This window comes from Callorhinus ursinus, unplaced genomic scaffold, assembly GCF_003265705.2.
Source record: "Callorhinus ursinus isolate GAN/ISIS: 27379988/994484 unplaced genomic scaffold, GSC_fseal_2.0 scaffold7, whole genome shotgun sequence".
Lineage (NCBI taxonomy): Eukaryota > Metazoa > Chordata > Mammalia > Carnivora > Otariidae > Callorhinus > Callorhinus ursinus.
In genome coordinates, this window is record NW_027397069.1 from 25,015,816 (window position 1) to 25,159,994 (window position 144,179).

Here is a 144,179-nt window from a genome sequence, read left to right on the forward strand (position 1 = left end):
AAGTAGAATCATATATTTGTCTTTTTGTGACTGTGTTTATTTCACTTAGCTTAATGTACTCAAGTCGTATCCCTGTTGAAGCATGTGTCAGAATTTTCGTTCTTTTTAAGGCTGAATAGTATTCCATTATATGTATATACCACACTTAATTTACCCATTCATCTGCAGATGAACACGTGGGTTACTTCCACTTTTGACTCCTGTGACTAATGATGCCATAAACAGCAGTGTACAAATATCTGGTTGAGTCCCTACTTTCAGTTCTTTGGGGTATATAACCAGAGATGGAGTTGTGGGATCATATGGTAATTCTATTCTACTTTTTAGAGAAACCACCATAATGTTTTCCATAGAAGCTGCACATTACTACTAGCAGTTCACAAGATTTCCGGTTTTTCTATATTCTTGCCAAAACTTCTTTTGTGTAATCTTGTTCTGTTTATAAAAGCTATTCTAATGGGTGTGAAATGCTATCACATTGTGGCTTTGATTTGCATTTCTCTAATGATTAGTGATACTGAGCAACTTTTCATATGCTTATTGGACATTTGATCTTTGGAAAAATGTCTATTCAAGTCCTTTGACCACTTTTTAACCTGATTGCTTTTTTGTTGCTTTTGTTGTTTTTATTGCATTACCTGTTTTTACGTATCAAAATTATATTTGCCATCAACTGTTTTTCCTTTATAGTAATTTTTTTCATATATTGTTAACTGTGTTTCATTTAAATATGTGTGTGGAGAGGTTTACTGAGTGGTGATAAAAACTATTCCAGGTCAAAAAAATTTAGAATTCAGAGTTCTACAGAATCTATTATATAAACATAAGTTGTTATTTAGAAGAATTATATTTTATGAGAAGAAATTATTAAAATTAACAAAATAAGGCTTTATTTTTCAGACAATTAAGTAAAGACATTTTTAACACTTCTCTGTTGATCTTGGGCAATTCTTGAAAAGAGAACAGAAACAACAACAACAACAAAAACTCCATTTGCAATGAAATTTGGAGACCTAATGCAAATCACAAGATTTGAAACAGAAAACTGGAAGACAGATGTCACTGGATTTAGCTGATTAGAAGGTTTAGATGTCCTGGAGACATTAACTGTACTAAAATTTAAAAGGTATTGATGCTGGAAGGCCAGGTCTGAGGACCCAGGAAGGGTCTAGCAGTACCAGCCAAGAGGGTCCTTGGCTTCGCACAGGATGGAAATCAAATGTAATCTAGCAGAAAGTGAGAGCAGAGTTTATTGATGATATAGAAAGAGCAGATACAGATGGAGTGTCTGGGAGACTCAGAAAAGAAAGGAGCATGAGTCTTGTCTTTGCTTGAAGTCTGGGGTTTTTTTTATTGAGGATGGTGGTCTGGTGTACATGTCCTCTCAGGCATCCAGGAACCAGTTAAAACAAAGACAAGGGGCTAAGTGTTATGCCTTGGAGTCAGGGCATCTTGGCCTTAAGATGTCTATGCTCATGGTCTGGAATATGCATTTGATAGCTTTGTCCAGCCATTCTCACCTGGTCTTCCTTAGATGTTATCTATTCTAAAGAAATCATTAACTCCCTATCCCTCATGAAGAGGATGTACACTATTTGCAAAATGAGGCATGGGTAAAGTGGGTTGGGGATGCAGGTCCTAGCCAGACTTGAAGCAGGAAAAGGAGCAAAAAGGAGATTTTTATGCAGTCCTTCAGATTCCCTGTCTCAGTATGCCATTGGCTTAGCAGTCAAGCAGTGAGAGATTAGGAAAATGGCATCTGAGCTAGAAAAATGGAGATACTTGTTATGCTGTGGCAAAAAATCTGGTCCAGCTGTAGCCTCCTTTTTCTTGCTGGGAAGGTAGGAGAGAGCACCTCACCGCCCTCACTCACCTCCAGTCAGTCACTGGACGTGGAGTTCACTAAATGAATCTTTCCAGCACAAGCTGATAAATTGGCTTCGCTCTGTTTAATCCAAAGCCTATATAAATCACTAAATCCTGTCTATGTTACTTTCTCTGGTTCTCTCCAATCTTTTCCTCCCGGTCTATCTACTGTCCACTAGGTGAATACAATAATCTCCATGGTGAATGTGGGGCTTCTTTGGGTATTTCTCCCTACAGTGCAGAGAAATAAAGCTAACAACCTCCTCTTTTACACTTCCTTGCTGGATGGATTCTAGAAGCAATTGAGAGTCCATGAATCAGATGCACTTGTAGTGAAATGTGAGCATTCAGGAAAGTCTGATGCTTTTGTTAACAAGTACAGCCAGAGAGACATTGGCTTTATTCTGTGGCAACATTAGCAGAGATCCCCCTACCTGGTCACTGTTTCCACAGGTGGGACACATGAGACCCATAGCCATCTATTTTTGGTTAGTGCCGATCTGGAAGGCATGATGACAGCCTGCATGCCGCATGATCCATGTGCCGAAGTTAAAGAGTGTGTTAGTGAAGCCAGTGGTTCCAGTGGTTCCAGTTCCCCTCATCCGTCTCTCACAAGCTCCCTGTCTCCTGATTGGCAGTGCTAGCAAAGCCATTCTCAGAAGCCCAGCCTGGCCGAGCTAAGCTATCCTTCCAATAATTTTGTAGGTACTAATTTCTACTATCAAAAACTTTTTGCTTCAAAACAGCTAGAGTAGTTCTATCTGGACTAAACCCTAGCTAACAGAGTTTTAGAGGATATTCTCCATGTATACATTGGATAGGATAAAAGGACACCCCAAAACTACCTCCTGCCCATTCCTGAGCTTCTTTCTTCTAACACTCCCTGGCACCCTGCCATGTAGTTGAGACAATCCTGGACTCACCAAGCATTGCCACTTCTATAATTCGCCCAAGTTTCTATGTACATCCAGCTCCCTTTACAAGATATGTACATATCACTGTGTGCTTGCTTCCAATCTTGCACTCTTTAATCCAATATAAAATGAGTTTTTAAATGGAATTATTGACATAAAATGTTATATTGGTGTCAAGTGTGCAGCTAAAGATGTAAAAATGCTAAACATTACTAACTGTTCATCATAAGTATAGTCACCAGCTGTTACAAAACAGTGTTATTACAAGATTATTGCCTATATTCCCTATGCAATAATTTCTACATACCTGGTCTTTATTTTATCACTGAAGTTTGTAACCCTTGATACCATTTATACATTTTACCACAAACCATGCCCACACTATTGACCACCACTCTGTTCTCTGTATTTAGTAGTCTGCTTTTGTTTTGTTTCTTAGAGTCTTCTTGGTAGGTTGGTTTGCTTTGTTTTTGAAATTCCAAATGTAAGGAGAATCCTATGGTGTTTGTCATATTCTGTCTCACTAATTTCACTTAGCATAAGGCTCTCTAGGGCCTTTAATGTTTCATCAAGTGAAACATCTTTTTTTCAAGGCCAAGTAATATTCCATTCTATATGTGTATAACTTGTTCTTGATCCATTCACCTGTCAATGGATACCTAGGTCTCCTCCATATCTAGACTATAGTGGGTAAGGCTGCAACCAAAATCAAGGTGATTATACCTCTTCAAATTAATGTTTTTTTATTTTCTCTGCATGAATACACAGCCGTGAAAATAATGGATCACATGTTATTTCTCTGTAATTTTGAAGGAATATTCAGACTGTTTTCCCCATGGGTGCAACAAATTACATTCCGCCCAGCAGTGCATGAGGGTTCCTGTTTTCTTTATACCCTTGGCAACTCTTGGTATTTCTACCCTTTGAGTTGTACCCATTCTGACAGTCAGCTGATATCACACTGTGGATTTGATTTGCCTTTCCCGGATCACTAGTGTTGTTGAGCACTTCTCCATGTGTCTATTGGCCATCTATATGCCTTCTCTGAAAATGTCTATTCAGGGCCTCTGCCCATGTTTTCATTTGATGATTTGGTGGTGGTCTGTGTTGACTTATGAAAGTTCTCCCAGTACTTTGGATATTCAACAATTATTGGATATAGCATTTGCAAAAGACTTTTCCCATTCAGTAAGTTGTCTTTGCATTTAGTTGAGGGTCTCCTTTGCCATACAAGAGCATCACATTTTGGTGTGGTCCCAATAGTTGATTTCTGCCCTTAGCTCCCTTGCCTAAGGAGACCTACCTAGAAAAGTGTTGCAAAGGCCAATGTCCAAGTAGTTACTGCCAATGTCTTCTTGCAGTTTTATGGTCTCAGGTCTCACATGTGGGTCTCTAATGCATTTCAAGTTTATTTTTGTGTAAGGGGTCAGAAAGTGGTCCAGTTTTATTGTTGTGCATGTAATGTCCAGTTTTCCCAGCACCGTGTGTTGAAGAGACTGTCTTTTCCCCATAGTCTATCCTTGCCACCTATGTTGTAGATTCATTGACCATATAAGCTTAGGTTTGTTCTGTGGCTGTTTCTTTCCATTGATCTATGTGTTTATTTTTGGTGTCAGTAACATTACACACACACACGACAACTATAACTTTGGAGTATATCTTGAAATCTGGGGCTGTGATACCTCCAGGTTTATTCTTTATTCTCAAGATTTCTTTGAGGATTTTTATGGCTTGGCACCAATTTTAGGATTTTTTTTTTAGTTCTCCGAAAAATACTGTCAGTATTTTATAGGGGTTTCATCAGATGTGTAGCTTGCTTTTGGTAGTATGACCATTTTCACAGTATTCATTCTTGCAATCCTTGAACATGTTACATCATTCCATCAGTATGTGTCCTCAATTCCCTTCCTCCATGTTTTTTTCATTTTTAGAGCATGAGTCTTCCCCTGCTGGTTAGTATTTAATCATAGGTGTTTTATGTTTGTGTAATTGATAATGGGATTTTTTTCAAAAATTCTCTGTTTCTCTGTTATTAGTGTATAAAAATTACATGTTTCTGTATATTCCGTATCCTCTGGCTTTACTGAATTTATTAATTGGTTCTAATAGTTTTTGAAGCAGTTTGAATTTTGTTTATAAACTGTACCATGCCATCTTCTTAATGACAATTTTAACTTTTTTTTTTTTTTTGCCAATTTTGATGACTGACTTCTTTTTCTCATATGACTGGGGCATTTAGGACTTCCAGTACTATGCTGAATTAAAGTGGTGATAATGAACTTTTTGTCTTGTTCTTTGCGGGAAAAGCTCTCAGTTTTTCACCATTAAATATGATTTAGCTTTCTGTTCATCACATATGGTCTTTATTATGCTGAGGTATGTCGCCTCTAAACCTACTTCATGGGAGTTTTTATCATGAAGGCATGTATTGTGTCAAGTGCTTTTTCTGCATCAATTCAGGTGGGGTTTTTTTATATTTAATATTATTTTATTATGTTAGTCGCCATACGGTACATCATTAGTTTTTGATGTAGTGTTCCATGATTCACTGTTTTTGTATAACACCCAGTGCTCCATGCAGTACGTGCCCTCCTTAATACCCATCACCAGGCTGACCCATCCCCCCACCCCCCTCCCCTCTAGAACCCTCAGTTTGTTTCTCAGAGTCCATAGTCTCTCACGGTTCGTCTCTCCCTCCGATCTCCCCCCTTTCATTTTTCCCTTCCTTCTCCTAATGTCCTCCATGCTATTCCTTATGTTCTACAAATAAGTGAAACCATATGATAATTGACTTTCTCTGCTTGACTTATTTCACTTAGCATAATCTCCTCCAGTCCCATCCATGTTGATGTAAAAGCTGGGTATTCATCCTTTCTGATGGCTGAGTAATATTCCATTGTATATATGGACCACATCTTCTTTATCCATTCCTCTGTTGAAGGGCATCTCGGCTCTTTCCACAGTTTGACTATTGTGGACATTGATGCCATGAACATTGGGGTGCATATGGCCCTTCTTTTCACTACATCTGTGTCTTTGGGGTAAATACCCAGTAGTGCAATTGCTGGGTCATAGGGTAGCTCTATTTTTAATTTTTTGAGGCACCTCCACACTGTTTTCCAAAGTGGCTGTACCAGTTTGCATTCCCACCAACAGTGTTTTTGGGAGGTTTTTGATCACTGCTTCAATCTCATTACTGGTTATTGGCCTATTCAGGTGGTCAATTTCTTCCTGTTTCAATCTTGGTAGTTTATACGTTTCCAGGAAGGCATCAATTTCTTCCAGGTTGCTTCATTTATTGGCATATAGTTGTTGACAATAATTTCTAATAATTGTTTCTATTTCCTTGGTGTTAGTTGTGATCTCTCCCCTTTCATTCATAATTTTATTAATTTGGGTCCTTTCTCTTTTCTTTTGGAGAAGTCTGGCCAGTGGTTTATCAATCTTATTAATTCTTTCAAAGAACCAGCTTCTAGTTTCATTGATCAGATCTGCTGTATTTCTGGTTTCTAATTCATTGATCTCTGCTCTAATCTTAATTATTTCTCTTCTAATGTGTGGCTTAGGCATCATTTGTTGCTTTTTCTCAAGTTCTTTAAGGTGTAAAGTTAGTTGGTGAATTTGGGATTTTTCTATTTTTTTGAGTGAGGCTTGGATGGCTATGTATTTCCCCCTTAGGACCGCCTTTGCTGTATCCCGTAGGTTTTGGACCCATGTGTTTTCATTCTCATTGGTTTCCATGAATTGTTTAAGTTCTTCTTTGATTTCCTGGTTGACCCAAACATTCTTTTTTTTTTTTTTTTTGACCCAAACATTCTTAAGCAGAGTGGTCTTTAGCTTCCAAGTGTTTGAATTTCTGCCACATTTTTTCTTGTGATTGAGTTCGTTTTAAAGCATTATGGTCTGAAAATATGGAGGGAATAATCTCAATCTTTTGGTATCAGTTGAGACCTGATTTGTGACCCAGTATGTGGTCTGTTCTGGAGAAAGTTCCGTGTGCACTCGAGAAGAAAGAGTATTCTGTTGTTTTAGGGTAGAAAGTTCTGTATATATCTGTGAGGTCCATCTTGTCCAGTGTGTCATTCAAAGCTCTTGTTTCTTTGTTGATTTTTCTGCTTAGATGATCTGTCTGTTGCTGAGAGTGGAGTATTGAGGTCTCCTACAATTAATGTATTGTTATCAATATGACTCTTTATTTTGGTTAACAGTTGGCTTATGTAGTTGGCTGCTCTCATGTTGGGGACATAGATACTTACAACTGTTAGATCTTTTTTTTTTTTTTCTTTTTTTAACGATTTTATTTATTTATTTGAGAGAGAGAATGAGAGATAGAGAGCACGAGAGGGAAGAGGGTCAGAGGGAGAAGCAGACTCTCCGCTGAGCAGGGAGCCCGATGTGGGACTCGATCCCGGGACTCCAGGATCATGACCTGAGCCGAAGGCAGTCGCTTAACCAACTGAGCCACCCAGGCGCCCTGTTAGATCTTCTTGTTGGATAGACCCTTTAAGAATGATATAGTGTCTTTTTGTGTCTCTAACTACAGTCTTTACCTTAAAATCTAATTTGTCTAAGAATTGCTACCCCAGCTTTCTTTTGAGGTCCATTGTCATGGAAGATGGATCTCCATCCCTTCACTTTCAGTCTGGATGTAACTTTAGGTTCAAAATGAGTCTCTTGTGACAGCGTATGGATGGGTCCTGTCTTTTTATCCAATCTGCAACCCTGTGCCGTTTTATGAGAGCATTTAGGCCGTTCACATTGAGAGTGATTATTGAAAGATATGAATTTATTGTCATCATGTTGCCTGTGAAGTTCCTTGTTTCTATAGACTGTCTCTGTAAATTTCTTTTCTGTATCACTCTTGGGGTCTTTCTCCTTTTATAGAACCCCCCTTAATATTTCTTGCAGGGCTGGTTTAGTGGTCACATAGTCTTTCAGTTTCTGCCAGTCGTGGAAGCTCTGCATCTCTCCATCCATTCTAAATGACAGCCTTGCCAGATAAAGTATTCTTTAATGTATGTTCTTTTCATTTAGTACTCTGAGTCTGTCTTGCCAGCCTTTTCTGGCTTGCCAGGTCTCTGTGGATAGATCTGATGTTATTCTGATGTTCCTCCCTCTGCACATAAGGAATCTCTTCCCCCCAACTGCCCTTAAGATGTTTTCCTTTGTTCTAAGATTTGCGAGTTTTACTATTACATGCCAGGGTGTTGGCCTGTTTTCCTTGATCTTGGGAAGGGTCCTCTCTGCCTCTAGGACACGAATGTTTGTTTCATTCCCCATATTAGGGAAGTTCTCAGCTACAATTTGCTCAAATATATCTTCTAGTCCTCTCTCTCTCTCCACCCCCTCAGGGATCCCAGTAATTATGACATTGGAACATTTCATGGCGTCACTTATTTCTCGAATTCTGTTTTCATGGATTTTAAGGTGTTTCTCCCAGGCCTCCTCTTTTTCCTTCTTTTCTATCAATTTGTCTTCTAGATCGCTAATTCGTTCTTCTGCCTTGTTTACCTAGCTGTTAGATTATCTAGATTAGATTGGATCTCATTGATAGCATTTTTAAGTTCTGCCAGTTCGGCTCTCATTTCTGCCCTTAGAGATTCTATGTTGCCATTAATGGATTTCTCCATTCTAGCTATTATCTTTATAACTGTTACCCTGAAGTCTGTTTCTGACATCTTGCTTATATCTGTATCCATTTGTAAATCTGTGGCAGACGTCACAGTCTCTGAGTCTTTCCTATTTTGGGGGTTCCTCCACCTAGTCATTCTGTTGAGGGGTGGTTGAGGGAATGTACAGAGTCCAAATTATTGACCATTGCAAGATGCACCTGTTTTATAGAGACCTTAGGGTTTCTGGCCTCTGGTTTCCCAGCCTATCTTCTGGGGGAGGGGCCTGCCTCGCTGTTACGCAGGCAACCCTCTTTGGGTAGAGTTGCCCTGCCCCCTATGGGGGGGGATGGGCTCAGTGAAAACCAGTTTTTTGGGGCTTTTGTTCTCCGGAGGCTTTCCCTGGCAGCTTTCCGAGTCTCTTCCGAGAGTCAGAGCAGGAGAGAGACCATTTCCAACCCTCTACCTCAGAGCAGAGAGATTGCAGTCTGTTCTTCAGTGAGCTCTCCAGGCCAAACTATCTCCGTTTCTGTCTGTGCTGCTATAAATTGCAGTCCTGTGTTGTGCACCCCTCAGCAGCGCTCCCAGTCCTCGCCTCTAGGTCAGGGCACATCTCTGCCCTTTGTGCTTCTAAAACCGCCAGCTGCCCCCACTACATACACGCGGGCCCACCGCTCTGGTTTCTGTCTGGGAGGGCTGCCCTGAAGTCCTTTCCCCACTGCTACCGGTCTGTGAGTCTGTGCCCCATCCCCAGCACAGGAGGCTATTGCTCACTGGCAGTGCAGGATCCCGAAGACTCCCTCCCCCTTCTGTTTATCCTCTGATATCTGCCTGCATAATCACGGCTCCCCTCTTTATACCTCGAAACCAACCGCCTGCGATATTCTGTTTGTAGAGATCCAGATATATCTTCTTACATCTCAGGCTGATTTCATGGGTGCTCAGAGTGGTCTGGTAGATATCCAGCTCAATTCAGGGGACCAGTTGGAATAGGGTCCCCTACTTCTCTGCCATCTTTTCCCCCTGAAGCCAGTTCTATGTCTCAATTCAGGTGGTTTTTATCTTTTGTTTTGTCAATGTGATATATATGTATCACATTGATTGATTTGCAAATAGTGAACCACACTTGCATCCCTGTAATAAATCCTACTTGATTGTGGTAAGTGAATTTTAGGTTTTTTTAAATTGTTTTTGCCTATGTGTTCATAATTTTTGCATCTATGTTCATCTGATTTATTAATATTGAACCATTCTTGCATTCCTGGAATAGATCCTCATTGACCATGGTAAATGCTTTTTAAATACATCTTTGGATACTGTTTGGTAAGGTTTTGTTAAGAATTTTTTCATCTCTGGGCGCCTAGGTGGTTCAGGTGGTTAAGCGTCCAACTCTTGGTTTTCAGCTCAGGTCATGATCTCAGAGTTGTGAGATGGAGCCCTGTATCACACTCTATGGCCAGTGCAGAGTCTGCTTCTCCCTCTCTCTCTGCTCTTCCTATCTCTCAAGGAAATAAAAAAAATTTTTTAAGAATTTTTTACTTCTATGTTCATCAGAGATATTGGCCTGTAGTTCTCTTTTTTTGTAATGTTTCTGTCTGGTTTTGGTAACAGGGTAATGCTGGCCTCATATAATGGGAAATTTTCCTTGTTATCCTATTTTTTGGAATAGTTTTAGCATAGATATTAACTCTTTTTTACATGTTTGGTAGAATACACCTGTGAAGCCATCTGGTCCGGGACTTTTGTTTGTTGGAAGATTTAGTTGTTGTTTTGATTACTGATTACTAGTAATGAGTCTATTCAAATTTTGCATTTTTTAAATTCAGTCTTGGAAGATTATATATATGTTCTAAGAATTTCTCTCTACTTGGTGATCCAATTTGTTGGCATTTTTCATAATATTCTCTTATCCATTTTATTTATGTGGTGGTATTTCTTTATGATTTTATTCATTTGAACCTTTTTTGATGAATCTAAAATTTAATTTTATCTTTTCAGAGAACTAGCTCCTTGTTTCATTTGTCTATTCTTGTGCTTCTGTAGCCTCTATTTCATTTATCTCTGCTCCCATCTTTGTTATTTTTTCCTTTGGCTAGCTTTGGGCTTTGTTTATTCTTTTTCTAGCTCTTTTAGGTCTAAGGTTATGTTGTTTATTTGAGGATTTTTTTCGTTCCTTGAGGTCGGCCTATATAGTTATTACTACCTCTTAGATCTGCTTTTGCTGTTTCAAATATTTTGCACCATTGTGTTTTCATTTTCATTTGTCTCCATATTTTTTTAAATTTCCTCTTTGACTTCTTGTTTGATCTGTTCATTGTTTAGGAGCATGTTGTTTTACCTCCGTTTTTTGTGTTCTTTCCAGATTTTTTCTTATAACTGATTTCCAGTTTCCTATGGTGTGGTCTGAAAAGATGCATGATATGAACTCAGTCTTCTTAAATTTATTGAGACGTGTTTTGTGGCCTAACATGTGATCTGTCCTAGAGAACATTCAATGTGCACTTGGAAAGAATGTGTATTTTGATTTGGATGGAATGTTCTATATCTGTTAGGTTTGTCCGGTCTAACATGTTCTTCAAAGCCACTGTTTTCTTGATTTTCTTTCTGGATGATCTTTCTATTGCTGCAAGTTGGGTGTTAAAGTGCCCTACCATCACTGTATTACTGTCAGTTTCTTTCTTTACGTCTGTTAATATTTGCTTTATGTATTAGATGCATCAATATTTACAATTGTTATACTTTTATCATTATGTAGTGCCCTTCTTTGTTGTTATAGTCTTTGTTTTAAAGTATTTTTTCCCAATATGAATATTGCTACCCCAGTTTTTTGTTGTTGCTTTCATTTGTATGGTAGATGTTTTTCTAGCCCTTCACTTTCAGTCTGCATGTGTCTTTAGATCTAAAATTGAGTCTCTTGTGGGCAGTGTATAGAGGGGTCTTGTTTTTTGTTTTATCCATTCAGTCACCTTGTGTCTTTTGATTGGAGCATGTAGTCCATTTACATTTAAAGTAATTATTGCTAGGTATGTATTTATTACAATTTTGTTAATTGTTTTCTGATTGTTTTTGTAGTTCTTCTCTGTTCTTGTGGTTTGATTGCTTTCTTTAGTGTGACCCTTGGATCCATTAGAGGTTTTTGATTTGTGGTTACCATTAAGTTCATGTATAGTGTCTTATGTGTATAGCAGTCTTATGTTCAAGTTCAATAACTATTAAGTGGATGGTTAAAGTTTGAACACATTCTAAAACCACTAAATTTTTACTCCCCTCTCCATGTTTTATGTATATGATATCATGTTTTACATCTTTTTGTGTATCCCTTGACTTTTATTTTTTTTAAACCTGTGATGGGCTTTTTTTTTTACGTATTTATTTGACAGAGAGAGAGCATGCACGCACAAGCAGGGGGAATGGCAGGCAGAGGGAGAGGGAGAAGCAGGCTCCCTGCTAAGCAAGGAGCTCAAGGTGGGGCTCGATCCCTCAGATCATGACCTGAGCCGAAGGCAGATGCTTAACTGACCGAGCCACCCAGACACCCGATTTTTGTAGATATAATTGATTTTACTACTTTCGTGTTTTAACCTCCATATTGGCTTTATGACTGATTAATCTTACTACCTTTATTAATGTCTGCTTTTACCTGTGAAATATTTTCCTTTCATAATTGTCTTACTCTGGTTATGTTCTTCCCTTTCTATAGACTTTTCTTTAGTATTTCTTGTAAGGCTGATTCAGTGGTGATGAACTCCTTTAACTTCCGTTTGTCTGGGAAACTCTTTCTCTCTCCTTCTATCCTGAATAATAGCCTTGCTGGATAGAGTATTCTTCCTCATGGCTACAGGTTTTTTCCTTTCAGCACTTTAAATAGATCTTGCCACATCCTTCTGGCCTTCAAAGTTTCTGCTGAAAAATCATGTGTTAGCTTTATAGGGTTTCCCTTGTATGTAACTGTTTTTTCTTTTCTCTTGCTGCTTTAAAATTCTCTATCACTACTTTTTGCCATTTTAATTGTTATGTGTCTTGGTGTGGACCTTCTTCGGTTAATCTCTTAGAGCCTCTCTGTGCTTCTGTGGCCTAGATGTGTTTTCTTCCTTAGAGTGGGAAATTTTTAGTTATTATTCCCTAAGTTTTCTGCCCTCTCTTCTCAAGATCCCTAAATTGCAAATGTCGTGATGCTTGGTGATGTCACTGAGTCCCCTTAACCTATTCGCATTTTTTTTCTTTGCTGCTCATCTTGGTTGCTATTTTCCAGATCACTGATCCTTTCTTCTGCATCCTCTAATGTATTTTTAATTTAGTTACTGAATTCATTTTTTTTAATGTTTTCTCTTTGTTGAAGTTTTCATTGAGGTTTTCCACTCTTTTTTCAAGTTCAGTGAGTATCTTTATGTCCATTACTTTGAGTCCTTTATCAGACACATTGCTTATCTCTGTTTCAGGTAGCTCTTCTGCTGTGATTTTTGTCTTGTTCTTTCATTTAGAACATTTTCCTTTGTCTTTTTATTTTACCTAACTCTGAGTTTGTTTCTACGTATTAGGGAAGTCAGCTACATCTGGTCTTGACAGTAGTGGCCTTGTGTAGAAGAGGTCCTGGGGTGCCCTGTAGTACAATTCCCCCAGTTACCAGAACTAGGCACTCCATGAATGTCTATTTGGGTTGCACGTGCCCTACTCTTGTGGCTGAATCACACTTGGTTTTTAGCCCACTTGGCTAAAATGACCTGCTTTGCCTGCTATTGGCACACCAGTCAGGATTTGGTCCTTTGCCATTGAGGGGCCTGAATGAGGCTGCTATGGGCTTGCACGTGGGCACTGTCAGCCGTCAAGTTAGCTGTCTGCACTTAGCCTCCCTGCCACTGTTGTGTGTACACTGAATGGCTGGGCTTTCTCCCTGTGCAGCCAACTAAGGCCTTGGCTGCTTGCACTGTGGACATGCTGGTGTGGCTATCGCCCTCTCTTCCCAGGGCAGGAGTCATTTTGGAGTGCGGCCAGTTCCTGCCAGGGCTGCTTTGTAGGGATGCCTAGCAAGGTGGGTGGGTTGGATGGGTGGGTCTGCAGGGGAACAATGAGTTGGGCACAGGGCACTAGCAACGTGGAGACTGTTAGCACTGGTTCTCGCAAATGCCCAGCTATCTAGGCTGGGGGAGGGGAAGAGAAATAGCACTTTTCTTCTTGGAGAAGTCTCCTGAAGATCCCTGCTCCTTCAGCACAGGTTCTGAGATTAGTAAATAAATCTCCTTCATGTATACCACAGGTGCTTTTCAAAATGCTGATTCTGTGTTGTGTCTTGGGCAGCTATTTGGTGACCCTTTAAGAGTGGGGACTCTGTTTCCTATTGCCCTCCAGGCTCTCTTGGAGTTAAGCCGTTAATTTTTTTTTTTTATGATTTTATTTATTTGAGACTGAGCGTGAGCAAGCAAAAGACAGACAGCTGGAGGAGGGGCAGAGGGAGAAGCAGGCTCCCCACTGAGCAAGGAGCCCGATGCAGGGCTCGATCCCAGGACCCTGGGATCATGACCTGAGCCGAAGGCAGCTGCTTAACCTACTGAGCCACCCAGGTGCCCCAGGCCCTGTTAATTTCTAATAAGTGCATTTGTTATGATGAGTACAGGGTCATGTATGGAAGTGTTCAATTACTGTATTGTATATACCAAATCCTATGTCCTCAGAAGACATGAAGTATATATGAAGTAATTCATATACTTATGAATTACTATATAATATGTTAACTGGAATTAAAGTTTAAAAAAATTAAAAATTGAAAAAAATATACCTGGAGTTAAGCCCTACTGGTTTTCAAAGCTGGCTATTAGGGGGGACTCGTATCCCAGTGTGTCTCCCTGCCCGCCCCCCACCCCCAACCTGGAGTTCCTGGCATAGGGTCTGATCCTCTTGCTTCTCTGTGCTTGTGGTGTCCCCCACTTTGTGGTTAGTCTTACCAGGGTTCTGGTTAAAAAAAAAAAAAAAAACTCACAGAGACAAGCATAGAAAGGTAGTTACCAGAGGCAGAGGGTGGGCAGTGGCCCAAATTGGTGAAAGGGGTGAAAAGGCCAAATCTCCAGTTGGAAAATAAGTCCTAGGCTGTCACAAAAAAATGAAATGGGGATAAGAGTACTTACCTCAGTAAGCATTCTAGCTGCGCTTGCTTAGATTTATTCTGGCATCTGTTCATCACAGGGCCAAACTACCAACGGGTTTACCTCGCTCCTGCAAGTCTGCTTACCTGTGCAGACCTGCTGATCCTAGGCTGAGCCCCCCCACCCGCTTTCTCAGGCAATTCTCACACACCAAAACAAATTTCCCCTGCCCTAACTCATCCCAGGGCCAAGTACCAGGCAACAAGAGACCACCTTGATAGCCCTAAACCCACTGGAATTATTCAAACTGGCCAATCCTAAACTGATCACTGTGCTTTTCCCACAGAAACCCCATTAACATCTCCGGCCTAGACCTGCCCCTCACTCTCCTGCTTCTGCCTCCTGAACAAAGCCTGACGCTTCTCACGTGGCCCTGCATGGTAATGACTGCCCCTTCCTCTTGGGAAATGTCACTAATAAAAATCTCCTTTCAAATGCATGGACTTCTCCATGTCATCACTTAGCCACCTCCACAAATCCCACAGGTTTAATTTTAGAACAGTAAGTTTATGTGAGGATTACATTAATAAAAACTAAAGAATGTAGCAGAATGTCTAGTACATAGGAAGAGCATTATGTCAGTATTACTACCAGTAAGTAGCTTCCCATTGAACTTCAAATACACTTCAAAGTCCTTACTAGAGGTTCTACAGGATCAGGCCCATCTCTTCCCTCAATTCAGCTCTCACTACTCTCCCTCTAGCCATGGCTGCTGGCTTCTGGTCCTGTGGCCTGTGTAGTGGCATGTGGCCCCATGCTCAGAAGGGCCCCTTGATTGGTTTAATTTTCTACTGTTGCCATCTTGAAATTCTTAATGTCTTCAATTTTTATTGTGCATTTTCATTTTGTACTGGACCCCAAATTCCTGTAGCTAGTCCTGTCACGGGCACCCTACGGTCCAGCCCCACCAGCCTCCTTTTGGTTCTTTACACACCAAATTCTTCCCCATCCCTGCCTGAAATAATCTTTCCCCTTCTCTTCATTTGATCCTCTACATCCGCAGCTTAAATATTCTCTCTCTCGCCTTTCTGGAGCATCCCTTTTAGGTAAATGATTCTTGTCTTCCTCTTCTGACGCCTTATTCGGGATCTTCGCCCCTCACTTGTTTGTTTATGGGAAGGACATGGTATTTTATTTTAAGCTCTTTCACACTTCAATCAAAAATGTAACTTGGATAAAGGCAAGGACCATATCTGATTTATTGACTGTGATGTCCTCAGCATCGAGCACAAAGCCTGACAAATACTAGGCTGTCAATAAATATTTGTTGGGCAAGTGAACTAAGGGCCTGGTTTAAGACAAAATAATTACACTACCTGGGAAACTTCTGACTTCACCTGCTGATCGTTCCCTTGGTCCCATCATTAGTCTGTGTACCTTTCTCTAAATATTTTTTAATCTCACAATGTTGCATTGTTTACATGGCTAACTCTGTTTTCTCTGAATTTCAGAGAGCCCCACAATCTACATATGATATTTCTCCCCAATCCCTGGCTGAGACTTAAAATGCGTGTACAGAGATTAGGTGTGTCAGGAGGCTAATGCCTAGTCTGATACTAGATTAGATGCAAGGATGTCCTTGTGTTGCCTAGGAGGATGGTAAAAGTTAAGATTAAATATTCTTTGATAGGTGAGGGATGAAAATTGCAATTCCTCGGGTAGCCACAAACAGCAAAAGAGCATTAGGGTATAATTTTCAAACCAATAGGAGAGAAAGCTAACAGATATAACAAACAGCTCATAAATTTATATTTAAATATGTCAGTCATTTTATATACTACTGGCTTAAATGCTCAAGCTGAAGGGCAAAGATTTTCATACTCGGTTAAGAACTGAACTATATGTTGTTTTAACATAACAATAATAAGTCTGACAGTGAAGGTTTAAGAAATATATATCCTACAAACACTAAAAGAAATCTGATGTAGCTACCTAATCTGAGAAAAATAGATTCCTAGACATTAAAAAAAATAGTTCCAATAACAGGTTCAAGTCTGCGAGGAAGATAAAACGTATCTACATGTGTATACACCAAATCCTATGTCCTCAAAAGACATGAAGCAAAATTTGACAGAACCATGAGGAGTATGTAGATGTCCACCACTAAGGTAGGTTTTCTCCTAATGCTTCTGCCAAGTACAATAAGTAGATACACCACCAGATTTTTAAAACACGACCTGGACTCCAGGCTTCAATGGCTTCACAACTGAGATTTATCACCTGTTTTTTAAAGTAGAAATAATTGCAGTATTATATGAATTTATCCAGCTAGAACAGAAAGTACCTCCCAACTCGTCTTATGAGTCTAGAACTATCTTAATTCCAAAACCTGACAGAGATAGCTTAAGAAAGATTACAGGTCATTTTTATTCAAAAAACTGGACAAAAATCCTAAACATCAGTAAATCAAATCCATCTATCTTTAAAATGAAATAAATGTCCAGACCAACTTGGATTTACCTTTAATCCGTTGATTCAATTTTAAAAGCTCTCATAAAGTTGGCATATTAAGACTGAAAGAGATATTCTAATAGATGCAGAAAAGGGTTATTAAAATTCACTTTTGCAATTAAAAATGCTCTTAGCAAATTTGAAAGTTAATGGCAAAAAAAGCTTTCCTTTTGAAATTAGCAAAAAGAAAAATATTATCATTTGTATTTAATATTGCATTGAAGACCATAGTCAAGAAAAAGCAAAGTTAGAAGGACAGGAAAGGAAGAGATAAAACTCACTCTCATACATTTGACTGTGTAAGTAACAAATGATAAATATAACTGACATAAACTTACGGTTGTTGAATAAAACATTCAAAACAAAATGCTGGAATGAAATTTTTAAAAATATCCCTTACAATAGCAAAAAATTCCAAATATCTAGAAATTAATTTGGCAAAGACTATATAAGCACTCCATGGAGAACTTGGCACAATTGAGAGATTAAAGAATACCTCAATCAATAAAAGACATAGACCATGCTCATGGATTATAAGATTCAATATTATAAAGAATTTCCCCCAAACTGAGTAAGTTCTATGCAATTCCAACAGGATGTTTTTCTGGAATGTCACTGACTGCAAGTCTTTATTTTTGAACAAGCTAAAGTGACAGGAATAACCAAGACACTCCTAAGGGAAAACAGGATGACAAGATTGCTTTGCTGTTTGGCAAAACTAATTATAATGCTACAGTGTTTAGAACAGTACCGTTCTGGAATTCTGCAAGAATAGACAGTTGAAATAGACACACAGACACAAAGGCATTTGCTTTATGACAGAAAAACTGGGGCAAGGATGGAGTTTTCAGTGTTATTAGAACTACATGGATAATAAAAAATATAGGTGGAAAGCAAAATAATAAAGCTTTGAGAATACAGAATAAATTCATGATTTTAGGGTAGGAAAATACTCTTTAAATAAGACACAAAATGGCTAATCTTAAGGGAGTAAATGGTACCCTATTAAAGTTAGTAAGTCTATCAAAATACACCGTACAGAGAGTTAAAAGGTAAGGTACACAGCGTGAAGACGTGACACATCTAACTGACAAAAGGCTCCAAGCAGGCTTTATAAAGAGCTCCTATAAACCGGTCAGAAAATCCCAACAGAAAAATGGGCAAAAGACCTGAAAAGGAATCCACAGAAGATAAGCTGATGTTCAATCTAACCAATGAAAAGGTATACGATCCCAACTAGAGGAAAAGGAAAGGCAAACTGAAACCGTGACACAGTACTGCCCGCCCACAAAGTTAGAGACACTACAAACAATACTGAGGGTGTACAGTAACAGGAATTTTCATTCTGCCGGCATACAGATAGTGTTAATCATTTTGGAAATTCCGTGGGCATCATCCAGTATGGCTGCTGGCGAGGTTTTGGAGGCAGTGTCTGGCAGGCAGCTTGTAAGATCCTTGTCTCCAGGTATTCACATTCTCGTGTCATCCCCTCACCCTGAATGAGGGCTGGACCTAGTGACTGGCTTCCAACAAATAGAATATGGCCAAGTGATGGGATATTGCTTCCAAGATTAAGTTACAAGAGACTAACTTCCCTATTTCTGGTTCACTCTCTTGCACTTCGCGCTTGTTCATCCTGATGAAGCCAGCCACTGTGTGGAAGCTGCCCCAGGAGAGGTCCGTGTGGAAGAAACGGGGGATGGCACACAAGGAAATGAATCCTGCCAACAGCCCTGTGAGTAAGCGTGGAAGCGCGTTCTTTCCCAGGCCAGTCTCCCCATGACCGCAGCCTGGGGAGGGACCCTAGGCCAGAGGACTCGGCTAGGCTGGGGCCAGATTCCAGCCCCATGGCAACTGTGAGATGTTGGGTGAGGCCGCCAAGTTTTGTGGTAGCTGCTTACACTGGGACAGCTAATCCAAAAAGAAGTCCTGCTCGGATCTGCGTTAACCCAATACCCTCGCTCCCCTCCATGTGCGAAAACGAAGCTCTTGGGCTGTCTTTCCCTGCACGCGGCCGCGTTACCGGGACGAGGAACTCACGTAAGCGCAAAGGCCCATGTGCCCAGCTCCCAGTCCTCAGTCCTCTTCTCCATCTAGGCTCCCTCTGGTGATCTCAGCCGGTCACGGCCCTCCCCATCTTTACCCGTGGAACTCTGTCCCTCTGCTTGCCGGCCCAAAGGGCTTGTTTTCCTTTTTGACCAGAGTAGATCCAGTCCATAAAGAAATCCTGACAGCTCCACTTTCAGAATTTACCCCCAAAGCTGGCCACTTTGACTACCCCCACTGAAATCCTTCTGGTCCAATTCCTCCTCTCTTGCTTGGATTACTGAAATAGTTTAATCTACATCTGCCATCTTCTAGTCTATTCTCCCCCAAATGCCAGGGTGAGCTATTTAAACCTAAGTCAAATCATGAACTCTGCCGCTCGGAACAGTGCCCGGCTCCCCTTGCCGAGTAACATGGAACTCCGCACCGGCCTTTCTGCTCTTCCTCCAGCACGCCAGGCCTGCTCCGTCCTGAGCCTTTGCAGGGACGGTTGTGAGGAGGTTCTTCAAATCCCCCACTGAGTCTGGGGGGGGTGGGGCTTGAGAATTTGCATTTCTAATAAATTCCCACGAGATGCCATAGCTGCTGGTGTTCTGGAGAACTCCAGGGGAAAGAGTCTATGAAGTAACTTTAGGACTAACTCTCCATCTCCCAAGTCTGCAAGGGTCAAGTCCTTAATGAGATCTAGCCAGGTGACTTAAAAGTGTGATCTCTCCCGGTCTCGATTTTTCTCTCGCTTTGAGCCCCTGGCCCTTACTTTGAGCACCTTTTATCCCCTCCCTGAGCAGTAGGGATCTATCCCGTGATTCATTCACTTGTTCGTTTACTGTGTCCCCCACCAACTAGAATGTGAAATCCAAGGCACAGAGCTCTTTATCATCCCAAGAGCTGAACGGACTTTTTTAAAGTAGAAATATTTAAATTGAAAATGAATTTAATCCTTTAATTTTCTTAGAATAGAAACCCATTTTTTAAAAAATGTACTAATTACATGTGCTCATAGGAAAAGAGCACAGCGGTGGGGAAAACAGATTTGAGATTGGCTAAACCTGGATTCCTAAGTCAGCTTCGGTACTAGCTAAATGTTTATATAAGGTTAACCTGCTACCTTGGACTCAGTATCTTTATTATGTAAATGGTGAGAACAGCAGGTGGTTTGGAATAGACAAATGTACCTGAAACCTCTAGGACAGTTCTCCTCACTAAAGAAGTGCTCAAAAAATATTACTTGCCCTTTGGTATCTCACCCCTCCTCCAGCTCACATGTCATTTACACAGCAAGTTAACCATAAAAGCCATTCCAGATGGAATTAGATGTGTTTCTATTTTAATATTTAACATTAAAGCCTTTCCATAGGACCTTCAGGTGAAAAGTTTTTTCAACATATATCAGACATAATGTCGAATAATATTTTGCTTATATTGTGACAATACTTCAAATTCGACCCCCATGAAGTGTTAATCACGGACAGTGTTCATCCGTAAGTACTTCTGGGCAAGAGGCTACCTGAGTTTCGAGGGCTTTTCTAAATGGGACCTAAACCTCACTGCAAAACCAAAACCTCCCATTCGTATCAGGAGTATTCTAGAGAAATAGTTTTCACAAATGTGAGTATCCTGCTTTCACAATGATAGTGAAACAGAGAAATGGTGTTTATACTGCTCGTGCTGCACATTCATGCGTGACCTGATATTGCTGAAATAGTCTTTATTTCCGAACATTCCAAAAGAGCAGTGTACACAGTAACAAATATTAAGTCCTATACCATAAGAAAGCATTCATTAGTGCAAATGGGTTTTGTAAAAGGTCTATCAAAAAGATTTATTTGCTTTAAAATGCATCCATTTCCAGAAGCATTGTTAACAAAACATTACAGTTTCTCATCCTCTGTAATAAAGTATTGAAAATCAATTGTGGTACAGTAGCAAACACTGCAGGTATTAAGTGCAATGAGCCTGTGATGCCTTTATAAATCGGAAACCCAAGTATGACAATAAATTAACAAAAAGACAAGACCATCTAACTGCTATCTGGCTACCTCCTTGCAATGCTTCAGCTTATGTTGTGCTCATTCAACATAAAATTAGGTCTTTCAAATTGTATGGTGGATTTTTGCTGATAGATCCCTAGAGCTAAAAAAATAGTACCTTACCACAAAAATATTTTTATGGCACAAAATTTAAGTTGTTCCATAGTGGTTCACAGAGGTGTAAAAAGAAATAGGCACAAAAAATAAAATTCCTGTAAACTATAAAAAAGTAAACTTCAAAGCATAAATTATAGAACCTAGTTGTAAATATGCAATGTATTAAGATACAGAACATGTACAATGGGAAGATGATGTTTAGAACACGTAAGTAAATTGAACCAGTTACTTAAAAAAAAAAAACTCATGGCAAAGAAAGCATTATTGATACATCTCAATCCTCTCAAAAAGTGTCCAGGTACATAGCAGTTCTACAAAAACCCCCTAGATCTAAATGTCACAATACCGCAACCACGGATCTGAGACTGGTGCAGTATTCTCTCAGGCAAATATTTAAGTGCAATCATTAGTCTCTGGCGCTTGGTCTGTTGAAAAACAATGCAGTAAATATGTTAAAACGCAGAAGGGAAAGAATATCCCGACGTTCACGGTTACCTAGCCAGCTAGGTAACTCGACCCTCATTTCCGCTCCTTTCCCGTGTTCCAAGGGCGCGAGGAACCGCATCAGTAGCAACCGTCTCTCCAGCTTCCGTCCCTCAGAGCGCTGAGCGAAGACAGAGGCTTTGGAGGCTGAAGGAAACTGAGGGGGCGGAAAGAGGCGGTTAGTACAATCCCAGGGGTCCCGGCCCTTACTCCCATCTGCTCTCCTCCACGCAGCGTGGGCGCCGGCAGCTACTAGCACTTTCCTGAGCCACGCGCTCACCAGCTGGAAACCCCATTCTCAGCACACAGCCATGCGTGGGTGGGTGGATGGGGGTGTGTGTACGTGTGTACTGCAACATATCCTTCCTGGACAAAGGGTATTTTAAAACCAGAAAGAAAAAGATAAACTCTTGTCTAAAAACAAATGGGTACTTCCTTGAATGCAAACAGCAAATTCACATGAAATTTGCAACCTTACAAATAAAGATGTGCCTATGACACCGGCAAAGAATAATACCCAGTGTTTGCCTAAGTTTGGGGAAACGTCCTCCCTTTAGAGAAGATTAGTTTGGAGACCTATTCAAGGACAAATGGAGGGGTCACAATAACCGACATCCACCAAATACTGGGATTCTATTTGCCATGAATATAACACACATCTGTATTTATAAGGGGAGAAAAAGCCAGAATTTATTAAACATGCAACAAAGTGCTTCCTATCTGGAAGCACTCCTAACGGGACTAGGAATTCACTCATTTTTGTTTACTTTTATGTGTTTAATAGTTTCTGAATTTATCTGAGCACTTATTACTTCTAATCGGAAAATATTTACACATATTAACACAAAGAAGGAAGAACTACTTGCTCGCGCATCACCCCTTTGCACACTGTCACCATGGTCCATCCCCCTCCTCCTCCAGAGCCTAGTTCCTTGTTGGGAGTGGTCTGTGGTCACTGTCTCCTCTTCCAAAACTATCCTGGAGCCACTGCTATGGAATTCCTACTGACCTAGAACACTTCAAGATCTCCAGTTCAAGAAGGGTACATCATGACCACGAACTTGTCTAGTATGTGCCTTGCAACTAATCTGAAGTTTTAAAGAAAAAAAAATTCCAGCGGGACCCTTACTAAACTTACCAACATAAACTAACAAAGGCTCAGCTCCAAAAGACTGTGAGCAGGTGTGCATGTGTACAGCTGCCCAACGTGTTTGCTTATTTTGATAAAATTATTGCTTCGACAAATATTTACCATTTGATCCTGTGCTAGGCATAGTCCTGAGCCTTGGGGTTTTATATTCATGAACACTCCCTTCCTCCGTCCCCATGAAGCTTCTATTCGAGAGAGGACAGTCAGACCATAAACTAGTAAGGAAGTAGACTCTACTCCCTCAGGCGGTGATCAATGCTCTGGGGGAGAAGGGGGGAGGAGGACGGGGTGAAAAAGGAGCTACAACTGCCCCTGGAGCTGCACTTGTGCACAGAGGGGTCATCTGAGCGAAGTCCTGGAGGGAAAAACCTGGGGAAAGGAAAATACACAAAAGCTCTGCAGACGGAGCTTACCTGGTAAATTCAAGCAAACCCTGGAGCATCGGGAGTGAAGTGAGGAGGGAGGAAGGGACACCCCCCCGCCCCAGCACTTTCCAGAAGGAGGTGGTCAGAGGTCAGGCCATGAAGGGCAGCGTGCCAAAGACCCCAAAAGGGAGGCTGGTTCCCAAGCAGTTTCCAATTTCAAGCCACAAAAGAGGCGGTGGAGCGAACGAAGGTTCCTACCTTCTAACAGGCTGTGCAATTTTGCTTCGAGGCAGGTTACTCCCGTTTATTGCCAGTGAAGGTCTGGGAAGCGCACTGCGGCCCAGGGTCCCCGACGCGGCGGCCGCTTTGTTTGGTGTGGGGATGCCTGTGCTGGAATATGGCTGGAGGCCATTGGACAAAGGCATGCTGCTGCCGCCGCCCTGCACAGTGGGACTCACGTAGGCCGTGGCTTTCAGAGGCTGCCGCACGGACACTGGGAAATGCCCCACGCTGTGCATTCTGTGCTGAAGCTGTCCTGGGGAAGGAACTAGAAAGGAAGACAGGGACGAGAGCGAAAACTTACACTGCCACCCAACTGAGGAAGTGGACCTTAACCCTAGACCAGCAGGGTCTGAAAGGTAATAGACAGAAATGAAATGTGCGTTCCAGACAGCACTGAGTACTAGAAAATTCTAATTCTTGACACGTCTCCCGTTCTGTCAGTCAGCAACATTTCTGAGTACCTAACTATATCTAGAAGCCACACCTAACAACAGCTTCCTTTCCTTTAATGAACAGAACCATCCCTGAGTTCTCACAGGACAGTTTCTTCCTTGCTTGCTTGGAAGACATGAGGATGTTCCTGATGGTTGCGCTGGGGATGGTTTCATGAAAATAAAACCAGGGGACAATACTGGGATGATGGGAAGACAGAGGTGACATCAGTAGGTTACGAACATGGCATTGACCGATCTCCTGGGGTTGGTGGGAGGAGTAAAGGAGTATTAATCCACATAAAGCCTTACAGGGGGGCCTGACACTTAGTAACCACTCAACCAGTGCTATTATTACCTTGAGAATAGCAAAATCTAAGACGAAGGGAGCTCTCTGCATAAGAACTCTTAAGAACTGCATCAGTATACTTACACACCCAACATTTTCTAAAACAGTTTAACTGATTTTATACTTAACCATAAAATAGGAAGGGGGAAAGACAAAAAAAAATGTCCGTTGTTTAGTGTCTCTCAAATTATTTTCTTAAAAAATTAGTTTTGCCCAAGCGTCAGATGAGATCCGTACACGGGAATGCTGATGCACACGTACAGGAGTCAACACTCGATGCAAACTCAGGTCTACACAAGATGCTGCCGTAGTTTTGGTCCCATCGAGTTTCTGTGACACTGTAAAACTTGTCAGCTGACAAATAATAATCTCTAAGTTCCTTTCCAACCAATTCTACAATTCCTTAATGAGGTAGCTTTCAACCATGAATATTTCAATACATTGGCTCATCAGGTGTAACAAATGCACCACACTAATGCAAGAAGTTAAAAGGGGAAACCAGGGAAGGAAGGGATAGGTAGGGATATCTTGGCACACTGTACTTCTTCATTGCTAAGCCTAAAACTGCTCAGAAAAAAGTCTAAATTTAAAAATTCAATGTGAATTCAATTTCTTTTGAAAAACATAATACATATAAAGTATATAAATCTTATATATATAATACATAATAAAGCATATAAATCTTAAGTCTGGCACTCAATTTTCAAAGTGAACACACTGTGGAACCACCAGTCACTCCAAGATACAGAGCATTACCTGCACCCCAGAAGGCTCCCATTCCCCTTCCCACTCACTGTTCCCATAATGGTAACAGTTATTCTCACTTTATCACCACAGATTGGTTATTCCTACTGTGAACTTCATAGAAATGTAATTACACAGTACGTTCTCGGGCTTCTTTCACTCAACATTGTGTTTTTGAGATTCAACCATGTTGTTTGCACTGCTATGTAGTATTTGGTTGTATGAATGTCACAATCTGCTTGCCCGATGATGAAAGGCTGGGTTATTTCCAGTTTGGGGTTTTGTGAACATTCCTGAATGTATTTCAGTGTTCATATGCACTCATTATGTAAGGTATATTCCAAATTCTATAACCATCAGCATAAATGAAGTCAGCAAAGTCACTGGATGCAATATCAAAATATAAAAATCAACTATTTCTAAATATCAGCAAAGCAGAAACTAAAATTTAAAAGAACACTACCTATAAAAACATTTGAAAAATCAGATACTTAGGAATAAATTTAACTGTGGTGCAGAAAACTTCCATACAAGAAGCTACAAACACTTTGCTGGGAGACATGGAAGAAGATCTAAATGAAGAGAGGTGCCATGTTAATGAATTAGAAGAATATCATGAAGATTCCATTCTCCTAAAATTTATCTACAGATTCACTGACGTCCCAATCAGTATCATTCGAAATGAAATTACACAAGTTAAGAAAAGCATCCTACAAATTCTCCTATACACAATGTCTATACTCTAACCACTCAAGTATTTTAAAACAAGTGGAAAAACAGATGAGAGTGAAACAGACAAAATCCCAATTGTACAAATAAGAAAACAAGAATCAGAAAGAATACATAACTTATCCAAGAACTTATGATTAAGACCCAAACTCAGATTTTTTTCTTTTTACTGCAAACCCAGGGGTTCTCCTTCTGTATCACGCTGCCTTTCCAACGTTACCTTACCTTTGTGTTTCCCAGAAAGTGAGATGGCCCAGAGCCAGGGATCGTCAGGATATAAACTTACATTGTATAGAGAAGAATTGCTTGGAATGCTTTCGAATAAAAGTAAATGCGGAGAGAATCCTTAGATCTGAGAGAAGCGTCTGACTGACTTCTCTTACATAGCAGTGCTCTGGAGGGTTTTTCTTCTCTCCTTGTTACACTATGTGACTTTCAAACATTGATTTTTTTTTTTTACATTGATGAATTGGCATTCTCCTATAAAGAAAAATTTCCCCTTCTCCATTTATGTATTTTGTCTATTAAATGTGGAACTGTATTTATTTTGCTCTACTGGTTAGAATCCCTTCGAATTGCTTTTTTTTGGGTGACTTCAGTGGTCAAAGATTTGGTTACTGGGCACTTCTGACACATCCCCATCAGTCTTTGAGCATGTCCATCAAAACCGGCCACTCTCTGTTGTGGACATTCTATTTTGGGTTCCATACATTGTTCTGGCACTCAAATCATGCTATGAAGCCAAATGGAGTCAGAGTTACCAAAAATTCCTAATCATTACCACATGTGCTACTGTCAAAACCATTCTTTCTCATTCTACATGAAAACTATTGACTCTTGAACTCAACTAGAGAACTGTGTACTTAAGTCAAATTTCATCATGACCTATCTGGCTGGTTTCCCCAGCTGCCTCATGTGAAATAGTATTTCTCCCTTTCCCACCATTAGCAAACTCCATAGGTTGTCTTCTGTGTCTTTACACAAGTCATTAATTCCGATATTAACAGATCAAGGCCTAAGATATGGCCCTGTGGCATTCATTTACTCATGCATTCAAACTCACTAAATACCAGGCAGGGTGCCAGGTACAGGGTGCAGAAAATCAGTTAAGCTAGGGCCCAAGCCCAGAGGGATCTGATGAGCTAGTATGGAAGATAAATATAAAGACCATGAAATACGACACATTGGGAGGAAAAAAAAGGTAAGCACCCAAAACTGAATCCATCCCAGATCTGCTTCGGGGGTTTATGGGGAGGTCTATCAGGGTCATCAATGGAGCCTTTTCAAAGGGCGTGTGGTGTTTGGGCTGTAGGATAAAGGTAAAGAGCAACAAAACTGCATAAAGAAAGGGAAAGAATGGCACACAGGAGTCAGAATATGTTTCTAGTTAAAGATGAACTCCGGGGTCATCAGAACAGTTTTCTAGCTCTATTCCTTTCCCTGTATGGCCCTGTGCAAACTGTTACGTTATCTGTTGCCTCATCTGCAAAATGGGAACAAGGACAGAAACGACCTCATAGGGTTGCTGGCAGGACTGAGTCGGACAAGAGATATAAGCCAGTTAGCATGGTTCCTCGTGCTCAGTAAATGCTGCCATTTTGAAATGAAAAACTGTCACGTGTGGGGAAAATGCCACTTGAGCCCCAAACTGGAATCCGAGGGAGAAAGGCTTCAAACCAGTCTGGGTGCAGATGTAGACATCCGGTTGATGACTGCTGACCGGCCCGCTCTGAACACACTCCGGGCCCCCTACGTTTGGGCCACATCGTTACTGGGACTCTGACCCTCAGTCCGCCTCCCAGGGGTCGTTCTCAGACTTAACCCCAACTAGCCCCATAAACAGCATGAGTCGGAATGGGACGGGGACAACTGGAACCACCACATCCCCACACAAAATAAAAACACATGAACACGAGATTTCATGCTCACCGCATTGCTCACTGCTGGGTAAAACGTACGGAGAATGAACGACAGACTGTGTGGTAAGCTGAAAAGGGGGCAGATAGATACTACTCGGCACACTAAAACAGAACTTCCTTTTGGGAGGAACAAAGCTCTGGACTGGTAAACAACAAGAGCAAAGTGACAGCAAGACTGAGTAAGTATGCGTTCTTCAGAGTGAAGGCATCGGGCAGATACAGCCAGAAAGAGGCAGATCTGCGAGGAAAACACGTAATTTTTGTTATACGCTGAGTGGGCAAATTAATCACCATGTAGTACTTCTGCTATCCTTGGATAGAGAAGATTAAATATAACTTCCTAATTATTAATTCATTAACATATGCACTGATGAAAATACTAAACTGTACTGGTGAAGTTAAAAAAAAAAAAAAGGCATGAGAAAAGTTTCCTGCTATGTCCTCAAAAAAAAAAAAAAAAAAGGAATAAGCTGTTTTTCTAATTGTGTTACAACTAAAACTTACTTAAAAAAAAATTACAAATTGTCATACTTACTGCAAGACTGTATTCTTGAAATCCCGTTTCCGGCTCCATGCAAGCTCGAGTCAAAACTCTGACTATTTCTCACGGTGACTGGTGAGCCAGCATTGCTAGGGACAGCAGTCGTACCTGGCATCCGAGCTAGATTAGGCATACTTCTCCGGAGCTTGTCTAGAAGAGAAAAAAATTCTAGTTAAAAATCATAAGGCTTATGCCAACTAAATTACTAGCTTTCAAAAGTAAACTAAATGATAGTAAGCTCAATAACAGATAAAAATCATCACGTGTGTTATGAATGGTAACAAGCTACCACAGAATTAACCTTCTGTTTGGAGAACAAACTCGCTATCTCCAGAAAGGGTCTACCAAATAAATTGTTTTTTTTTTTTTTAAGTGTTCTATAAAAAGTAGGGATTAGCTAATCAATTAGCTATTTGTTTCTATATATACAGTAAGTGGATAAAATTGGATCAAAGTGAGGTTAGAGAATCATCTGACAGCCACTTAGTTAGAAATTGTTACATATTAACAAAAAACCCTAGAACAGTCAAATCCAACACTTACTTTATCTTTTGCTAGCACATCAAAATGGAAAGAATGATTAAAGTTCTACCTTGATGTGTTTTGAGATGCCTACTGATCACATCAGTATGACCCCATTAAGTTCTGGAAAGTTTTAACTAGGAGTACGCCTCTAAATTTCTGGATACCTGAAAAAGAGATGGCTTCTGTTGTCACTCTCCTTGCTGAGTCCGTCTTCTGCCACAAAGGGGCAGCAGAGAGCCAGCCACAGATCTCAGCGCAGCGCTGTGACTTCAGTGCGGGGTGGGGGGTTGGGTGGTGGCTCCAAACTAAAGTACGTGTAACAGGTCACTCACTCAAGCTCAGAAAACAAAGGATCTATTTAGATGCTAAGCCAAAAACTCCGTGCTCAAGTACAAAACTGGATTCACGCCTTCCTCCCCTTTACACACAGCTCCTCCTACACTTACTCAGACCTGCAGGTTGCACCTCGACCAGCAAGCAAGTCCTCTAATCCAGAAATCGGGGCCATCTCCTCAGATTCACCTCCCTTCTACACCCTCAGCCCCAAGTCCTGTCAGTAGTTAATGACTCTTTCACTTCATCGGTTCGGACCACATTATCACCCACGTTTTCACGGCATCTCCATGCACCCTGTCTTGCTCTTCTGACCCACCTTCCACACGCCTGCTCCACTCTTCCTCGAGCACAAGTACACACCCAGTCACCCGCTTAAAACCTTCCAATTACTCTCCCACCTTCATCTGAAAGCCCCCAGGCATGGCCCACATGAGACCCTTCAAGGTACCAGCTCCCGTCCTTCTTCCCAACCGTATCTCCTGCTACTCCCACCCCTCAGGCTACCCTCCTACCACAGCAGATGAGCCGAGTTCCCAAATGCTCCACATTCTCCTGCACCTATGACATGCTGATTCTGCCCCCCCCCCCGCCCTTGGCCACGCTTCCCCACTTTACGGAGTGAACGAACAGGGACACCAGAATTCACTTCACCGTGCACATGCTCCGTGCCAGGCACCCTAGGAAATGTGGGGGATACCAGAGTGTACTATAGGTACACTCCCTGACTCTGAGTTTTATCGTCTAGACCATGGTTTTGCAATCTTTTTTCCATTATTGAGCCTAAGAAGAAAACCTAAAATAAATTTAATGTTCAATCTTGTTTCTCCCAAATGGAACAAATTAAATATTGAAAATAGCATTGTGAAACTCTGAAACATTGGGAACTTCGGAGGACCACAAACCATTGTGACATCTCATGCTTTTCACTCACGCCTCACTCACCAAGATAGTTTCAATTTTACTGGTATATGCCCTGAAGCACTAAGAGATACATATCAGGACACACGAGTTTGTGGTCACTTTCAAGTACAAATGCTGTACTTGAACACTAATCCAAAATGTGTCCAAGGCCAAAACCAAACTCATCTCTTCCTTCCCCCCCCTCTTTGCAATGCTCATTCTACATTACTTATACCCGGCTGTACAGGTACAGGGCTGTAGCCCTGTCCAGCTGACTTCACAGAGCTCCGGGGTGAGATCCGACCCAGCTGACTTCCACAGAGCTCCGGGGTGAGATCCGACCCAGCTGACTTCCACAGAGCTCCGGGGTGAGATCCGACCACCCCACACCATGTCCTCACTCCCTGTGCACACTTCTGGAGGAATCATGCTCAGTTACTGCCAGTGACTGTTAGATTTCTTGCCCACTTTCCTCATTATCTCCTTGAGGCCTGTTTTTAACAACCACAGGTCTCATATTCCCAAACTTTTGTTAAAATTCCTAACTTCAAGGGCGCCTGGGTGGCTCAGTCGGTTAAGCCTCTGCCTTCGGCTCAGGTCACGATCCCGGGGTCCTGGGATCGAGCCCCGCACTGGGCTCCTGCTCAGCGGAGAGCCTGCTTCTCCCTCTGCGTGTGCAATTCTCTATTTCTCTCTCCCCCCCCACCCCATCAAATAAATAAATAACTGGCATGAAAAGTGAGCCTCTATCAGTGCAAGACTAAATTACTTTGACTATATATATTTAGGCTGAAGGGAGGCACAGGGAAAGATATGCTATTATGTAGAATATGAATTGTGTTTTTGTACATCTAAGTTTCCAAACTATTTACCATAAAAGTTTTCATGTATCTAGTTGAAAAGTAGTATCATAAACATCTGTACATTTTCCACCTAGATATACTAGTTGTTTTCATTCTGCCATAATTAATTCACCTCCATATACATATATACACACACTTGTTTGCTGTTGTTAAGCCACATAAAAGCTGCAGACATCTTGACACTTGAACCCTAACTGCCTTCTCCCCCTCAATTTTAGTATGATGCCATGACTACCATTAGGCCCACAGAATACATTTTCTCCCTGATGGTTTGAGCTTTAATAAATTCGTCACTATGACATTCCTTAGCTGCCACTATTTCCCTTTAAATTTTAAATCTGAAAATTCTATCGAATCACAATACTGTCATGACATGTAAACAAATTAACAAGTTTTTAACAATCCATACACAAAATTTTGCACACATCAAGAATGTCTTTCATAAGGGAGTGGCCAACGGCCTGCAGAGCAACATGCCTAAGTTTTATTGTGACTACTGAGACACGTACCTCACCCATGACTCTCCATCTGTGAGAAAGACACACTGCAGTGGTAGGAAACACAAAGAGAATGTGAAAGACTACTATCAGAAATGGATGGAAGAGCAGGCTCAGAGCCTGATCGACAAAACAACTGCTGCATTTCAACAAGGAAAGATACCTCCTACTCCATTCTCTGCTCCTCCTCCTGCAGGGGCAATGATCCCACCTCCCCCCAGTCTCCCGGGTCCTCCTCGCCCTGGTATGATGCCAGCGCCCCATACAGGGGGCCCTCTCCCATGATGCCAATGATGGGCCCTCCTCCTCCTGGGATGATGCCAGTGGGACCTGCTCCTGGAATGAGGCCACCTATGGGAGGCCACATGCCAATGATGCCTGGGCCCCCAATGATGAGACCTCCTGCCCGTCCCATGATGGTGCCCACTCGGCCAGGAATGACTCGACCAGATAAGAAGAGATAGGAACCTCTTTATGTTCATTTTATATTACTTGTTTACTTCACCAGGAGATCATGGTGTTGTGACTCTGGGTGTTTTCTCACAGCAGGACAAGGAAGACTTGCTCCCCCTTCCTATCAAAGAGAGAGTAGTTTTTGCCGGGGAGTAGTGGGACAAAAAAAAAAAAGCAATTTTCATTTGTATTGTGAAATGTGAAAATAAAATTGTCAACTGTTTTAGTTAAAAAAAAAAAGAATGTCTTTCATAAGCTTTTCCCCCTAAACCACAATCAATCAAGGTTCACACCTTAGTTGTGGTGGATAGGTTTCTAGTCTGTTCATCTAGATGCATCTGCCTTTCAAAACCAATCTTTATTCATGTGAGCATCAAGTCAGTTTCACAAAGCTTTAAATCTGAAATATGCTCTTAAAAATAAAGGCTTCCAAGTGTAAACATTTAGAATATGACTCCTCCAGGAGCTAAGCTGTGATCTCCAAGCTGTGTCAGGGACCATCTGGAAATGAGGTACACTTTCCTGTCAAACAATCTGGAACATATTAATGACCATATATACTTTAATATTCAAGGAATCAAAAATAACACTCTATCTTCCCAAGAAACCAGTAATTTATCCTCAAGTACTGAGACTCAGCAGGGAAGCTGGAGGAATAGACCAAGGAAAGAATTCAAATCAGTTTTCCCATTATTAAAGTAGCAGCAAGACTTACCACTCTAGGAAACACAGACTAAAGAATCTTTGGCAATAAAGGAGATACTCGGTTACCCACCAATCCGATCTGGCCTTCCACAATCAATACAGGGTACAAGGGAGGGCCTGGGGCTAACAGTGCTTACATCATGCCACCAACAGTCCCTGCCCAATCAACTCCCTTGACATTGACTAAAGATCCTACAAGATTTAGTCATTTTTCACATCTGGCAAATTATTCCAAATATGCTCCTTTTAATTCTATATCCCCTATAAACAGTCCCATAACTTTTAAGAGCCCTCTCTTCTGAATCTAGGCAGTGTAGGAGCTATGGAAGCAATAAACATAAATATGCATATCTCGTTTCTTTTTAATTATTTTTAAATGAATCAATGATTTAACAATTCTTCTATCTCTATCATTTTGCTAATTTAGAAAGATATATGATAGTTTCAAAGTTACCGTTCTTATTTCACAATTTTGTTCAAATGATATTCTGTGGTAACAAATGGAGGCTTAGCTATCTGAGTTATATCTATATACTGGGGCCGGGGGGGCAGGGGCAGAGAACCGAATGAGTCACCCAGGTGCCCCAGTGAGTCCTATTTTTTAAAAAAAGGCATGTGGGAAAGGAGAGTGACAACCTTTATTCCCTTTTTTCAGTACTTTTATTTTACTCTAGGCAAAATAATGGTCATTGTTTCATTTCTTCCTTAGGTTGGGAGAATACGCACCAGATGGTTTGATGTGAAATTTTACCTAAGTTTTCCAAGTAAAAGGTATTATTTGGCCACATTTTATAGTCAAAGAAATCAAAGTTTACAGACCCGAGAAACCTGTAAAAGGCAGAAGTGGGAGGACGGGACTGGACTCCAGACCCGTGCGCTCACCGCTAAGTTAAGTGGCACAAGTCCAATCCAGACAACTGCCGTTGTAGTCCGTTGTCCTCTGTACGTGGAGACCAGAGCTTTCAGGAAAAATAAAACCACCACAGTCGGGACATGAAGCTGTGTTATGTCTCTGCTTTCCTAATAGGAACCATCATAGCACAGCTCCCAGGAAACCTAATCCTTTTCATCGTGGTGTTTTGTGTAAGGTAAAACCACTTTTCTAAGGTTAAGACAATGACCTGCTGACAACACGGCTCAAGATGCCGAGCTGGCATCTGCTGGGCAGCTAGGCTGCGGTGTCCTGAGACACCTGACAAATAACCTTTAGAGCAACAGTTCTACGGGCCCTTTTCCTCAATTTTAAAACAAGGCTGGCTTTCATTAAGCACATGGAATACACCGCTTTATGTGTAAATGACGAGCTTTAATAAGTTGAGTTACTATGACATTCCTTGGCTGCCACTTTTTTCTTTCAAATCTGAAACCTCAAGGTCCTAAAAGGGAAATTATGACTAAAACATTCAGTATTTTCAAATGATTTCTCAGCATGAAAGATACAAGTACAGAAGAAGAAAAGGTGAAAACTAAAAACACGGTGACAGGTATCACAAATACAATCTGTATTTGGCCTTGCAGTACTTTTAAGTGAGCTGCTTAATCACTCCTGGGCCCAGAAATGGTGCTATATGATAATTAGATGCTGTAATTATAAATCTGGTTTTTTTCCTCCATATTATATGGGATCTGTGTGTGAAAAGTCTGGCTGGTCATTAGTATAAAAGCATACCAGGCTTAGAAGAGTACATGATTGTTTGTTCTCCCTACAGTTTGTTGGAGGTCAAGGACTGTAAGTCCTGGAATGGGAAAGACAGACAGATGGCAAAGAGGGAGAAAGGAAAAAATACAAAAGAGGTGACACGTTCTCTGACTCTCCGTGTTGACGTTGGGGAAGATCAGCTTCCCGTTATCAAGCCAAGTATCAGCCTCCTTATCCCTCCTGCTACACAGACCTTTCTTCTAGATGTCACAAGGAAAGACACATCCAAACGTGCCCTAAATCTGGATGGGCATGTTTCCCCCGCATCACTCCATGCCAAGAACGGGCCAGGAGAGACTGAGGTGAGGCCCAGATAAGGAGCCACAGCTCAGTGCGGCGGCCCCCACGGGGCTCCCCTGGGAACGCCACCAGCACCACCTGCCCATCCTGCCCTGACCGAGCCGCCGCACAAAGACGCCCCCCATGCGTAGCCCGTTCTGTGTTGGCTACTTCATGGTGGGGTTTTTTGAAGCCGTGAGTCTGTAAATCTGGGACATATCATCAGATGCTGGGCAATTTTAGATTTAAACTTAGACCAAACTGATCAGGTCTTGAAGATATACTTCATAAATCTGGGAAACATTTACTAATTATTTACACTGACCTTAAAACCATTTCTCAACCACACATGAAAGATCAAAGCACATTAAAGACCGAAGGGCACACATAACCTACCTCCATTGGTCCGATTTGGTTGCTGATCAGGTGTTTGGGCTTGAGGTGAGTAATACTGTTGCTGCTGGTAATTACTTGAAGGAAAATAGTGGGAACTGGGGCTCCTCCTACACTCCCGAATGCTGGAGAAAGTCTGTGAGTGGGGAATGCCTCTTTGGAAAGGTGAACATCTTGGAAGACGAGGCTGAGGTGGTGGCAAATGATCAAATTCTTCCTCGTCCTCCAGACTGAAGCGATCATATTCTTGATCGCTACACGTCCCTTTTTTTCCTGAATTGAGTGACACACTGGAGCTATGTCTGGACACAGATGCTGAGGTGGAAGCGTAATCTTGCCTGAGACCTAGGACAACAAGGAACAGTATTACCTCAGGAGACGTTTCAGTCTAGCAAAAATCAAGTTGCAATCAAGTACCGGAAGAAAATGTGCTCCAGATTAACAGTTCAAATGAAGACCCGTATCCTGTTCATACTTTATTAAATCCCAAGAAAACAGATACATTCACCCACCAAAACAGGTGTCTAATACTAGGCTGTTCTGTTCTACAAAAAGACTGCCCCGATTCCAGAGAAGACTAAATATACTGCCACAGTTCATCGGTCAGTGTCTGTCAATACTCCCAAATGATCCCTTCTGAAATCTGGAGATACTTAGGAGAAGCTACCCATTATCATTATGAAGAGTATGTTATGGGTTAGACAGTTAAAACAATCAAATCTCCTTCCAGGGAGGAACTCCTCCTGTCCCTCACCCCCAGCTTTCAAAGTCAAAGTTCAAAAGCTGGGGTACAAAATATTCTCTTACAAGGTCGCCTCTCTGTTCTATTTGTTACTAATATTATCTTTTTCAAAGCATCCTGACACTTCAATACTTCAATGGTTTTGGGTCATCCCAAATGACAACCATCTAAAAACAGACTGGAAGTGTCTAGTTATTCATGTCACTGCCAATACCACAATTTTTTTAAAGAAGGACATTAATCGTTTAGCCATGTTTTCAGAACAAGTCGCTGTTATTTTACTACTACTGAATAATAACATAAAACCATCACTTTGCCCCTCAGAACGTTATCTTATTAAACTCTCCGTAAGCATGACAGTGTTTCTCATAATACCCCTAATTCTGAAAGCAGGAAATGGTCATGCTTCAATGGAAGGACAGTTGGCTGTTTCTACTTTATGCTGACCTGAAAAGGTAATTCCAGAACAAGCCTAACCCCATCCAGTGCTCAGCAGCTCACTGTGCATTTTGATGCCCTTGTAATACCCTTGCAGCAGTTCACTCCTAGATGACTGGTTAACTCTACTGCAGAACCAGTGATAAGCTGTTCCAGTTCTAATTATCTTCTCTTCTACCATTATTTATCCTGAGAAGTTTATTAATGCATTTTAACTGAGCCTACATTAAAGATAACTATAGACTTACATGCAGTTCAAAGAACTAATACAGAGGTTCCTTGTGCACTCTGCCCAGTTTCCCGCAACAGTAGCATTTTGCAAAATTACAGAATAATATGACAACTGGGATATTGTGATATAAACCCATCTTGTTTAGATATTCCCAATTTTACTCAGGTACATGTTAAGTATTAAGTTCTATACATTTTATCACCTGTAGGATCAAATATCTACCACCAGTGTCAAAAACACTGAACAACTCCAAAAACTCACAAAACAACAAAAATCCCTTGTGCTGCCCTTTCATCACCAACCTACCTCCCTCCCGAGATCCCACATCCTGTCTCTAACCCCCATCACCCACTCATCTGTCCTCCCATTTCTAAAACGTTCTCATTCTCAAATGTTATATAAATGGAATTACGGCAGTATGAAATCATCTTTTCTCGCTCAGCATCATTCCTGGGAAAGTCATCCAAGATGCTGCCTGCATCAACAGTCCACTCCTCCTTACTGCTGAGTAGTGGTACTCCAGGGTACGGGGCGCCCCAGCCTCATGAACCATGCACCGCCTGAAGGGCATCTGAGTTCCTGCCAGTTCGGGGGCTATTACGAATAAAGCACCACAAACGTACAGCTATTTGCATGAACACAAACTTCCACTATTCTGGAAGAAGTGCCCAAGACTGCAACTTGCTGGGGCCTACGGAAATCGCATGGTTGGTTTTTTAAGAAACGGACAAACGGTTTCCACAGTAGCTATACCACAATGTCTTTATATTAATGTATTCTGATCAATGTCTTTATATATAATGTATTATGTATGTTCTAACACCTTCCGATGCCCACGAGAGCCTGAGAAGCACTAACTGGCCCACCTACAAGCTAGGGGAGTATGAAAAAAAGCATCTGTTTACCCATTACCTGGGGAGAAATGCCCGAGCCTCCCTACCTCCTTACATTTCAAGCAGAAGCCTCTAGTTTAAGAAGTTTTCTACTTTAAAAAAAACATACTTTCTTCTTGGAGACGAGCCATGATCTGAACGTCAGTGAGATCCTGTAACTTATATCCCATGGAGATAGAATCATCTTCCAATTCCGAAGTGCTCAGCTCACTGTCTATAGAGGACTGGGGACTGAGAGGGGAGCCCCTGGAGGTGTAACCTAAAACACAAAGGAAATATGTTTATTATTTAGCCTGAAGAACTGATATTTGCATCATGCCTAACAATTCCTGTATCAAGTCAGCAATTTTTTCCCTAGTTCCAAGTCACCCAAAAGTGACCAACACATCACCATTTACCAGCGAGACAATATGCATATCTTTCACATGTCCATAATTCACATATACAAAACCATTTGTTTTTTCAAATTCAATTTCCACAATTTAAAAATCACTCTGTACTACACACCAAAAAAAAAAAAAAAACTGTTAAGAGAGTAGGCAGAGTTATTTTTTTTTTACCACATTAAAAAAACTATATATATATATCTACATCTATATATATATTTATGTATCTCACCACTGGTGAAATCTGCATCCCATTAGATAAATATATATCTAAAGGCATTATATAAGAACACATATCCATGTTCACTTTCAGTTAATAATCAGATATGCTTGTCTCTGGTAGTAATTGATTATTATATTCTGGTCCGTTTTTCGAACAGGTACAAGAACATCACACAGAAAAGGCACGCATATATACACAGAAGCATATCCAAAACCTTAATAAAGGAGAGAGTACAGTAGTCACAGGAGACCCGGAGTCACCCACGAAAGTAAAAAAAGCAATGGCTTGGGTAAGAGAAAGAAGGAAGAAGGGACCCAAAGGGAGAAAAGCTGCAGGAATGGAATCACACCAACACTGACACAAATAAGGAAAGGAAGGGAATTTCATCTCCCAAAAAGGTACTGTGGCTATTTCTTTTGTGTAGCCCTGGCTTTAAAAACAAAAAGCTATCAGAAAAATGAAACTGAGAAAACCAAAGACACAAAAGGTTTATCTTCCTGAATCATAATGAAAATACCTGAACTGAGTTCGACATTTAATGTTGAAAGCACATTAGGTGTCTGGACAGGTCACCAGACACGTGGGTCCTTGCTAACCTGGGAAAACCTGCCTATGACACACAAGGGAGAGCATGCTGCCGGTGCTCGAGCACAAATGAAGGCTGGCCTTCTCTCTGCACCCAGGGTAAGTGTGCAGCACACACTCTCCATTGCAGGATCACCCTCAACGTCTCCAGGAAAGAGGGTACTTAAGCTGTTCTTACTGACAACGCAAGCAGCTAGTCAAGAAGTTGAAAGATTACCTGTTCTCTCAGGTGTTAGTATTGCTTTATTTGAGGTTTTAGAGAAGCTGGGAGTATTAATGCCATTGCTATATGGGCTGAGTCTTGCAACAGGACTGTAAGGAAAAGCCAGTGAGACATTTGAAGAGAAGAGACTCCGCCATCGGCTCACTGTCACAGAAGCAGAAAATAAACAACAGCAGTTAGCTACCCGGGAGCATGTGCTGACTGGTCAGAGGGAGAAAGGGCAGAGGTTAAAAAAAAAAAAAAAAAAAAAATGAAAAGACAAAGCAACGTTTCATAAAGATATCTTAAATGACTTCCATTTATCTAAGGCGGAAATATGTAAAAACAGGTCATTTGTGAATTCCTGTTGATACCTCAAGAATTAGTAATCAGCTTGATTAAAGTCAATATGCCTGGGTAATAAGGAAACCTTGTTTTGAGTTTCTACACTGGAAATGTTTTTTTCCTACTCTATTTCTGCACAAGGACTTAAGTGTTTTGTAGTAATATAAAAGGTGAGTGTCCAAAAAACCCTCAAAATTAGAAATTGTGGGGAATGTTAGTATTAACTATACACAGTCCTATATTTTTTCTTCCTAAGATTAATTTTCAACCCATTTAGTATCAGAAAATGTTGGTCAAAAAATTCTCATGGAAACCTGCTCTTGGCTTACAGGACAAACTTAACGGGACGACTGCCTTTCTGAATGGCCGCCCTGAGTCCAAAACAAGCCCTTATGGAAAAACAATACCAAAACCACAGGAGAAGCTTACAAAATTTAATGACAGCTATTTGTGATGGCAGGCGTGGAGATTAACTGGTGATTTGCTGGGTATTTTTTTTATAAAAAATATCTTCCAAATTTTCTGTATGGAACATGTGTTACTTGTGTAACATTTAAAGGTAGGATGACACATACTATTACTTTAATCCTTTAAAATAAGGAACAAAAAGGAATATTACCTACAATGGGCAAATGATCAAATTCTTACATTATTTCACCTGGCCTAATTAATGTATTTCCCTCCTCCCAAACTGCCAACCCCTGCTATTTCTAAGTTCTTGAGATCATGAAAAAGGACCTCAAACTGTAAAAACTTAAGTCACACCAAATACCACGTACTCTCCCTTCAAGGGATGCAAATTACTGTGCTAGGAAAATCCATTTTTCTGAAAAGCAATCATTTTGACATGTACTAATAAGCAGGACAGGAGGGAACACCTAAGAAATCTAGATGAGGTTAAACCTCACTTAAAGCAATAACTGGGTCTGATTTGCTGGAAATGTGACAAAACCTGGAGGAGCAAGTATACAAAGGGCCACTGTGACATGCATGGCCCAGACCACTTTTAATGAGCACTGCTAATGCGCAGTCAGTGGGACAACTGAAAAGTGTTTAAAAGTGGGCAGTGGGGTGAAGAGAGAGACACCATGGGATGTGGGGGGGTCAAGAAAATAACTGGCTCCAAAACTGGGATTCTTAACATCCTTGCAAATATCACCAAGGTTATTTAAAAGAGCAAAACGTTTCCTCTGATTTCAAGCAAGAGTTCTTGAGAGAAGTACCATCCCATCCCAAAAAAAAAAAAAATACCTTTTCCTTCTGTAGGTGAAAAAGCTAGGCAAAGAAACCGCATTCACAATGACCCCGCTTTTGGAACTCGCAAGTGTCTGCAAGGGGCCACTGCTGCAGCGAAGCCTGGTCCCTAACTCACACCGGTCACCTCACTTACCCAGTATGTAACTACGTGTGCTTAAGCAGCTCTTCTCAAGCTGAGCCAGAGCGGAGACCCGCGGGGCTGGCACTACTAGTCCCAGCACTTCTAGATATGTAAACCTGATCCCCAAATATAGCGAAAGATTGGGGTTAATGTGAGAGGTAGCCGCTCTCACACCTTCAAACTCTAGGACTCAAAGTTTCTCATTAAAATTCTATATTAAAAAAAAAAAAAAAGATCAATAGCTCTTTGTGATGGCTGACTTGCTTAACAGATGATGTCTGATCACTTGCCAGGCAAATTACAGTAACTGCGTGTTCTCACCCACAGATGCAGGCGACAACGCATCCCAAGTAAACAGCATTCATCGCTCAGCACAGTAACTACTGTGACCCAGCCTCCCAGCACAATGGCACAGTGATTGTGGCTATGACAGCAAGATCCAGACTAAGAACACAATTAGCATCTATTGCAAGAAAGAATGCTCTACATTGTCCTTTAGCATGGAGGTTTTTAAGAAGAGGGAGGAGAATTATCATGGGGGCAAGCTAACAAAACAACAACGTTAGACCAGCGCCCAAGGCTGTGGCGGAGGAGAAGGGAAAAGAGCGGAAGCCATTACATCCTACTTCTTCACTATGTAGCCGAAGGATTCTACGAATTGTAACGGGAAGCATTTTTATGGGTGTTGTGGCGCTTGAACTCATGACCCCAAGATCAAGAGTCGCATGCTCTACTGAGCGAGCCAGCCAGGTGCCCCCCAGGAAGCATTCTTATAGAGCATAAAACAAAAGAACCTTCTAAAGGGCAATTTTATCTTTTTCAGTCAATTAATTTAATGGACTTTTCATATGAAGATGTTATTTGAGAGGCTCAGTGATGATTGTAATGACCCTAAAAACAGAGTAAGACAATGTTGCTAATGGAGAAAATGGATAATGGGTGGCTCAGTTGGTTAAGCGACTGCCTTCAGCTCAGGTCATGATCCTGGAGTCCCGGGATCGAGTCCCACATCGGGCTGCCTGCTCAGCGGGGAGTCTGCTTCTCCCTCGGACCCTCCCCCCTCCCGTGCGCTCTCTCTCAAATAAATAAAATCTTAAAAAAAAAAGAAAAAATGGATTATAAAGTTCTGAACGACAGTTACATTTCCCTACCCTCCGCTGCAAAGTTCTACCTGTAAGTCAGGTGCTTCTCAAACTTGGAGGTGGCATGGACTCCATAACTTTTTGTTCTATTTCAAGCCCTCAAATAGCAAAGCTGGGCCCAAACACCAGGACACACTAAAGGTTTTCATTCCCAAATACCTTAAGTTGGACTGCCTCCCAGAACACTCTTTTCTGCATGCTCTCTCATCCTACTGCAACTTCCTGAATCGAGATGCTCGCCACCTCACACCAGATGAACGCCATCTACTCCTCAACCAACCTATAGCCACCACCACTGCCCCGGCCAGCCTGCTCTGAACATCACGACCATGGCTGTGTCTGTCCGATACTATTTAAACTGTATTACTCTCCTCCACTGAAGTACCGCAGTGGCTCTTCATGGCACACGGGATCTGGAAGGCACTCGGGATCATCTCGCCAGGACTCCTCCCCACCGCTGGGCCCTCCTGCCCACCTCCAGCATTTCTGGTTTCCTTGCTAACACACTTGGACAGCAAAACCTTCTACATTGCCTCCCTCCTCTAACAAGCATCTTTTTTTTTTTTTTTTTAAAGATTTTATTTATTTGACAGAGAGAGACACAGCGGGAGAGGGAACACAAGCAGGGGGAGTGGGAGAGGGAGAAGCAGGCTTCCCGCGGACAGGGAGCCCGATGCGGGGCTCCATCCCAGGACCCTGGGATCACGACCTGAGCCGAAGGCAGACGCTTAACGACTGAGCCACCCAGGCGCCCCTAACAAGCATCTTCTATTGAAATAAATTTGATAAAGTACTAAGGTGTGGACTGGTCCTTCATCTTTCTGCCAAAAGTATGTCTAATGGGCAATTATTTTTGGTACATCTTCAAAATTGCCAGACTTAAAAAGTAAATTACAAATCTGTGAAGCTATTTGTGTACATCATTAAATATAAATGCCCCCCCAAGAAAAAGTTTAATTTGACAACTGTTCCAGTGATGATAATATCCAGAAAAATCACAAAGGACAGGAAAGGTTTAAGAATCGAAATTTCTTTAATTCTCCACACTGAAAATTATTAATCAAAAAGTAACAATGACATTCCTTCCATGCCTTGCCTAGATTCACAGCAAACACAGTAAATATTCAAATTTTCGTTGAATATATAGGTCTCTGCATATAATGAAAATCAAATTTAAGAAAGAGTATGACTTAATTTGCATAAAAGGAAAAAGAGAAACTGATCTAATGAGAAGCTCAGTGATAATCCTCAAAGATCGGTACCAAGAGTTCAACAATAAGGCAGTGCTAGAATACATTCTAGAAACAATCCTTTTCACACTTCCTTCTCCCTACAGAGATAGCCTTCAGTACCTAATACACTGTCTGGCATACAGTAAACAGTCAAAGCTCAGTGTGTTCAAAAATCTTGGCCGAGTTCACTAATATCTCCTTACTTCAAACCATTCTACCATTCCTACCTTAACACCTAAATGATTCTGCCCAACTTCTTAAACTTATTAACTATAATTCAATATATACAGTATCTTTGAAGACAAAAGTTAGTTTAGACCTTTCAGCCCAGCTAGATAGAGGCTCCATGAAGAAATATACCTGTAGGAGCACAATTTCTTAATACTTCCTAATAACTATTAAGTTGTTGAACTTCGTGTGTGTGAATCTTCTGGTTTCCAGCTAAATGATTTTATATCACTTATGGCTAGGAGCTATGATTGGGTCACTGTCACATCAAGATTAAACAGGGGTCACTGTCTTAGGATGAGCTCATTCCAGCAACGCTGCGTTGCACAGTTGAAGTGAAGGGCTGTGCCAAGAATACCAGTTGGCAGTAAACCATGCAAGAAGGCAACAAAGCTTCCTCAAATTCTTGAAATGCTACCATTTCTTACAATCAAAGACACTGTTCACAAAACAGCTAAGAGCGTTTCGTGGAATTTCTGTATGTCCTGCTTCCAATGGTGTAGCATCTGAGTTCAAGGTGAAGAAGTCAGTCCTGGAGGGCAGCACTCTTACTCTTTCTACTGGCTTCTAATGGTACAGCCGCATTTCTAATCAGGGTCCTGTGGTCTGAATGTTTGTGTCCCCCAAAATTCATGGTGAAATGCTAACCCCCAAAGAGGAAGGTATTATAGGTGGGGCCTCTGGGAGAAGCTTACATCAAAAGGATAGAACCCTCGTGAATTGGATTAGTGCCATAATTATAGAAGAGGTTCCAAAGAGCTCCTGAGCCCTTTCCAAACATGAGGGCACAACAAGAAGTCCGCAACCTGGCATGGGGACCTCCGAGCCCGACCTCGCCGGCACCTGATTGCGGACGTCCAGCCTCCAGAACTGCCAGCCATAAAACTTCCGCCATTTATAAGCCGCCTCCTCTGTGGTATTTTGTTATAGCGGCCAGAACAGACTAAGATACAGGAGCAAGTTTCTCTAGAAAACAAGCCCTGATCTTCCCTACTTCTATCCTCTTACCCCTTTCTCATCTAAGAGTAAGGCTGTAAAAGGCAAAACTGCAACTTGTAGAGACCATGGCTCAGTCTACTTTGCCACATCCTCTTATCTTTCTCTCATGCAAAGCAAATGACCCAGGGTCATCCCTTCAGGAGGCCAGAATGATCCCAGAAGTGTGAAGAAATCAGTCCAAAGCAGCCCTATACATGTTCTACTTCTTCAGTTTTTAATAAGTCTGATGAAAACTCATTAAAAACAAATTTTAGATCTGTTGTATTAAAATTCACAAAACTGCTTTCTAAATAACTCATAATTTTGTATCTCCTTGCTCATGGCTCCTCTCAGCTACCCAAATTTATATTCTCCTTCCTCATTCCCTAACCCAGGATCTTCCTTGAGAAACTGGCCAACAAATATTTAAATCTTCACAGGCAAGATCCTGTGGGCCCCTGCGCCAAAAAAAAAAAAAAAAAAAAAAGTGAAGTGCTCCAGAATGATGCAGACACCCAACATTTACAGACCACATCCAGAGTCATTCCTTCATTCAAAATTTACCCACAAATATTAAAAAAACCAAAACCCAAAGATATGAAAGGTCAGTCTCCAGTAGTGATGCAAATATCTTTCAAAGACACACACAGCGCATAGTTATTTTCCTGCTCCACAGTCGTTCTGAGAAATCTGGCCCGGATGTTCCCACCTGCTTTTTAAAATTCATTTCTCTATTCATTTGAGCAGGCACCCACCACGGGGCTATAAAGTACCAGATGCTACAGATACGGAGATGAATACAATATGATTATCGCTCTCCTCTCCTTCCCACTCCAATTCCTAAAGACCAGCTAGCGTGGAAGGCAGGCAAGTCAGATACGCATCTGATGTGATAGAGTAAGTGGAATAAGGCACCATGAAGTACACCCACAAAGTGAAGACGGTGACTCAGTTTCCAAGAGAGACCAAAGACTTTACCAGAAGACATTATGTTTAACATGGCTCCTGAAGGTTGAGGAGTCTACCCTGCGGGTACAATGCCATTCCAGGCAGAAATAACTTGGCAGAAGCCATGGAAGACAAAGCAGTGCACATTCAAGGAATGGCGAATGGCCTCGGGACTGAGGCGTAGGCACGTGGGAGAAGAGCCGGGGCTGGTGGGTCGGGAGCAGCAGGTTCTGCACTGTTAGGAGGATGCGCTTTAATATTCAATCGGTGTTCTGAGAATGAGAAAGGCATGGTCAGATGCGTGTTTTGTGAAGATGACATAAATCGTCATATAGATGATGGACAATGTGCGCAGAGTGATGACAAGAGCAGTTAGGATTCACAGGGGAGCTGGTGAGACATCACAAGGCACCAAACTAAAGGATCAGCAGAACACTTGATGAGAACATGTTAACTAAGCCACATCTGAGCTAAAGAGGAGTCACCTGGTGGCCCAATGAATACAGGGAGTGGAGGAAAGGAGGCGGCCAAAGCTAAGGCCATGCTTTCTAAGACACTGATGCCATCCACTAAGACAGGCAACATGAGATAAGCATGCTTAGTGAGAGGAGAAAATGAGCTGCATTTGAGAGAGTTATAGGACATGCCTACGTGCTAGTGCCCACTAAGGAGCTGAGAGTTCGGGAAAGAAGCTAGAGAGGAAGAATTAGGGGCACGTAAACAAGTAGGTGTTAGATGAAGCCACAGGCATGAATGAAATCACCCAAGGAGAATGTACATAAGGAACTTAAGGAACATTTATGAGTGGATAAAGGGAGATCAGTAACAGAGACTAAGAGAGGTCACTGAGAGAATTCAGAAGCTCAAGGATCAGTAGAGCCCCAAACCACTAAAGGTAATGAAGGCCTGCAACCTGGAAGCAGCAGTTAATATGGGAATTCCTGCAGAGAGGTCCTACAGGATAATGAGTAAGAAAAAGCAACGGGCTGGACAACTGAGCCACTGATGGGAGCAGGTTCAACAGAGGAGCTAAAGCAGAAATCTGTGTTAAGAGGTCAAGCAGATATCAGATGAGGAAGAAGAAATAACTCTTTCTAGAGAGATCTGCCTATAAAAGTAAGAAAAAATAGGGTTGTATTTTGCAGAGCATGAAACTCAAGGGAGGATAGTTTTAGGATAAGGGAAAAGACGAGCATATTAATAGAATGAAAACAGAACAGAACCAGTGGAGAAAACAAGAGTCTACCGAAAAGGGGAATGCACTGACGTGAGGTCCTGGAGATCAGGAGGCATGGGGCAAAGAGAGAAGGTAGAGGGGACAGCCGTGGGAACAGGGAGGGTTATTTCTTCCTCTGAAACTGGGAGGCAAAGCTAGTGAGAATACAGAGAATGCAATGATGACCTCCTTTATCTGTAAACTAGAAGGCAGTAAGTGTGCTCCCAAGGCAGAGGCTTGAACACAGAACCAGTGTAGTAGTAATGGCCTGGCCCCCACTGGGAGAAGCCCAAGTGATTGCCCAGGTGAGTATGTAACAATAGGTGAGGCTCAAAAATTATTTGAAGATGTTTATGTTTAGATACCGACTGCTAGGTCATCTGCTGCTGGGAAATTTTAGAGATCTTTGGTAAGATCTTGGTAAAGGGAGTTAAATGAAGGGCTAGATGGCTGTATTCACCGCCAGTGAAATCAGAGATCACAGCAACAGGCTAACTAACACAAGGGTTGACCAGCGTTTTCTGTAAAGGGCCAGACAGTAAGTATTTTAGGCTTTGCTGGCCATACAGTCTCAGTTGTAACTACGGACTCTGCCATCATAGCCATACAGCAGCCCCAGGCAACACATGAATGAATGAATGTGACCATGCTCCAATACAACTTTATTTATATACACTGAGAGTTGAATTTCATAAAAATTATGGGTCATGAATTTTCATGTTTTCCAACTATTTGAAAACTTGAGCAGCATTCTTATCTCACAGGCCATGCAAGAACAGGCTGAAGGCCAGATACGGCCAGTTTGCCAACCCCTGGGCTAACACAGGTACCAGTTTTATAATATTCACTCTGGAGAACACACAGGATTAGAACTGTACCGTAAGGTAAGTCAGGTGTTGCAATATAGCAATGAAGGCCAACAGGGTACTTCTTTACTGCAATTTTTCATAACATATTAAAGATCAACAGAAGATTTTAAGGAGATTGGACTAAGAATCCAGATACCAGAATTCCAGTCTCCATCCTGCCACATGCTAGTTCTCATGTGGAGCAAGTCATGTAACATCTTAGTGTTTGCAGGGTTTCCATGTGAAAACGCATGTTTGTGGGAAGATAATAAGCAAGGCTGTGGCAAGCACAAGACAAGAGTTTGCAGTTTGTGGCATGCATTCACAAACTAGAAAGCATTTTTTTTTTTTTAAAGAAGCCTACTGAAAAGTTATAGCTAGTTGGAAGAAAACCATACTCTAAACCCAGAGGGGAATGTTCTAGAAGCTAACTAGGAGAAAGGAGAGTACAAAAATGTTCTGCCCTTTCACTCCAATTCGCAGGCATTTTAACCTGTCTTCTCAAAATGATGCGCGTGCTTTCTACACTACGCCTTCTTATCCAGACAATTTCATAGACTCGATCTTTCCTCAACTCAGTCAGAGGCAAAGTACTAAACCCTGAACATTCCACAATTTGATCAGGGTAGGTCAACAGTGCTCACTTAATGTATCCAAAGACTATCTCAGAGGAAGCATATGTCCCAAATGCCACATTTTAAGAAATATGGTTTCTTCAAAACCACAGGCTCCTAAGGTCATGTCTCTGACACTTAAATAATGGTGTTCTTTACCACAGAGTCCTGGAAAGTAAGGCCAGAGGAGGAAAGGGGAGATAAACTTTCAATCCTCTGCTTTTATACCGTCTTTACATAATAGGTGGGCAGGACTCAGTACTAAGCCAAACAACTGGAGGAATTCCATACATGGCCTTTCACTCACACCAGTGACCAAATGGTCTAAGATCAGGGAAGGGACGGAAGACACCATCTCTTTTAATACCTGCTATTCGCTTATGTGGGAAGGAAGTTTTATCCAAACCACAGCACTTTGACCTAAACCCACACACCACCAGGCAAGAAGATTCTGTTTTCATGAACCATCCTCTCAGCTATAAACTTCCCAGGTGATCATATTATATTTGTCCATACCTAGAAGTTAGAGCCTACAGAAAGGCTTGCACACTGATGTACTCAAATGTTCGCGCTAAACTTAAAGGAATTAAGGAACCTAGGCAAAGACAGTATTTTACTGGTTCACTCTCATAAACTCGGACTGCCCAGATCTGGGCTTCAAGTTCACATTAAGTAAGCACTGCTGACTTGGCCCCAGCTTGAGCAAGCCCCCAGGGGTAGGAACATATGGCCTGCAGCTTATCTGATTCCCTATTTTTATTGGGTAAACTTGATAGCATTAATTTCTCCACCGCTTTCCATGACCCAATGAATATGCACATGGAGCTGGGAAGGCCTACTACTTCTTTGAAACAGGTGTTCTTGGCACTCTCTCCCAGACATACACAAAGTAAAGAAGATTCAACTATTATGCATTTGCCAGTGTATTCACATAAGGAGAGGGGCTACAGAACTAGTAAATGTCCCTAATTGTATTCTTAGTGACTATTTATTCAGGATAAGTTAATGGTAACCGTAAGTATCCTTGTTAAATGTCAATATACATAATGTGTTTGTTACACGTTAACACATATTTATGTTCATAAATGTGTTTGTGTTATATGCTAATATGCATATTTATGTGTTTAAATATATATTTATATGGGCGCCTGGGTGGCTCAGTTGGTTAAGTGACTGCCTTCGGCTCAGGTCATGATCCCGGAGTCCCAGGATCGAGTCCCGCATCGGGCTCCCTACTCAGCGAGGAGCCTGCTTCTCCCTCTGACCCTCCCCCCCCATGTACTCTCTCTCTCATTCTCGCTCTCTCAAATAAATAAATCTTCTATATATACATATATATACATACATTTATATAAACACATAGCCCCAGAACACTGTAATACTCAATATATAAACTTCGGTTGTATTCAAAATGTAAAACTTACAAAACATGACTTATATACCATCTTTAAGAAACATCTAATAAAAGAGGTCATTTACCCATATAAATAATACCTAGAGCTAATCAAGAAAGTCACTTTCAACATTAGGATTAAGTTTTAAAATATATGAGGTTTAAAAGTAACTAAGGGATTATATACCTGCAATGACTGGCAGATAAATGTTTAATACTTGAATGAGAGTTACAAAGTTTCACCATGAAGGAGTATTATTTAACCACATTTATGCCATAGGGATCTGACTTTTAGAATTATTCTTGATCTTGAATTTAATAGGTCAAACGTTTTCTAGGTAAAGTAAGACTTGCTGGTTCAAGTGTCCAGTTACCATTTAAGCATTAGACTTTTTCTACTTCTCAGAGCTTAACCCGTCCCAAGACCACATGCTGAATGCTCTTCTCTCTGCTCTTCTCTCTCCATGGGTCTTCTCTAACCAGGGCAATGGTCTAAAAACTGAAAAATGAGGGTTGGAAAGGGGATATTCTCTGGACTGTCAGCCAACTTGCTTCCATTTCATTGCTGGTCAAAACAGAAGAAAAGCTGCCAACTCCAAACATAGATGGACCAAATTCAGGGTTGCCCAAGACCGGAGTGAGCTCTGTCTGCAACTGCACAAATGATCAGACTTCCCATCTCTATTTAATTAACAGGGGAGATTAAAAAAACACATCTGACTTCAGCAGTAATTACACTTCAAAGGCATGTCTAAAAATGCCCTTTTATAGAAGCCATTTTTCCTTTAGACCTGACGACTGTGGCTTTAATCAAACGTAAGGACAGTGAAAATGGCCACAAAACGTGAGAAGTCGGCCTCTGCAAAAGTCCTAATTTAACCCGAAAAGAACAAGGGAAAAGAATGACCTAATCATCTGCCAATGATGCGATGTTGTCATGCAGATTCTAGACAGCTGCATCTAATTTGGACGAGAGCCACCGTGCAGGCCATGACAGCCAGCCAGAGTGACTTCCAAGCTCCACATGGCAATAACAAGGTAAGTCAAGGAAGAGGCTACAGTCCAGTTCTAGAAGAAACAGGCTCGATTATCTCATGTCTGAAAACAGTGTGGTTCCTCTTCCGAAAGGATAGACTAGATCACCAATAAGAACCTTCCTGCCCTTGACCATGTCCAGTGTGTTAGAAAATGCAAGCCCAGCAGGCTACTAGAAAGCTCTGTGCACTCCTGAATAGGAAGAGTAATGGAAACAGAATTTGGATATTCCCTCCTCTTCAGTATCTCCTGGGCTAAAATACTTTTCTTCCAATAAGGGACACAATACATGTGCTTATAGCCCTGTGGCAGAAAAGGCCTCTGACCCACTAGTACTGAGAGGTGGTAGAAAGTAAGCATATATAATTAAGAACTTTGAGGTGGACAAAACTATTTTCTTGGCCCTAAAAGTAACCACTGCATGATTTTATTAAAATGCCAGCACATGGGGATGCCTGGGTGGCTCAGTCAGTTAAGGGTCCAACTCTTAATTTTGGCTTAGGTCATGATCCCAGGGTCGGGAGATCAAGCCCTGTGTCAGGCTCTGCACTGGACATGGAGCCTGCTTAAGATTCTCTCTCCCTTTCCCCACCCCCCCCAAAATTAATTAATTTAATGCCTGCACATGGAAGAACATTAAAATATATACAAAGGTCTAAAACAAAAATCTCTTTCCCTTCCCCACCCAGATCCACTTTCCCTGAGTTTTGTTTGGGAGCTTGGGGACAATTCTCTAACTACTGTGTAACTTTAAGCAAATACACCAACATCACCTTGTTGCCCTCTGCCTCGCTGTCTGATACTGAGCCCATGCTAAGTCTCTCCTCCCTTCCGCTCCCATCTCCAGACCTCAAGGTTCTGTTTCGACACTGTCAAGGTCTACTGGTTCTCCATTCTGTTGCATAGCTGTGATCGGGACAACTTTAAGGTGAACATCAGATATTAAGCCACATACAGGTGGCATGTCCGTGGCCTCACAGAAGCACTGCCCACTGGGGAGCTGAGTACCGTCAGAGGACCCAGGGAAAAGAAAGGAATTGTCTGGCACCAGATCCCAACCACTGGGCGAAGAACGCCCCAAGCACTGAGAGTCCACCTATTTTCTCATTTCCTCATTCCTGGCCCCTCCTGGGTCACCTCCACAAGCACTCTTTTCCAGATTCTTGGATCTTCTTTCCTTGTACTGCCTCCACCATTAAAATAGGGTGCAGACAGTAAATTTTCTAAATCTTTGCAGAACCAAAACCCCCTTCCATTTGTCTCCACAACCTATGATTTGCCCGGGCATGACATATAGTTTGAAAATACCTTTCCTCAAAACTAAAAAGACAATATTCATTTCCCAGCTAAGCATCTAGCATTCCTTATGAAATGCCTGAAGTTTATTACACTGCAGATAACCTGTTTCTTCAGGGTTTTGTAGGGTTTTAGCCCTGGAAATTCAACCAGGATGTCTAGGTTTAGGTCTTTTCTCATCTACCTTAGTTCATACCAGGGAGTTTTCTTTCTTGAGCTCAAAGAAATTTTCTTCTATTATTTATTCTTCCTTCCTCTCAACTGTCTGTTCCTGCTTCTAGAACTGTTAAAGATTAGAGGTTTGGGATCTGCCCTCCATGTCCCCTAACTTCTCTCATATTGTCTCTTTTCGAGGGGGATTTCCTTTGACAAATATGGGTAAGCAGCTTGGTTCTTAGTCCTGTCCATTCCCATTCCATACTTCCAACAAATAAAAAATGACTACAAATAATGATTTGACTGCTGCTTTTTCCAGCAATCTGTTCTTGTTTAAAGGTGTATTATTCTCTTAAATCTAAGCACATGGACTTCTCTATTCCCTTAGGTTGTTTCCTACAAAGTCAGCTGATCTGTTTATTTTGTTCATGCTATCAGTTTCCCCAAAAAGCAAATGAGACTTGGTTACTGGTGTGTATTTATGAACACAGACTATGTTCATCTGAATAAGTAATTGGAATGAGCTTCTTCTGCACTAGTACAGGTATTACCCCTGCAGGCCTCCGACTTAGAAGATGGACAACAGGCACTACTACATAAATGCCTGGATTATTCCATAGGCAAACTTCCCAAGAGATGCCTAGATGTGCAGCCACAGAGTGGCTGAGGAAGTCGGGCGGTCTTTATGCTAGGACTGGGATGCTTTTACAAGTTCATCTAATAGTCCCCCCAGCCCTGCTCAGTCTACCATGGACATCACAACTAAAGTTCCCTCAAACTCTGCTTCTCAGTCAGGAGTAGGGATCCCATGCTTAGATGTCTGGATTTTCTTTAAGAATAGGTATTTGGTTTTACCCGGGAGACTAAATGTCCACCTACTTGCCATCATCCTCTTTTAGTGCATGCCAGCGACTCCTACTGCTGAATATCCTTTTACTGATCTAACCTGGCTTATCTAAAATGCCACAGACTGGAAGATCAGACTGTGCATGCGTGTACATACATACACATGTGCACATGAATACAGACACGCAGATGATGACAGTATCTGAATTGCACTCACACTCACACACACACCCTGTTCCTCGAAATACAATTTTATAGCTACAATGAAAAAAAAAATTAAACTCACAAATAAAAACCGTTAAGAGCTCCAAAACTCAAATGTACGAAACCTGTTACTATGTAAAAGTTTAAAGTTCCATGTATTTTAAGTAATTGAGAAGATCAAAGTTTTATATTTTCAAAGTAAATTAAGTATCATGAAGAGTTTGGCCATATTTTAAACAACCACTTTTCACAAGAAGTCACACAAGAAATACAGGATATTAATGACAGAAGCAGCAGAAAACATTTCCAAGTTTATATAAGTTAAGGAATCCCTTCAGAAACAAAACATGCTCAAGCATAACTTCACTCACATGGCTAAGAATTTCTAAAATCACCATTTCATTCTCTGCGTCTTGCCAGACTTCAAGAAAGGCTAGTAACAATCAACAATTCCGTTAGCACTCTGACACTTTCCTGTTCAGGGTCACATCACTCCTTTGCTGAAAACTACCGAAAGGCTTCCAAATCATCTTAAGACAAAGTCCGAAATCCTTAAGCGCCCTGAATACCCCGCATACCTCCCTCATTTCATGGAGAATCCCTGGGCTCCTTTTTTCTCCCTTCACCTCTATTACACTCTCACCACAACGGTCTGCCACTTCCTCTCCCATCAGGAGTCCCACCCCTGTGTAAGACCTTTCCGTATGCTGTTCCTGGGGTCTGGGCCGCTCTCCCACACCTCTGCGCTCTCCCCCATTAACTCTTAATACAGCCTAACTCTTGCTGACGTCACACACATCCTTGGGAAAGCATTTCCTGGCCATTCATACCCCTCAGACTCAGGTCCACTAGCACCATCATGCTTGTTTTAAGGGAAAGGAAGAAAAGAAGAACAAGAGCGGCCGTCTGCACGGTCGGTCATACCAGACTGCATGTTCCGAAGGCAAGGCCCCGGGTTCATCTCGCCCCGACCCCTCGTTCCTAGCACTGTGCCTGCATGCAGCAAGCACTCCATACACTTATTTCACGAGTAAGCACCTGAATCATCTCTCTGATCAAGGCGCAGTGTTTCAGAAAAGGAGAGTCTACAAATTCTTGCCTAAATGGACGCTTTACGTAGAGGTCCCACGGGACAGGCATGAACATCTACCAAAATAAAATTTCACTGCCATAAAAGCCAATTCAACCAATCATTAGAGTACTATGAAAGCAGTAAACAACTACTGTGGGAGAATATCTGTTTTATTTCCTCCTCACCAGGGTAAGAAAACAGCATGTCAATGATATAGATTCATTGTAACAAACATTACACACTGTCATAAGCTTTGCTTATTTTAATAACTGTCTTGTGGTGGAAATGCAAAATAAAAAAACAAAAAACCACAAAGAAACACATGTAATTGGCAAAAGAAGGGAAAGCAGGAGGGCTGTTCAGGAGTATGCGGTGAACACATTCCCATGTTGCTGGATATAATGGGCTAGAAACCGCAAATTTCCCAGGAGCACAGTCCCTACTGATCTGCCACTTATTGTACTGAACATCATTCCCAGTACTGAAGCAAACACGCTGGAACTATTCTGAACATACGAGGAAAGCAAAGATGTGATGAAAGGCCACAGCCATGACAGTGTGTCTTCAATTTCTAGCACACAAGAATAAGAGCAAATGTCAAGAGACCATGTCTCTGCAAATTTCAGTATGATTCCAGATTATTCTTCCAATGAGAAAGGGACTCCTTTACAAAGCTTACCTAAAATGAACTGCACAGACTAAGTTTTAATTTTGTGTTCCCAATTTGAGGAAGCACCTCGAGACTGGAAACACGAGCTGATGAAGACAGCATCTTGGGCCAGGGCAAGAGGCTGGACGGGGTCCAGAAGACAGACACTGGAGAAGCTTCCCTAAGGTCTCCATTCAATCTGTGCGGCTTTTAACACATGAAAAGGCCACCTTCAGAGCATTGGATTGACAACTTTCTTTTCCATTGGCTAAATTTAGAGAGGAATACCACATCATAACAAAGACAAACACGGGAACTGGTATCATAGGAAGATAAAAGAAAAACTCAATTAAGAAGCAATATCTATTTAGGGCCCCTGGGTGGCTCAGTCGGTTAAGCAACTGCCTTCGGCTCAGGTCATGATCCTGGAGTCCTGGGATCGAGTCCCACATCAGGCTCCCTGCTCAGCAGGGAGTCTGCTTCTCCCTCTGACCCTCCTCCCTCTCATGCGCGCACACGCGCACTCTCTCTCTCATTCTCTCTCAAATAAATAAAATCTTTAAAAAAAAAAAAAAGAAGCAACATCTATTTACATGTGCATAGCATATAATCACAGAGGAAATGAAAGATGCTCATAAGGAAACATGACCCAAGATAGTAATTGTGTAGGGCTACACTATTTACGAAGGCTATACCCACACTCCTCAAATGTGACCTGTCCTGATTCAATAGTTATGGATATTCAAGTATCTTCAGGCAAGATAAGCTTCTATTAACTGGCCCCAAATTAACTGAGACACATACTGGGTGTTTCCAATTACTCAGATAAGGTTTTTTTTTTAATCATTATTTGGTTATTTAACATCCCAGCCTCATAACAAGGACTCACCAAAGGTTCTAGATTAGCCTTATTTCAATTTAGGATATCACGAGTTAATGTTACCCATGGAAGTTCTACCGGTGTTTGTTATTTACAGTCTACAGGGGTTGAGGAAGGGGCGCCTGGGTGGCTCAGTCAGTTAAGCATCTGCCTTCAGCTCAGGTCATGATCCTGGGGTCCTGGGATCGAGCCCCTCATTGGGCTCCCTGCTCAGTGAGGAGTCTGGAGCCTGCTTCTCCCTCTGCCTCCACCCCACCACTGCTCATGTTCTATCTCTAATAAGTCTTTAAAAAATAAAAAATAAACAAAGTGGTGGGGGAAGTGGGAAGAATAAAAAGCATGTCAGAAATATCGATCTAAGAAGAGACAGAAGAAAAGGAACAGCTAATGAAGTTGCCTTAAACTTCCTATTCTTAAATAAATTACACTCAAAAACTTTCCAATCTGAGATCCCAACTCTAACAGATGGGTTGATTTATAGCTAGAGAAAACAAACCTCCCCACCCCAAAGAAAAAAATGCTATTAGTTTCCTATAAAGTATAAATAGCCAAACTAAGAGGATTCCCTGTACGTTTTGGTTCAGATTCTGAATAAAGAACTGCACAGTAGGAATGTGTCCACATATTTAGATAGCACTTCACATTTATCAAAGTAATTTTACATTCAACATTGCCTGAAATCTTTCTAATAGCCCTGTGAAATCTGTTAAATGTCCCCACTTACTAGGCAAGACACTAGAAGCAAGTGACAGGCTTTCTTTTTTTTTCTTAACTAAAAAATAACAAGCTATCACTTCACACCTGTCAGACTGGCTGTTACAAAAAAAAAAAGAAAAAAACAAGTGTTGGTGAGGATGTGGAAAAAAGGGAACCCTTGTGCACTAATGGTGGGCATGAAAATTGGTGTAGCTGCTATGGAAAATATCATGGAGCTTCCTCAAAAAATTAAAAATAGAAGTACCATGCAATCTAGCAATTCTACTTCTAGGTTACCCAAAGAAAAAAACACTAATTCAAAAAAATATATGCACCCCTATGTTCACTGCAGCATTATCTGCAATAGTCCAAGACATGGAAGCAATCTAAGCATCCACTGATAGACGGATACAGGAGATATGGTACACACGTGTACACACACACACACACACACACACACACACACACACACACACACAGATGCTGCTCAGCAATAAAAAAAGAATGAAATCTTGTCATCTGAGACAACATGGGTGGACCTGGAGGGTATGATGCTAAGTGAAGTAAGACAGAGAAAGACAAATACTGTATGATTTCACTTATGTGTGGAACCTAAAAAGCAAAACGAACAACAAAACAGAAACAGACTCAAATACAGAGAACAAACTGCTGGTTGTCAGCAGGAAAGAGAGTGGGGGAATGGGGGAAACAGGTAAGGGGATTAAGAGGCACAAACTTCCAGTTATAAAGTAAGTCAGGGGACAGAGACCTGCTCTTAATCACAGTTAAGACACACAAAGGCGCTAGTGAGCACTTTGTCTTAAGTACTAAATCAAAATCCCCACCATATTCATTCACTCAACAATTAGCATTCAGTACCGACAATGGGACAGGAACTATTCTAGGCACCGGGAGGGTCAACAGCAGTGAACAAAGCAGACTTAAGTATCTACCTCCAACACTAACATTTTAATGAGCACCACCAAGTAAATTTCTTTTGGCTTGGCTAGTTGGATGCCATTTACAACACCAATGTTCAATTAGTTTCTTTGTCCATGTAAGAAATTTAAATGTACTCAAATTAATAAATCATTAAAAAAACCAAACGTTCGGAACTTAAAACATGTTTGAGAATTTATTAAGCATTGGTAATTCAAAAGGAAACTGAGGCACAGGCCCCTATCATCAGATGCTTCATCTACTTGAAAGAAGGCATATACATATTAAAAATTAAGTAAGTAAAAAGATGCTCACAAAACAAGACACTTCCAAATGGAAAATAACATTGTTAGGACCATTTTCAAAGAGAAAAACCAACCAAGATACTCAGTATGTCTAAGATTGCATATTCAAATCAGGGCCCAATGGGTTTTTTTTGGGGAAAAAAAAATATTATTCTAGGCTAATTCTTAATTTTATACCAATAGATTGCAGATTCAGAAGTACTGAAAGGGGGCGCCTAGGTTGCTCAGTCAGTTAAATGTCTGCCTTCAGCTCAGGTCATGATCCCAGAGTCCCGAGATCGAGTCCCACATCGGGCTCCCTGCTCAGCGGGGAGTCTGCTTCTCCCTCTGATCCTCCCCCTTCTCATGCTTTGTCTCTCTCACTCTTTCTCTCTCTCAAATAAATCATTTTTTTTAAAAAAAGAGGTACTGAAAGATTTAACTTTCAACAATGAGTTATTTTTCTTTGAACATTACTTTCTGTACATTATCCCAAAAAGCCATTTACATTTTCAAATGTATTAGGAGACCCAATGTTTAAGCCTTCACTATGTCTGCTTTACAAACGTATTTATTGTCTGACAACAACTGCAGAAAATAAATATAAATGTAGAAGAGGCTGAGAAAGCTTAAGTAACTCTCCGGTGTTGACTACTTAGTATAGAAGACCTTATAAATTATGAAATTCGGGTATTAAAAGACCATTCTGGAAAAGGGGAAAATAAGTTTTGGGATTTACAATAAAAGTTTCAATTTAATTTTCAATTAAAATATTAATTGACCAAGTCAACTGAGAATTTCGGGGCATTGGATACATATTAGCAGAGAGAGAGAGAGAGAGAGAGAGAGTGTGTGTGTGTGTGTATACACCTACCTTACACCAAAAGTAATTGTCTTACTGTATCTTAAACACACACATTTAACCAATTTACAAAACTGTAGCTGTGAAGACAAAGCATTTCTTTCAGCAATATCTTTAAAAAGCTCTTAATGATGGTGCTACCTCAATAAATAACGAAACATTCCTTTCTGTGCCTTGTTTTCTTCATAAAAATAAACCTTCAAAGGGTGGGATTTTAATAAGCCTTTTCTCACAACCTCAACAAAATGTGAAGACTTCCCATACATTCTCCCATAATTTACCAAGGTTCGTTACCTAGATCCAGGGTCCCGAGGTTATCAGCTGGAGCGTGAAGACCATCCCCAAGAAGGCAGGCAGCGAGAAGAGAGTCGGACCCTTCACAAAGTTACAATCCAAATGAACTCAGAATGAGCTCAGGAGCAACTGCACGATTAGGGACAACCTTGGGAGAAATGCTACCCAATGGACCCACGGAAACTGAGGTTTCAGATGTGTTCCCAAGGAAGTTTACTTCTCAAGCAGGGAAGACCGCTAACTTGCAACCAAGAAAACAGTACCGGCCAAGTCCCTAGGGTGCAAGAGGGGCTAAGGAAGGGTGTGAAGGCCCATGGGACAAGAAGGGCTACAGGGTCGCCACTAGACACACTTTGGCCCCTAATTATTACGGCCCTGCCTCCACATGTTCTACAGGGAATTAATCTTTAAGTAATTTTCTTCCCAGAAGCATTAGGGTCAGGAAATAGAAACCAAGTATTTAACCTATTTGCTTTCTAATTAAGGCAGCATCTAATCCGAAGCCCCAGGCTACCAGTGGAGAACACTTTCCCACCCCACGGTTAACAGTGGAGAACACTTCCCTACCCCACGGTTAACAAGTAGGAGAGACTGGAAAAGAAAGACAAAGGGGATGATAATACTACCCTTTCAAAAAATCTAATCTCTCATCAGTCCTTGTCATGCCAGTGGACGGTCTTACGGAAAGGTCTTTACATTCGGGGCGGGGAGAAGGGGGCGGGAGCATTTTGCAACAAAATACAGTAAGATAAGTAAAAACTGACTATTTTAAAGTAAACATGCTTGTGAACAGTAAAACAAGGCTGAAAGCTAATGCTTTGCAGGACGCTGAAAAGCGAGAGATGGCTGGTAAGGAAAGAGTGCAAATACTCCGCCCTGTCTTAAAATGCTCAAAGCCAAAACTAAAAATATAACAGCAGTAACTGTGCCATTAGATTCAAAAAGAATTAAACAAAAATTCATTTATTTTAGCAACAGCGTCTATAAGATGTGAGGTTCCCTTCTAGCCCGCGTGACCAACAAAACAAAGTCACTGTCCTTGGGCAATTTCTATTCAATGAAGGACTTGATCTCAAAGAAAATGCTCAATATTTGTTACCTGGAAATGCTGATTAAGAGAGACATGAGATCTAAACAAAGTGTTTTATTAGAATTGCTTGAAAGTTCTAAAATACGGAATGCTCACATTATCCAATTAAATATTTATGCTATAATATGAATAAAGTTAAAACCATAATTTCTGGGGCGCCTGGGTGGCTCAGTCGTTAAGCAACTGCCTTCAGCTCAGGTCATGATCCCAGAGTCCTGGGATTGAGTCCCGCATCAGGCTCCCCGCTCAGCGGGGAGCCTGCTTCTCCCTCTGCCTGTCTCTCTCTGTCTCTTCTGAATAAATAAATAAAATCTTTAAAAAATAAAAAAAATAAAAAAAATAAAACCATAATTTCTGGTATCTGTTACTTAGCTGTCATGGACCAAGGCCTCCCTTAATTGGAAGCCAGTAAGAATTCTTTGATACTGAAGACTAAATATGAATTCCTCCCTATTCTCTTACAAAACCACACAGGATTCTTTTGAGGACTCCATACTGTTTCCCACAGTGGCTACACCAGTTTGTATTCCCACCAACAGCACACAAGGGTTCCTTTTTCTGCACATCCTCACCAACACTTGTTTCTTGTGTTTTTGATTTTAGCCATTCTGATGGGTGTGAGGTGATATCTCACTCTAGTTTTAATTTGCATTTCCCTAATGATGAGTCATGTTGAGCACCCTTCCACGTGTCTGCTGGTCAGCCATCCATATGTCTTTGGCAAAATGTTTACTGGGGTCAGTCCTCTGCCCATTTTTAATTGGATTAGTTTCTTTGGTGTTAAGTTGCATAAGTTCTTTATATTTTGGGTATTCACCCCTTACTGGATATGTCATTTGCAAGTATCTTCTCTCATTCAGTAGGCTGCCTTTTTGTTTGGTTGATGGCTTCCTTCACTGTGCAAAAGCTTTTCATTTGGGTGTAGTCCCAACAGGTTATTTTGGCTTTTGTTTCTCTTGCCTGAGGAGACATATCTAGAAAAATGTTTCTATGGCTGATGTCAAAGAAACTACGGCCTAGGTTTTCTTCTAGGATTCTTATAGTTTCAGGTCTCACAGTTAGGCCTTTAATCCATTTTGAGTTTATTTTTATGTATGGTGTAAGAAGGTGGCCCATTTCATTCTTTTGCATGTAGCTGTCCAGTTTTCCCAACACCACTTGTTGAAGAGACTGTCTTTTCTCCATTGTATATTCTTGCCTCCTTTGTCGTAAATTGACCATAAAGCATGGGTTCATTTCTGGGCTCTCTAGTCTGTTCTGTTGATCTATTTTTGTGCCAGTACCGTACTGTTTCAATTACTGTATCTTTGTACTATGTCTTGAATCTGGAATTGTGATACCTCCAGCTTCATTCTTCTTTTTCAAGATTGCTTTGGCTATTCAAGGTCTTCTGTGGTTCCATACAAACTTCAGTTCTAGTTCTGTGAAAAAATTTGATGGAGATTGCAGTATATCTGTAGATTGCTTTGGGTGGTATGGATATTTTTACAACATTGGTTCTGCCAGTCCATGAGCATGGACTATCTTTCTACCTGTTTGTGTCATTTTCAATGTCTTTCATCAAGGTTGTATAGTTTTCAAAGTGTACAGGTCTCCCACTTCCTTGGTTATGTGTTTTCCTAGGTATTTTATAATTATGCCAATTATAAATGGGATTTTCTTCTCTTTCTACTACTTCATTATCAGTGTATAGAAATGCAACAGATTGCTGTATATTAATTTTCTGTCCTGTGACTTTACTGAATTCATTTATCAGTTCTAGTAGTTTTTTGGTAGTGTCTTCAGAGTTTTCTATATATACTATCACGTCATCTACAAATAGTGAAAGTTCTACTTCTTTCTTACCAATTTGGATGCCTTTTATTCTTTGTCTGACTGCTGTGGCTAGGACTTTAAAAATAGAATTTACCCTATGATCCAGTAATTCCAGTAAATACTGGGTATTTACCCAAAAAATATGAAAACACTAATTTGAAAACATATACACACTCCTATGTTTAATGCAGCATTATTTACAAGAGTCAATATATGGAAGCAACCCAAGTGTCCATCTACAAATGAATGGATAAAGAAGATATGGTGTATATACAATGGAATATTATTCAGCCATAAAAGAATTAAATCTTACCATTTGCAGCAACATGGAAAAGAGCCAGAGAGTATAATGCTAAGTGAAATAACTCAGTCAGAGAAAGACAAATACCATATGATTTCACTCATGTGGAATTTAAGAAACAAACAAAAAAAAGAATAAAGAAAAAAAGAGACAGCAAGACTCTTAAACAGGGAACTGGTGAATAACAGAAGATGGGAGGTAGGGGTTGTGAAACAGACAAAGGGAATTACGAGTACACTTAACTTGATGAGCCCTGAGAAATGTACAGAATTGTCCAATCACTATATTGTATGCCTGACACTGTTGATTATACTTAAACAAACAATAAAATTAAATGTAAAAACACACACAAGAATGACAGCTAAACTCAGTCTTCTAAACCTGCAAGGAAGATGGAACAGGAAGGAGTCACTATCAGTCCGAGGCGGTCACTTCATTTAGAAATGTAAAATGGATAAACATTAGGTAACAGACTTCGGTTTTGACATTCTCTGCTCCAAAGACCCACAATGGGGGACAAACCAACAAGAACCTGAAATGTTCTAGAACTGGATGTACAGCCTACCACTGAGGGCAGGGAGCTTTACAGTGAAGCAAAAACAGAACGACTGTTTAGGAAAATACTGAGACCCTCAAATCCCTCCCCTCCCCAAGCAGCTGCTCCTCTCCCGCTTTATTCTATTGCTTAAATAAACCGAAATTAAAAGCCACTGGATTTAAGATACCTTACACAAATACGGGTACCTTACAAACACAGGAGGATTAAGTGAGGGTCTGTGTATAAGAAGGTAGACTCAGTGATGGCACGGACTTGCCATCTGTTTGGTCACTGCTGCGTCCCCATTCCCTACAAGGTGCCTAGCACACAGAGTGTACTCAATAGACATGCAGCAGAGGAGTTTCAGAGAGGAATTTTTACAATCTCCAAGAAAACGGATCAATATCATGGATAGAAAACATGACAGAATATAAAAATCTGAACATCATGGGCACCTGGGTGGCTCAGTTGATTAAGTGTCTGCCTTTGGCTCAGGTCATGATCCCAGGGTCCTGGGATCAAGTCCCACTTTGGGCTCCCTGCTCAGCGGGGAGTCTGCTTCTCCCTCTACACCCCCCTCTGCTTGTGATCTCTCTTTCTCTCTCACACACACACACACACACACACACACACACACACACACACACTCTGTCTCTCAAATAAATAAATCTTTAAAAAAAAAATCTGAACAGCAATCCAGGAGATTCAACATCTGACTAAAAGGACTATCCAGAATGAAAGAATAGAGAAAACTGGAAGGCAGGAGGGATTTACAGAGAAAGAATGCAGGATGTTTTGCAGAACTCAAGTTTCCTGGTTAAAATACCCACCAGCACAAAAAATGAAAATGTCATGGACTAGGAATGAAAAGATTCTGAGATTCTATCTAAGAGGTATTTTAGAGAAAGCTCACAGGAATCAGAAATGAGAATGGTACAGGACTTCCATAGCAATCCCAAAGCTGAAATATAATGAAATAATGTCTTCTATACTGTTGGACATGGTTTCCAACCTAGAATTCTATACCTAGCTCAAAGAACAATCAAGACTGAAGATATAATGAAGACATTTTCAGACGCAGGAGGTTCTCAAAGTTTAGCCTCTTTCCTCTCCTGCTCCTGAGAAAAGGCACCAGGAGAATGAATTCCACCCCGAGAGGGAACATAAGGAAAAGGGAGTCTTGGCATCCAGGACACAGGCAGGGCTACACTGAGGAGCGGACAGGAGAATTCCCAGGATGAGGGCAGAGGGAAGGCCCCCCAAGACAGCTGTGCGCGGGTCTGCAAAGAAGGTCAGAGGGCGGCAGGGGATCTGAGGGACCTACCAGCAGGAACAGTTAACAAAACAAAGGGAAATAAAACCCTTGGTGGGTCTGTACATCTAACTGTACCGAAGTCGGTTCATCTGGAGAGTCTGGGGGTAAATTAATGACAAAAACCAAAACAGCAAGTGTCTTTTCACAATTAACTCTAGGAAAAACAAAAGGTTGGATGAAAAAAAGAAACATAGCAATAAAATACGGCATGGCTGAGATACGATTATGTCTATTGTAATCAATAATAATGTATCCCCAAATTGGTAAAAAGCTACATGGGAAGATGTGCAGAGGAAAAAGTGTAAGGGGAAAAGAGTGTTAAAAGAATTAAAACTTCACCATCCAAAGTAAGAAATTGACAACTTAAGCCACAGCCTTATAGGGATGGGAATTTAATGAGATAAACAGCAAAACCAAAACAAATAGCTTTTGTTAAGTAACCACATCTGGGTAATCCAATGGACATGAGAGACGGGGTAGGAATCTGCTATTTTCCTTATAATACCCGTAAGATTAATACTTTCTAAACTATAGACAAATTGCCTTATAAAATAGAAGTTAAATTTCAAAAAAAAATTTCATCCAAAGAACAACCTATTGTAGACAGTGACTTATTATCTCATGAAGGAATTATAGATCTTTGGAACAAAAGCATTTTGTCTCACAGCAAGAGAGGATTTAGATTTAGATACAAATTTTGCAAAACACTAAGGCAGGTTTTGAAAAGCTAGTTCTCTGCTTAAACTCTTACATGAAACTGAAATCCATTACATTATGAATAAAACTACAGCACATCAATGCATGTCCTTAGGACCTCACCATTCTGCTCTAGCCCTTGTCAATGAAGGGAAAATTAGATAATCAGGCACTTAGTCTCAAATCTCAAAAGCAGCCACCGATAAGGATTAATTACATTAAATTCAACAAAGCCTCTATTTTATAAATCAGCCTTGTATGTAAATCTGCCTTGTGTGCAAATGAAGCAGGGGTTACAAACTAAGGTGGGGGAGGCCCCAATCCAACCTGCCCCCAGCTCTGTAATACCTACCAGCTAAGAATGGTTTTTATGCTTTTTTTTTAATGGTTAAAAAACAGAAAAACCAAAAGAATATATTTTGTGACACATGGAAAAAAAAAAAATCATGAGAATTCAAATCTCAGTGTCCACAGCTAAAGGTTTATTGGAACACAGCCTTGTTTGTTAATGTTTGCATCTATGGCTGCTTTTTACTGATGGTAGACAATGTGTGGCCTGCAAAGCCTAAAATCCTTGCTATCAGGTCCCTTTCAGAAAAAAATTGTTGACCCCTGAACTAAAGGATTCTAGTTCTGAATTTTATTTGAAATGAAACTGAGCCAAATTCATACATAAAAATGTGCAGAGGGGTGCCTGGGTGTCTCAGTCGGTTAAGCGTCTGCCTTCGGCTCAGGTCGTGATCCCAGGGTCCTGGGATCGAGTCCCGCATCGGGCTCCCTGCTCGGCGGGAAGCCTGCTTCTCCCTCTCCCACTCCCCCTACTTGTGTTCCCTCTCTTGCTGTGTCTCTGAAAAATAAATAAATAAAATCTTTAAAAAAAAATGTGCACAGAAAGAGTCCTTGAATCAAGAGATGTTTGAAAAAAGAACCTTAGAGACAGTCTACACAACCCTTAAAAAAGTCCAGAGGGATTTAATGGTTTGCTTAGAGTCGGTCAGGTAAATGGGAACAGAATCAAGGCTGGAGTCTGATCTCATGGCTCCTCTCTTAGATAAGCATCTGTAGCCGAAGTTTTAACCCTAATACTACTCCTTGGTTCCTACTCTACCCTTCAACTTCTTACTCAAACACTTAGTTTTAGTTAAAATGTTAATAAAATGTGCCTTTTATTTTGACATTTCCCAAATATTTAAAACAAATTCCTGCTGATATTTACTTATGACTGTGCCAAAAAAGCAGCACAGAACACTGATGAAGGATAGTCTTTAGGGTCAGGGAGACCCAGCTTCTGGCTCTGCCCCTGGGGTATCGCTCTGGCCCCAATAATCATCTGACCTCTCAACTTCACCTGTTTCTTCCTTAAAAGTGAGTGTGTACCTAACTCACAGGAGTGTGGTTAGACTGAATAAAATGGAGGATGTCAAGAACCGAATGTACTGACGGTCACAGAATTCAGAGCTCAAGAAATGTTACCTATTATACTGTCTCATGTCCCGATTTTGATACCCATCATTATCCCTGAAGAGCCTCACAGGTAGTGTTCTCAAACTTCACTGTGTGTCACAATCACACTGGTGAACTTGTGAGTGCAGATACCCTCAGCCCCACTCCCAGTGACTCTGATTATTTAATCTGGAAAAGGCAGATATCTGCATTTCCAAGCTCAAGTGTGATTTGGATACAGGTAGTCCAGGGAATGGAAACAGTGCTCCTAGATAATGGAAAAGATACCGAGAGGTTAAGAGATGAGCAAAAGCCTAAGTGATCACAGCCTTAATTAAATACAAAATGGCAAGGGACAAAGGACTGCTAATGCCTTTGGCTGTTTTTACTTCCAAAACAGTCCTAATTTTTTTTTTTTGCCTTAAACTTATGTTGGGCCCCATAAATTAATGTTATATACAATATGAAGATTATTTCCCAGTTTATAAAGGTTAGGATTTCCAGTTATACAACCAATTAAATATTTATGGAACTCAAAAAGGTCAGTACTCAGGTCCCCTTGAAACTCGTTTTCTATCCTGGATTTCAGCCACACCACCTGTTACTGTCCCCAGAGAATTTAAGGCTGAACCATTTTACTTACTGGTATATCTGCAAACAGAAAGGAAAAAAAAAACAAAAATATGTATTCCAACCTTTCAATACAAACTGAAACAAGCTAAAAATGTGGCTATACACAAGCATGAAACTATATTCTACCTTGAAAAACCCTGATGGGGAATGAGTGTGAAGCAAATCGCATGCAACAGCTGCCCCTTTGGGTAAGGCTTTTCCATTTAAGTGTCAATTCCAAAACCAGCAACAAAAACAGAGCTGACAGTGGCAAGAGTTTCAGAACGTAAATGTACAGGTTCGAGATTACCTTGCTCCAGTCTAAAGCACAGGGAACGCCTTGCTGCTTCCATCTCTGGAGTCGGGTTATCTAGGACGTGTCTACACCACTGCAAAGGGCTCAGGGATTTCTCTGATGATGTGAATGTCTTTGAAGAGCCAACGTATAACCTTAAAAAAAGAAATCTACATTATAGGTATTATATAGGTATATAGAGATGACCTCCCTTCTAGGGAAAACAACATGTATTTCACAGTTTCTATGGAAACAAAACTCACATTGGATTACTTCAAATACCAAAATTATTTTTTAACAGGCAAATACCCCCAAATAAAATGTGATGCTTTCTGTAGCTTGGTGGGAAGGAGGACTTCACAAAACTATGAGAACCTAGGTCTCAGAGTCAGAGATCGGAGGCTTTTGTTATTGAACTAGCCTTGAACAGGCACCGTGATGATCTGACTACCTCACTTGTGCTTGTACAAATGAACGCTTTCATCTCTTTGGTAGCAGAACGCTACATTAACTGGGCTAATTTATGTAAACATGGCATGGCAAACAAGGCCCATTTTATGTGCTTTAAAAAAAAAAGTCTATAAGTAAGTGAAAGGCTACTGATTCTCTCAACCCTTAAATAATCAGATACCCCCATCTCAAATCTGTACTAAACTTGGTATGTGCTTCTTTCTCACAAAAGCCAAATAGCTTCCAAAGCTAGGTTTTAGGAAAAAATTGCTTTCCAGCACCTATACTATTACATAGTAATGGGTAGAATTCAAAATAACCACCATGAGGCACTTTAAGTTAAAGATTTTCTCTCTGACATATGGTACTAAGGTAAACTACAGAATATTTTCAGTCACAGAGTTATACAAGAAAAGTTAATCTTTTCAGTTGACTAAAAAAAGGAAGAGAAAAATTATAATCCCTGCTTCTAGTAATTAACTTTATTTACAAAGCTGTATTGTAATTACAAATTGCATTAAAGTAACACTCCTTTAAACAAAGTTACCAGAATTCTAATGAGTACATATTCTTGAAATATCATACTTCATTATTCACTCTCATACCCTTACAATCAGGAGCCCCCACCTGTCAAGATAATTTCTCAGCTGTCCAAGATGGTTGAGGAATGGTACTATTCTTCAGTAAATTCTTCTTACAGATCAGAGGTTGGCAAACTTTTTCTATAAAGGGGCAGCTAGTCAACATTTAGGCTTTGTGGGACACATCGTCTCTGTCACAACCACTCAATTCCATATGACAGCCCCAAAGCATCACAGACGACGTGTAATGTGAGTAAGTAGGCTGTGTTCCTATGAACTATTTACAGACACTGAAACGTGAATTTCCCATAATTTTCAATGTCATGAATTAGTATTCTTTTGGCTTTTTTTTTTTCCAGTCATTTAAAAATGTAAAAATCTCGCTGACCAGCCATACACACCATGCAGCAGGGCCAACCTGCCCCTGAGACACAGTTTGCTAACTCCTGTTACAGGTGCAGATTCTAAAATGTCATCTAATCGATTCAGGAGTAACGCTAATACCTCATTCTTCCCTGGGTGGGCCATGGGCCTCCCTTCATCAAGAGTATATGGACTATTCCCGGGCCCACCTCAGTCTACTCTGACCAGATTAATACCTACCTATGTAAATCCAACCTTTGCACCCTCCCTTGCTAAAAGACCCCTGAAGAGCCCAGTGCTGGGTACCTCGCTCCGGTTCCCCAAGTAAAGCCTAGTCTAAGTCAGCTGTTCTCAATCTTTGGTGCATCGAAATCTCTTAGTGGGCTTGTTAAAACACAAATTGCTAACACTCGACTGCAGGCAGGTCTAATCTACCTGATTCAGAAGGTTTGGAATGTGGTCCGAGAACGTGAATGTCTCACAAGTTTCCAGGTGATGCTGACACCGCTGCCTTGGAGACCTCACCCGGAGACGGGCGCACTGGGCTAAGCCAATCTGAGTCATTCCAGCATCCCTGTTTGCCCCATCACTGGCTCAGGCACAGCTCTGGACACAATTCTGGCCACTAAAAACTAACGGGAAATATTCTGATGGGCAAGTTTCTCCTCATTTTTAAAGTAGTCACAAAAGACCTAAGTATATGCTGCCTACAACATATGCACTTTAAATATAAGCACACAGGCGAAAAGTAAAAGGATGTAAAAGTAAAATACCCACAACGAAAAGCCTAGGCCGAGAAGGTTTCACTGCTGAATTCTAACAAATATCAGAGAAAAGAAATTGAAGACCAATATTCCTCATAAACACAGAAGCAAAAATCTGGATATTTTAGCAAATTGAGTCCAACCATATATAAAAGGGATACTTCATCATTACGAAGTGGGGTTTATCCCAGGAATGAAAGGTCGGCTTAACATTCAGTGTAGCTTACCACAGAAAAGGCATATGATAATCTCAACAACAACAAAGCATCTGACATCCATCCCTGATAAAAACTCTCAGCAAATTAAGAAGGAAACACATTTGATCTGATTAAAGGCATCTACAAAAACAGCATTCTTAATAGTGAAAGACTGAATGCGCTTCCCCTAACATCAGGAACAAAACAGGACTAGAGATTCTAGCTAGTGCAATCACGCAATAAATAAAAACATTTAGACTGGAAGTAAATAGTCTATGTTTATTCACAGATCACACGATTATCTATGTAAAAAATCTGAGGAACCTACAAAAAAGAGACTCGAACTAATGAGGGAGTTTAGGAAAAAGACTGTAGCATACCAGATCAACATACAAGAGTTAAGTGCATTTCTATACTAGCCACAATCAGTATTTTTGAAATTTCACTTCTCATTTACACAAAAACCATAAAGGATAAATCTGATAAAGGATATCAAGCTCTATACACTAAAAACTACAAAACGTTCTGAGAGAAATTAAAGATATAAATGCAAAGACAGACCATGTTCACGGATCAGAAGACTAAATATTGTTAAGATGTCGATTATCCTTCAATGTACCCATTTAACTAAGTCCCAAAACTTCAGTAAGCTTCTTGAAGAAATGTGAAAGCTGATTCTAAAATTCATATGGAAATGCAAAGATCCTAGAATAGTCAAAACCACCTTGAAAAAACAATGAAGTTGGAGAGCTACCACTGAGTGGGACACATTACAAAGTTACAGCGGAGAGGACAGTTTAGTAGGACGTGAGGACAGACAGATCAATGCAGAAACAAGATGGCCCAGAACTGTACACATATGGAAAACTGATTCTTGACAAAGTATAAAGACAATTCAATGAAGAAAAGATAGCCTTTTGAGCAAATCATGCTGAAACACACGGATGTCTATATACAAAAAATAAATTTTGAGCCATACTTCACACAACATCTAAAGTTAACTCAAAACAGATTTACAAAAATGTCAAACCTGCACTATAAAATTTTTAAAAGAAACCATAGGCAAAGTCCTTGTGTCCCTGGGTTGGCAATTATTTCTTAGACAGAATTTCTTACATGGAAAAATATCCATAAAAGAAAAAAAATTTTTATCAATTGGACTTCACTAAAATTAAAATTACAACTTTCCTCCTTGAAAGACACTAATAGAATAAATGATAAACCACAGATTGGGTAAAAATATTTGCAAATCACATATCTGATAAAAAAAACTTGTATGTAGAATATACATAAGAACTCTGCAAACTCAATAAGCAACCCAATTTTTAACAAATGGACAAAAGATTTGAACAGACATTTCACCAAAGAAAATCTGAACGGCAAATAGCACATAGAAAATATGCTCATTTGTCATGAGGGAAATGCGAAGTAGAACCACTATGAGGTACTACTACACACCTATCAGAATGGCTCAAATTAAAAAGACTTGGCCATGGCCAGTATGGTGAGTGCAACTGAAACTCTCATACGGTGCTGGCATAAACATGAAACAGCCTAACCACTCTGGGAAAGATTTTGGCAGCTTCCTAAGACATTAACATACACCTACTCTCTGTTCCAGCCTCTCAACAGCAGTTAAGTATCTATCCAAAAGATACGAACGCATGCGTCCGCACAAAGGCTTATCTGTAATAGCCAAAACTTGATAATGGCCCAAATGTTCATTAAAAGATGAATGGATAAAAAAAAACATTGCTACATCCATACAGTCTAATAGTTCTCACAATAAAAAGGTATGAATTATTGATTCATGTAACACAGAATTTCAAATTATCTTGATTGTAAGAAGCCAGACCAAAACCAAATGAAAAATGGTACATACTATATAATTTCATAGATATGGAAGTATAGGAAAATGCAAACTAATCTAGACTGACAGAAAGCAGACCAGTGGTTGGGCGCCTTGATGAGCAGTAGGCAGGAGCAGGAGAGAGGGAATACAAAGGGCCACAAAGAAACTTGGAGCATTAAGATATGTTCACTCTCTTGACTCTAGTGATGGTTTTATGGGTGTGTGTATATGTCAAAACCTAGCAAATAGTACATTTTAATATATGCAGCTTATACTTCACTTATACCTCAATAAAGCTTTAAAAAAAAAATTCACGAGACAGGAACTGTCTTCTGTCCTTCAATGTCCTTGAGACTGGAGTAGCCATTCCAGGTGAATCAGATGGATTCAGGTGAAACAAACAAGCAGGTGCCCCAGCCCTGACATAAAGGAGCCACTAAATCAGTCAACCATGGAAATTTACTTATTTTATTTATTTTATTTGTTTTAGAGGTGAGGGGAGAGACAGAGATGGCAGGGAGAGGCAGAGAGAGAGAGAGAATCTTAAGCAGGCTCCACACCCAGCGTGGAGCCCAACACAGGGCTTGATCTCACAATCCTGAGATCATGACCTGAGCCGAAATTGAGTGGGCTGCTTAACTGACTGAGCCCCCAGGTGCCCCTTTTTTATTTTTTACTTAGCTTCCTTTTTTTTAGAGAGGGAGAGAATGGACTTTAGACTTCTTTAATAAGTTATCCCCACTGTCTGATACACACACAAATTCACATCACTGCCTGAGTCTCTGCTTGTTCTCAAATCCCTCTCATTGCCTCCTGAAACTACGGGGTGAAGCACTGTTCTGCTCATTAGCTCTAGCATCGTAAGAAGAACTGCTCATATCTTCTATTAGCTTCCACCAACCAGGTTGCCTCAGGATTTTAGGTACTCCCACCAGTCGGGATTTTTTTCTGGTAGTTTCTTGTGGGGTGCTTTTGCTTATAGGGGAACTCTATAAGAAGATTACCTTTATCCCATAGGGCCTATGTCATTTAGTTCTTTCATTTGACACCACACACTCGTGGCATATTCAAAAAGCAGTGCTCACTCCCACCACTGAGAACGTCACAACCTAAGACCAGCCAGAGGCTGGCCCAGAGGCACTGACTTCAGGCACACCAAATTTAGCCGAAGGAGGGATCAAGTACTTTACTGAACCAGAGAGATGAAATGAACATCTACATGTTGGCTGGTTAAAACCCTAGCCCCGGGGCGCCTGGGTGGCTCAGTCGTTGGGCGTCTGCCTTCGGCTCAGGTCATGATCCCAGGGTCCTGGGATCGAGCCCCACATTGGGCTCCCTGCTCAACGGGAAGCCTGCTTCTCCCTCTCCCATTCCCCCTGCTTGTGTTCCCTCTCTCGCTGTCTCTCTGTCAAATAAATAAATAAAATCTTTGAAAGAAAAAAGAAACAGTTTCTTCATTTTTGGAAAATGAAACTATTTTAGCAGAAACAAAAAATTCAATAAGTGAGTTTGAAAGATCAAGTTAAAAAAGTCTCCCAGATGCAAAACAAAGACACAGATTTACAATGAAAGAAGACAAATCAAAAAATTAAAATGATTGCACTAGTTGGGCCTACATCTGATTATTACAAGTTCTAAAACACATACACACACACACACGGAGAGAAGGTTATTTAAACAAAAAGAGCAGAAAATTTTGAGAATTGAAGGCAGGCCACTGAGTTCTAAAGTGAGAACACCGAAAAATGTCCAGTACAACAAATAGAGAGGCCCATACCAAGGTACAACATGGCATTTTAGAAAACCAGGGATAAAGGAGGCTAAAAAAGAAGTCAAGAAAGATTAGGTATCCAAATTACAGTGCACTTCAATATCTAAAACATAATAAAAATTAGAACAAAATGGAACAATGCCTTCAAACATGAGAGAAAGTGACTTAGGCTTTTTATACCCAGCCCCACTAGGAATCTTTCATGAGGATAGGATACAGACATTTTTAAATAAGCAGGATTTCACACTGTACTTCTCATATATACGCCCTTTCTCAGAAAACTATTGGAGGCTGTGCCCCACCCTACTAGAATAATCGAAATATGAAGACAAAGAATCTTAGAAATGGGAGGTCCCACATAAGCAAGAAACCTAAGAAATTCCCATTAACACAGCACCGTGCATGCAGCCTAAGAAGCGAACAGTAAAGACTGGAGCAATGGGCTTAAGAGTTCCAGCAGGGATGGCATTACAAAATAAATTTTTAATAACAGATTTAAGAGACTGTCAAATACGGATGACCTTATCAAGGAATTTATTGCTCCAGCAGAGTATTTGAAAAAGTAATTAGTAATAGGGATTAAAGAAATTGAAGGGGGAAAAGAGAGGCCATTGCTAACTCTTGGAGGAACAAAGGGATTACAGGACAAATGTAACATACAATTAACAGCGTTCAGTTAATAACTATTATAATAATACAGGCATTACATAGGATTTAACACAAAAATTATGAAAACCATTATGAGAAGGGAAAGAAGGTTTGGGGGTGAGGAGAAGAGGGCTTAGTCTTCATCTTCCAAAACAAGTCTACAGATGTCTAAGATCATATAGTGCAAATATATAGTACAAATGACTGTTCAGAAATAAAGAGCAAAAGAAACAACTATATGAGTATCAAATGATGCCTAAGTGGAGGACTCAAAGGTAGGAATGACAGAGGACTGCTGCTTTCTGTAAAAAGCCTTGCTATTTACATTCTATTTATTACATCACTTTGATAAAACTTTAGAAGCACCGTGCAAAGCATGGTATTAAGACAAGGGATCATTTTCAGAGTCAGTCTCCGAACGTACCCAGGATAGCTTTGAGCCTCCTATTTCTATGGGGAGGCCTAGAGCTGGACCTAAAGAAAGAAGAAAAAGGCAGATGGCGATCATGTAGCTACAAACTCCTTGAGTATGACATAACCTCAAAATTAGATAAGCAAGGTAAAACTTGGATTTCTCCTAAATGGTTCCAATCTTCCAAAAAGTCATAAAAAAATCACCTTGTTTGTTGTCATTACAATATCCTATTTTGCCATCATTAATACAACATACCTCCTACTGACTTACAAACTGCTCTTTCAACTTCTATAGTTCCGCCAATGAAACTATATTAGAATCTGACAAGATATAAGAAAAACCATCTACAACTTGAGAATTCTTCAAATGTTAGAAAAGCTATCTTTTAAAATGTCACACTCTAATTTTCTTTAACTTTGCTTCAAGAACTTCCAAAGGCACAGGACTAGAAACGATTAGCTTTCTCACAGAATCTCTTCTTTTCCATACATTTCACATTCTGGATGCCCTCCCTTAAAACATGTGTTAACACTGGGAGGACAGGAATAACACAAAGCCCGCCATAATAATAATAACCTGAGTGCTTCAAAGGAAGTATTACAACTACCTAGAAAAAAAAAAATCCATTATTCTCAAGTAAATGTTTGGTTCTAAAGTCATCCTTCTGATAACACAAAAACAAGTGATACGACAAAATATATACATATATGTTTTACATACCTATCACTGAGAAGGAATATGTGGCAATTTTCAGACATGTGATTTAAGAGCCTTCAATCATCACAAGATCTATTTTAAGGAAAGCTAGAACACCAGCACTGATAAGCACAATCAATCAATCTTCAGTTGAACTAAAGTGTGTGATTCACTAGCACCTGCTAGGGTCACATCGGTCAGCCACTGCAAAGCAAACCTACCACGACTAAGCTATTAAAAGGACACATGAAGTCCAAACTGGAGTTATGCAATGGTCCTACAGCAGACTCTCTCCCCATCCCTCAACAGTTAGGGCTGGATTCTGTTCCGGTGTCTCACTGCAAGGTTTCGAAGACCTCAGCACATACTTCACTCAACTCCATTTGCCTCTAGAATACACTGCGGTTTTCAATTAGCACTGTCACAAAGTGAAGCACCCTCTGGTCTTTTCACTGAAAATCAATTATGGAAAAAGAACAGTTCAGGTGGTCTAATTTAACTGTGCCATATGTATAGTACAAGGTGTTCAGCAGCTTTGATGGAATTGGCAAGGATTTTAGCCAGCTGTCCGGGGTCTTGGTGTTACACTCGAAAGATGAATATCTCATTCATTAAATTTTCCTTAATTTGTACATTGCACCCTTTTCCCCTTATATAATTATGAACTCTTCTCCTGTCCTTTCCCATTGGGCAAGTTCAAAATCTCTGCCACATCCCTTTTACATAAGTTTCAATATTCTTCTAATTGCCACTCCACTAAAATAAAGGCCCTAAAGGACTGTATTTTGTGTTAGCTAGCATATTATTATCTTGACATTTTCTGAATATAGACTTGTCTTCCTGATTGAGGTGTGCAAGACCTGACTTTCCCCAGTGCTACCCTATCTTCAGAGAGCTGGGCTTTTCCACTTGCTTTCCTCAAGACCATTTTGCTTCCAAATGGTGTAAAATGGAGTTTTCCTAACTGTGACCATAACGCACAAATACATTTACTATTTAACCCAGGGCACACACGTGCAAAACTGAAATAAGTTTAATGAAGACAAATTTGTATTCCAAGATATAATGCATTCTGATTTTATATTCTACTGCTCTTCATTTTTTAAAAAAGAAATGCAGGTCAATCCACTAAACTGACTTTATGACACATTAATGGTCATAACCAAGCTCGGGAAAAATATCAGTGGTGTAAACACTTCCAAATCTGGATAAACAATCTGAACTGTGGTTTTAACCTTTCAATAAATAACTAGAGGAGCTTTTTTAAGTCATTTCACCTCGGAGCTTCAGTCCCTCAATCGTGAAATAGGGGAAATGAAACAGGTCATGGAAAGGTCTAGTATGCAGTTAACAACTTCCTGCTCCTCTTGCCACTTCACACCAATCTGCTTTCTTTTCCTGATACCCTGGTGCTTCTCAGCCTAGTGACACTGGGACAGTGATCTGGAAAACGTCCTTCCATACACACTGGCAAATCATCCAGTCACATGCCCCCAGGTATGCATCAAAACTGCAATCCTTGGAGCTTATTTGCTCCTGATATTCAGAGACTGACCCCTTTACTTTCTAGCCTATGGTCCTCTGGAGAGCTAAGGCTGTCAAATTAGTAGCGGTCACTGAAAAATCCAGGACAGGATGTGAAGTTTATTATGGGATTATAATAAATTGGACTTAAGAATTAAGGCTCTAGGGGGCACCTGGGTGGCTCAGTCAGTTACGATTTTGGCTCAGGTTATGACCTCAGGGTTGTGGGATCAAGCCCTGCATGGGGCTCCATGCTCAGTGGGGACTCTGCTTGAGATTCTCCCCCTGGCCCTCTCCCTGTTCATGCACACTCACTCTCTCTTTTTAAAATAAATCTTTAAAAAAAAAAAATTAAGGTCCTGGAACCACAATCTAATTTCCTGAGACATTTACTTCTAGCAGCCCTGTACTAAGGTTAAAGAAAAATCAATTTAAATTCAACTGAAATATCTGAAGAAATGAGACACTGTTTTGTTTCAAAGATTTTCATCAAAATGAAAAGCAGAACACGCTATCCTCACAAAGTTTTGTTTTTTTGTAAACAGAAGATACTTATAGGTTAAATAATTGTTTGGAAAAAAGACCCAAGAGACCTGACTGACCGTTCATTAACTAATGAACTGTCATCGAGCAAATACTGATTCTACAATTCACTGTTTTCCTTCTACACATAATTCTTGAGCCAAGAGTTGCCAGGTTGTTAATAAAAGGTGAAGAGTTACAGTCTAAGGTTTTATTAGAAAAAAAATGGGACTTACATGAAAGAACTTCTAAAATGTTCAAAGATTAATCTACATTTGTGAAATTTCTTTCCTGAAGACAAGACATCTTAGCAGGAAGTAGTTGGTTCAGTGACTGCCTTCGGCTCAGGTCATGATCCCAGAGTCCTGGGATCGAGTCCCGCATCGGGCTCCCTGCTCAGCGGGGAGTCTGCTTCTCCCTCTGACCCTTCCCCCGTCTCATGCTCTCTCTCTCTCATTCTCTCAAATAAATAAATAAAATCTTTAAAAAAAAAAAAAAGTACTATTCTAAATATCAATTTTGTTTAACCCATTAGGATGAAATCATGATTAAAATGCATGAAAAATTATAGGGGAGACAGTTGACAGTAAGCTATTCCTTAATAAACACAGTTAGTTTAACAATGATGCAACTTTACAGGGAGACAAAGATGTCCAAGATATGTTCAGTAAAAGGTAAGTAAAAAAACTGATGCGTATATATTTGCATAATGATTTGAATAATTTTGTTTTTATCTTGAATGATCTACAGAATGTTAACGGTTAAACTCTGAATCATGGTAGTGGATTGAGGACAAGAGGGAAGACTCCTGTGACTTCATACTCACATCTGTGGGGTTTTTTCTTCCACAGTGAAAATGTAAAACTATTTTTAAGTATATTTAAAATAATCAGGTACAACACTACAGTTGTTTCTTAACAGGGGAAATTAAAATAAGTTGCCTCCCTGCAAACCTACTAGGCAATCCAAATGAAAAACACCCTACTTGTGAGACTACAGCACAGGGACATAGTTTGCAGCGATGAAGGAACATCAGAGAGCTCTGCAAGCATTAACAAGTGGGTTAAACTTTGAGAATTAGACCTGTTATTTGTTCATCAATAAGCCAAAATACTGCAATACAAAAATATTTTAATGTATAAGATGCCAGGAAAGTTTTCTGTAAATCAGATGACCTTAATTTTTTTTTAAATTACATCCCACCTAAGAGTAATGATCCCTCCATTTTCCACATGGGATTCTAATCCTAAATTTGTTTTGAGAAAGGCCACAAAACAGTGTGCCCCTTGTCTGTGGGAACATCTGTAAAATGTCAAGGCACTGATTTATGTACTTCCCTAAGTATCTGATGAGTTAAATTAGTAGAACATGCTATACTTTACATTCACTTCAAACCACCTGAAGTGCTAAGAGTAATCCCACTAAGCAGGTCATTTTTTTCCCCAAAGTTATTCCAATACTATCTTGACAAAAAATAAACTACAAAAAGCCTACATATCAAAATTCTAGCAGTAGCTGGATGATAACTAAATAGGTAGAAGTCCATTCAATGCAAGAAAATATTACAATTATATGAGCTATGTACACACTACCCCAACTGAATACACTTACAAAATAGGAAGTATATAATGTTTAAAAATGCTAACATTTTTAATGCACAGGATTGATGCCCATCAAAAATACAGACGTGTATCTCCAGAAAAGGCCAAGTGGGCACTAAATCAAGGTAACATAATTTGAAAGTAGCATAAGGGCTTATAGTTTTTATAACCTAAGAATGACCTGAGAGCATTTTCTAGTACCATGTTCAGGTTGAAACTCAGCTTATAACACAGCCTGGGCTTCACAAAAACAAAGGTGTCATTTCTGAAGAAAGGCTTAAAGCTCCCCAAAGTGGTGAGTTGTTTTGATCTTTACAACCCGAGCTACCAGCACAGTTGCCCACAGGTGGAGTACTAAGGAGGAGGAGTATGCTTTCTTGTAGCGCCCTAACATTCTGATGCTCTGAATCAACCCAATTAACGTACCTTACAGTCGGAGTTCCCACTGAGAGTATAAGGGAACACCACAGGTCTCAACAGAAAGCCAGTAAGGTTCTCCGTCTCCCATTCCCCCCTGTGCGATCATGCAACAGGACCACAGAGAAAGTGAGGAAAACCCAGCTTGCAAAAACAGGAAGGGTCCTAAGTAGAAGGACCCAAGATAAAAAGAACAACTGTTCTTCATGGGGCCGCAGGTATGGAAAGGTGAATGGTGTTCATTTTCCCTGCAGGAATTTAAGTTTGACCTTCTCTGAGGCTTCTACTCATCTTACCATGTCCCACTACCTCTCCTGATGGAGGAAAGCAAACGAACCAACCAAAAGAAGTCAGTTATGAAAGGACTTGCTCCATGAGAAAACAGCATGAAAAATAAGGGAATTAGACATCCCCACCAAAGCTGCTCATGGATGGAAAGCAGAAAGAGCTAGCCAGATTTCAAATGAAAAGATGCTGCCAGCTACAAGTTTTCTGATAACCAACTTACAGTTTCTATAATAATAATAAAGCTTCTTGAATCTCACTTTTCTTCTTCAATCAACGGTTCGATTTTAAAAATTAAAGAAAGAGCCTTGGTTTCTAAGTAACAGTGCTCTCAAGTTGCCCACTCCATTCCCTGAAAAAGCCCTCATTTTTGACACCATTACTGACAAGTAAAGCCAGTGAGGGCAGCAGATTTCAAAAAAAGCAAGTCTGTCTTTGAAATGAGGAGCTATCAACGAAAACGCGGCGAATGAGGACATGCGACTACACAACTCAACCTGCAAGCACGGACCTCTGAGGAGAGATCCATCCCTAGGAGGCTTGGGATGCCACGGGAGGAGACAACACGCAAATCCTGTCCAGCGTTCGTTTGGGAGGAAAGACCAGGAACGGTCGCAGACTGAGGCCAACCCCTACCCAACCCCCGCTACTCCCAAAAATGACGGGAGAAAAAGCAGGGCTGAGTAACAAAAAGACGGCACGGATTTTTCACTTAATGCTAACAGGGAGCCTGGGACCGAATCATCAGCCGAGAGCAGAAGATAGGGAGATGGAGGGGACCAATTCATCCCCAGCTGGCTCAGCCTGAGCTATGAGAAACAGGTTTCCGCCCTCGCGAAAAGCCCCCGCTCCTCGCCGAGTTGGGCACCTGCCAGGCCACCACGTCCGGGGGCAATGGCGAGGTCCCCCTCTCCCTCCCTGCCCACGCCCTCCCCGGGCCTCCGAGGCCGGGGTCCCGGGGGAGAGAGCGGAGCTCGGCAATACCAGGTGTAGTCGTCCTCGTCCCGCCAGGCGGCTACGCTCTCCAGGTCCAGCGGCTCCACCTCGTCCAGCAGCGTGGGGGGCGGCGAGGGCGGCGCGGCGGCTCCCCCCGGCGGCGTCCCCGCGCCCCCCGGCTCCGGCCCGCCGCCGCCCGCGCCGAAGAAGCCCGCCGCCGGCTTGAAGTAGACGAAAGGCGCCTCGGGGGGCTGCGCCAGGCTGCAGAGCAGGGAGGGCGCCGAGCTGGGCAGGCAGTAGGTCCCCGAGAACGCGGGGCTGGAGCCGCCGCTGCCGCCGCCCCCGGTGCCCAACGCCAGCCCGAGCCCCAGGCCCCCCGAGGCGGCGGCGGCCGGGGGGCTCCGCGGACCCAACGGGCTGCAGGCCCCGGCGGGGGGCGGCGCGGCGGGCGGCGGCGGCGGCAGCAGCAGCAGGTGCGGGGCGGCGGCCGCGCTCGCCGCCCGGCTCCGCAGCTGCTCGTTCTGCTTCTCCAGCTTGCGCACTAGCTCCTGCAGCTTCTTCACCTCCAGCTCCGCGTTCACCACCGGCCCGGAGCCCGCTCCGGAGCCGCCCCCTGCCGAGGCGCATTTCACCTGCTCCGCCATCATCGTGGGCCCCGAAGGCGCCGCGGCAGCCGGGGGCGGGAGCGGAGGCAGAGAGTGCGCGTCGCCGCGCCTGCTCCTCCGGCCGCGGGGAGGCTACGGCTCCTTCCCTGCCACCCGGGCCCGGGGCGCCGACCACGCTGGTGCAGAGGCCGAGCCGGCTGTTCGCATCAGCACCGGGGCCCAGCCTCCGGCCGAGGCAGCCGCCGCCAAACAGCTCTGCACATGCTCAGAGCGTCCCTCCAGTCCCCTGGGCGCCGCGGCGGCTCCGGGTTTTAGCCGCGGCCTCGGGGCGGGGCGGGGCGCGAACGCCGGGTGGGCGGGGCCGGTGGAGGACCTGCGGAGGGGGGGGAAGAGGCGCTCGCGAGGGCGGGGCAGGCTGCGGGGCCGGGGGTCCTGGGGGCCCCCCCGCCCCCGCCACCCAGCCCTAGGTGCCTGATTAGACCTGGCCTGAGCTTTCCCGCCACAGGCCCTTCCGCAGCTGTGGAGAGAAGCCAACTGTGCGGATCTCTCAGCCGGGGTTCCCCAAAAGCGGCCTCAGGTGTCTGCCCTAGAGGAGAGCACCCGGCGCCCGCTGGTTTGCTAGGGTCCGAGAGCACTTGTGCTCAATGACCTTAGCCACTAACCACTGGCTAATGAAACCTATAAAGAACCAGAGGGCCAGGGGACGTTATCGTAAGGGATGAGAAGTGAAAACGTGGAACTGAAAGACTTTGAGACAATACTATTAATCCACTAATTGTTAATACAGAAACAAAATGGTGGGAGAGAGGAGGCCGAGGAGAAAGAAGAAATCCTGAGAGTGGCCAGCTACCAAAGAGCCAAGTGTTTATTTATTCTAAACTAGTCGAATTCAAATTATTCTGTTAGCACCAATGTTTGTGATAATAAAGCGAGAGCATTTTCCATACTATGCATATTCTTATATTTATCAGACAAAAGATCTTTGAGCACTAAACTGTTCTGGACGCGATTCTGAGTTGGCCATCAAGCAGTGAACAGAACAAGCAAAAATCATTATAGGCGAAACATGAGTAAAATTGTATAGTGCTCCATCTCTTTAATAATTTACAAGCTATTAGGTCAGACTTACGGGGTGGAAGGGGCCAGAGAAAAACAAAACCTTAGAACTCTATCCCAGTGTCCCTGAACTCACCTGCAAGCCTGCTCTTCTTAAATCTTTTGGAAACCATTGGCCAATCTGCCTTGGGGGGAGTGGGGGAGGCTTTTAGGCAGAAGAATTGAATCCGGTTTCATTCAACGAATATTGACAGCATTGCAAGTGTTTAACACAATCAGAGAAAAGTCTAAGATTTTATTATGAGAAAAGTCCACACAACTGGTTCTCATCCTCAGATGATAGGCTATCTAGTGAGAGTTCCTGCTCAGGGACTTTACATACCGATCCTTGTGACAATGTTCCATGGCCTCTGGAACTGCTAGCACATTGTATCATTGGTTTTAGATACAGCTCTGTGCCCTCCTGCTCTGAAACACTTGTGTCTTCTCAGTTATCAATCAATATCTGTGGTTCTGCCTGTAGGTTGGGTGATGTGCATTTAACTTGCATGGTGAGAGCTTCCATAAATTAAAGAAGTATGTGTGACAATTACCCAGACCCTTCCTATCTGGAGGTCCCCCTTGCTAGACTACCACTTAACCACCTGTATCACCTTTCCAAGTTTCGGTCTATCTTCTGGATATTCTGGTGACTACTAAAACCTGGAGAAGTGGAGTAATACTCCTGAAAGTCCTAAGTAAAGAATCTATTGAGGATTTTTCCGCATGCTCAGTGGCAGATGCGGGTAGCAGGATCCCTGCAACACAAAGAAAGGGAGACAACAGACACAATGAGAACAAAGAGCTGCTGGCTTCCCTATTAGCAAAAGAAATTGGGAAGAGACACATAATAGTGAAGACAGCAAGAATTCAGACGTAAAGAAAAGCAGTCATTTTACTACAAAATTTATATACTCTAGAGAAGCAGTGAAATAAACAGCTCACTCCTCCCCCATTTACTCAATATGGTCTATAGAATACATCCAAGCAACCAGTAGTCAAGTCTTAGAACTGTGTCTTCTAAGTCCCAATTATTAAATAAAAAATTTAGTATTTAAAAAGCATGCATTGAAATTTAGACATAGAATAGAGATGACACATTCTGCCCTAAATTTCTATTCTTCATTCTTCTTCTGAAAAGACAAATTTGCCCTCTTCATAACTGTTTTAAAAAGTATGAAATGACTCATGTCCAGAGAAATTTTCAATAATTTCTTTTCCTTTCTATTAAAGCACCTCTTTTTTCTCCCCTTCTGTGAACTACTGATGTACACACACCAGAGATGATCAGAATGTACAGATTTTAACTTGGTATCCCCAGGATGCTTGTCACTTTAACACGTAATTAAAGAGGTTGATGGTGTCAAGGTTTTAATTAAGCAGTCTTGATTTTTTATTTTGATGCAAATTTGCAAAGCTTTGTGCTTTGAAAGAAATTGCATGCATAGTTACTCCATTTTAAATTATTTTTATTTTAAATTAAAAATATGATTTCAGAGGTTTATGATATATGAAAGCACATGTCTCATTAAGAACTTTGCTTTAACAATGTATTTAAAATAGCATAAAATGATGAAAAACATCCATACATCACACATTCAAACCAGATGAATAAATGCATATTTCTCTATTGCTTCCCATTCCTTACACTTCAGAACTATGGACACTAGTTCACTCTAGTGAACTTTAAGAGAGAAAATAACTTAATTTGATCTGTATGTTCACATATACCTGTAATAGTGTCTATGGACATCAAATTGACGACCTCGCCACAGAACTGAAAAGGCAGCAGTTTCCTCTTGAGTTTGTAAACCTAATTCTCTGAGGAAATCTAGGAACAGCCTGTTATTATCCTAGGTTTATAGATGACCTAACAAGGCTAGGCAACTCGCCCAAATCCAGGCATGAAAACGATGACAGTTCTCAGCACAGTTTCTAGTGGCCCAACCACTCTTCTCCTTATACCCTTGTCTTAGGGTAAAAGTCCTCTAAGAGTAAACCCCATACATTTTAAATGTAGATTTTCCATCAGTGCAATGGACATACCCTAATATGAGCACTACATTTATCATGTTGATAGAACCCATTACGGCAAGAAGAGGAAATCATCTAATGTGTTCAACTAAGATCAAAGATCCCCAACTGTGTTTTCAAGTCCGTTCAGACTACAGTGTTTGATTTTGTTTGCCTCTTAATGAAGATTCCTGTTTGTCCATACAGAATAGACTTGAATATTGTGGGTCCCCACTGCTCTGATGCAGCACCTCGCACACTGTCTAGCATGTAGCAAAGGCACATTGAAATTTTTTTTAAGAATAAATGAATAAATAAATAAATCCCCAAGTTTTAGCTGGAATCTAGACAAAAACCTAAGTAGTTATTTCCATAAGCCTCATTTATCATGTGGTAACAACATGGAAGGATTAGAAGGCTTTTTGCAACCCCGTAATAATTGATTATTTCACATCTGGCCCAATTAAAAGCTAGAAACATACTTGCTGCAACTAATGTGTGCATTTTAATGTACAGGGATAATGCAGAGAGAAAACAAAAATACACGAAGCCACAATTTATATAAATAATCCCTGTGTGGGTTGCTCCATTCAAACCCCACCCAATTCTACCATTCGAATTCAGGCCAATAACCCATGTAATTATACCCTCTAAAGTTACATATAGTTGTAGTCATAATAGTAATAATGATAATAATTCTGTTTATATGTCAAGCTATATTTGTCAGAGCCCTCTTTAATAAACACTTATTACATGTCTATTATGTTCAAGTCACAATGCTAGATGATTTTGAGATGTGAGAAAGACAGTGTCTCCACCACCAAGACCTTTATCTGGTTGGAGAAAGAAGCACATCAATAATTAACTATGGTACAAGACTTAGTGAGTTAAGGGTCATGACAAAAATACAAGTCAACAGCACAGGGATTGCCCAAGAAGGGGCAATTAACTTTGGCTAAAAAATTTAGGAAGAGGTTTTGTGGAAAGTGAACATTATTTCATTTGGTTCTCTTTATCAAGCTGTGGGGCATTGGGGCAACTATTGAGACCTTCATTTATCACACAGGATATAGCATGTATCAAAGAATTAGTAGGACTAGGGTTGAGTGCCCATCTCTAATTTCTGGTCAACTTTGTTTCCTTTGTGGTCACTTTGTTTTGTTTTTGTAAATAGCTCACATATCTACCACTCCCATTAAAATGAAACTTTTTATAATTTACCTTAATAGTAGCAATTGGTGCTTACTAACTGCCAGTAGCTGTTCCAAACCCTTTCCCGGCATTGGCTCATTTAATCACCGAACAGCCCTTTGACATAGTTTCTGTTATTATTCCTGTTTTATAAATGAGGAAACTGAGGCCCAGAAAGGTCCAACACTCTTACCCAGCCAGTAAGCAGCAGAGCCAGGATTTGAAGCCAGGCAGTCTAGCTGCAGAGTCCAGCCTTATAAAATGATGTATTTCTCTTTCAGTCTTAGGCAGCACCGACCAAAATACCCTGCTCTGGTCTCAGTGGCTTATCAATAAAAACTATTGACTAATGCAAAAATCAATAGCAAGGAATGTCTTGAACGGAGTCTGATTCATTAATAAGCAAATATTACTGGAACTCAATTTTTCAGTTCTGTCACCCAGCACAGATTAGAAAACAGTAGGTTTCCAAGATCAACAAAGTTGCCAGTGCTGGTACAACATTTCCAACAGTACAATGGCTATTCATTCAATGCTTATTTCTGCACAGATGACAAAACAGCATTCATTGTCCCTGCTGCTTCTTGCTGTTTCTAGCCTTTTAGCTTCTTCATATGTCCATACCACTGTTAAGAATACTCAAAAGAAACAATGTCACAGCCTATGTTCGATCTGTGCAGATGCCATCATGATTTTAAAGTTCAAAAAGGAAAACAAAAACAGTTCAGAAAATTTTTTCAAAATTTGAGACTTTTTTTACCCACCAGAAGTTTTGCTCTTCTTGAAAATTAGTGTGTAAGATAACTTAAACCTTGAAGGATACATCAGACTGAAAAGCATCTTTAATTTTTTTTTTCAAAATGTGTTAACTTTACAAGAGAAAAATGAATCTCATAGGCTTGAGTCTCACGGGCAAAAATCGGTACGTATACCTACCATCACACTGGTATCTGCCCTAGAGCTTTTGAAAGTATTTCAATGCAGAAGAATCTATTTTCCTGTTTTCCTCAAATGTTTCTGTCATCAAAAGAGTCAATATGGTAGAGAGTTTTTTCTTTCTTTAATTCAAAAGAGTTATTTTTCTTTGATAATTTCCAGAGCATTTGCAAAAACTCCCTTGCAAAAAAATTGCAGTCACTCTGGAGTGTTAGAAACCAAAGTCAGAAATTATTTAAAAGTCTGTGTGACATGGCAGGGCAACAAGCCCTCCTATGATAGCAGATTCTTTAGGCCTCCTTCAAGGGACTAGCACAGCTTCAAGGACATGACTGTCGGAATCTAAGTAAATGGTGGGAGAAGGCAGCATACAGAAAATAGTGCAGCATTCTCTTGGGCAGGTCATCACATTCTAGAGGTCAGAAGCCAGTCTCAAAAAAGTTGCTGCAAGTTTATCCAAAATAAATAATCAGTGAGTGTCTAATCATGGTCTGTGCACAATTAATTTTCAGAAAAGAATAATAATTATACCAGAAAAGGGTGATCTGTGTTTCAACTATAAAACCTCATCCTACATGCTTCACGGAGCCTATGGTTATAATCATGTCACTGGAGGATTGTGCCATTATGATTATAGGTATGTTCTTATTTCTGATCTCTAGGGATATTGTTTGTTTGTTTTCAGAAAGGAAGATACGTCAATTAGTAGAAAATACTTTATTAAAGGTATGATGGCCTTCACCAAAACAGAATGCAAAAAAGCTCAAAGATGAATGTACTCTGGCAACTAAAGAATAGTTGAATGGGTAGGACAGGGAGGAATTAACTATGGAGCAGTTTTGTGGATTTATAACCAGCTTAAAGCCTTTGTTTTCAGACTCTGGGCTTTATTTGGTGATATATTAAGCTTGCATTTTTTTTTTTTTTTTTTTTTTTTTGAGAAGGGGGAAGTGATGGGGGCAGAGGGAGTGGGAAAATCTTAAGCAGGCTCCATGCTCGGTGTCCAGCATGGAGCCCAACACAAGGCTCGATTTCATGACCCTGAGATCATGACCTGAGCCGAAATCAGGAGTCCGAAGCTTAACTGACTGAGCCATCCAGGCGCCCCACCATTTTTTGTTAGTCTGTGGAAAGTATCTGAAAGCTCCCAGATACTACTAAAAAATTGGAGACAGAGAAAACAAGAAATAATGAAAGATAATTTTAAAAGGTCAGGCTGATTAGATGATTAGGCCAAAAGATTGCAAATGCAGCTCCAAAGAAGAAAATCTAAAATAATTCAGCTTATAGAAGATAGAAATCCAGAGAGTAACTGGAAATCTAACTTGGAAATGTGATGGTGGTAGTCTGTCCCTTTGATGCTTTTCACATGTGGACAGACCGGAAGAGAGTCAGAGGAGGACTCAGAAGAGTGTCATCCTCACCCACGTACCTGGGCTTAAGGGAGGCTCCATCTCCACGCTTTCTAACTGCCAGGGTAAGAACAAAGGATCCGGCCAACTGCACACAAGTTCAAAAACGTGGCAAAAACACTTCCTACTTACATTTCATTGACCTAAGCAAGTCATATGGCTACATGTAACTTCAAAGCACCACGAGTATGCAATCATACCATATGACTAGAAGAACTGGAAATACTTAGTGTACTGCATTGAACTGTAATACACTCTTACGTAAATGTTTCCTGCTACTAAAAAAACTTAAGGCTAAGATTTACCTAAAATATTTTGGCAGATTCCCATAAATTTTGGAATCTCCTGTTTTTGTGGTTGTTTGGCTGTAAATTCATTGTGATTGTGTCTTAGGTTCATTTGTAATTTTAGAGACAATTTTTGTTTGTATATATATGTTTTTTTTACCATCTTTTACAGTATTGATTCCTATTTAATGGCATTGTGACTAGAGATTATGGCCTATATAAAGATGATTCACTGAAACTTTTTTCTTGAGGTATAATTGACATACAGCATTATATTAGTTTCTGGTGTAAAACATAATGATTCGATATTTGTATATATTGCAAAAATGGTTTGTATATATTGAAAAATAAGCCGGGTTGACACCCATCACCATACACAGTTACAAAAATTTTTTTCTTGTGATGAGGACTTTGAAGAGCTACTTTCTTAGAAGTTTTCAAATATATGATACAGTAGTATCAATCATGTACCTCGTGCTGCGTGTTACATCCCCATGACTTATCGATTTTATAACCAGAAGTCTGTACCTTTTGATCGCCTTTGCCCGTTTTGCCTCCTCCCATACCACCTCTGGCATCCACCAATCTGTTCTCTCTGCCTACAGGTTTTTACTTTGTTTTGTTTTTAGATTCCACGTATAAAGGAGATCTTAAGGTATTTGTTTTTCTCTGTCTGATTTATTTCACCCCGATTCACTGAAATTTAATGAGACTTCCTTTGCGCCCTGGTACACTGCCAGTATTTGGAAATATTCTATGAGTATTTGAATAGTATATATACATTCAATTTGTTGGATACATAGACACACACATATAATTTGTACACATATAAATTATAACATTTATTTAAACTTATATTTATAAAAATATATAATTTATGTGTATTTATTTGAAATCAAGTTGCTTACGTTATTCAAATCTTCTATGGTCTAACTTACTTATCAGTTACTGACAGAAAAGTGTTTAAATATCCTATTGTGATAATGTATATATAAATACATACTTGTTGTATTATACATTTTATGTATTCATGGTCATGATTTATATATTTGTGGATAATTCCATTTATTATTATGTGATGTCTCCATCCTTTTTAATGTTTTTTGCCCTAAAATATAATTTACTTAATGTTCATAATATTAATATTGCTATACCAGCTTTCTTTCAGTTAGCATTTTTAATCTTCTCATCTTACTATGTTGCTTTGTTTTAGAAGTGATTTGCATAAGGTACATATAGTCAAATTTTGTTTTATTATCCAGTCTGATGGCCTCTGTCATTTATTAAGTGAATTCATTTATTGTGATTATTGGTATTTCTGGACTTCTATCATAATAGCTTGTGTTTTTTTGTTTACCATAACTTTTTCCTTTTCCTTTTCTGCTTTTTCTTGGATTTATGCATTTTTTATAGTTCATTTTTTTCCCTCCATTGATTTAGAAATTATGTATTTTACCAATTAAAAAATGGGCAGGGGGGTTGCCTGGTGGCTCAGTTGGTCAAGCATTCAACTCCTGATCTCAGCTCAGGTCTTGATCTCAGGGTCTTGAGTTCAAGCCCCTTGTTGGGCTCCATGCTGGACATGGAGCCTACTTAAAAAAAAAAAAATGGGCAGAAGACATGAGCAAACATGTCTCCAAAGAAGACATCCAGATGGCCAGCAGACGCACGAAAAGATGCTCAACATCACTTATCATCGGGGAAATGCAAATCAAAACCACAATGACATATCACCTCACACCTGTCAGAATGGCTAAAATCAAAAACAAGAAACAATAAGTTGGTGAGGAAATGGAGAAAAAGCAACCCTCTTGTACTGTTGGTGGGAATACAAACTGGTGCAGCCACTGAGGAAAACAGTATGGAGGTTTCTCCCAAAATTAAATATAGAACTACCCATGATCCAGTAATGACACTACTGGGTATTTACCCATGCATATAAAAACACTATTTCAAAAGGATATATGCACCCCTATGTTTATTGCAGTATCATTTACAACTGCCAAATTATGGAAGCAGCCCAAGTGTCCATCAACAGATGAATGGATAAAGAAGAGGTGGTACGTATATATACAATGGAATATTATTCAGCCATAAAAAGAATGAAAGCTTGCCATTTGCAACAACATGGATGGAGCTACAGAGTATAACACTAAGTGAAATAAGTCAGAGAAAGACAAATACCATATGATTTCACTCATATGTGGAATTTAAGAAACAGCACAAATGAACAAAGGAAAATAGGAGAGAGAGAAACCAAGAAACAGACTCTTTTTTTCTTTTAAGATTTATGGATTTATTTCAGAGAGAGTGGGAGGAGGGGTAGGGGCCAAGAGAGAGATTGAGGGAGAGAAGCAGACTCCCTGAGGAGCACAGAGCCCAACGTGGGGCTTGATCCCACAACCCTGAGATCATGACCTGAGCTGAAATCAAGAGTCAGAAGCTTAAGCAACCAGGCACCCCAAGAAAGACTCTTAACTATAGAGAACAAACTGATGGTTTCCAGAGGGGAGGTGGGTGGGAGGATGGGTGAAATAGGTGACGGGGTTAAGGGTACACCTATCACAAAGAGCCCTAAGTAATGTAAAGAATTGCTGAATCACTATATTGTATACTGAAAGTTATATAACTAGCACTGTATGTTAACTATACTGGAATGAAAATTCTGAGTAGATAGATATTTTCCCTATGAACTTCAAAGCTACGATTTTATCTCTTCTGGCGTCTCCTGGTCATGAGAAGCCCAGGTGTATGTAGGGACTCTGTCTTTTCTTCCTGGTACATTTTAGGAATATATTTGCATTTTGTTGTTTTATGTTAATGTGTCTAATTGTGCATTTACTTTTATTCATCAGGAGTATTCTTTCCATCTGACAGCCCATGTTTTACATCAGCTTGGAAAATTCTCAGTTTTTATCTCTCCACTTGTTGCTTCTGCCCCCATTATCTTCTGGGATCCCGTGTGTGTGCAAGTGAGCATGTGTGTGCGTGTGCGTGTGTGCGTGCGTGTGCGCGTGTGTGCGTGCGAGCGTGTGTGTGCGTGTGCTTGTATGCTCCTGTCCGTGTAGTCACTCATTCATTCATTCATAACTATCTCCATATCAATTATCTCCATATCTTTTTTTTTATAGGATTTTATTTATTTATTTGACAGAGAGAGACACAGCGAGAGAGGGAACACAAGCAGGGGGAGTGGGAGAGGGAGAAGCAGACTCCCCGCCGAGCAGGGAGCCCGATGCAGGGCTCGATCCCAGGACCCTGGGATCATGACCTGAGCCGAAGGCAGACGCTTAACCACTGAGCCACCCAGGCGCCCCTACCTCCATATCTTTTAACTGATCTTTCATATGCTTTTTTCTCTTTGCCTCTCTGCTATATTCTTGGTGAAGGCCTTTGAATTGCCTCCCAATTCATTCATATTATTTTGATTATTCCAGTTTAGTGTTTATCCACTCAACTGAGTTTTAAAAATCATCTTTTCTTTTTATTATGTTATGTTAATCACCATACATTACATCATTAGTTTCTGATGTAGTGTTCCATGATTCATTGTTTGTGCCTAACACCCAGTGCTCCACGCAGTACGTGCCCTCTTTAATACCCATCACCAGGCTGACCCATCCCCCCCCCGAACCCTCAGATTGTTTCTCAGAGTCCATCGTCTCTCATGGTTCATCCCCCCTCGAATTTCCCCCCCTTCATTTTTCCCTTCCTTCTCCATCTTTTTTTTTTTGTATCATTTCTCACTTCTTTGGAATGATGCTAGTGTTTTTGATATCTCTTTGACAACTCCAGATATCTTGAAGTCTTCTTAAGACAGCACACTTATTTTTATTTTGTGCAGAATGATTTTATTTCCCAATATTTGATTTTACTTGGTGTCGTTCTTGGTGTTAATATTCTTTGTATGTTTCAAAATCTTGGATTTCAGATCCACCTTGAGTTGATGTTACTTTTCTTTTTCTTTCTCTTCTCTATTTAAAAGGTTTTGTGGCGGCCTCGGCTCAGCCCCTAGGATCCAGAGTCCAACACCAGATCTCCTCTTGATGCTCAGGGTTCTTATTCCACCATGATATTGGGAGTAGTGTAAAGTCAGGTATGTTGGCAACACTTGGTCGTGAAGGTCGAGTCCATCCTGATGTCTGCCTTGGCACTCAGGCTCTGATCAGCTGTAGCTCTGGACAGCAAATGGCAGCACCTTTTCGCAGCCTCTCTTCCCAGGATGGGGACAAAGGAAGGAGGGGGCGAGTGACTTGCCCCACCACCCCACTTCCCCCTGGTCCTGGGCACTTGTATCCCCCACTGTCTTGGCCACACGTGGTACTGAGAGTGGCAGTCCTGTGGCTTCTGTCCCACACTTCTCTTCCATTCCTGATCCATAAAGAGGATTTTTTTTTCTCCCAGTTTTATTCACTGGGTTGTGGAATCTGTGGGTAGCTCAAAGTATGAACTTTGCCATTTTGATAGGAAGTCTACACTCTTTTATTACCTGATTTAAAAAAAAAACAAACTGGTGAGTGCATCCTAGCCCCACTCCACAGCAGACGTCTGTGCACTAGCTCTCTCTGCAGGTCACGGCCCCACTTGGCCTCTAGCGTGCCATACACGGTTCGCCATTTAATCGGTATGTCATCCCTGATCACAGAATGAGAGGAAGCTACAGTGATTTTAAACTTCTCTCTCTGCTGTAAAAACCAGGAGGTAAATTGCATAAAACATCTTCTCACAAAAAAAAAAAAAGGTACAAAATTTTCACATGCGTTTAGGTAGAGTGATATGCTGTTCTGTGTCAGTCTAGGAGAATCAACTGGGCATTGGCTGCACCTTCCTCCCTGCTAGCGCCTCCCGGAAACTGTAGCCTCGTAACTCTTGTGCTCCTACCTCTTGGTCATGAGTGAGGGAAACTGATAAAAATCAAGCATTGGCTCGCCAAAGAAACCGCAAGCAACCCACTGTTTAAGATGAGTTGTAATGGATTTTGAAAGCTAGGATAAATGATACGTTTAAAATAAACATCTCGGAATCATACTTGTGATGTTTTCCTCCCCTTTCTTGGCAAAGAGTGGGATGGAAAAGATGAGGGAGGTTTACATTTGGATTTGTTTTAAATTTTCAAAAGCTGTTCTTTTAAATTTACCATCTGTTAACTTCAGTGCTTCCAAGTGGCTATGGTAACTGTTCGGGGAGACCAGACAGAAGCATGGTATAATCGGGTATGGCTTGACCCCTACTGTGCCTTTCTAATGGAGGGAGACCAACTCATTGTGAGTCTTGTCACATTACAAGAGAGTTTTTCTGCAAATATGTTAGCACTTGGTTAACGTACAACAGAGATAAGAATTAGTTATAGACATGCTTGTGAATCATCTGAAATATGAGGTGCTAATTCTGAGAAGAAAATTTTACCGTCCTCCTGAGCCGGACTTCCACACATACTGCAATACTTCAACTGACCTTAAATAACACCAAGTAAATATGCTTAAACCGTGCAATTCATCTTTGCTTAAGAGTCATCCATGGTGTCAGTTTTCAGATTCTATCCCTTTCCTAGAGATACTCTTACTTGAGTTGAAGAAATTTCTAGAAATATATTGTTGATTATGGTGTTGATATAGTTATTTAGAGACTGTGATGTGTGTACTATGGTACAAAGATTATGAGTTTAACTTTATAATTCTAAACTGAATTGAATTGGAGTATCAGTTCAAACTCATTTGCAGTACAGAATATTTATTTTTAACACTAGCCACTGAAATGACTTAGAGATACCGACCAACACAATAGCAATGAGTTATCTTAGTGCCTAGATTTTGGTCTTTAAATACCTTTTTTTTTTCCACAAAAAGAGATCAGGGTTCTTGAAAAAAGGAGCTGGTTGAGAGTCTGAGGTAGGAAATGTGCTAGATGATCCTGAAACTTTTTATCAAGGGCCAGTAAGATTGTGTCAAAAAGACCCAGAAGCCCAACTTCAATAAGTTCCCACTCTCCAAAGATTACACTAATCTAGTGACAATAAGGACAGTAACTGCCATGAAGTGAAGCACATCAAATATGTTTAATGATATTTACATACCTAGATCATCTTTGGAGCATACCAGGGCTTTGAGTTATTATTTTGAAAACTGGTAAATAAAGGAGAAAGCCTTTATTCTATCTTTTCTATACAAATTATGCGTAACCAAATTAGTGATGAGAGAAAGTATCTTTTAATAGCTGTGTTCTGGCTAACAAATGAACAAGGAACAACAGAAGGAGAACATCACTTTTTGCAATCTCTGGCAAACTGCTAATATCCCAAAATGAAAGATATTCTGCACTTCTGATGAAAGGACCCAATACCACTTCCTAGGTAGTCTTCACATACACACACACCACCACCACCAAACCTGGTATATCAAGACATGGAAATATATAGGCCAGGAAACACGTATAAAACACAACAAAACAAAAATATAAACTGCAGAAAACCATGAGACAAGTGGTCCAGCTTCTTCTCTTTCTCCCACCCCCCCAACTCCTTCTTCTACAAGTACAAAATTCCAAACGGAAAAAAAAAGAGATGGAGAAAGAATCTATAAAGGAGACAAGTGCGTGTTACCCAAATGCAATGTACAGAGCTTTCTGAATCATGATTCAAACAAACTCAAATAGAGAGAGAACATTTATAGCATAATTTGGGAAATGGGAGCACTGCTTGGATATTTGAGGGGATTAAGGAATTGTAGCTGATTTGGGAGATATATTGGTGATATTGTCATATTTTAAAAGTGTAAGGATAGTAAAGGTAATACAGCAAGCATGGTATTTTAACAACCGTTGAACAGTCTCCTGCGGTCGGAAGTAAGGGGAAGGAGGATCACCGAGGTAGAAAGGAAGGGTTGCTATTTCCTTTTGCCAGAAGAATAAAGTATATAATGTATTTCAAGCTTGGTTTTCGTTCACCCTGAAGCATGCACATGAGTAGTTTAACAAATGAATCCACGATGCTGTTAAAGCACGTAGATAGTTGAAAAAGTTTTCTGTCTGCCTCATTTTCCTCTAGTAAAGAAAGTGGATTGAAACTTTGTCACAGATTCAAACATTTCCACATATATTGGAGAATAGAAGTCAATACTTCATGAGAGAGTTAAATATACAGACATATGCCTGCATTTTAGAATTTTGTGTTTGTTAGAAGTTGGTAGAATCTTAAAAATTTCCCACTGTTCTCCCTAAATTAACCATCCAATACTGAGCTAGAAGACAATCATAAGAGTAAGAAATAATAAAGAAAAAGGAATCTTTGAGGCTGAATATTTTGATACTTACTTATTTTGTCTTCCCATGGTACATATTTCTTTTTCCATGTCAAAGTATCATGGAATTAAGCTCTTCCTCAATACACATCTGTAGCATTTTTTTATGGTTTTGCCTTCACTTTTCCCAAGCTGTATCATCTCTGAAATAGTGAAATATTAGATCCAGAAACGCTTGTATGGAAAGTGAAACAGTTGGTATCCGGTGAATGGAAGTTAATATTTTTGTATCAGGAAAAAAATAATATTGGCATATGCTTTGATTTTCCCCATTTTCCTGCCTGTCAAAGAGAATTTGCACTGGGGAGCCCAATTTTCCACCTCATCCAAGTTCCTAAACGGGATGGATAATTTTGGGCTGAATTTAAGACTAAACTCTACTAACTGTGAGGAGAAAGAGAGGGAAAAGGAGGAGGGCGATATTAAGATACACTCGTGGGGGTTTAAGAGTGTTTTGGGGGCAGGAAGGGGCGGGAATGAGGGAAGGAGGTTTTAATAAAAGTGGATGTGGAGTGTGTATTGGATCCCCTTGAATGTCCTTTGAGAGTCACCAGTAAAAGAGAATTCTTTCTAATTATGTCTAAGAATTGAACTACCCTTCTTAACTGTAGTACTGTGATGGGACTGAACCCCGAGTGTCTCTGGGTTTACAAGCTTATATTATTATTTACTTGAAAGTTGTACGCAGTAAAAGATCGACGTTGCCCGAGGAGAGATTTGGCCTTTGCCCCTGGTTCCTGGGCGGGGGGGTGTGGGGGGTTAGGGGGGTGTCTTTAGAATGTTCTGCCTGCTGAGGGTATCTTTGTTTCCCTGGAGGTCTTGGACCACTCCAGATATTCTCAGCTAACAGTGATGGGGCTTTGGGCCACACAGTATCAGCTCTACCTCTAGTGGGGCTGGAGATTAAGGTCAACGACGCAAGCAGTCAGCCAAGTCTACGTGACTGACCCCCACTGAAAACTCTGGACACCAAGGCTGGGTTGGGCTTCCCTGGCCGTCACAACTCATTGCGTATCGTCACATATCATTGCTGGAAGAAATAAGAGCAGTCCACACAAATCCACGGGGGGAGGACAACTGAAGATCCGTGTTTGCTGTTTCCTGGACACCGCGCTACGTGCCTCTTCCCCTGGCTGAACTTAACCGGTACCTTTTCACTATAATAAACTACAACCATGAGTATAATAGTTGTTCTGAGTTCTAGGAGTCTTTCTTGTGAATTATGGAAATGAACGGTGGTCTAGGAGAAGGCTTGAACTTGCAGGAGGTGCCAGAAGTGAGGATGGTCCTGGAAACCCACACACTTTGCAGAAGTAAAATATATCTCTACACCAAATGTAAAGTGAAGTGTTTATGGAAAAGCCTTAAAGTGAAAAAAGAAAATCAGATTTCGAAGGGAATAAGTCTAGAATTGGAGACCAATCAGCTATACTGCTAGAAGAAATACTAGAATACATATTCAAAAGAGCAAAATGTGGAAAATAATGTGGCCTTTAAAGGAGTAAATCCTAATCTTTCTTTCTACGATAGGGATAAATATAGTAAATTGGGGGCATATAATGGATATAACACATATGGATTTTAGTTAAATTTTTATTTGGTCCCAGGATTTGACTCTTTAAAGCATCTCATATTAAATGGGATCCAAAGGACCATCAATTTAACTAATTCAATAATGACACATGGAGAGTACAAAAAGCAACTCACAGAAGAAGAAATCTATAAAAACGCAAAGGCTAGGACAGAACTTATTTTGCAAATGTATCACATACATTGATTTAGAATCATAAAAACCGCAAGGTCAGTAGGAGTTAGCAGTGTGTCACTGTAATTCTAAAAGCTAATAAAACACCGAATTCTCTAAATAAGAGAGTGTCACATGAGGCTTAGTCTGCCACTGTGTTCTATTCTGGTGAGATCATTTTTAGATTATTGTATTCACTTTTCAACCCCACGGTTCGTAAAAGAGACTTCAGCGTGCTGGTCTCCAATCCCAGTTTTGCCACTGGCAAACTCAGGCCCCCAATTCTCCTCACCCACAAATCCTGTCAATTGAGGTCATCAGGCCCAAACCATTCTCAAATGGCTACACGAATCTGAAATCCTTTGTCCATCAGGAAAAGACATCATGAACAATGGCCTGGGAGAATCTGATCACAATGCCTTTGTATACAAAGAGGTGATTATAGGAGACTCTGCTACGATCCACTGATGAGCCATCACAGGGGCTGAAGGAGGAGTCCTACCTCATGGGCTTCTGTGCCGAGATGACCACCTGCTCCCACAACCCATGGGTCCATCTTCCTTTAGGAATAGAAATCTCAAATTATCTTAGCAGGCACGTGGCTAGGAACTACATGCCACCTGGCAGTGAGGTGTGGCCAATGCGACATGAGTGGCCAGTTGGATGTGACCGACAAGAACAGGGTGGCTTTTCATCGCATTCTTCTTCGCTCCCCTCAGACAGGGCCACGGTCCCGCAGCCGGTGAGCCAGCTCTGATGGTGAGATACTAGGGGACAGCAGGGCAACAGTATGCTCTCGACAATGTTGTGGACAGACCTGTTCCTGTTTTACTATGAGAAAGAGAACAAAGCATCTCGGCAGAGCCTCTGGACTTCAGAGGTTCTTTGTTACAGCCATTTAGCTGTGCCCTAACTTGTTTAGAAACTGGGGCTAGACCGAGTGCGCTCTCAAACAAAAGCCTGAAACGTGTGGGGTTAGCTGATCGCTCGTGCAGTAGGGAGGGAGGAACTATGTCTTGCAGGCTGGAAATCCGGGAACCCTCCTTACACCATGGCCAAAACGTCCGGCAAAGTTCTCTTACCTTAGCTACGGAGACTGTGATTCTCGGGGAAGGGATGGAAAAAATTCAGAAAGAAAGAAACTAAAACTAAAGCTGACATTTTCTTCAGAACTCTTCAGTTTTAACCTAAGTTCCTTTTTTTTTTTTTTTTTTTTGGTCCCAGGATCTCATCCATGTACCACGTTACATTTAGTCATCAGGTCTCCTGAGGCTCTTCTTGGCTGTGATGGTTTCTTAGATTTTATCGTATTTGATGACTGACAGTTTTGAGGAGTGGTGGCTCTTCAATTAAGATGTGTCTCATGTGTTCCTCGTGATTAGATTGCGGTTACAGGTTTTTAGGGAAGAAAATCAGAGAGCAACTGTGTCATACTTATCACATCCTATCAAGGATGCATGTTAGCAATATGATTTCTTGTCATTGACGTTCATCTTGATAATCTGTCTGAGGAAGTGTTTATCAGGTCCCTCCAAAGCTATTCTTTTCTCTCATCCCACACTGTATTGTGGAAGGCAGTCACTATGCACAGCCCACACATAAGTGGACAATTATGCTCTACCTCCTTGAAGATGGAGTAGTCATATAAATTATTTGGAACTCTTCTGCATGGGAGATTTGAGTCTCCTGCATTTATTGAATTTATTTACTCAATCACTTATTTAAACCAGCATCGAGGGGCGCCTGGGTGGCTCAGTCGTTAAGCGTCTGCCTTCGGCTCAGGTCATGATCCCAGGGTCCTGGGATCGAGCCCCGCATCGGGCTCCCTGCTCGGCAGGAAGCCTGCTTCTCCCTCTCCCACTCCCCCTGCTTGTGTTCCTGCTCTCATTGTCTCTGTCTCTGTCAAATTGAAAAAAAAAAAAAGATCTTTAAAAAAGTAAATAAAAAATAAATAAATAAACCAGCATCGATCTACAAATGTTCATTTTATACTTTGGATTATAATTCAATACTACATTATTTATTTAGTTGCTCAAATTGTTCCAGCTTTGGCCATTGGAAACTCTTTCATTTGAATCCTATATGCCTTTAACATATCCACATTAGTGTGTGTGGGGGGGTGCATGTGTATGTGCATGTGTGTATTTGAACACTTCCTTATTTTCTAGCACTATGAGATGCTCCAGATTCATCTTACATACATCCTAGTCCAGTCCTAGAACCAGCCATTTCTCCAAGAAACCTTAATCCCTTGTATTGGAGAATGGCATTAGAAGTCAAGATCTAGATACCAGCTATATTCATTGCTATTGGAGTTCCATTACTTCTAGGCCCTCTCAGCTGACAGAACAAGAAAATATATGTGTGTATAGCAATCCATGTATATGTACATATCTAGAAATATTTCTATATGTGATCATCTGTATCTATGTTAAACTAAACCTGAATCCCTGTCGATGTACTCATTATCACACAGATCATTCTAGATTCCTCTCCTTGCTTATCTGTAATCTCCCACTCTGACTGTGAGAAATCTGACCCCCACTATCCACTATTTACTTAATTGTTCAATTCCAGCATATATTAATAGAGGTTGCAGAATTGTTAACCTGGACCCCACAGAAAACAACTTTATCAGCTAGAGTACAGTGTTCATGTACAGTTACTTTTGCCATAGTCTTACAGAGGCCACTCATTTCCAAAGTTACTTAGGGCAGGATTTTTCTACTCAGCCCCTTTAGTGAGATGGTGTCATACGTTTTTTTTTTTTTTTAAAAATTTTTTATTTGAGAGAGTGAGAATGAGAGAGAGAGAGTACATGAGACGGGGGAGGGTCAGAGGGAGAAGCAGGCTCCTCGCCGAGCAGGAAGCCCAATGCGGGACTCGATCCCAGGACTCCGGGATCATGAGCTGAGCCGAAGGCAGTTTCCCAACCAACTGAGCCACCCAGGCGCCCGGTGTCATACATTTTTAATACAGTTAGATTCTTTTGACACATTCTGCCTTCTATCCTGAAATGCCCTGCCCCTGATCACCTAAATGGGATTCTAAATCTGCATATAATAAGGTTCATTCTTTGTACTGTAAAGTTCTGTGGGTTTTGACAAAAGCAGAGTGTCATTTATTCACCATTACAGTGTCACATGGAACAGTCTGCTCTAAAAAATTCCCTGTGTTCCACTTATTCAACTCTCCAGCTTCCCAGACCCAATTTCCCTTAACCTCCAGCAATCACTGATCTGCTTACAGTTTCTATGGTTTTGTCTTTTCCAGAATGTCATATAGGTGGAATCAGAGGGCATGGAGCCATTGTCAGACTGACTTTATTCATTTACCAACATGCATTTAAGAAGTATCCATGTTTCTGCAGATATCATAGTTCACTGCTTTATGAGCCTGAAGGGCCCTTGAAGCTCACGAATTCCTTTTCTCTTGGGAAAGGAGGTAAAATTAACAAACCGTGACTGCCAAGAAAGTTATACAAAGATCTGAATGTTTCTTTCCACCAGATACATTATTCATATCGCAACAAGGGAAGAGAACATGTAATGTTTATAAAATTTCTATGAGAAGTCTCTCCTAGATCAGAAATGATGCTGGCTGTTTCATGTTTCCACTTGGAAAACAGAAAGGGACTTAATCCTTAGTGCCTCAAATGAAGTGAAGAAAGGTCATACCCAGCCCATGGTTTCCACCCCATTTGAGGGCTGGTTCAGACCTCCCTCTCTCCCATCACCACCTTGGGCACAGTCACCAGAACATGACTGTTGGCTCCTTTATCCAAGTGAGCACTTCAGCCTGAGGTCCAGGATTTCAGGAGCCATTTGGCGTAATCCACCCCTTGCAGAGACTTTTTGAAAGCTATCTGAGTAATATTTGAATATTCTTTTGCATGAGGAATAGAGGAAGCTTAAAAAGTTGGCTGGTCTTTGCCTCCTGGCATCTTTGAACTTCCATCTTATTATGTTTAAAAGGGGAAAATGCTCTGACTTTGGCCACTACTAAAACCTAGTCAGTGTTTTATTTCCTTCATGGGTCTTATTGGTTTCAGAAATTACTGTGTTTATTTTCCATCTTCCAAACTGCTCCTTTAGAACATAAGTACCATGAGGGCAGGATCCTTTGGCTGTATTGGTCATCGCTAAGATCTGGAACATAGGATTGAAATGAAGATTTTTAAGTTTATTGAATAACAGAACAATTGAATGAATGGATGGATGGTAGTAGATTATAAACCATGCATTTTTTTTTATACAGCACCTGGAACAATTCAGCAATTCAATGTTAAAAGGAGAAGAATGTATCAAAGAAACTACAGAGGCAATGATGTTAAAACATCCTTCTTGTATCATTCATAAGGCAATCGTGATATTTAGTTTCCTCTCTTCTAGTGAAAAACTGAAACCATTACCCAACTCACGTATTTGAACATTTCAGTAATATCTCTCAGAGACATACTTCTCAAATGACAGGACAAAGATCCAGTAAATAAGGTTCAGATGGTGCCAAACATTTGTACTGTGATAAAGCCAACATGCAATTCTAAAGCATAAGAAGATATAACATGTGTAAATATTCATGCAACCAACATAAGAGCACCAAAATATATAAAGCAAATATTAACAGACCTACAGTGAGAAATAGAAAGCAATTCAGTAACAGCAGAGGACTTTAATAGTCCACTTACATGGATGGATAGATCATTCAGACAGAAAATCAATAAGGAAACATCTGCCTTAAATGGCATGTTAGACCAGAAGGACTTAACAGATATATACAGAGCATTTCATTCAAAAGCAATAGAATACCCATTCTTTCTAAGTGTACATGGAATATTTTCTAGTAGAGATTATATATTAGGCAACAAAATAAGGCTTATAAGTTTGAGAGGATGAAAATCATATCAACCATTTTTTCCAAGCACAATGATATGAAACTAAAAATTAATTACATGAAGAAAACTGGAAAATTCACAAATATGTAGAGATTAAGCAACATGCTACTGAACAACAAATGGGTCAAAGAGAAATCAAAAGAAATTAAAAAATATTTGGAGACAAACAAAAATAGAAATGTAGCATACCAAAATTTGTGGGATGCAGCAAAAAATTTCTAACAGGGAGGCTCATAGCGACAAATGCCTACCTTAAGAAACAAGAAAAGTCTTAAATAAACAACCCAATATTGCAGTTCAAGGAACTAGAAAAAAGAACAAAGTCCAAAGTTAGTAGAAGAAAGGAAACAATAAGGATTAGAGCAAAAGTAAATGAAATGGGACTAAAAGGACAATAGAAAAAAAAATCAATAAAATTAAGAGCTGATTCTTTGAAAAGATAAACAAAATTGAAAAGCCTTTAGCTAGACTCACCAAGAAAGAGGACTCAAATAAATTAAATCAGAAATGAAAGAGGATATGTTGCACTGATACCACAGGAATACAAAAAAATCATAAGAGACTACTATGAACAATAATATGCCAACAAATTGCACTACCTAGAAGAAATGGATAAATTCCTAGAAACACACAACCTAAACAAGACTGAATCATGATTCAGCGGGGAGCCTGCTTCTCCTTCTCCCTCTGCTGCTCCCCCTGCTTGTGCTCTCTCGCTCTCTCTGTCAAATAAATAAATAAAATCTTTATAAAAAAAAGACTGAATCATGATGAAATAAAAAATCTGAACAGACTGATTACTAGTAAGAAAATTAAATCAGTATTCAAAAACCCTCTAAGAACCAAAAGTCCAGGACCAGATGACTTCACTGGTGAATTCTACCAAACATTTGAAGAATTAATAGCAATCATTCTCAAACTCTTCCAAAAAAACAGAAGAGGAGAGAACTCTTCCAAACTCATTTATGAGGCCAGTATTATCCTGATACCAAACCAGACAAGGATGCTACAAATTATATGCCAATATCCCTGCTGGACATAGATGCAAAAATCCTCAACAAAATACTAGCAAACTGAATTCAACAACAGATTAAAAGGATCATACATGATCATACCATGATCAAGTGGGATCTATTCTAGGGACACAAGGATCGTTCAACATCCACAAATCGATGTATTTATACCACCTTAACAAAATGAAAGATAAAAATCATATGATCATTTCAATAGATGCAGGAAAGCATTTGACACATTCAACATCCATTTATAATAAAACTTTCAACAAAGTGTCTATAGAGGGAATGTAATAAAGGCCATATATGATGAGTGCACAGATAACATCATACTCAGCAGTAAAAGCTGAGAGCTTTCCCTCTAAAATAAGGAACGGGACAAGGATGCCCACGCTTACCAATTTCATTCAACATAGTAATGGAAGTCCTAGCCAGAGCAATTCAGCAAGAAAAAGAAATAACAGGCATCCAAATTGGAAAAAAGTGTCACTATTTGCAGATGACATATTTTATATAGAAAACCCTAGAGACTCCACCAAAAAAATGTTAGAACTAAAAAAACAAACAAAACAACTGCCCAAAAAACTGTTAGAACTAATAAACTCATTCAGTAAAGTCATAGGATATGGAATTGATACACAAAAATCTTCTGCTTTTATATATACCAGATAACCACAATGAGATATCACCGCACACCTGGTAGAATGACTATTACCAAAAAGAAAAGAAATAACGAGTATTGGTGAGGCTGTGGAGAAAGGGACACCCCTGTTGGTGGGAATGTAAATTGGGGCAGCCACTGTGGAAAACAGTATGGATGCTCCTCAAAAAATTAAAAATAGGAGCACCCGAAAGGTGCAGTTGGTTAAGTGTCCAACTCTTGGTTTCAGCTCAGGTTGTGATCTCAGCAATGAGATCAAACCCTGTGGCAGGCTCCACACTCAGCATGGAGTCTGCCTGAGTTTCTTTCTCCCTCTCCCTCCCTCTCTCTCTTCCACTGCTCTCTCTCTCTCTCTCAAATAAATAAAATCTTCTAAAATAATAAAAATAAAACTACCCTGTAGGGGCACCTGGGTCGCTCAGTCAGTTAAGCATCTGACTCTTGGTTTCAGCTCAGGTCATGATCTCAGGGTCATGAGATCGAGCCCTGCATCAGGCTCTGTGCTCAGTGGAGAGTCTGCTTGAGATTCTCTCTCCCTCTCCCTTTGCCCCTCCCCTACTCACACTCCCTCTCTCTAAAATAATAAACAAACAAACAAACAAACAAATAAATAAGTAAAAATAGAACTACCCTATAATCCAGCAATTCCACTTCTTGGTGTTTATTCAAAGAAAATGAAAACGCGATTTGCAACAACACAGATGAACCTTAAGGTCCATGCTAAGTGTAGTAAATCAGACAGAGAATGACAAACACAGTATGATCTCTTTTATATATGGAGTCTTAAAAAAACAAGAACAGGGGGTGCCTGGGTGGCTCAGTCTCTTAAGTGTCCAAACCTTGGTTTTGGCTCAGGTCATGATCTCAAGGTTGTGGGATCAAGCCCCACATTGGCTCTGTGTTCGGTGAGGAATCTGCTTCAGATTCTCTCTCCCTCTTCCTCTCACCCGCCCTCTCTCTCTCAAATAAATTAAAAAAATCTAAAACAAACAAACAAACAAAAAACTAACAAAAAACACCCAAAACCACCACCAACAACAACAAAAACAAGTTCATAGATACAGAGACCAGATTGGTGGTTATCATAGGTAAGGGTTGGGGTAGGGGTGGGAGATATGTGTGTAAAGGGTCAAAAGGCAAAAATAAAAACATAAAACATTCAACAACCCCTAGGCATCTAAAGAAAGAGATCATCTCAGAATGGGGTAAGCAGCAGGAATAGATTCACAGATCCGTGCAATGTTGGAGCTGGTGGGTACATGTTGTAAGCGTTCTAAATCTCACATTTTATTTTTATTAAAAAAAATTTTTTTTTATTAGGTAAACTCTATCCCCAATGTAGGGCTTGAACTCACAAACCTGAGATCAAGAATCTCATGATCCACTGACTCGGCCAGTCAGGCACCCCTAAATCTCACATTTTAAGTAGTGACTAGGCCCACGGGGGAAAGGGCATGCCCCAAGTTAACGAAGATATTTATGGGTGCCCCTGGGGAATGCTGAGTACTTAAGAATAGGTGGATCTCTAATACCAACTTACTTACTTTGTTACAAAATAACCAGTAAATTCGGTAGGACACACACACAAAAATAAAAACCAACATCAGCATTGTTAGTTTGCCATAATGTAGACCAAACAGTCTCTTGTTTTGGTAGAGCTCTGAATCAAGCTGAATAGGAAAACATTTCAAACACTCATGATTTTCTATGGTAGTAAACAAGTCAGAGATCGCAGTGACAGTGAGCGTTGGACCATATCTCATCACCCATATCTAAGGACAGGAGTGGGTGCAATCAAACAATTAGGGTATACAAATTATTTCTTGACTACATTTTTATTTCTTAGCCTTATTAAAAGAAAGATATCTTAACAAATCCTATTTCTGAGATGATTATATTTCTTCCATTTTGCTTTTTTAGAAGGATATTGTCATGTTGCAGCCCTTCTTTTTAGAGGTATCTCTTAATTAGCAATAGAATTCAGGACCTGATATTCTGAGATTTAGGCGATTGTGTCCAGGAAAAAGATGCCAGTAATAACATAATTAATTGGCTGCAAAAAAAAACCAAAAAAAAAAAACCATGATCTTCCAAATTGTCTTAGAAATCTGTATTCTGATGGTGCAAATAAACCCAGACATAATGAAGTGGTCTTAGTGAATTGGAAGCCCTGCTTTCTCACTCTGTATTTATTCCATTTTTACAACAGCTTTTGGTTTATTTTAATACATTATTATAGAAGAAAGGGTCCATTAAACAGCTACAGAAAAGTGAGAAATATGTTCCTTTTAAAATTTTTTAAATGAAGCATTAAAAAGTAGAATACTTCTAAAATGATATTCAAATGATTTTTAATTACTACAAATGCATTGAGATGTTAATACACTTTATATAAAAGGGAGAGATACTCTTCCATCAGTCCTTTTCTGCCACAAATTCCAACCCTAAGAAAATTATTTCTTTTGATCCACTCTGATAGCCTGTAATAAAAGAACAATAAAACATATGGCTCAATTACCACTGCTTCTCATCAGGCATGAATTAATGAATATCCAATTATTATTAATTGTTTTTTCTGGCTTCCCCTCCATAGGACAACAATTATACATTGCTGTATTTTTATAAGCGCTTTGTACTTAACGCTTTGCAGACCAGTCTCTAAAAGAAACAGATTCTTGAAATCATTACACTGAAGAATAATTCTTTAAATTTATCAACGTTTGGAAAATACATGATGATCATTTAATCTCCCTAGTTGATGTCAGTTTTTCACAACTACCTTAAGCTTCCCTAAAATTCCTCCCTCTCTTCAATATTCTGTATGTCTTCCTTTGAGAAAGCAGTTGCTATGTGCATATAAAATAGTTTTTCAATTTCTCACAATAATACTAGTTCCTCATATATGATTATTGAATTTTCAATTCATCAAGAAAAAGCTCTTTAAAAATAAAAGCTATATGGTGCCTGGGTGGCTCAGTCAGTTAAACAACCCACTCTTGATTTTGGCTTGGGTCATGATCTCAGAGTCTTGAGATGGAGCTCTGTGTCGGGATCTGCACCGGCTGTGGAACCTGCTTGGGATTTTCTCTCCCCCCTGCCTCTCCCCCACTACTCTTCGCTCTCAAAAAAATAATAATAGTAAAATAAAAGCTATAGCTCAAGTAGTTAAAGAATTACATTAACCAGCATGGCATAGAATATACAAAATTATGATCTCTGTAATTGACAACACCGATATCAGCGAATGATATTTATAGACACTCCACAAAAAGGTTCTGTGTAACTGGTAGTTCATTTTATTTTTATTTATAAGCTGTCGGCAGCTGTAAAGTGCTATGTAATATGAATAGATGCGACAAGCAAAAGAACATGTCTTTGTAATCCACAACCATTATTTCTCAGAGATTATTCATATACTTGGATTTTGAAATGCATGCAAAGAAAATCTAACAATTTATAATATGTAAACTATACACATCATGTATAATTTTACCCATTACCCATAAATCCATGTTTCTGTTTTTAAAACATTCTATAAAAATTATATCTGTGGCAAACTGAAGGATAACATTAAATTGTTTAGATGTACTATTTAGTTCAATATGCTTAACAAACACATATTCAAATATGCTTTTAAAGAGAAAACAACACTTGCTTTAGAATCAGAAAATGTGGGGAGCAGAAAGGGACCAATCATTTTGTATGGAAGGGTCAAGTGATTCTCTGAGGTTCATACAACTTTATATGAAACATCTTTCTGCCAAACTTCATAAAAAAATTTCTATCAACATTTCTTTTGAACATAAAAGAAATATATCTTGCCTTTTTGACAGTTTGTCAGGATGTCAATAATGTCTGTAAATACAAATCTTTAGGGAAACAAAGATGGGAAAAAAAGAAACTTGTCTATAATGGCAACCACGATGCGCAGCCCACTTACGGAGCAGAGATGGACCTAGTTAGGGTTGACACAGCTCACTGCCATCAGAAGCATCATTCCTTTGACATTGGTAACTGGAACCACTTGAATTTTTCATGGCTAAATCTAACCAGATACCAGATGGCTTCCTTTATGTATATGACCTTATTGAAGGCAATTAGATTATTTATGCAATAGCAGAATTGTTAGTTGTATACAAGAGTCAATCTTCAATGTAAAAGCTTTTCTAGATGACATATTCTTAAAATAAAATTTAACTTCCTAATGAATGCTTTTCTCTTGATTTCCATGTGCCAGAATTATTGAATCCACTTAGCTGAAAATTTTAAAGAAAATAACAGTTAGAAATACAACTTCAGTACAAACATAAGCCTATAATTAAAAAATTTTAAATAACTATTCATCAACGGGGTAGTGGTGGATTAAGCATTTTATTTTTTCTTTCTACTGCATTCATCACTATGGCTTTTGGTCAGACACCATAAACACAAAGTTACCAATGCCTGGTACTTGTATTTATGAGATGCCTGAGAGTCGAGTCTTGACAACCAATATGTACTATAAAATAGGCAATGCATGTGGAGTGCACCTAGACAGGAAGACACAAAGAATTCTGAGTCTTTTGGTAATCATATCTCCTAAGCGGTTTCATGGATTTCTAGAAAACTGAAAGTTTGAGAGTGCCACCAAGCACACCAAGGCCTTTGATATAATACTGGATCATAATAAGGCTGCTAAATTACGAAGAAAATGGAATATGGGAACTGGCTGGGGAAAGCAGAAAATAGAAAGCCAAGTATGAATATAATTAGGTTTGTTCTTGTAATTGATACTGCAGCCTGATGGAATGTGGGTTTCTGAGTATTTCTCAGAGCATTTTCCAGATGCAGCCTCCCAGTACCTCATTAATGTCACACATTTATTGTTAAATTCCATATTTTGGATCCCATGTAAGAACTGGCCAGTAAGACATCAGGGAACTTGCCCTCATGTAGTTCTGTTGACCCGCTATCCAATATCATCTCGGTTATTCTACCTATGTATCATTAAATTAAAAATAAAATCCTGATACTGGCTATTAAAAACTAATCAAGTATCATAGGATTTTATTTTGCTAACTTAGTGTACTTTATGCATAACTTTCAGATCAACTTTTAAAGTTTTTACACTGCTTAAAGAAAATGAGTTAAAAATGCAAGTCCTTAGTGTTTTCTTCTCATATCATTTATGCCAATTAAGAGCTCATAAAAAATACTTAGATGCTATACTTAATATAGAATTATATAGAACTAGCTCTAAACTTTCCATTTAAAGATAACATTGAAAAGCATTTAGCATAGTAACCAAATTAGATACAAAAGTATACTTCAGCGCAAATATAAAAGGTCATTCACAGAAATGGACTTCAAACAATTATTTGAGCAAAGAAGATCTTTATTTTTGTTTGGAAAAAATAAAAAAAACTTTCCAAAATAAGTGACCTCTTTACTTAGTTGTATTATGCCTGGCCTGATATCAGGAGACAATCATATATATTAACTGATTTTATACCTTAAAATACTATGATTGTGTAACTACCTTCAGCTGAATTCTTAACTAAATGTAATTAATAAAATATTTTTAACTTTATTGAAATCCTTCATTTCAACAATATTAAGTGCTCATTAATATTAGTAAAAGTGATCATTTCTTAAAGAGCTTAACACTTACCCATTACTTTAGAGTAGCAAGGTTCACAGTGTATTGTCTGCCTGTAAATCCAAATACTGTCACCTGCTTGTAGGTTTTCCAAAGGCCGTTTGCATATTTCACACTAAAGGAAAAAACAATATATGAAGTTTGCACATATTATATGTGAAGTCTAGATTCTTAGTGTAATAGAAAAGCCCTTTTGATTCATTCACTACCATGCTACATAGCAACACTCAGGTGAAAGAGAACCCACCGGGAAAGTGAGAATGTACTTGTCCAGGACCCTAATGTTGAACTTTTCAAATAAATTCTCACAACATCTCTCTACTCTGAAAATGTGCATTTCAGGGCATATATAGCACTGAAGCTTCTACTTAACTCACAATAGAGTAGATATAAATTTTCAAAAATTGGTTATGCCAAGGATAAGATCACTACTCAATATCGCAAACAAAAACACAAAGCCTATTTGTTTGCTTACTAAGGGGGAGTTATGTTGTCCAATTACAGCCTGACTGGACAAAACAGACCTCTGCTATTACATAGGCTTTAGCGAACAGTTTGTTTTGTGTTGTGTTGGTTATGGAGGCAGAAAAGGGTTGACCTATGTTCTTTGGAAACAAGTTCACTGCTGAATGGCTGACTTTCAAGCATAAGGCTGTCACTGATTGGATGGCTTTCAGAGGTGAGTTCATTGAAGCAAATTGTCATTGATCAATTCAATACGTTTAAACAAGTCCAGGTGGTTCTCTATTATCATGGCTATAAGAGTAATACATCTTTTCTGAGGAGTGTGGGGACATTTTTATTCTCAGTAGTATTTTATAATTAAATCGAAAATGGAAATAAATCATCCAAAATATAATAAATGGAAATTATTGTTATTTACCAAAAGAAATAATTGGGAGAATTATCTTATTTTAAAAAGTTTTCTGCATAATAACTTTAAATAAAGAGCTATAGGCTAACTTTTGTTTCATTGAGTAAATTTTCATAACTAAAAGGAAATTTCATCTTCTTATAATTAATTGTACAATTTTCACAACTTTTTTGTGAATAATTTCACAAAAATTTTTCACAAAAAATAATTTCACAATTATTTTAAATGGAATTCTATAAAATGTGGCCTAAAATTGGACTTTTTTTCTCAAAACGAGGCATCCTATATCTGATTGCTATGTGTCACTGTCTGAAGCTAATTGAAGGAGAAGCAATCAGTTGTCAAAGTATTGCACATATTTGACTGCATTAGGTAATTATATCTATACCACAGAATGTCAGCACAGAAAGGATCCTTGGATTTAAGCAAATGATTCTTAAATTGGTTGCCCTTAGAGCTATCTAAGCAGCTTTTAAAAATACCAATGCCCAGGAATCATCTTTGAGATTTTTTTATTTAATCGGGGCCGGTCCCAAGCATTCTATTTTTCTCCTAATTGCTCCCAGATGATTATAATGTACAGCCTGAGTTGAGAACCACTAGTCTAGTCAGCTACCTATTTTACAGAGAAGGAAACTGAAGCCAAGCTAATTAGGTGCTGGTCCAAAATGAGCCACAGTTAGTGGAAGTTAGAACTCATACTCAGGCCTTCAGATTCCCAATTCAGTGCTCAACCAGTTACACCAACAACTATCATGTTAACCTGTTCAATATTACTGTGAGAAGTAAGAGAAATGGCGTATGACCACAAACTGAAGCATTCTGCTACATAAGCTTTATTTTTATTATGCTACAGCCACAGTTAGTTATAACTAATCATGTTCTCAAAAGCAGACTGACTTTCAACTATTGTTAAGCCTATCAGTCCTGATTTCATGCCTCATGTAAAAAGCTCCTAGGTTTCTTCTCAACAATTTCTTTTTCTTTTTGGATTTCATGATTTTTTTATGCAATGCATGATTCATTAAAGTGTTACAAAAACTTTTATAAAGAGAACAATATTTATATTTTTACAGATTTAAATCTCTAGGGTAAGAGTAATAAATGTGTCAGTAATCAACCCTAAGCCCAAAGCCAAGATAGTAATTATAAACCTTTGAGGTTCAGGCTGCAGAACTCTGAGAAATATTTAAGTAGTATATTATTAATGTGGATTAGATTATTTTTGAAGGCTTTTAACTTCATCTCATGTATTTCATCAAATAATTATTTTTATTCTAGTCATCATTATGCAGGTCTATATTTCATTAACTGCAATAAACATATCCTTACCTTGAAGCAAGTGGAATGGCAGCAAATTTGTAATTCATCTAAAATCATTTTTGCTTCTGTGCCCAAAGGTTTCCGGCAATAAGTACACATATCTCTTTCAATGACAGACCTATAGGGATGTAAAGAATTACAAATAAATTTGTCATCATGCAAGTGATGGATGTATTCCCCATAAAGTCATGTGGAAATGATATGTTAATTTTGTTGATACTTTAGGAAATTGTATGAAAATCAAGGAAAGTTTGGGACTTACTTATTCTATTAATAGAATTGATTCTTCTAGTTACCTCAAAATAATATCAAAGAATTAACATGAAGGAAAGTCTCAAATTATTAATTCATTAGCAATCAAGGGTGCATCTGGGCAGGGCAAAGATGTTCACAGTTTCCTAATTGAACTAGGTCATGAGTACCCCCTGAAGCTAGAAGAGGGTTTTGAATTATTAATTTGCATATATCATAGAAAAATTATACTGTAGATTAATATAAAATTTTAGCTCTCAAAACATTCAATAGGACAAAAATACAATTCCACTCAAAAGTGTTTTGGTAAATTCACAAATGATGGGTCCATGGTACCCCAGACTCTAGAGTCTAGAGTCCCCAAAATGCTCCCCTGTAACTGTGTATAATCTCTTGGTGTCTTTTAAGACTCAGAATTACAGGGCTAGCTTTCATGACAAAACTTATGTTCTCCAACAAGATATAACCCGTCCACAAATTTGATGAGGAAAAGAGAGTTTTGTTTTTTATTTTGGAAAAATAATATTCAATAACAAATGAACCACAGATATGATCAGCAAGTCCAAAAAGTCACACCATCACCTCATGAACGGCCAACAGCTCTGTGATTCTTTTCTTTTGGGAAGGTATTAGAACTGTCTAAAGTAGCACCCTGCAAAGTTTATTAGTTTCAGGGTGTGAGCAGCAGGCCTGAAATTTCCACAGTAGGGTACACAATGGGGTGGTAAAAGAAAAATACCCAATACTGGGGCACCTGGGTGGCTCAGGTGGTTAAACATCCAACTCTTGGTGTTGGCTCATGCCATGATCTCAGGGTCGTGAGATTGAGCCCCACATCCGGCTCCATTCTCAGCGTGGAGTCTGCCTGACTCCCTCTGTCCCTCCCCTTCACACCTCCCCCTCTCGTGTGTGCTCTCTCTAAAATAAATAAATATTTTTTAAAAAATAGCCAATACTTATATAGTGCTAATATGCTTTATACAGGCAGTGTGCTTTCCATGCACGTGGTTCATATAAACTCATTTATTTTTCACAACATGTCTGAAAAGCAGGTACTACTATTTTTACATCATTTTACAGAAGAAGAAACTGAGGCTCAGAAGGGTAAGAAATTTGCTCAGGTCATGCAGACAATTGAGTGGCAGTGGCAGGATTTGAGTAAGGCAGTGTGGACCCAGAGTCCCTGGGCTACCCTAGGCCTGCCCATGAAAACTATCGGGCTCCCTGGGGGAAGGTAAACTAGTCGTGCCTGGGAGCCTTGATCCTAGGATCAAGCCCAGGACTAGAAGCAGAGAGAAGAGAAAACGGATGGAAGGAGGAGGTGAGATGAGATTCAAGCAGATGAAACCTGTCTGGTTTTATACTTTCAGTCATTCTAGCACCCTCGTCCAAGTCCTTATATATATATCAATAAATATTTTCCTCTGTCAATTAACTCTAAAGGTACTTCCTTACATATTCCTGGCAAATACTTTCCTATGGATAATTCATATATATACATGCATGTGTGCACACACACTTAAATTTCCCATGTAAGACTGTAAGCGCTTCAAGAGTAGAAAACAGGCACTCTCTATCCCACTTCCATTGTAGAGGCACTGAGGGAAGAGCTGGGAATTACATAAAGGGAGATGGTCTCCTTCCTTCCATGAGGGCAGCCAAGTGTTTGATTTGATAATCACAGCATATTACGGATACATGGAGAGAATTAGGAGAGCGTGGCCAACGAAACAACTCTTCCCCGGCGTGGAGTCAGGGAGGCCTTGCTGGAAAAAGTGCCACATGAGTTAAAGCTTGAAGACAGAGGGGCTTTCAAGGTGAGCTCCGTGAGGTGCAGAGGGGCAGGAGAGAGGAATTCCACGCAGAGTGAACAGGATGTACCCAAGAGAGTATCTGGAGTGATTAAACACCAGTCAATATTCAGCAGGAACAGATTTTAAAGCCCATAAATAATTGTGCAAAGGAATTAGTCTTTATCCTGTTAAGTGGGAAGCCACTTTAAATGGGATTGAAATGCTTAGATAAGAACTCTGGGAATTTAGTTAATTTCACACAATAATCAAAAAAAGTTGCTTGACTGGTCTTACAGAGAATTGACTTTTGCTCTGATGACTAAGAAAAATTTTAAGGACCACTTGAGTAACAGAACTGAAATTCTTCATATTAAGAGCAATACTTCTGTGAAGAATGTTTTCCTTCCTTAAGTTAACAGTAACAACGAGAGCCCAGGGACAGCTCTGATGTTGGTGTTGTCCTTATTAAGGTCATACTGTTAATCAAAGACCTTTTGCAAAGCATTATGAAAAAAAGCTCTGTTTTTTATTTGTTAGTTTGGTTTTAGTTATCTAGGCAGTATTTGTAGTTTTAATGCTTGCATAGATGACTTTATCCCTTAAGGAAGTGTGACTTAAAGGCAAGACACTCAGAAGATCGCTGGTACTACAAGATCTTATAAAAGTGACAGAAAGAGGATATAATTTTGATGCCTGGCCCATCCGTGTTTTTCTTAGCCAACAGAGCATTGGTTTATTTTTTCTGAAAACATTTACTGAGTACCTGTTAGTTGCCCAACACTGCATTACAAGCTGAGGCTGTGCATAAAAATAAGATAGGCCCTCACCCTCAATAAGTCATATGTCCCGCCTCTGCTATAAAGAAACACCATCCATAAAACGTTGTACATTTGCATTACAGCTTGTTTCCGGTGGTTGGGTTGAAATGTTAATTATTTTCATTTTGTCCACTGGAAATCTGCAGGTTATATTCTCACGAGCATCACCTATGTGCCTCACTGAACATTAAATGGTAAAAAAGGATCACCAACAGCAAAAGCCTGGTGTCCGTTTCCCAGAACTAACTTGATATGCATTATAACCCCTGTCTTGAGAAGTGAGTGTGGGCCCAGAGCGCGTCAGAGCAGCATATCCACGCAGCTGTTTGTAAGGTGAGCTGGCTCTGGAAAACCACAAGGACGGAGGGTTGAGGGCACAGTCAAGTGATGCAATGGAGCCTAGATGCTAAAACTGTGACATTAACAGGGACTCCTGGGAATCAGCAACAGCAGAGGGGCTGGTCTGGGAGGTAGCTGGAAAGCATGCAAAACTCTACTGGAATCAAGTACATCAAGTACATCAAAATCAGAGAGCAGCAACACACAGGAAGCCAAAGAATTAATTCCTGGATGCAGAGGTTGTTGTACGTTGTTCCATTCGTACACATATATGACAATCACCATCAGGACGCCGTCTCTAAGTACAATGGACAACAAGAATCACATATTTCAATGTTACCTATATAATAAAAATATATCAGATGTGGATATAAAATATATATTATATGTGAAAGTATATATATGCATACACACATACATACATATACACTAAAATACATAAAATATATATTATAATGAAAGTATATATACACATATGTATATATAAGTGTACATGTAAGTATGTGAGTATATATACTTTTAGGTGTGGAAATAGAGACATACTCACCTATCTGAAGTCGAATAAACAGTTTGTATGTATTTTCCAGAGATATTCTGATATCCATCCTTCAGTGATTTACTAGAAACAAACACATATGGACGTGTGAGAATTTGACTATTTCCCTAGTCTTGTTGTACACACCCATATGCAGGTGACAAAGCACACATACCTCCTCATGCAGCCTTATTATTCTTCTCTGTGATGTTGCAAACATCATGGACTAACATCTTTTTTTTTTTTTGAATATAGAGAAGAGCTAATACACAAGCCACCTCCAAGGTGACATAAGTTGACATATCTACTGAAGTAAATAGAGAATAGGGCAAGGAGCACAGGAACAAGTATGAACAGGTAAAGCAGTTACCATTTCTCATGAAATTTATACTTCCCGTCCCTCATTCATTTACTAAAAGAAAGCCACATGTAATCTAACAGAGAAAAGGAAATACGCAAAGCATGAGCCAGTGTAAGCACATACAAAAATCACCATTCAGGTAGAGAAGCAGATTCTTGAACTACAGAAAGCTGTAGAAATGTTTATTTTTATTTGAAAACATCCAAGAACAGTCCAGCATGAAAGCAAAAAAAAAAAAAAGGTAATTTTAGGTCCTCTTTTTTCTATTTCTCAGACTGCTCCAGTTTGTAAATGTCAGTCTTTCCCGGAGACAAACGAAATCTGCAATGCACTAACCAGCTAGCAGCTCATAATTGCTTCCCAAGACTTATGCTACCTGGGAATATATTAAGGCTGGAAGCAATACATTCCTATTATTTCATACAGTGAGTGGTAATTCCACAACCTTCACCTGGGATTTTTAAATAGGAAATCTCTCTCTCCCTCCAAACTGCCCACAGGCAGACTGTTGTCAGACTCTATTTGGAATACGTAACGCATAATGCTAAGTAAGAGTGTGTACACATTTGTGCAGGATACATATATTATTACTCCCATTTTATTGATGAGGAAACTGAGATGTGAAGAGACTTAAGTTGCTTTTGCCAAGACCACATGGTTAGCAAATGACACAGATTCAATCCCAGATCTGACACCAGGATCTCTATGCTATACTGCAACATCAGCATACAGTTTAGGGAGAATTAGATTCAGCAGAAAAATTGAACTTGAAGCTGCATTTTACAAGGAAAATGATGTGTGGTTTTGAGAAACCTTTTTTGGAAAATTGTCCACCTTCTGACATACAATGATGTTCCTAGAGTCCTTTCAGGGACCCTCTCCAGAGATGCTCTCCCTTCTTTGAAATGGGCTCTGATTAACACATATGTCACAAAGATCACATTTGTATTCCCCATCAGTATATTACTCCACAGTTAGGCTAATTCTTGTTTTTGTACTCCCTGGAATGGAATGGGTTGTGAATTAATGACCTTGTTTGACATTTTCCTCAACACCCATCACTCCAAGCAGCAGATTTTTTGGGGATATCAATTCTCTGTAATTTGGGCCAGAGCGTATCTACTAAAGGTAATACCCCTTATTTCAGAATAAAGGCAAATGATAATAGATAGAAACAGAGTAGTATATAGAACTATTTAAGTGGAACTTGAAGTCAGCATAGGAATATCTGAGTAATTTTGTGTAATTTTGTATTGTGTAATTTTATAAAGCTTGTTATAAACATTCAGTTACATACAATTATGTGAGAACTGACAAATGGTTATCCTATTATGTATATACTTGTTATATTCAAGTATTCGGTTCATCCAATGACTACTTATGATTATTTGCCAACTACTTGATATTGGAAACATTATAAAGAATTATATACTTAGAACTTAACATACTCCTAAGTGGTCTTCTATTTGAAAAAATCCAAGCTTACTCCAAAATAATAGCATCTCTTCTTACACACAGATTATTTCAAAATTAGAATAAATGTAGCAAAATATTTTAAATAAATTTCCAGTACCTGTTCTCCACGTATGTCCTTGTATACACAAAGGTATCCTTCGGTCCTGCATGCCTGGTTTCAGCATTGAAGCTGAAATACAAACCATTTACTTAATGTTTAAAATTTAGTTATAAGGGTAATGAAAACAATAAGGCTATTATCCAATTCAATGCAAACAAATAGTGCTTACATATTCCTTTTAAATTATAACTTTTGAAATGTAATTGTTAAAGGGGTATTAAACCACTTCTGCAAAATGTCTTCATATCTCCCAGTATGTTCTTAGCTTCCACTGTCTTGGCCTACTTCCAGAATGCTGCTATGAAAATTGGTCACTCAGAATATCTGCTGTAGAGCATGAAGATTATTTGGAATATTTGTGTAATACATTTTACTGTTTGTTTCCCTGGTGTCTCATTCATATTTCCAAACCATAACTTTCCCCATAAATCTCAAAAAGTTGACCTTAATGAACTAACATGATAACATGTAATTTAATGAAACCTTTAAATCTATCTAAAGAATATCAACACCAATGTCACAAACAGGCTCTTAAAAAAAAAAAGTAAAATTTTCAGGGAAAAATCACATTTACACTTTCCTATGCAGGTATCAAAACTTCCCAATGACTGAGTTGTTAACTTAATGTCTTTGTGTGCAGTTTACATATAGTCACGGATAAAATTAGAAATTTATGCATTTCAAAGGAGGGGTCAGATTTTATATAAGATGATTTTCAAAAACAGAAGGAGAATAGTTCTGTCATTTGTTTTATAATTGGCTGCAGTACCTGAGATTTCTCCTGGCTTCATACATATGGGCAGGAGTTCTAGTGAGCTGGTTGTTTAAAGCATCTGTGGATCCATCGACTTGGCCATCTAGCCTGGGAAAGCAAACACAAATATTTGGCATTTCTAAGGCCACTTAGAAGTTTTTTGTTTTATTAAAATTCTGTTCAATTAACATTCTTTACATACATGAACCTCTTTATGTTTGTCTGGTTTCTGTGCAGATACACAAATAGAATACATACACTGTTTCACTCTCCACAGCGACCACTCTCTTACCTTTAAGAATAATCTACAGGCATGTGTCATATTATCTACAGCAGTGCCACTGTAGAAAGCTTCTCATGTATAATATATAATAATATATAATGTATAATATATCTTGAGAGTTTATCAATTTGATGAAAATTATCCAGGGGTTGCTTTTGGAAATTACAGTTTCCATCTTATTTTTAATGGAAAGGAATACTTTGAAGATTACAGATTCCTGACCTAGATTTCTGCTAACTCAAAAAAATATCACTACGCTTAACAAAGTGTAGGCATATTTTCTTTTTCCTCTGGAACAAAGGAAAATTTTAATGCAGGAATTGTAAAAATTTTAGCCACATTTCTCCCTCCAGATTACTAAACTCTGATATAGAAGAGATGTGAAAACCAAGAGGACAGTTGAGATCTTAATCAAGACTTATCATTTTTAAACACGCTGTTCCTTCCATTCCCTGATAGCTCTTAAAGAAGAGGAAAACATTTGTTTACATATTATCTCTGGCATACAGAAAATTATCTTCTAGTTTTAAGACAGATGTTTCACAAAACATACAGCTACATTAAAATGATACTAAGTAATGAGAAAGTAGAATTAACATCAGATTCTCTAACGTGATTATTAGAATATGTCATTCCAGGAATTATAAACCTAGCTAGCAGTTATTTGGAAATATTCAAATCATATCATATACAATACAAAAACCCAATTTTAACAGATAAACAGCTTCAAAGAACAAAGGTTGTCAGTGAGTCTGAAATGTGCTTGCACCAGCCTCAGCAGTATAAAATCAAGTTATCACCAGTTAGCAAAATCGGCAAATAGAAAAGGGAAATAATTTGCAAACAGTACTGTTATGGACTCAATTGTCTCCCCCCAAAATTCATATGTTGAAACCCTAACCCTCAATGTGATTTGCAGACAGAGCCTATAAGAAGGTGAAAAAGGTTAAGTGAGGTCATGGGTGGGGCCATAGGACTTGTGTCCTTTTAAGAAGAGGAAGTGACACGAGAGATCTGCATGTGTTCGTGCAAATACAAAAGAGAGGCCATGCAAGGCCACAGTGAGAACATGGCCATCTGCAAGCCAAGGAGAAAGGCCCCAGGAGAAGCTAAACCTGCCAACACCTTGATCTTGGACTGGCAGCCTCCAGAGTTGTGAGAAAATAAATTTCTGTTGTTTAAGCCACTTGGTCTGTGGTATTTTGCTATGGCAGCCCAGATGGAGTGATAATACGAGTAGCATTTCCTCGTTGTGTTTATAATGAGATTAATGACTATGCCTTCATGAAGATTTAACTTTTATAATTGTGAATAAAAACCAAATATTAGTAAACAAATTTGAAATGTGGAACAATAAACTCTTTGATGGATTTTACTCCACCAGTAGGTTTGGAAGATGACAGATTAAAAAAATACAGATCTTTTAGGGTGCCTGGGTGGCTCAGTTGATTAAGCGACGGCTTTTGGCTCAGGTCATGATCCTGGCGTTCCTGGATCAAGTCCCGCATCGGGCTCCCTGCTCAGCAGGGAGTCTGCTTTACCCTCTGACCCTCCCCTCTTTCATGTGCTCTCTCTCATTCTCTCTCTCTCTCAAATAAATAAATAAAATCTTTTAAAAAAATAAATTGCTAAAAAATATATAGAGATCTTTTAGACCTTTTATTTTCAAGTAATTTTAAATATATGGAAAAATTGCAAAGACAGTGTGGACAAGCCGTGTCTACCCTTCACCCAGCCTCTCCTAATACTAATACCATATATAACCATGGTACATTTGTCAAAACTAAAGAATCAACGTTGGTACAATACTGTTAACTAAACTACAGACTTCATTTGTATTTCATCAGTTTTTCCACTGATATCCTTTCTCAGTTCCAGAATCAGAATCAGGATATATCTTCCACAAAATCATCATGTCTCTTTAGTTTCCTAGGGTCTGTGATCATTGCCAAGTCTTTCTTTGCTCTTCATGAGATGGTGATAGATGTTACACAGGAAATTCTATCTTGATGCCAATAAGTGGTGATCTATTTTTTATTATTATTTAGAACCATAGAAATAGTTAGAAAATACTTTGGCAGTGAAATCACCTGTAGTGCTTTTTATAATGCTACAGGGTCCCACATCCAGATATTCTGGTTTAATTAGTTTGAATTACAGCTTGGGCACTGGGCTTCTTTTAAGCCTCTCCAGTGAGTCTCACGTGCAATTTAAGGATGAGAACCACCACCTTAGAGGTTGGGCAGTCCAACATCTTACCCAAAAGAGCACTGGTTCTTAAAGTATGATCCCTGGGTCAGCAGGTGGTTGTGATATACAGTAAAGTTTGGGAACTGGTGCAATCAAGGAACTCTGCCCAAGTATTCCTCTCAAATGCCTTAAACAATCCTCATAAAGGAGAACTCATAACTCACAATGTTTGTTGTTTAAGTTTTATGGTTAAGAAGTTATTCTTCATTGAAGCAATTGTTAAATTATAACTTCCAATTAATGGTCATAGTTTTGTTTCTTAATTAAATAACAACTCTACAAAATATAAACTCAAACACTGTATATAGGACCTTACAGAATTCCTAATGGAATTACTCTTGAGAAAATGTTTCCTGCAATAGAAATTCACCTTGAAAATTTACCTATCTGCAACCCTCATACATTGCCAAAGTATAAAATGGTACAGCTGATCTGAAAAACAGTGTTGGTTCCTTAGATGGTTAAACGTAGAGTTACTACACAATCCAGAAATTCTACTCCTAGGTATATACCCAAGAGAAATGAAAACATATCCCAAATAAAAAGTTATAGATACAGCATTGTTCACAACAGTTAAATACAATCCAAAAGTCAAAAACAATTCAAACGCTCATCAATTAATGAATGAACAAAATGCTGTTTAGCCATACAATGGAAAAAATACTATTTGGGAATAAAAAGAAATAAAATACTGATACATGCTATAATATGGATGAATCTTGAAAACATTACACAAAGTGAAAGAAGCCAGTCATAAAGGACCACATATTGTATGATTCCATTTATATGAAATGTTCAGTATAGGCAATTCATAGACAGAAAGTAGATTAGCAGTCGCCTAGGACGAGGGGTTGGGGAGAAAATGTGTGACTGCTAATGGTATGGGGTTTCTTTTTGAGGTGATAAATATGTTCTAAAATGGATTGTGGTGATGGTTGCACAACTGCATGAATATACTGATTAGGAACATATATTTACTTGGATATCCAGTTACTATACAAAGTGAATGCATTCATAAAGTGAATCAAGTTTCAGTTTAGCAGATTGGCCCAGGACTCTTACTTGGATTTCCATCATCTTACTAACTTAGCCTTAGCAGCCTGACATTAAACACCATAAAACAATTTCAACTGATAAATATCTATACCCCTGCAAACTTTATAAATCTCTTTTGCAAAAAGAATAAAATCTTATTAAGAGCCCACTATTTTGTATCATATGTGTTAGGGTTTACTTCTATAAAATGTCAAGTTCTTAAGCTCTTATAAAAATTTCAAATTTTAGGGTGCCTGGGTGGCTCAGTCGGTTAAGCGACTGCCTTCGGCTCAGGTCATGATCCTGGAGTCCCGGGATCGAGTCCCGCATCAGGCTCCCTGCTCAGTGAGGAGCCTGCTTCTCCCTCTAACCCTCCCCCCTCTCATGTACTCTCTCTCTCTCTCTCTCTCATTCTCACTCTCTCAAAATAAATAAATAAATCTTTAAAAAAAAAGGAAAATTTAAAATTTCAAGTTTTAAGTATTTTTTTAAAAAGTACTCTACTGTTGGGGCACTTGGGTGGCTCAGTCATTAAGCATCTGCCTTCTGCTCGGGTTGTGATCCCGGGGTTCTGGGATCGAGCCCCACATCGGGCTCCCTGCTCCGCGGGAAGCCTGCTTCTCCCTCTCCCACTCCCCCTGCTTGTGTCCTCTCTCTCGCTGTGTCTCTCTCTGTCAATTAAATAAATAAAATCTTAAAAAAAAAAGTACCTTACTGTAAAAAAATAAGAGAGGATTTGCTGCCAGAACACATGGGTTCATCCCACCTCTCTAACTTACTAACCTTCCGCACTTGGTCAAGTCTCTTACTCTCTGTGAATTTTCTCTATTTTCTTTCTGTTCCAGATTTACCCATTCACCCATTTTGACAGTCCTTTTTGCAGCCAGAATCCATGGGCACAAAAGTTGGGCCCAGAGACTTCTTTTTTCCACTCTTTTCCAGGTGAAAATTTTTACTATGGTTGCTGTGTCAGTGCCAGGGTGGTGGTGACATTTTCCATTTAATTTTTAGATAGCAGAACCATGAGAAATCGTACATCTACAGGATTGTGATAGAACTGAAGGAGAATAAACACCACCTGAAAACAGAACTCAGAGATCAACAAACAGTCTTGCAGTGGTGGTAGTTAAGACCTCGAGATGTAGTCACCGAATGTGCTGATTCCCGTCTCCCTGGGGAGAGAGTGGGTGTGTTTGCGCATGTTTCTGTCATCGTTGGATTATGTCAGGCAGGAGAAACAGATGGAATTGCAGGAAGGGGAAGGAGACTGTGTTAACTTTATTGTCAACCATGGTGTTTTCCATCTACACACCATCTTCAATGCAGATGGCCACACCCACACTGCCTTGCTTTAGAAAGCCAGACAGACCACGGAAAGCTAGAGTAAACTCCAGGTATGAGGAGGCAGAAACTGGGAGGTAGCAAAGAATCTTGGTTATCAAAGAGATATAGAGTAGAGAATAAGGAGGTCAACAGGCAGAAGGAAGAGTGGGAGGAAAATGGGGAGGAGCCAAAATTCATGGAGTAGCTGAGTTATAGTAATGACAAAGAACTAGGGTTAATGTTCACGGATTCTTGATGGAATGTTCTCTGGCCAAAAGGGAGCAATCTTCCAGTTCAGGCCTCTATGAGGCCTGGCCAGGCTACCATCCCTGCTCTTGAATTTCTATAAAATTTCATTTCTTCATTAATCCTTCCAATAAAACCCATTTCGTGAAAAAGCCACACTGAAATTGGAACATCTGTCAAATCATATTAAATGAAAAGTTCCTTAATCATACACGATCATTGACTTGAAAATTTTTTTACCTTGATCACTTCCAAATAATACTTGAATTATCTGGAAGACTGGTTAACTGTAAGCCCGGTCCTATCCCCAAAGTAGTGGATGTTTTTCTAAGATAAACAGATCCTATTGAAACTTTACCCTCCCTCATTTTATCAAATGCTTTTTGTGATTACAAGAAGAGAAGGCAGAAGATGATTTAAGGAATTAAGGGAACAGAAAGAAACTACCCATTAGATGCAAATCTTTTGTAGACATTATGGGGAAGAAGTGACCCAGATCTCTTCCTGCTTTTCCACTCTCCACACACAATGTTGACAATATCATTTCTTTGCATAAAAAAATTAATAGAAAAGACAACTGCACCTTGCAAAGGTAAAAACTAGGAACCTCTTGGTTTTGGGTCTCCCATATGTGGGGAGGGGGGATTGCAAAACATGGAAAAGAATTATAATTCTTTCTTAAACAGTCTGTAACAACAATGAAGTATAGCTTCTATAAACTATACTTTCCTTGTAAACAAACAAACAAACAAAAAAACAAAGTACAACCGTTTTAATGCTGTTATACTCTGTGGTGTAAACAACTTTCAAAACTAGGTCCTGTCTTATAGCTGTGATGAATTTGTGCATTCTTTTAGAACTATGTATCCAAGGAAGAAAGTCCCAGAGTGCTTTCTGCACCACTGAAGAACTACCAAGCAACAATAAGTAAAAATAAATCTTCACAGCCCAAGTGCAGAGCTTTGAATTTCCATGATGCCTTTTACACGAAGCAATTGAATAGAAGCCCCTTTGTCTGAAATTCCAACAGAATTTGAATTTTGTTCACTTTTTTCCATATCAACTATTAAGTACCCTGTATATTGATTTTTGTATTTCAGTAGTATTTATATTTATACCATAATACAATTCAACTCCTCAACAAATCTTCTAAGGTTATATAATTTATTTATGTAGGCTTATATGGGATTGATAACAAAAAAGTAAATTATAATAAGTCTTACCTTCCATTTTTGTTTTTAGGCACATTAGAATTTACTTCAGTTACATTTTTCAGGTCTTGGTCTCTATAGGAGAAAAATATATATAATATGTATAAATATAAATACGGGACATTGGAAATCTGACATTGAGCTAATTGACCTATACAACTCAAATATAAGAGCGTGGATTATGTGTGAGAGAGAAAGAACTAATGTTTTAGAAGTTTTAAGAAATCTGAAAATAAACAACCGATTTATAGTCCATTTAAGTTAACATTTAATGATTACTAACTTTGTGTCACAAAGTACTAACTATGTATTTTCACATGGATGATTTCATTCAGATCTCACAAAATCCTGTAGGACAGCATCTAGGGCTCAGGAAGGCTAAGTGAATTTTCCAAGGTCAATTAACTAATTTGTAAAAGAGTCAAGATTTGAGGCCAAGCCACCTGCCCATCTGAAATCAATTCTTGGATATTTAATTAGAGACTTCATTCCAGCTTTGTAGATCACAGAAACACGAAACCCAAAATTTGAATAAACAATTCATAATGTGGAGGATAAATGGGACAATTAGATTCTTGAATCGAGCTGCAGTAATGATTAGATACACTTTCATGATATACAATATCCCCTGGTATGTTATTCATACATTAGTTATTTATATATTTGGTTATAACACTGGTGGTTCTTGATTTTTTTTTTCCCATGAGTTTAGAAAAGGCTTTGTCATGAATCCGATTGATTGGGAGGCTTGTTTAGGAGTCAAAACAATGAAGTCATCTCTTTCCCTATTTCCTTGTTAATTAACCTTCCTAATCTTCCTTTTGTAAAGTAGACTAATCATATTTAATTTCATAAGGTTGCGGTGAGGATGAATGAGCTAATGTAAATAAAATTCATGGCACAATGCCCCCAGTCAAGTGTGAACTGAATAAGCATAAGTAAATGATAATTACTAGAAGTTCAGTGACACAGCAGTAGGCACTATTGATTCCAATATTTTGACGGACTACCTTTTCATTTTTATTTCTGCTCTAATTTTTTTCACCTTGGGAATTAGCTCTAGTTTTCATAAATCTCCCTTCTCGTGATTGTGAATAGTAGATTTAAATAAGGTTATTATACATGGAATCAGAGTATGGACTCTTACTCATGAAATTAATATCGATAAGGATGAAAATACTATAAAAAAGTTCTTGTAGTATAACAAGACTTAACACTCTTTTTATATAACATCCAAACCATCAACAATTGGTAAATCTGCAAATTAGGCAGCATTCCATAGCCACACTTAAACTTCACATTTAAAAAACTAGCTGCATAATTTTGAAAATGTAGAAATTAGATTATTTTTTAATGTGAGTTATAGTCAGGAAAATATGCTAATTAATACATGTCAAAAGCACAAGATTTCAGAAATAGCTCAGAAGTGTTGCAATCATTTGATTCTGTAGTCTGAATGATGTAAAATTCAGAACTGACTCCTTCAACGACATAACTGCTAGAACTATGTAAGGGAACCCCCCAGATCATATCGTTCAAATTTAGAAATGGAGACAGAAGGCTTTTGCTGAACCCCTAATGGTCCTTTGCTAATTATTAGAGCTACCTTCTTGGCCGCAGGGGCCACTGTACTATTTTAATAACCTGGCATTAAGTGATCCTCCTTTTATCATTTTAAAATAATACTTCACTAAATACTTGGGGATAATGAAATAAAAAGAAATGTATCATGATGTTACATAATCCAGCTTCCTAGGATGGTTGGCAGTAGTAAATGGTGAGAGACCACCAGAACTGTGAATCTTGAGGGAATTAAAATTTTGTCCCAGCAAATGATTCTCCTTCCACTGTTAACCTAGGATGAACTGAGTGCCATTATTTAAGGACACTGGTGGTTTTTACTACAACTTGAGAGTAGAGTCTCATTACCATGGCCTTACATGACCTTGTACATAGAAGCTGCTCCAAACATATTTGGGAAATTAAGTTCAAATTCTCTTTTTCTACATCTCCAGGGGAAATCTTTAACTACCTTACCTAGCTCTGGGAAAAGATATTAAAGGGACCCCCAAGGGGAAGACATTAGACCGTGAACCCTTAAGGCAGTCAGCTCTACCCACATCTAGGTACACAGTGTTCACCATGACCTTGTAGAAAAAGATCAGTAAAGGCAGTGATGGATATTTCATCTCCCTTGGTGTCAGTCACCCAGAGCCTGCCTTACTTCACCCCTGAATTACATATATTTCTTTTTTTATACAGCTCTCAACTCTAGCTTTGTTTCCTTGTTCTGGGATGTTGTTACGGGTCAAATTGTGTTCCCCCACCAAATTCATATGCTGAAGTCCTAATGCTAGTATGGTCAGAATGAGACCTTATTTAGAGATGGGGTCTTCACACAGGTCATCAAGTTCAAATGTGGTCATTGGGGTGGGTCCTACTCCAGTATGACTAGTATCTTTACAAGAAGAGGAAATTTGGATGAAGACACACACAGATGTAAGACAATGTGAAGATGCAGGGTGAAGGCAACCCTTTACAAGCCAAGGAGAGAAACCTTGGAATAGATTCTTCTTTCTCGATCTTCAGAAGGACCCACCCTTACAGACGTCTTATTCTTGGACTTCTAGCCTCTAGCACGGTGAGAAAATAAATTTCTATTTTAAGCCATTCAGTCTGTGGTATGTGTTATGACAGCCCTAGAAAACTAATAGAGATCTGCTTCTGCCCTCACAACACAATTACACTTAGTTTGTGAGTCTGATCCTGGACTGCCTCACTTCTGCTGGTACCTTCCATTCGATCCTGGCTGCTGCAGATACTGGATCTTTGCATGTCCTCCCACCCTTGCCTCGGGACCCAAGCCTTTTTGGATCCCAGCTATCAGGAGGGAGAACAGGAATGAGTTTTGGCCTGAGGAAGAAGGAGAAGCCCGAATCTAACAAATCCAGTAATTACAAGTAGGTAACTCAAAATTGGAACCTGTACATGCCTTCAAAGGAACTTACCCCCAACGTGATAGAACTATGAATCATTGGCTAAGCCGTATTATTAGTGGCTTTTTAGAATTTTTGGTGTTTTTATTAAACAGCATCACATATCAAGTTTGGTAGAGTAGATTATATGATTTTATTCTGAATAATCTATACTAATATTTAAAGCAAAATGAAAAGTTCCAGATTATGAAGAGCACAAAATGTGTATTTGCTTTGGTTGTTCACCCTGATTGATGTCATCAGCTAGATCTGAAGATCTAATAAAAGAAGTTCAGATTGCCCATAAACTTCCCAAATTGAAGGATATAAAAATAAATTTTCACTCTTTATTAAGAACACATCTATTATATCATGTCTTCTGCACTGTGGCGGAAAATGAAACACTGTGAGCCAAAGTGTGACATGTAGATTTTTCTAGAAGCCCGGCTCCGTGCAGCAGGTTGGAGCAAAAGCTTGATTCCCAACCCTTTCCATGGCAGTTGCAGTGGAAGGAAGACCTGTGTATGTTTATGAGTAGTTGGAATTAGCTCCAAGGAAAGTTCTCCATGGACACAGTGAGAAATGCTAAAAAGAAATTTTAACCTTTGCAACTAAAAATGCTTTTTTATATGTAGATTTCAAAATTTGGGGAAGGGGGAATGAGTCATCTGTTATGTAGAGTCATAGTACAACTTTTGAATATAAGCCATTTATCCAATAAGTCAATAAATGTAATTTAAGCCAATAAATGTAATTTATTTTCTACTGTCCCATTAAGGAATATAACACTCCCTTACAGAGCAGATTAAGGAAAAAAATAGGTATTACTATGTCTGCTATTATATAACTTTTCTCAAGATAAGTGCTGCATGAGAGAAAGTTAACAGCTCACTCACCAGTGCTCTTCCTCTCTCATGAGGGTGTGGGTGGTATTTATTAAAAGCTGCAATATGTTTCTCTCTCTACGGCTTACTTAAATTGTTTTTGTAGAGTATCAAACACATTTGCAAAATTAAGAGCCTCCACATAAAAAGTTTACTATGGCACTTCTTTTGTGCCAAGAACTAAATCTTGGGCATTAAGCTTTAGTTCAAAAGGAATATTTGGCTCTCTGAAAGTACAGAATACAGTGAGATAACTGTATAATTCTTCAGCTCTGCTGACATGGCAAAATGGGCCCAGATTTGTATTTCTTTATGGTTCCTTTCAATGAGAGAGTCTTAAATATTTTCTATTAAATAAATTAACAGGTCCATAGAGAAATTGGACAATGTAGGTATTTTAAATATAAGATGTAACCAAGGATTTTAGTGGCTCTAATTCACCATGGTTGATTGAGATTCTGTCACAAGCAAGAGATAGTCATGGCTTAAGCAAGCAGACCCGTCATAAGATACCAGATTTCTTCAATCTGGTTTCACTCCTGGGGGCTCAGAATGTTAGAGCTGGAAAGCAGTAAGCTTTACTAGCTGGATGATCAAAGGTCCTTGATTAGTTTGAGATTTTAGCCTTTGATTCACAAAGTATTTGTTAAGCACCTAATATGGGCCAGGCATTATGTTCTGCATCGTAAATAAAGAAGTGAATAAGACAGACCCAATTCTTACCCTCAAAAATCTTACAGTTGGGGAGAGATGATTAAATAATAATTCCCCCTATGAGACAAATGCTATGGGACAGGGTCAGAGAGCTTGAGAATGTCTAGAAGAAGCACCTGATGCAGATGTGGTGGGTCCAGGGGACCTCCCAGAGCTAAGTAAGAGACAGCTATTTTGGGACCTAAGGGATAAGTAGAAGTTATCAATGCAATACAGATGAAAGATGGGTGGGTTTGCTTGTGGGGGGAGCATCATGGGAGGTGGGAGAAGCCTGTGGAGGCAGGATAAGGTAGGCTTTGGAAACCACGTTAAGGAGTATGGTCATTGTCCAATGGCAATGGAAAGCCACAGGGAGATTTGATCAGAATGATGTGATCAGATTTGTGTTTTAGGAAGGTCACTCTATACTGTGGCCGATGGACTGAAGAACAGGAGGCAAGACTGGCACAGAGGGAGCAATTAGAAGACAGAATTATAAGAGCGCCTGGGTGGCTCAGTGGTTAAGCATCTGCCTTCGGCTCAGGTCATGATCCCAGGGTCCTGGGATCGAGCCCCGTATCGGGCTCCCTGCTCCGCGGGAAGCCTGCTTCTCCCTCTCCCACTCCCGCTGCTTGTGTTCCCTCTCTCACTGTGTCTCTCTGTCAAATAAATAAAATCTTAAAAAAAAAGAAGATAATTATAATCCAGTTACAGTAGTATAGTGGAAGATGAAATGTCTTAGTTCCTGAGATAGAAGCCTCCAAAATGACCTACTGATTATGTGGGGAATGAAGCGCTGGAAAGAGTCAAGGTTACCCCTCCCCGCCAGCTTTCTTTCTTGAGCAGAAATATGAGCAATCTGCATCAGGAAGATAGGAAGAACCTCTTGTCTTGTTGGAATACTAGAACTTGGAGGTGTATGTCTTAGCTAATGGAAGCCCTTAAAATTATGGAAGTATAATAATGTAAATAGTTCAGAATATTTTTTCTACTTCAGATGAAGGATGCCTTTTCTAACTGTACAGGCCTAAGTGGCACTAGCTGTTTTTCAATCTTCAATTGGAAACAGCAGTTTATGGGCTACAGATAATTGAACATCTTCCTTTTATGTTGGTTCGTGAAAATGTGAAACTGTCACTGCTAAAAGCCATGCAGTTTCTCCCTGAATAAATGAAAATTCTGTGCACATCTGCATTTGTTCAGGTTGTTGTGTTCCTAGAAGGAGCTCAGGGACACCGCTTACATTCTGATCGATGACCAAAGTTTATTCTGCCTCTAACTGTGAATTAAATATACAGCTGCTGGAAATGTCAGCAAAGTCACATAAAAAGGATTCTGATTCACTGCTGTTCTACTATTAAATAATCGGTGTTCCTGTCACACTGAATTGAATGTAAAACAGCCTGTGGCTGTTATTCCTCTGGGAAATCCTTTAAAATGCCCCCTCCTTATCCCCCATTAAAATCAAGTGAGCAGGGTAGATACATTATATTACAGGTGGCTGAACCAATTGAATGAAGTCACTCTTTTCAAATAAGCAGCTTTCCTGTTTGTCTGTTCTGCTCTAATTCTTGAACAACCTGGCTGATTATCATTAAATCTGGCGTCACCCCTAAAGAACAATCAGACACTGCCTAGGTTTAGATTCATGGATCAAGCTGCCATCTGAAAGCAGCATGATGGCCAATGTTTTCAAATTTCCTTTTTTTAGGAATCTCATCCATATAAGGAAAATGTCTTCTTTCTATAGAAATTGTTTTAGAAGTTGCCAAAACACAAACTACCTTTTTATAAAATTAGCGTCTTCTAATAACCAAAAAGCAGAAAAGTTGCCATCTTCTGTCAACAAAGCACATTTGCCAGAGAGAAGGAGGGAAGGAAGGGAAAGTGAGAAAAAGAGGAAAGTGTGAGTGTGCACGCTCACGTGGGCGTGTGTATGTGTGAGAGAGACAGAGACAGAGACAGAAGTACATTTTGTGGAATCAGCCACGGAGGGAAGAGTTGGCCACAGTAACGACTGCCAGTGATTCCGCATGTGGTTCGTAAACCTAACCACTTCCTACGTGGTGGGGAAACTCCTCATACTGCTACTAATGAAAAGAAAAATCTGTCCCCACCAAAACCACTATGAAGAAATGGTTTTACTTAAAGATATTTCCATACAATTCTCAGTGGCAGGGTCGACAGCAAAAGTCTGTTGTCATTTCAGCTATTAGGAAACCTCTAGGAAACAACTACTTTTCTCCCCTCCCTGTCACTTTAGTGATGATTTTCTAGAATAAATGTTTCTAATTGTAGTCCTTTGGCTGCAGGGTGGGAGGGAGCCTTGGAAGGGAAGAGACTGTGGGGAGCATGAAGGGTGGGAAGAAGAGGAGAATCTGAACTGTTTTAGTCACAGATTTTTTGTTTTTCTTCAATTTAGTGACATCAGAAGGGCTTCAGTTTAGATCCGGGATGGGTTTTCTGTCTTAATAAGGTCATTGAATGTCTTTGAGCTATAGTTTCCTCTTCTATAAGACAGGGTGTGTGAATATATTTTGCATGGGGTAGTTGTAAGGATTAGATGTAAAATGTAAAATTCCTAACTAGAATCTTGAGACCACATCAAGATAGTTAGGCAAAGTCATTTACCGCTCAGGGTTTCTGAGAGCTGAAGATTTCACTTTAACAAGGTTGTCCAAGCCTTCACTGTTCGAAAGAGGAAAAAAAAAAAGTTCAGATTAGGGATAGGTTTTTGGTTGGGCTAGGTCAATAAAGCAACATTATAAATCCACTCCACCCAGGGGCGACAGGCAGATGAAAACATGAAATGACTGCTTTTATCTGATTACCTCTGACTGCTTCTGGTCACTGCAGGATTCACTTTGATGAGGTTATCCAGATCCTGATTTCTTTAAATAGAAAAATAAAAGGAGAGCAGGTTAATGATAAAGTTCTTTTGGCAGGTGGATTCAGGTTACAAATCTGCTTGAAATAATAATAAGACAAAACATTCTCCCTGACCAAAGCACAAAAATGAATATAGTTCTATTACCTCTGGTTGTTGGTGAGAGTTTCAGGATTCACTCTGATGAGCTTATCAAGATCTTGATTTCTTTAAGTGAAAAAAAAAAAATTAAAGCAGCTTGTGTTAGAGATAATGCAGGTTCAAGTTGGTTGAAATTAGAAGAAAGGATTAGCTATCTTATCACTTATACATACTGGTTTGGCACAGAACAGCCTTGAAATAAGTTTCCTAGCTTTAGGGGGGACAAATTTTGCTGGATTAGAAGAGAAGCTGCTCTGACTTAACATACTTCAAAGCCAGAGCACATCCACGGGGGCACACTGGCAGGCGTTCACAGCAAACATCTGGTGATTAACAACTTTGCACTCTGCAGTGTTTTAACATTATGGAGATATACTCTGATTTTCATGTCCTTTTCCTTGTTATTTTTAAGATCATATTCACCAACTGAAGATTTTTTTTTAATAAGCTCTAAAATTGGAATTATACTTAGCCTAAGGCTTGGCATGGAGAATTCCAGCAATCCATTAAATTGGTGACTTTTCTTTGCTTAACAATAAATAAAAAGCTGAATTAAACGCAGCTGTTCATGGTCAAATGACTTACAGACTCTGAAGACTGTCCTCTTCCTATTGGAAGCCCCACCAGTTTCTTTTCTCAGTCACAAAAATATTTCTTCCCACATAGTTTGCTGCCATTCACTGCCTCAGTATAATACCTTGTTTTAAAGGCTAGTGAATGATGATTCTTCAAAGTGTTCCTTTAAACCCCTTTTTAATATTTATTCAGAGAAATAAGATAGTCTGTCATGGCAAGAAATTGCAAGACTGAGAACACCTGCTTTTCACTACCGTCTTGGACAACAACCTGCCTGTCTTCCCTACACCCCAACAGCAGTTCTTTTTCCTTATAGAAAAGTAAGAGACATTTTAACTGTCAAAAAGATTGAAACAAGATTAAGGACTGAAGGGGAGCCATTTGGAGCTTCATCACCAAAAAGTTCTAAGAAAAGGTCTGCATTTCCCTCCCCCAGCCCTAATATTTCCATAGAATGTGCTTCCCAGCTTCTGGCTTCACTCAGTTCCTTCTTTCCATCATCATTCTCAGATTTTCATGGTAGACAGAAAGCCGCTAATTGAATTTTCACTGTTTTGAATTACCTCCAATAATAGTATTTGCAATTAAAGATAATCCATTGATGTCTCCAATACTATTAAAGGAATGATTAACATATGACAGCTATCCAAAATATAATTTCCTTGCATGAACTGATTGCAAATCTGTTATAAAGCTCAACTGTGCCTAAAAGACAATAATCTCTAAAGTGAGGTTATTATACACCTTAAACTAATGTAACACTGTATGTTAACTACACTGGAATTAAAATTAAATTAAATTAAATTAAAGTGAGGTTAATTTTACATATTAGAAGAAAAATACAAAGAATAAAACTTTGTAGAGGAGATAAACTCAAAGGCCACAGTCTTTTAACGTATAAATTAATCACAATATTTCTTAGTGTAACTACATATAATATTTGTGTACCAGCACAATTAGAGTAAGCTGCACACACAACCATGAGAACTTGCATTTTTCACTGTTCTGATGAGCACAGAAAATGGGATTTATCCAACAGCCTAGAACAGTGATATTCAAATTGCTGTTTCATAAAACCCATTAAGAAATACATTTTGTATCACAGCCCAATTCTCTCTTTTCAGACAGACATACATAAGCAAACACAAATTTCATTAAATAATACCTTTACTACATAAGAACTCTCATCTTTTCCACTCTAATTAATTTTATTTAATTGGGAAAAATACTGATTGCCACTCACTACATTAATTACAAGACCCTTTCATGGGTTTTGACCCACAGTTTGAGAAATCCTAGCTTAGAAAATATAGAAATGTATGCTATATTCTACCACTACTCTTAAAAAAAACAGCAGTGTTTTTAACAAAACAAGGATCTCGGTATCAGTTCTGAATTGCCTTGACTGATAGCACCATGCAGTTTATCTCAATGAATTGAAAATAACAAATTTATACACCTTTTTTTTAGGCCCTGGATCTCTGCACACACAGGAATCTTGTATCGGAATTTTATCCAGGAAAAATGTAACTCTTCCTGCTCAAGTGACTGCTTTCAATTTGTTCTTGCTTTAAGGATGTAGGAAAGAGATGTATTAGAATATTTAGCTATTATTACCTCCATGTAGTTGAAGAGCTATAAAGTTTTGCAGTCATTTGCACATTTGTGCCATTGTCATCTATGAGGTCACATTTCAAGGGACCCTGTGGAGCAGTAAAGGAAACTTCTTGGCTGTCCCATGGCAAGAGCAACAATCCTAGCTTTATAAGCCTCCACTATTTCTGGAAGTACTTAATTAACTTTCATTTACTTTTATTTTTTTAAATTTTTTTATTGAAGTATATAGTTGACCTATTAGTTTCAGGTATACAACAGTGATTTGACAATTCTATACATTATGAAATGCTCACCACAATAAGTGTAGTTACCATCTATCACCATACAAAGTAATAATCTTATTAAAAATGAACAGAGGACCTAAAAGTCTATTTTTCCAAAGACGACATCAAGATAACTTTCATTTAAGATCAAAGTTCGTGTGCTGTGATTTCAAGACCAGGAGTTGGTCTGGGAGTTAGAAAAAGTCACAGGATACTATGAGATTTTTGCCCCGGCCTCAATATTCTCATCTGTAAAATGAGGAGACTGGACCATTTCTAAGAATCTGCCTATCGCTAACATCTTCTACTCCTAGGAATCTATGAATATGAACTTGATTGCCTGTCATGTTTATTAAATTAGCTAGTCAATGTCTCTTTTTCTTTTTAAATGCAATGTCCTGCCAATGCATTCTATATTCAGCAAGCAGAACATGAGTGTTCCAAAATGTAATATATTAAATTGACAACCTATTATTCTCTTGGAGTAACATCTCTGTACCCCCAGTACATAATTAGCTTTAATCTATGATAATTGCCTGCTGTTAATAAAATTATGTCTACTGAATTCTCTTTTTGGTGTCCATGGCCTATAATTATACCTAATGTGCAACTAAAGATACCTGGTTGTAAGCTTCAAACCCAGTAGGTGCTCAATAATTATTCACTGCCTAGCAGATCAAGAACTACTACCAGTCTTCCACCAGTTTTCTCTGTGATCCTGGTCAGATCACTCAATCTTTGTGAGTCTGTTTCCTCTCCTGGAAATGGAATGGGTTTGACTGGAACAGTGGTTTTCCCAAAACTATTCAAACTAACTGGTCTGGGAGTTCTCTCAGGTTCCTTCCTTCATCTCTAAAATGTTGCACTTTTATATGTACCAACTAAACTCAAGGGAAATCATGAGAACATTCTTAAGAGATGTATGTGTGTGTGTGTGTGTGTGTGTGTGTGTAATCCCTTATATATAACATATATAATTCCCATATAAGTGGGAGTAGTGTGTAACAGTATAAAAATCCTCGTATAACCAGAGGCAAAGGTGAGTTTTATCATCTTACAGATACTACCTAAAGAAATAACAAATTTTAGGTCCCTAACTTTGCTGGGAGCATCAAAAGATCTAAGAAATAATATACCTCATAAAATTTCCACTGACTACCAGAGAACACTCTTTAAAAATGAAGTACATGGTACTGCTGATGATGAATCTAATAAAGCATTCTAGGTCTTTTTAAAAATTAACTATTATTAATAGTTCCAGAGAAAAGGTATTAACATCAATACTACAAATTAACTATTATTAATACATTTTCATCAGTTCCAGAGAAAAGGTATTAACATCAATACTACAAAGAAAAAACAAATATAGCACATAGACCAGCTATGTTCCTACCCCAATCACTCCCTTCAATTGCTTTACTTGAGGCCAAAAGAAGTGAGGTCACTACCAAATTATTTTCTCCAGCTATTGCTTTTTCTTGCTAGTAACAAATAGACATTTATTTCCAGGAACATATAAAAATTGTGACGGCTTTTCAAGACCTATATTCAGTTTGCCCACAGAATGACTGTAAACCATTTATGTTTGTATTGTACTTAAAGAGGAAAAAAATGAAACAGAACCCAAATAACATCTTTCTCTTACCCAGCCATGTTTTTGACAGCTTTGGGGCTCACATTAATAAGTTCATCAAGACCTTCTTTCCTGCTAAAACGAAATAAAATAAAAGTTCAAATTCAGCTGGAAATCTGCAAATTTTATGACTGACATTTTTTTCTTTTGACACATGTGGATCATACAATGGGATCCTAGATAAAAAGTAATGTTTACCAAGTTTCTACTTTACAAAGTTTTTAAAAATCCTCAAAACAACCTACTGAGGTAGATATTACCATCGTCCCCTTACAAATAAGAAATAGAGCTTCATGGAGGTTAAGCCTCTCTTTGGGGGCAGGTAGGAAGAAATAACAGAGGATGAACCAGGTTTGGAACCATAGCAACTGGACCCCAACCCTCACGCTCCTTCCCACTATCATCCTCCCTCTGTGTTCACAGTAATTCCTTATATCTGCACCATGCTTTCCACCATCATCACAGTAATCCTGAGAGAGGTACCTTGGAGTCACTCTCTCATGCTTTTCTTGACCTTTGACCCCCAGGTATAATGAGTCTTAACTACTCAAGAAGACAGAAATATATTCAATGTCATGCGAAAATATTATGGTCAAGTATAAGAATGCTATGTCACCAATTTTCTCGAGTCATTTAAAAACTAATCCTTGGGTTTGTGAAGGAGTAGAAAGTCAATATTCTTTGTTTTATTCAGTTTTATGAACTAATGATTTATCAACTATAAATTTACAGTAATGACCTAGTTACGCTATGATTGTATCAAAATGGATTTCTCAAGTAGTAATTATACAGAATTTGCTTCAATATTGTAATGAAATAAATTGAAACAATGAAAAAAGAAAAGTCTATCCAGCATCACTACACATCAACAAATCAATTTGTTCTCATTTTTCTCATGTCCCCTTTCAGAATGCCCTTAGCTAAATGATTAGTCTTATTTTTTGGCAGAAATTGGAGATTTGCTCAGGAGTCTTCAATAATCTTGATAAATCTACCTTGTGTTTGCTGAGGGAATGTGTTTGGATCCTAAAAAAATGATGCAAGTTGCAACAGTTGGTAAAATAAATTAAAATCAATAATAATCTGTACATTTTTTTCAACTTTAATATTACATTAAGAAATTATTGCTGACTTATAACTTCATCAGGGATGCCTAGGTGGCTCAATCAGTTAAGCATCTGTCTTTAGCTTAGGTCATGATCCCAGGGTGCTGGGATCGAGCCCTGCATCGGGTTTCCTGCTCGGTGGAGAGCCTGCTTCTCCCTCTGCTTGCTGCCCCCCCTGCTTGTGCTTGCTCACTCTCTCTCTCTCTCTCTGACAAATAAATAAATAAAATCTTTAAAAAAAAAAACTTCATCATTATTTGAATTCTTTTTAGCCCTATGTAAAAGCAGGTGGCTATGAATTCATATCTTATACAATTATGTGTATATGAGAATTTAATTTAGTTTTATTCTTGTTTATCTCAAGACAACCTCAAGTTTAAATTGCTCTTAAGCTTCTTATTCTCCATATCACATTTTGTAGTAGAATTAGCATTTAGGATATTTTAGGAGGTTGTAACAAACAAGAGAAAAATATAAAATTGTTTATCATTTCCAGGTATTCCTTGCTTCTCTCCCCTCCAAAAAATAACAAAAACAAAAGCAAGCAAACAAAACAACAAAACCTGGGACTTTCAAAAAACAGAGTATTTCCTGATTCCAAGGTATACAGGTAATATACATAACGTGAATGTGTAATATTGAGGCTACTCTAAGGTATTAATTAAATCACTTCAGAATTGCACTTCATGCAAGGCTAAATCAGAACAAGGAAGACTTTTGGTTTACATAAATTGCTTTTATTCTAAACACCCAAATAGGCAATCATAGCTCTAAAGAGACATTTCTATTACCACGCAATGGGCTCTCATACCAGCACTAACCCCAAAGGCCTAAACAAGTTGCCTAATTTGATATACATTATTATTGGGCACTATGTTATATATCCTGAAGGGAAAAAAGGCCAGAAAGGTTTGTATCACTTAAGGAATCTTTAGAATTAACTTGTAAACTAATTTTATCATGTACATATCCTTTCATGTAAATTATTGCATCCTATTATGTTGAACTATTATGCTGAAATAGAATTATGTTGAAATCCCAAGCATGGAACACAAACCCCAGACTGATAAGAGATATTTTAAGAAATTCTTTATCCTCCATTAAAGCCCACAGCCCAAGAGCCCTGAGCAAGGACTTGAACATTAGGTTTATGACACGAAGCTGTTGGTTTTGGGTCCCATCACTGGTTGTCTCAATGGTAGAACAATGAATTACATTTTTTTTTTTAAAGTTAAATAGAAAAAAACAGAAGAATTTCATGAACCTCACCTTTGGTTAGTTCTGTTTGTTTCAGGAGACACTTTGATGAGGCTGTCAAGACTTTGGCCACTTTAAAACATGGAAGAAATGATCAGATCAGTGGTTGATTTACATCATGTGGTTGCAAATATTAAAACCAAGAAACATTTTTTGTTATAAAAATATTTTGTTATAAAATATTTATGAATATAGAGATCATCTCAAACGATTGGAATTTTCCAGTGTTGTGAATATATATTTTTGGACCTACATACTGCTGCATAGAAATAATAAACAATAACCACCAGTTTTAGAAAATTGATGATGTGCCAGGCACTGTTCAAGTGATTTACATGATTTATATAAGTGAATCCTCACATCAATTATTCAGTATGGGAAGTATTACCATCCCATTTTCTCAAAGGGAAAAACTGAAACAGAAAGATTATGTGAAAGCAAAGTACTCTAACTCAAGAGCCCTTGACTCTTTCCATGATACCAACCATCGTATTGGCACTTGGTAATTGCATTAGCACTGAAGTGACTAGACAGCACCTGGTCCAATTTCCTTACTGCGAGGACAAGGACACAAGCCCAGAAAGGGGAAGTGGCCGGTCACATTCTGCGGTTAGTGAGGGCAGAGCTAAGGCCTAGGCCCACATCTATGGTCTCCCATCCAGTTCTCTTTCCCCACTCCTGTGCCATCCTCTGCTTAAGAAGAATAAACAAATCAATGAACATATGTGTCTTGTCCATTCTTGGAAGTCAACTGTGCATCTAATTAATCAAAGGTTATCTCCATTACATTAAGAATCAGTTGACCAAAATCTTCAACATTTTAGACATGAGGTCATGGAGGTCACATGACTTTTCTTGAACTATTATTGAGTTGTCAATCTGCTGAAATGTTAATTTAATTATATTTTTAAGCATTGGTATGTATGAAACAAAAAAACCAGAAGCTTATTAAATCTTACCCTTGCATGCTTTTTCCTGTTCTTGGAACCACTTTGATGAGGTTATCAAGATCTTTGGAACTTAAAAACAAAAAACAAAAATGATAAGTAAAAATGGAATTAAATCAACTAAGTATTTATTTAAAAGATATATGTGTTCAAGATGAATTTTACTATTAAGTTTTGAGAAAAATCATACCAGTCTTTGTCCTTAATTTTTAAAGTACAAATTTTGACCTCCATACAAATCATCAATATATGGCTCAGATTCCTATTTAACCTCAAAATAAAACCATAACTTTAGGGCAATATTGAGTTTTTCAAAAAATCAATTAGCAACTACGTAATGATTTGCCAAAAACTTTCACCTGCCCCCCAACAAGTATTCCATCTAACACTGTAGCTGTTACTAAACTGTATTTTGTTAATAATTTCCATTTATAGTGCCTTCTTGCTTTAAAGGGATTTTATATATCCATTTTATATCCATTATTTCACTTGATCCTTACAACAACCAAGTGACAAAGGTAGACCAGACAGTTATAAATGATCCTCATTTTATAACTAAAGAAGCCTCAGCTCAGAGTGTTCTAGGGACTTGCTCAAAGGCAAGTAATGGGAAGTAATGGATTTCAGACTTTCTGATTCCAACCCAAAGATTTTTTCCACACAGCTTTTCTGATGAGGGTCACAAATTGATGCAGGCAGGGAAGGAAGAAAGATAAGACATAATCTTCACCTTGCGTTACTTCTGTTTACTTCAGGAGTCACTTTAATGAGATTGTCAAGGCTCTGGCCCCTTTAAAACATTGAAGAGAAATGTTGAGGTTAATGATAGATTAATACCAAATGAATAAAGTTATTTATTAAAACTCAGAAACAGGATAAACACTTACTGAGATTATGCCAAAGAATGGAAGATTGTTAAAAGTGATGATGCAGAAGTATGTAGGGATTTATACATCTCTGAGACTCAATGAGACAGTATTTTAATCTTAGAGCCTTTAGGTCAGTTGCAAACACTGTACTGGGACTCTGTCTCGATTATGATTCATTTAATGCTATGCTCTAAACCTTTGCTAGGTGCACTGAACATTTTGTAATAGTCTATATACGCATATCATGGAACATTCCAGAAAGCATATCCTCTCTTAATATCAACCTCCAACATGCTGTGGGAATTTAAAATCAACTTTGGAGAATCCATATTTTGTAAAATTGACATTCATTAGCAGGTTTTCTATTCACAGCACCGGATTAAGAATAAGATACCAATTTGTTGAGGTCCATGTTATACAACCTAGTATCTGTGTCTGGTACTTATGTGTAAACTACAAATTTGGACTAGTTGTGTTGGCAACAAACAATAGGAAGATTAAAATCTATAGAGTTCTGAAATGTAAGCTATATTTACTATAATAAAAAACTCCATGTAGTCACTAAAAACATGTCAGTATTTTCTTGTTACCCTTGAATATATTCTGTTTCTGATCTTAATGGAATTTTGTTTTTCATATTGTTTCTATGTGTTTTCCACACACACAGCACAAGCCAATGCCCCTCTGATCTACAGAGGATGCCACATGGGTAAAGGACATCTACAGAAGGTACACTCTGTTTCTCCATGCCCTGTGGTCCTACTAAGATTGTATCACAAATTCTCTGAGGTTGTATCTATACAACATCAAAGATACAGATATTTGGAAGCAACCAGATGTTGACCCAAGTTTTTACTTGTATCCAGATGTCTGAGAATGTGTATACCCAGGCTAAAAGCAGCAATTAAAAAATGCAGACCTTTTCCATGCAAAATGAAACAATTACCCCAACAGAGGCAAGTATTCTATCCCAGAATACCCCTTGTTGATGTTTTTTTACCTCTTGTTAATTTTTGCCTAAATGAAGTATGTGAGATTTGAATGCCAGAGTCTAAGAAAAAAATTCCCAGAATTCTATTTCCAGATTTGAGTACTTAAAAAAAAATAACACAACAGTAAGCATTGTAACCCCTCCCTTGTAATACTTTTGTTGATTCTGGAGTTCACTTTGATTATATTGCCAAGAACTTGATCTCTTTAAACATATTAAGAATATATAAGTGGAAGGTTATTTAAATCTCAAAGTAAATAAAATCAATAAAGTGGAGTATGCTAATTAATGTAGTCATTTAAAATAGTATTTTGAGCTAAACTGTCAATTAATGCCTCATAGTATATATATATCCTCAGGATTCATTCATTCTTTCAATCCACAAGTAGTTATGGAAACCTGTGAATAATATAGACATAGGCTTTGCCCTCATGAGGCTTCTATCCTAACTTGGAAAGAGGCAGGCAACATACCATCAAACATATAAATGAATGTCACAATTCCAGATAACAATACATGCTCTGAAGAAAAGAAGGAGTGCCTGGTGCCTGTGGTGCTGGGGTTGGAGGAGGGGGTGGTGACAATTACAGTCAATGGTCAGAAATGACAAGATGGGGGTAAAGCCAGTCCCAAAGTGGGAATAGCATATGCAGAACTCATAAAGTAAGAATGAGCCAGGAATAGAAAAAAAGATTAATTTGGCTGGACTGTATTGAACAAGTAAGAGACCATTCCTGAGGGTTAGAATTGTAATCTACCTGAAATGGAAAAACACTGTAATTTTTTAATAAGAGAGGGAGGATGATTTGGTTTTGCTTTTAAAAGATCGACAAAACTTAATTACATGTAGTGAAAGAAAAAGACAACTACTGTCCTTAAAAGGTCTCATGAAGCGTGCGTGTGCACCCACACACACATATACACACACACACACACAGTGCATACTCCCAAATACATGGACGCAGATGCACACACATAGACATCCATGTACATATGAACTCATATACATACAAAAGCATACAGATATACATATATTTATGCACATGTAAGCATGTGTGCACTTTTATGCCATCACACACAGGACATTTGCAAAGACATGCACACCCATATGCATGTACACTGACATACACAGAAAGGCACACCTATACATATACACACTCATGCAAACACAGGCACACACACATAAAACATTTATTTGCGTGTATACACATATACACACATAGACGTGCACACAGAAACACACCAACATATGAAAAACAATAGGTGATGATTTAAACTACTCTTTTAAATAAAAATTAGAAAGGAAAACATGGGTTTTTCTTGAAGAATCAAAGCAAATTAAATATTTGAACAGTATGTAAATCATTAACAGATTATAATTCACCTAAATCTTTATTATTGTTAACAATTACTGATACCTACTCTGTGCCAGGCATGAGTGTTATGATGCCTATTTTGTGGATGAGTAAGTTGAAGCATGAGGACACAGCTAGCAAGTGACCAAGCCAAAATTTGAACACAGAATTTGAACTTCCTGTTCCGGTTACCTTCCAGGACCACCCAAGTAGCCAAGGAAATCCACGCTTTCTGTTCAGTCTATTGGGAGTCTCTAACTCAACTCCCTGGGTCGCTGAGCCTCTGACCATGTCATGCTGCTGAGAACAGGACAGCCTGACTGTGTACACACCAGCTTTTCAGCTAGCTGAGCCCTTGCTCTGCTGACTGGGCCTATAGGCATCAGTGACACATTTTAGAGTCCACTAATAATATCATGTACTGAGTTAACTGAATGGAAAGAAATTCAAAGGAAACCACATGGAATTATTTGGTGCGCTGTTTGCAGCAACATACCAACAAGCTCAGTTTCAAATATATTCCGTCTGCTTTTTAAAAAATAAAAAGCAGGAGGACATAAGCTTTCCAGATTTACTTGACAGTTCATGGGTAGTAGAACTCTTTTAATGAAGTATACTTTGTTAAGCTCATCTTTAAACATACACTATACTATATAGACATACATATGTTACACACAAATACACTAGACATGCACACATCATTCACACATGAACACATCCACTATATACACATACACGACTTATACATCCACATACATACACTTAAATATATTTATATTGTGTATAATACACACATACACTATATATATATATATATATATATATATACATATATATATATATATACACACACACATTTTGATGGTTAATTTCATATGTTAACTTGACTGGGCCACAGGGTGCCTACATTTGGTCAAACTTTGTTCTGGGTTTGTCTGGGAGGGTGTTTCGGGGTGAGATTAACATTTAAATCTATAGACTGGGTAAAGTAGATGGTCCTCCCAAACATAGTGGGCCACAACCAATCAGTTGAGGATTGGAATAGAGCAAAAAGGCTAAGTTTGAAGGGAGTTTGCCTGCCTGACTGCTTGACCTAAGACATCTTCTTCTGGTGTTGGAAGTTAAACCATCAGCTCTCCTGATCCTTAGGCATTTGGATTTAGATAGGAACTGCATCACTGGCTCTCCTAGGTGTCCAGCTTGCAAACTACAAATCTTGGGACTTCTCAGCTTCTGTAAAAGCATGAGCCAATTCCTTACAATAAATTTCTCTCTCTCTCTCTTTATATATATATATATATACACATACATATCCTATTATTTCAGTTTTTCTGGAAAACCCTGATCAGTACACGTACATACTCTTATACCCAAACCCTTATACATACACACTATTTATATATACACAAATACAATAATAAAAACACACACTGCTTACATATATACACTTATACACACACACACACACACACACACACAGAAATCATTTAACTCAGTAGAGAAAATCAATTTCCCATTTAATTTCTCAAAATCTACCTGATAGTAAACTTTACCCAAAAATAAAATGTAAAAGATCACTTCTGGGTATCACTTGTATAAAACTGCTTAATATGATATGTTTGGGGAAAAGACAACTGGGTTTGAATTTCAATTTACTCTCCTGAATACAAACACTCAGGATTCCAATATGCTTATGAAAGCCAAAGGGAAGGGGGGAAGCTTTAAATGTCTTACCTCTTGATACTTTTATTTGTTTCAGGATTCACTTTAACAAATCCATTGAGGTCTTGTTTGCTTTGAATAAAAAAGTGAGTTTTAATGAATGTTATTAAGTAAAACACTAGTCAAGTGAACAATGATTGGAGAAGTAATGTGAGTCAGATAAAGTTCTGTACTGGATCCAGACAGAATATAAATTTCTACTCAACAAATCAGATATAATTGCCTATTCTGTTTTTAAATCATAAGAACAATGTCAATAATAATAATAATAATCATATTTTTAAAAGAAGAATATGTCTTCATATAAAGTCAACCATTTCCTTAACCCAAGCTTTTTAAAAATATAATTAGATTATGATAAATTACAAAGAGCAAGAAAAAAATACCTTACATGGTAGGAAAATTGATTCATTTCTTGGGGGAGTCATGTCACCCTCATTAAAATGCACTGAGTAGTATTAAAGGGGATAACCTGAACCCAGAAAAGAGAATACTGTGAGGTTGGCAGAAGTACCATGACTTCATGCCCCCGCCACGTTGACAGAGCCCTGAAGGGGAGAAAAAGTGGCGGAATTTCCCCAGCCCTCCCTTGGGCTGCTTTCTGAGGCCAACATCCTTAGAGAAGCTGATTCACAAGAGTTTTAGTCAAGCTTCACTTTTGGCTATCTTTGTTATTTTATTTTTTTAAAAAACATTTTGTATTTATTTATTTGACAGAGAGAGATAGCAAAAGCAGGAACACAAGCAGGGGGAGTGGGAGAGGGAGAAGCAAGCCTCCCACAGGGCAGGGAGCCCGATGTGGGGCTCAATCCCAGGACCCTGAGGATCATTAAGGCAGACGCTTAACCACTGAGCCACCCAGGCACCCCAGTAACTTTGTTATTTTAGAGATCCACCTTGAAAATGTTGTCAAGACCATGCATTCTTTAGATACAAAGAAACTCATCTGGGATAAAAGGCAACTTACTATCAAATGCTAGGGCAGTTCTTCAAAAAATAAGTGATTTTATTAGGAATAAGAATGGAAGGTCATGTGGCCCACTGTTATTATCTATCTCCATGCTAATAAAATATGGTTATGAAGTTAAAATGCCAAATCATTTTATCTTATTGATTGTTACTTACAGAAATCAGACTTAAAGACACTAATAATTCTTACCCAGTGGTGTTTTCACTTCCTTTGGGCTTTGCTTTGATAAGATTATCAAGGTCTTCACCTCTTTAAAAAAAAGTTTAGATCTGTTCCAAAGTATTCCCACAGTATTATATATAAATAGACATTCCGTATTATTGATGATTAATTAAAAGCTTTTGGAGAAAATTATTGTAC

General features: G+C 39.4%; 2 protein-coding genes and 1 pseudogene across 6 annotated transcripts in view; 1 reads left to right on the top strand and 2 right to left on the bottom strand.

The window, feature by feature from the left end:
- Positions 1 to 20,716: 20,716 nt before the first annotated feature.
- On the bottom strand, positions 20,717 to 82,626 carry SLAIN1 (SLAIN motif family member 1). Of its 3 annotated transcripts, none has more exons than XM_025874917.2 (8): positions 82,608 to 82,626; positions 66,170 to 66,309; positions 38,530 to 38,679; positions 37,228 to 37,377; positions 34,817 to 35,158; positions 28,158 to 28,313; positions 23,427 to 23,715; positions 20,717 to 21,810 (listed from the first exon to the last, which is right to left on the bottom strand). In XM_025874917.2, the coding sequence occupies exons 2-8, from the start codon at positions 66,210 to 66,212 to the stop codon at positions 21,735 to 21,737; spliced, it is 1,206 nt and encodes a 401-aa protein (XP_025730702.1). In that variant the 5' UTR covers positions 66,213 to 66,309; positions 82,608 to 82,626; the 3' UTR covers positions 20,717 to 21,734. The 3 variants fall into 3 exon arrangements, with proteins under 3 accessions (XP_025730702.1, XP_073750514.1, XP_025730701.1); XM_073894413.1 differs by lacking the exon at positions 82,608 to 82,626 and adding an exon at positions 79,225 to 80,082; XM_025874916.2 differs by lacking the exons at positions 38,530 to 38,679; positions 82,608 to 82,626 and adding an exon at positions 79,225 to 80,082.
- LOC112826581 (U1 small nuclear ribonucleoprotein C-like) lies at positions 31,245 to 31,956 on the top strand (annotated as a pseudogene).
- A 21,951-nt stretch (positions 82,627 to 104,577) lies between the features above and the next one.
- SCEL (sciellin) overlaps positions 104,578 to 144,179 on the bottom strand; it is a 307,279-nt gene continuing 267,677 nt past the window's right edge. For all 3 annotated transcript variants that reach the window (XM_073894411.1, XM_025875050.2, XM_073894412.1), the window contains 16 exons: positions 144,009 to 144,068; positions 142,862 to 142,921; positions 138,643 to 138,702; positions 137,925 to 137,984; positions 136,978 to 137,037; positions 134,615 to 134,677; positions 130,520 to 130,579; positions 130,317 to 130,376; positions 130,117 to 130,173; positions 122,946 to 123,008; positions 116,601 to 116,693; positions 115,829 to 115,900; positions 113,907 to 113,978; positions 110,167 to 110,275; positions 107,973 to 108,075; positions 104,578 to 106,578 (listed from right to left, as the gene is read on the bottom strand). In XM_073894411.1, the coding sequence (XP_073750512.1) occupies positions 106,562 to 106,578; positions 107,973 to 108,075; positions 110,167 to 110,275; positions 113,907 to 113,978; positions 115,829 to 115,900; positions 116,601 to 116,693; positions 122,946 to 123,008; positions 130,117 to 130,173; positions 130,317 to 130,376; positions 130,520 to 130,579; positions 134,615 to 134,677; positions 136,978 to 137,037; positions 137,925 to 137,984; positions 138,643 to 138,702; positions 142,862 to 142,921; positions 144,009 to 144,068 (1,069 nt within the window). In that variant the 3' untranslated portion in view covers positions 104,578 to 106,561. The remainder of the gene's footprint in view (positions 106,579 to 107,972; positions 108,076 to 110,166; positions 110,276 to 113,906; positions 113,979 to 115,828; positions 115,901 to 116,600; positions 116,694 to 122,945; positions 123,009 to 130,116; positions 130,174 to 130,316; positions 130,377 to 130,519; positions 130,580 to 134,614; positions 134,678 to 136,977; positions 137,038 to 137,924; positions 137,985 to 138,642; positions 138,703 to 142,861; positions 142,922 to 144,008; positions 144,069 to 144,179) is intronic.

Bases quoted from the DNA above. Each gene is read 5' to 3' on its own strand.
- SLAIN1 (XM_073894413.1), bottom strand. From the start codon at position 79,823: ATGATGGCGGAGCAGGTGAAATGCGCCTCGGCAGGGGGCGGCTCCGGA. The intron at 38,680-66,169 runs GTAATCTCGAAC...CTTCTGTGACAG, and splicing joins GTGCTTTAGACTGGAGCAAG to TGAGCCGATGGCGGAGTCTC. The intron at 23,716-28,157 runs GTAAGTATGACA...CTTCCTTTCTAG, and splicing joins TTCAAGAATACAGTCTTGCA to TTCCTTCCCCAGGACAGCTT.